The 142,637-nt window shown below is 44.0% G+C and overlaps 7 protein-coding genes and 3 long non-coding RNA genes across 13 annotated transcripts in view; 8 read left to right on the top strand and 2 right to left on the bottom strand.

Annotated features, from left to right (window-relative positions):
- The window catches only part of arhgef2b (rho/rac guanine nucleotide exchange factor (GEF) 2b), a 42,079-nt gene extending 18,745 nt beyond the window's left edge, over window positions 1-23,334 (top strand). For both annotated transcript variants that reach the window (XM_084944704.1, XM_084944705.1), the window contains 20 exons: window positions 4,531-4,693; window positions 6,856-6,923; window positions 10,778-10,841; window positions 10,931-11,063; window positions 12,049-12,152; window positions 12,246-12,383; window positions 12,713-12,963; window positions 14,804-14,929; window positions 15,085-15,202; window positions 15,282-15,530; window positions 15,609-15,688; window positions 15,786-15,958; window positions 16,837-17,117; window positions 19,455-19,532; window positions 19,648-19,703; window positions 20,331-20,372; window positions 20,973-21,023; window positions 21,132-21,425; window positions 21,503-21,659; window positions 21,746-23,334. In XM_084944704.1, coding sequence (XP_084800830.1) covers window positions 6,912-6,923; window positions 10,778-10,841; window positions 10,931-11,063; window positions 12,049-12,152; window positions 12,246-12,383; window positions 12,713-12,963; window positions 14,804-14,929; window positions 15,085-15,202; window positions 15,282-15,530; window positions 15,609-15,688; window positions 15,786-15,958; window positions 16,837-17,117; window positions 19,455-19,532; window positions 19,648-19,703; window positions 20,331-20,372; window positions 20,973-21,023; window positions 21,132-21,425; window positions 21,503-21,659; window positions 21,746-21,780 — 2,442 coding nt within the window. In that variant the 5' untranslated portion in view covers window positions 4,531-4,693; window positions 6,856-6,911 and the 3' untranslated portion in view covers window positions 21,781-23,334. The remainder of the gene's footprint in view (window positions 1-4,530; window positions 4,694-6,855; window positions 6,924-10,777; window positions 10,842-10,930; window positions 11,064-12,048; window positions 12,153-12,245; window positions 12,384-12,712; window positions 12,964-14,803; window positions 14,930-15,084; window positions 15,203-15,281; window positions 15,531-15,608; window positions 15,689-15,785; window positions 15,959-16,836; window positions 17,118-19,454; window positions 19,533-19,647; window positions 19,704-20,330; window positions 20,373-20,972; window positions 21,024-21,131; window positions 21,426-21,502; window positions 21,660-21,745) is intronic.
- A 6,142-nt stretch (window positions 23,335-29,476) lies between these two features.
- On the top strand, window positions 29,477-47,532 carry LOC146378519 (uncharacterized). Of its 3 annotated transcripts, none has more exons than XM_084944702.1 (9): window positions 29,477-29,793; window positions 35,020-35,168; window positions 43,054-43,187; window positions 43,374-43,491; window positions 44,507-44,577; window positions 45,636-45,711; window positions 45,864-45,926; window positions 46,360-46,429; window positions 46,742-47,532. In XM_084944702.1, the coding sequence occupies exons 2-9, from the start codon at window positions 35,034-35,036 to the stop codon at window positions 46,822-46,824; spliced, it is 750 nt and encodes a 249-aa protein (XP_084800828.1). In that variant the 5' UTR covers window positions 29,477-29,793; window positions 35,020-35,033; the 3' UTR covers window positions 46,825-47,532. The 3 variants fall into 3 exon arrangements, with proteins under 3 accessions (XP_084800828.1, XP_084800827.1, XP_084800826.1); XM_084944701.1 differs by lacking the exon at window positions 45,636-45,711 and adding an exon at window positions 44,868-44,943 and having other exon boundaries at window positions 29,478-29,793; window positions 35,023-35,168; XM_084944700.1 differs by lacking the exon at window positions 45,636-45,711 and adding an exon at window positions 44,868-44,943 and having other exon boundaries at window positions 29,478-29,793.
- A 455-nt stretch (window positions 47,533-47,987) lies between these two features.
- On the bottom strand, window positions 47,988-50,228 carry pmvk (phosphomevalonate kinase). The gene is made up of 5 exons (XM_084944703.1): window positions 49,604-50,228; window positions 49,184-49,247; window positions 48,622-48,774; window positions 48,420-48,549; window positions 47,988-48,339 (listed from the first exon to the last, which is right to left on the bottom strand). The coding sequence occupies exons 1-5, from the start codon at window positions 49,696-49,698 to the stop codon at window positions 48,179-48,181; spliced, it is 603 nt and encodes a 200-aa protein (XP_084800829.1). The 5' UTR covers window positions 49,699-50,228; the 3' UTR covers window positions 47,988-48,178.
- A 104-nt stretch (window positions 50,229-50,332) lies between these two features.
- Window positions 50,333-65,110, top strand: decr1 (2,4-dienoyl CoA reductase 1, mitochondrial). Its single transcript, XM_084944699.1, has 10 exons — window positions 50,333-50,443; window positions 62,722-62,921; window positions 63,354-63,411; window positions 63,490-63,576; window positions 63,674-63,821; window positions 63,994-64,093; window positions 64,206-64,278; window positions 64,369-64,515; window positions 64,655-64,717; window positions 64,818-65,110. Exons 1-10 carry the CDS (start codon window positions 50,378-50,380, stop codon window positions 64,875-64,877), a joined length of 1,002 nt encoding a protein of 333 aa, XP_084800825.1. The 5' UTR covers window positions 50,333-50,377; the 3' UTR covers window positions 64,878-65,110.
- A 15,857-nt stretch (window positions 65,111-80,967) lies between these two features.
- On the top strand, window positions 80,968-92,651 carry ankrd34a (ankyrin repeat domain 34A). The gene is made up of 2 exons (XM_084944698.1): window positions 80,968-81,350; window positions 88,004-92,651. Exon 2 carries the CDS (start codon window positions 88,088-88,090, stop codon window positions 89,684-89,686), a length of 1,599 nt encoding a protein of 532 aa, XP_084800824.1. The 5' UTR covers window positions 80,968-81,350; window positions 88,004-88,087; the 3' UTR covers window positions 89,687-92,651.
- A 5,367-nt stretch (window positions 92,652-98,018) lies between these two features.
- LOC146378515 (uncharacterized) lies at window positions 98,019-101,391 on the top strand. Its single transcript, XR_014801571.1, has 3 exons — window positions 98,019-100,892; window positions 100,959-101,012; window positions 101,275-101,391. It is a non-coding gene; the product is annotated as an uncharacterized LOC146378515 (long non-coding RNA).
- Window positions 101,392-103,877: 2,486 nt separating this feature from the next.
- On the top strand, window positions 103,878-118,032 carry LOC146378513 (uncharacterized). Its single transcript, XR_014801696.1, has 2 exons — window positions 103,878-105,458; window positions 117,423-118,032. It is a non-coding gene; the product is annotated as an uncharacterized LOC146378513 (long non-coding RNA).
- Window positions 107,671-108,603, bottom strand: LOC146378514 (uncharacterized). Its single transcript, XR_014801660.1, has 3 exons — window positions 108,297-108,603; window positions 107,946-108,049; window positions 107,671-107,851 (listed from the first exon to the last, which is right to left on the bottom strand). It is a non-coding gene; the product is annotated as an uncharacterized LOC146378514 (long non-coding RNA).
- Window positions 118,033-123,275: 5,243 nt separating the features above from the next.
- Window positions 123,276-123,959, top strand: LOC146378512 (uncharacterized). Its single transcript, XM_084944696.1, has one exon. It carries the CDS (start codon window positions 123,336-123,338, stop codon window positions 123,957-123,959), a length of 624 nt encoding a protein of 207 aa, XP_084800822.1. The 5' UTR covers window positions 123,276-123,335.
- Window positions 123,960-124,686: 727 nt separating this feature from the next.
- LOC146378511 (membrane-spanning 4-domains subfamily A member 15-like) lies at window positions 124,687-142,153 on the top strand. Its single transcript, XM_084944697.1, has 7 exons — window positions 124,687-124,894; window positions 124,984-125,091; window positions 128,168-128,224; window positions 129,433-129,600; window positions 136,309-136,410; window positions 136,510-136,617; window positions 140,489-142,153. The coding sequence occupies exons 1-7, from the start codon at window positions 124,763-124,765 to the stop codon at window positions 140,516-140,518; spliced, it is 705 nt and encodes a 234-aa protein (XP_084800823.1). The 5' UTR covers window positions 124,687-124,762; the 3' UTR covers window positions 140,519-142,153.
- The last annotated feature ends 484 nt before the right edge of the window (window positions 142,154-142,637 follow it).

Genomic DNA, 142,637 nt, shown 5'->3' with positions numbered 1-142,637 from the left:
GTGGCAAGTGCCACCCTAAAATGATCCCTTGCCACCCCAAGTGCCACCCCAGTTTTCCATATGACAGTGCTGTTTATTAAAATAAGATAGCATTAACAGTTTGAGCATCATTACAGTCAGCAGTGAATATAAATGCTAAAACTGAATATATTGGATAGAGTTCCCCCCCTGCACCAGTAACAAATGGTTCAGCCCATTGCAGGACCGGCTTTTTTCTTGTTTTCAGTAGCAAGCGATGCTTATGATTGTGCCAGAGCACATTTTGAACAACACCATGGGAATTTCGCTTTTTACACAGGTGGTTGGATGTTACACTCTGGAAATGGAAGGTGAGTGTTATTAACCCTCCGTGGTCCACGGACACGCTGCACCTCCAAATCACATGACTGATGTAAGCTGACACAGCAACAAGCTGCAGCCACGCTGAGTCTCTATTTCAGCCCACATTGAAAGTTCGGACTTTAAAGTTTTAATTACAGGCCAGTAAATCCAGAGTTATGATAATATATATAAGCCACGCTTTGTTCTAAATACTGTGTAACAGCAGTCTGGTGAGGAAGGAGCGGCTAGCAGGTCCAGCGGGCATGTGGTGTGGAGGTTAGCCGGATAACTCGAAGCCAGTCAGTTAAATTAAACAACAGACCTTTATTCATTATCAGCAACATAAGACCATACAAGCCAGGTCTCCACGGCTCTACTCTGTCCGTACATACATGTGCGGGGTTCGGTAGTGGCCGGCGCCAGGCCGTTACACAGTAAGGTGTTTCCTCGGAGAATGGAACATGAGCAGCATGGAATGGCTGCCGCTAACAACACCACACCCACTAGGAGACTCCCACAACTACTACAATAGTAGGGCAACCCCCCCTAGTGGTGCTATAACCCAAAAGGGTTGTTACAACTGTCATCACGTTTTTGTGTGTTTTAAGCGTTTTCTAAGGACAGCGCGAAAACAGTAAAGAAAGAAATAAAGCCACATGTTTCCTATCGGTGGAAAAATGCACCATGTCGACCAATTTTAAAAAAAAGTCAACATGTGGGATTTGGTTGTTTAGGAAGAGGGAAAAGTTTGGGGAGTGACGTAACGACAGCGAGACGGAGCGAGCGAGTGAGAGAGAGAGAGAGACAGCTTTTAGATGTGGGAGATTTGTGACGTTTAGTGTGGAGTGTTTACTTAGTGTGTTGTCTTGTGTAGCTGTTCTGTTGTGTAGTCGTTTTGTTTTGTGTGTCAGTGAGGGCACTAATGAATGTAATCTAATCTAAGGCACATTTGCAACGTAAACACTGTCACTAAGTAGAAAACCAGCGGAGTGATACACCTCCTGTTGTCAGGCCTGCAGGTTTATCCCTGTGCTCTTCTGTCTTTTGGTGGACAAACTTGTTTTTTACTGACACACATCATTTGTGGGGCATCTTATTGCAACACCTGATTGTTCTCTTATTTTAGTTTTAGTAATATTTTTAAATGGTTGTACAAAATGAAAAAAACGGTGTATCGGCTGCATTTTTAGATAAATAGTTGTATATGTTTACAAAATGTACAATTTTTATTTGCATTTCAAGTTATAAAAATGTACTCAACATGTCTGTGGTTTTTTTACAGTAAAAAAATACTACTAGGATTTTAAGTTCTTTGTGTGATTTCAGATCAGTAACACTAATGCAGTATGTCAGTGAAAAAACAACTAAATTCAGTTGAGCTGAAAAGATACCAAACAAGGCAACGGGGAAAAAACCCAAAATGAAACTATTTCAGGGTGAAATACAAACGTAAACTCAAAAGGAATCAAAAATGGCCGGTTGTATTTCAGACCTCAGAGGGTTAATCCAACAAATCATGAAAAATTAGGTTTAAATTTTTGTTCATGACAGTGCAGATTTCTGACATTTTGTGTAATTTAAGCTGTAACAATGTGATTGTTTTCTAACAAAAACAGTGAAACTTAAGTTAGACTTGTGTTTGTAAATGAAGCGCCCCATGTTGTGTAGCTTTCTGGATTTTATATTTATTGGGCTGCATATTTATTTATTATACAGGCTATACAGAAACTCACATGTTTTATGTAACTAGTGTGTAATTATGTGGGCTACAGACAATAATTAAGTTATAGACTATATTTATATGAAAAACGTGTATACTTACTGCATTTGAATTATTCTAACCATATGTAACCACCTGCATATGTGTTTGAAAAAAATGGCTTTGATTTTGCCACCCCATTTGATTTCTTTGCCACCCTCATGCCACCCTAAGAAAATTTCTCTAGATCCGCCCCTGGCGCTGACGTCAACCGTGGTGCGCACACTGTCCGGTCTCGTGGTGTTCGCTGTGTCGAATCTAGCGTAGAATACGTTTAGATCCTCACACAGAAAGGCCGTGGTCTGCGGTGTGCTGGTTTTCCCTCTAAAGTCTGTGATTGTGTTTAGTCCCTGCCACATACTCCGAGGGTTGTCAAACTGTTGCTCCACCCTGTCCCTGCACTCACGTTTGGCTGCTTTGATCGTCTTCCAGAGTTGGTAATGTGCGTGTTTGTAGTCCGATGTGTTCGCGGAGGCAAAGGCGGCGCTCCGTGCCGCCAGTGCCGTGCGAACATCTCTGTTAATCCAGGGTTTTTGATTTGGGAAGGATTTAACTGTTCTGGATAGGACGACATCTTCCACGCATTTCCTGATGAATCCACAGACTGAGTCTGTGTACTCATCGATGTCATTAGCAGCCACGTGAAACATTTCCCAGTCCGCGTGATCAAAACAGTCCTGCAGCGTAGACTCCGATTGGTCCGACCAACTGTGCACCGCCCTCAGGGTTGGAGCTTCCTGTTTCAGCTTCTGCCTGTAGGAGCAGGATGGAGCGGTGATCTGATTGGCCGAATGGGGCGCGGGGGAGGGCTTTGTACGCATCCCGGAAAGAGGTGCAGCAGTGGTCAAGTAGCCGGTCTCCACGAGTGTTGAAATGGATGTGTTGGTGGAGTTTTGGTGAAACTTTCTTCAGGTTTCCCTTATTAAAGTCCCCGGCTGTGATAAACACCGCCTCTGGGCGTGCGGTTTCCTCACTGCTGATCGCGCTGTACAGTTCCCTGAGTGCTCGGTCAGTGTCGGCTTGTGGGGGAATGTAAACAGCCGTAATAATCACTGCTGTGAATTCCCTCGGTAGCCAGAATGGCCGGCACTTAATCATCAGGTACTCCAGGTCTGGTGAGCAGAAGGATTTGACCGGGTGCAGGTTTGCATAATCACACCAGCTGTTGTTGACCATGAAACACACCACCGCCTCTGCTTTTCCCAGTAAGCTCCTGTGACCTGTCCGCGCGGTGCACAGAGAACCCCGGTAGTTGTATTGCGGAGTCCGGTACCTTGTCCGATAGCCAGGTTTCTGTGAGGCAGATCACGCAGCAGCCCCGCATCTCTCGCTGGAATGAGATCCATGCCCGAAGCTCGCACAGCTTGTTCTCCAGAGACTGCACATTAACCAGTAATAAACTGGGTAACGGTGGTCTGTTAGTTCGCCATCTCAGTCGAACCAGAACGCCAGATCTTCTCCCTCTGCGTCGGCGTTTGCGGCCTCCAGGGCCAGAGAACAAAGGCGTCTCAGGTGAGATGAATGGGGGGTCTGCAAACGGAGGGTCCGTGTTGCAAAACTTGAACTCCGGAAAGTGATGAGAAAGTCCGTCTTTTATGTCCAGTAAGGTTTGTCGGTCGTACACAAGGAGACGTGCTACTCGTGAAAAAATAAAGGAAAAGTAAAATTAAACACAAAAAACAGCTGTTGCTTGGGGGAGCTCGCGACGAGGCTGCAGCAAAACACCCTGCAGCTGTTTCACATTTTCTTGCAAAAGCTCGAGAGGTGGTTGTGTTTTGTGACGTGTCGGGTTTTAACCTGCAGCATCCAATAATCTAGAATCAATAATGATGTTCAGCTGCAGCTGTGTGAAGAGGAAAAGCAGAAGTGTTTCGTTGTTGGTGGATTTCACACCCATGTGTACTTCTGTGTTTGTGATGACATCATCCCCCCACCCCCCACGGTCCTCACACACTTCCCCTTCCTGCCCCTCCCGGGGCAGAAAGCAGAAAGCAGAAGTTCAGCTTTTGGGAACATGAAACATGTTTCTGATGAATCGTCACTTTTAGTGTTTTCAGTTTAAACTCTGCCCCCTCTGCTGTTACCGATGGATCGACTGATCAGGTCTGAGTCTGTAACTTTGGAGCAGTTTAGTGAAGATGTCTCTGAAACTTGACGGTGGTTTCGGTTACAGATGTGACTCATTTAAGCCTCACGCTGCCTTCACGTCTGTATTGATAGCTGATTAATCACTCTGGCTGACCACCGCGCGTGATTCCCACGCGTGGTGGGCCTCCAAGTATTTGATTGACTCATTTCAGAGTGGAGCCGCTGATACTCAGCCCTGCACTCTGATTGGCTGGTGAAACAGTCTGTCTGCAGCCAATCAGAAGTCGTGGGTTTGAATCCGCTGGCTGTTCTCAGCAGGTGCTCCGGTCCCCTCATACAGCTCTGTCTCATCTGTTTCTCAGAATAAGGAGAAGGAGCGCCTGAAAGAGAGGGAGAAGGAAGCGAGAGAGAGGGAGGCGCGCTCCAGTAATGGCCACCTGTTTACCTCACTGACAGTGTCCTCCACCACCCTCTGCTCCTCCTGCAACAGGAGCATCACGGCCAAAGAGGCGCTCAGCTGCCCAGGTAAGCACACCTGTACAGAGGGAGGGTTTACAGTTGATTTACACACAGGAAACTTTATTTATACAGTCGATTTACAGATTGATCGAACTTGTGTGTGTGTGGGGGGGGGGGGGCTTGTCTGCTGTGTGTATGACAGACGGTGTGTTAATCCTCCTCACAATGAACAGATGTACCTCCGGATTAACACACACAGAGTCAGCTGAGATCAGTGTAACACAATAAAATCTCCTTGTTGAACACAACAGATTGGTCATGTGACCACATGTAGACCTCAGGAGCGGGTGAAAGAAGACTCACCCCTCTTCCCGCCCCATCCCCCCAAGCCCCTCGCCCAGTGTGTGTGTGTGTGTGTGTGTGTGTGTGTGTGTGTCAGCCTACACACCTTGTTGTCCTGCACTCTGATTGGCTGCTGCAGATGCACCCTGAGAAGTGGGTCAAGGGGACTATGTCTACGTGTGTGTGTGTGTGTGTGTGTGTGTGTGTGTGTGTGTACACAGACTTCAAGTCAAGTGGCTTTATTGTCATTCCAACCATGTACAGTGGTACAGTACACAGTGAAAGGAGAAAGCGTTCCTCCAAGACCACAGTGCTACAAATGACAGACAATCAACACAGGACAACATAAAGTGAAATATGCCAAAACTGCAAAAAAACAAAACAAAGACAGCGCAACACCAGACAGAACAGAACGATACAGACACAGACAAATCTTTGAGTAGAGCAGGGGTGTCCAACTCCAGGCCTCGAGGGCCGATGTCCTGCAGATTTGGCTAAATTACCTCCTCAACACGTTTTAAAGTTCTCCAGAGGACTGGTAATGAACTGATCGTTTGATTCAGGTGTGTTGACCCAGGGTGAGATCTAAAACCTGCAGGACACTGGCCCTCGAGGCCTGGAGTTGGACACCCCTGGTGTAGAGCAACTCGAAGACTGAAGAAAGTTTATAAAAAGAAACTTACACACCCAGAACACAGACAGAGTATTTTTAACTGTGTGTGTGTTGTGGTTTACTGGCGACATCTTCTGTGGAAAAAGTGAGGTCAGCACAGTGAACAAATGTGTGTCTTTAGCATGTAAGTGGTCTCTTTCTTGCCTGGTTTCTGCAGGTTCCATTACCACTGTGGCAGTTGGGTTTCTCTCTCTCGCTTCTCTTTTTTATTTATACAGCATCAAATCACAACAACAGTTGCCTGAAGGTGCTTTATATTGTAAGGTAGACCCTACAATAATACAGAGAAAACCCAACAATCATATCACCCCCTATAAGCAAGAGCTTGGGTGACAGTGGGAAGGAAAAAATTCCTTTTAACAGGAAAAAACCTCCAGGAGAACCAGGCTCAGGGAGGGGCGGGGCCATCTGAATCTTAAAAAAGTTGTAGAGTTTCTGTTGGACTTCACAGAGTCCGGCAGCACAGCAGATTCTGTTCTGTAAACTTCAGACTGTAAGAAGCTCGTTTACAGACTGTTTCCTGCTGGATTAATTGAAGGCTTTGCAGGGAGTTCCTGATAATAGTGCTGATAATAATAATCCAGCCTAGAAGTAATAAATGCATGAACTAGTTTTTCAGCGTCTGTTCATTGTTTCGAATTTCAGAGATATACATTTTCATTGTATACCAAAGAAAATGTATGCTATGCCTTCTGATGATACTTCCTAAGGGAAGCATGTATAATGTAAACAGAATTGGTCCTAGCACTGAACCCTGTGGAACTCCATAATTAACCTCAGTGTGTGAAGAGGACTCTCCATTTACATGCACAAACTGGAGTCTATTAGATAGATATGATACAAACCACTGCAGCACAGTACCTGTAACACCTACAGCATGTTCTAATCGCTCTAATAGGATATTATGGTCGACAGTATCGAACGCTGCACTGAGGTCTAGCAGGACAAGCACAGAGATGAGTCCACTGTCAGAGGCCATAAGAAGATCATTTGTAACCTTCACTAAAGCTGTTTCTGTGCTGTGATGAGCTCTGAAACCTGACTGAAACTCTTCAAATAAGCCATTCCTCTGCAGATGATCTGTTAGCTGTTTGACAACTACTCTTTCAAGGATGTTTGATATGAAAGGAAGGTTGGAGATTGGCCTATAATTAGCTAAGACTGCTGGGTCACCCCATTTACACCCGTCTCTCTTTACCTGTGTGTCTCATAGCATGTAATGTCACCATCCACAATCGCTGCAGAGACAGTCTGGCGAGCTGTGCTAAGATGAAGCAGAAGGTAAGAGCAGTCTCTCTCTCTTCTTACCTGTCTGTCTGCACACACCTGTCCCAGTCCTGGTAGGCTACAGTCACACTGGGGAAAACAATGGTTCGCTCTTGGTTTACATCTTACATCAGAAAGCTTTGCTATCAGGGTCTCTCTAAAAAAAAGGTTACATTAACTTCAATTCAATTCAATGTTATTTATATAGCGCCAAACCACAATAGTCGCCTCAAGGTGCTTTATATTGTAATGGAGACCCTACAATAATACATACAGAGAAAAGCCCAACAATCATATGACCCCCTATGAGCAGCACTTTGGTGACAGTGGGAAGGAAAAACTCCCTTTAACAGGAAGAAACCTCTAGCAGAACCAGGCTCAGGGAGGGGCGGGGCCATCTGCTGTGATTGGTTGGGGTGAGAGAAGGAAGACAGGATAAAGACATGCTGTGGAAGAGAGACAGAGATCAACACATACATGTTAATCTCTGCGGCTTTGCAGCGGATGGTGCAGCCGCTGTGATAGGTGTCACACCACTGAGTGAAAAAAATCAGCCCTAACCTGACCGTCATTCAGTGCACCGTTCACAGTTAGAACAATGATGTGGTAAAACATATTACTTTCACATATTTATTAACTCTGAAAATCTGAAAGTCTACTGTTGAATTCAGTGAATGGAGCAAGATGCCTCCGTTCTTGCACAGAGGAAAGATGTGTGGGGAAAAAAGGGAATTGATGCACTGCAGTAAAAATAAATGGCATCAAAGCATACTTTTTTATTTGGGACATCCTGTAGTGGAATATTTACTAATTCTTTCTTTAAGCTGACAGCATTTTGTGCTGTTGCATATATTGAAGTTGTGTGACAGCTGGTGAAAAATAGCACAGATGAGGCATTCACCTGCACTGAGGATAGTAAAAGAAAGAAAATGAATGTTGCTCTGTGTGCACACTACTGAGAAATGTTATGTAATTTTTATTGTGCACTGATCTTTGTGTAGAAGTTTGACTAAAACACTGAACTGATCGCTGGAAAAAGGAAAACAGGATATTTCCATGTGTGCGTCCTGTCTCAGGATTCTCCTTGCTCAGTTCAAGTCGTCTCTTTGAGTAAGCTTGAAATATTATTGTGGAGCAGGAATATGTGGGGCTCGACTCTGAGCGCGCCAGGAATGAGTAAAGATCAACAGAGCCAAAGACTCAGGGCTCCGCCCCCTCATTCTAACATAGCCGACCAGCCCCTCCTGAGTCACTCTAAGTAGATTTCTTTCCATGCCCAAGCAAGGAGGGAAGTGTTGGTGAAACACCTGACTCTCTTATCAAGGAACCAAGGATTACGTTCAGTAATCCAACGTTCTTTTTCTAACTCCTCTGTGTTTCTTTATGGGAGATATAGCCCTCTCCTGGGTTGCGGCATCCCCCGCAGCTACGCTCCAGGACTACTCAGGTCTCAGGGTGGATCTGAGGCACTGGATTCCAGCACTACCTGAGCCAGGGATGACTGTGCAACATCCAACTTATAAAATCGCACAAACGTGTGTGGCGTAGCCCAGCTTGCTTCCTCACAAATATCCTGGACTGATACACATGTCCTGGGGTGGCCTGCGATTCCTTACAGAGCTATGGCCTCTACAATCCAATGAGCTAGGGCCCGCCCTTGTAAGGGGAGGCCCAAGAAACCAACAGCTGATCTAACTTTCTGTCTGAATCCAGCTGTTCTGTCTACATATGTCTCCAAGACTCGCACGGGGCACAAGTATTCAGCCTCTGCTCCTCCTCCGAGGAAAACTGGGGGGGCAGCAGCTCTACTGCAGAACAGAGCACCTGATGACGTTTCCATCACCTTAGGGACAAAGGCAGGGTTACGCCTCCGACATGCTTCAGTCCGGGAGCCAACTGCAAACAAGAGTAGTGAATAGACAGAACTCGTTTAGCTGCGGTTAGAGCCAACAGCAGAGCGGTTTTAAGAGAGAAAAACTTCAAACCCACAGTCCCGATAGGCTCAAAGCCTGACTGACAGCTCCAATAGTAGGACCAGTGGTCTAGAGACCGGGAGCCTACGATGTGCCCCCTCATGAAGCGACAAACAAGGGGGTGTTGACCGGCAGATTTATCACCAAACCCCACATGGCAGGCTGAGATAGCTGCCAAATAGACCTTTATACTGGAAAAAGCTCTTGTTTTGTCAGCAACTCCTAAAGAAAACAAAGTAGCTGCATATCATTCAGTACTCAATATCGGAGTACTGTCCGATATGCAGTGTGACTGCATTAAGAGAGCATACTGACTGTGCAGCACATTTGTACATCCTTTGATAAATAGATGCCGTGAAGCAATCTACCATACTGGGCAAAGAAATGCTGGCAGAAGCTGAGATTGCCCCGTGGTTAGGGTGTAAGTAGGTATAAGTATAAGTAGGCTCCACAGCCGAGGGTTCAGTGAGCCCCAGCTCACTCATCCACTGGATCTCAAGCTTAGAGCAGCCCTTGGTCGGAAGCTTCCTTCCTTGCCATCCACCAGGTTTGCAACTTTGGCCCCACTTGGTGGCCTAGACTGCTGGGCAGGGAAAGTGGAGTCATCCTCCTCCTCGGCCGTATCCTCCAGATAGAGGAGATAAGAGTTGGCCGCACTCTCGCCACCTGGGTGGCCAACGTTTTGATTGAGGAGGTGCTCAAATGGTGGGACTCTTCTCAGGGACTCTTCCTCCATCATGTCCACCCAGCTCATGGTGGCTCACGGATGATGGATATCACTCGTAGCAGTAGTAGCTGACAGGCAGCGATCCTGCCTGTTCATTACTGCTACTCTCATCCTCCTTTCCAGGACTTGCTCTGGCATCAATGGACAGTGGGGGCATCCCCGAGGGTTATGTTCTGGCACATGCTGTTATTACATGGCTTGATTAAGGTACACATTAGGCTGACATCTGGGGTCAGAGCTGAAACTGTTCTGGGCCACCACAGGGCCAGCAGTGTGTCTACAACTGGCCCATGGCTGCACACAATGTGCTTACACATGGCCCACATACCGCAAAGAATGACGGCCCTTTGGTGGCCCAGATAAGGTTTGCCAAAGGCAATCCACACATGGACCAGCACAGGATCACCAGTGTGTCTGCAACTGGCCCTGTGCTGGACCATGTGTGGGCCACCTCTGGCAGACCAGGTCTGAGCCACCAAAGGGCCGTCATTCTTTGCGGCATGTGGGCCATGTGTAAGCACATTGTGTGGGCCAGATCCGGGCCATACTAATTTTGCTATGTGGGAACACGGTTTGTGGCCTACTAACATGTTAATGCTAGCCGGACACTGAAAGGAAAAGGCTCAACGTAACACTTGAGCCTGAATTTGACAATCGTCGGCTAGCTCACTAGCTAAAACCAGGAAGCGTTGGAAGAGCTCGCCTGACAAGATTGCTGTTCAAAAGGGTGTAACTGTAAGTACACTTCTCTCGAAGGACTTAGCAAAAACTGGAACCGGAAACTGCGTTTGGCAACATACACGGGATGCGTGAGAACTGTTTAAGCAGCTAATCAAGTTAGCTTGGAGAAGCTGAGGGAGCTCAAAGTAGTTTCTCACAGGAAGAAAGCAAGAATGAGTTAGCAGGGGTTGGTCGGCCGTGTTAGAATGAGGGGGTGGAGCCCTGAGCACGGCTCGCCAGGTCTGTCATGGACAGACATGGTGTCATTGGAGATTCCGTAGTTGGTCACACCAAGGCGATCCCCATAGTGAAACACAGAGCGAAGTTATAAAAAGAACTGCCACAAACGTCGGTGACTCAGGTTTTTGGAGCAGCTGTGTTGCTCATGAACGCAGGCTGTCTCTCTCTCTTTGGTCGCTCCAAGGTTGACCTGTGTTTCTCTCTGACAGCAACAGAAGCTGGCGTTAGCGAGAAATAGTTCAGCTCTGCAGAACGTCGCCATGAGAAGCAAAAGTGAGTCCTGTCACGTAAAAACATCTCCTTTTCCTCTTCTTCTGCTGTTGTTTGTCACAATGATGACTTTTTCTTCTTCTCTGCTTCAGCGCCTATGATGAAGGAGCGTCCGAGCTCAGCCATCTATCCTTCTGACAGCCTTCGTCAGTCGCTGCTCGGCTCCAGACGCGTTCGATCTGGCCTCTCGCTCGCCAAAAGTGTCTCCACAAATAACATCGCAGGGTGAGGCTGAGCACGGAGCTAATTGGCTGCTGGCTGTTGTGGTTGAGCAGGAGCATCAGAAACAGGAACAGCAAATGTACAGACTAAATTGATTATGGGTGTTCCTAATAAACTGACCACTTTGTGTGGAAAGACTGGAAATCGGAAACATTCAGCTGAGCTGAAATATAAACCTCCAGGTCACAGACGAGGATCCGGTTTGCTCGGCTCCGACATCGTCATCTTGTGGTTCTTGTGGTTGCAGGAAGCAGCTCCTGGGAGGGTTAGAGATATGGCCGCAGAGTGAAAGAAGTAAAATTCACTATATGCAAGAATAAAATCACGCAGAGTTCATTAAGAATAAAACATAAAAAAAGGAATCCAGATGCTGACATCATCAAACCGCCACCCATCACAAAGTGAGGTGAGGTCTCGATGCATGCTCAGTCATCCAGGTAAGTAAATCCCATAAAGTCGATTCTGTTCATCTGGATGTTTTCAGTGGGACAAACGTTTCGTCATCATCCAGGTGACTTCTTCAGTCTCAGCTGACTGCAGGTTTCCAACCTTATAAACAGGACATTTGCTCAGTGACTGACACCAGCCCACAGAAACGTTTCTCCCACTGAAAACGTCCAGATGAACAGAATCAATTTGTGGGGAAGGTGAAGCAAGCTTTTAAATCGCATCCAGTGAAACTAGTTCAGTGTTTTGTGGGGCAAAAGTAAAACACTGAAGCTCTCTGTCTTTAAACTAATCAGGACTTTAAGTTATTCTTTTATTGCCACCTCTGTTTGTACTGTACTCGATTACTGTAATCGAGTTTTGCAGCTTCAGTGACTTGAAAAAGTTTTCGATATGACGAGCTTCGACACACTCAGACATTCAGACATTTATTAATTGCCACGGCCGTCAACAGCTGACATGCTCACCTGCTTCTCTGCATCTTCACACCATCAGAGCATCATAAGTCACCTTTCTGTCTGTCTCACCTGTCTGTCCTCAGTGTGACCGAGGACTCTGCAGGTCTCAAGAGGATCCTGTCTCAGTCCACAGAGTCTCTGAACTTCAGGAGCAGGACTCTGTCCATGGAGTCTCTTACTGATGACGGTCTGTTAGTCACTTTTATTGATTACTATCAGATCTTAATTATGTGAGCAGGTGGCGCTGTAACCTGATGGGATTCATTCTTTCTGTGTGCAGCTGAGTGGAGCCCTCTGCTGGACGAGCTGCAGAAGGAGGGCAGCTGCGTGCAGGCCGACAGCTGGAGCCTCGCTGTGGAGCCCAACTTCCTGCAAACACTTCACAAAGACCTGATCAAGCAGCAGGACGTCATCTACGGTACAGCAACAGTCACCAAACACACACACATGTGGACTCGTTACACCTGCGGGAGATTTAAACTTGGAGCTCATACACCTTCCAGACGTGTGGGAATTTTTGCCCGTTTGTTCAGGAGAGCTTTTGTCAGGTCTGGCACCTGGCGTCTCTGTTTTAGTTCATCCCAAAGGTGTTTGACATGTCAGTGCTCTGTGTGGGCGGGGTCGGGTTTTTCTACAGTCCCAGCGAAGTAGCCAATTCTAAAACCTTAACTAAAGCGTGGTCTACAGCTGTGCGTGTGCTCGCCACAGCTGGAGAAGAAACGTGACCGAGCTCTCTCTCTGCCTCAGAGCTGATCCAGACCGAGTTTCACCACGTCCGCACGCTGAGGATCATGGAGGGCGTGTACCGGCGGGGGATGCTGGAGGAGGTGATGCTGGAGGCGGGGGTGGTCCACACCATCTTCCCGTGTCTGGACCAACTGCTGGAGCTTCACTCCCACTTCCTGTCAGAGCTGTTGAACAGGAGGAAGGCGGGTCTGGCGGAGGGCAGCTCCACCAACTTCACGGTGCGCAAGCTGGGAGACCTGCTGGTCCGACAGGTACGACGACTCCACCTCTTGCACCCGCACCTCACTGCTAACAGGGCCTCTAAGGCTACGTTCCCACTGCAGGCGAAAGCGCATCAAACCCACCATATCCGATCATGGTATGACGGTTTGAACAGCACAAATCCGACATTTTCAAATCCGACCTTTTGTATGTGGTACTGAATCCGATACATATCTGATGTTTTAGAAAGTGACTGCTGTTTGAATGGTCATGTCGCATTAAATTAGTCTTTTACGTCACTGACAAAAGACAGATCCCAATTATCAGCGCTGGAGAAGACAAACGACTCCGTGTCCATATATACATCTGCACGGAGGTAGCAGCCACTGCTCCAAACAAGGCCATTGTTAAAGCACGGCCTCTCTGTTTTCTCAATGTCCTTCTTTCTCTAATTAATTTGTCAAAATTCTGTCGGTTACAACTGTGCAGAAATTGGTAGACTGCTGCAACAACACCTACCGTGAACAGAGCGCATTGTGTGTGACGTCTTCTTTTGCACATGCAGGCCGCTTTGAGACGTTCACACTAGAGCACGTTTGCTGTCACATTTTATTTGTAGTGTGAACAAAAAACAGACAAAAAAAATCGGATTTGATCAAAAGATCAGAATTGAGTATTAAGACCTGCAGTGTGAACGTAGCCTAGCAGGCCTGATAAGAGTAAACATTTCAGTTTCACTTTAATGACGACACTGAAGGAGTCATTAAAGTGAAAAAAGTCAAAAACAGGTGTTAACACACCTGCTGCGTCCTCATATGTACAGCGCGGGTCATACAAACTACAGAAGAGCTCTGAAACAGAGAAATGCCACATGACTGATAGTAGAAGACAGCGTAATAATCCAGTAACACAGGAAAGCCAAGCATACAATCAAAAGATTAACAAGAAGCTCAAACCAAACCTCAGCTCGCTGTCTGGGAGTATTTCCTGTCACTGGAACAGTGCAGTAATAATCAGGTGAGGGTAGCGTGAAACAGATGTTGTACTGCATGCTGCAGTATTACTCTAACCCAGCGGTCCCCAACCCACGGACCGGTTTAATGTCCAACAATATTTTTACGGACTGGCCTTTAAGGTGTGGTGGATAAATGCAATAAAATAAAATGATACAACAGAGACAAAAACTGGTATTTTGTAAATATAACAATAAGTGTGAATTCACTGTGTAACTTTATTAGCAGCGTCCTCCTGAAATGCACCAACAACATTGAGAGTAACATCCTCCTCTCTGTGCCTTAATGCTCTCTGGTCGCTATGGTAACGCGTAAACATTTCTTTCAAAATAAGAGAGACAACTACAACATGGTAAAAGACCCAGGGAAACCAAGTTAACGATAAAAACCCTGAAAACCATAAATTTCACACCCGAGCCTCGACTCTTGCGGCCTGGTACCAAATGACTCGGTCCGCGGCGCAAGGGACCGCTGCTCTAACTGATACTTTCTTTAAAGATGGAACACATTTTGGGGTCAGCTTGAAAGAGCTAAGGTCAGAGGTGAAATGTGACACGGCATCTTTCCCTAAACGTTGTCAGTACAAACAGTGGCAGCCAAATTTTAAGCAAAGGTAGGATGTTTTATGACCGCTTGACCCTGAAGAAGAGTTCAAATATGAGGTCGTGTCCACATACAGAATGACAACAGCAATAGATGGATTTATTTAATAAAACCCGAGGCTTGTTCGCCCGGAACTGAACGTCACGTTTGTCAACATAAACCAACCGCTTGGCACTGATTTTAAAATGGCATTCGCCAGACGGTCGCTACGAAGACACGCCAAAGACCTGAGTTTATCCACCGAACCTACACGTGTGTGTGTGTGTGTGTGCAGTTCTCAGGGCAGACTGCTGATGACTGGAAGAAAGTTTATTCAGAGTTCTGCAGTCGACATCCGAAAGCTGTGAAACTCTACAAGGAAGTTTTGGCTCGCGACCGGAGACTGCAGCAGTTCATCAGGGTGAGGCGCTCACCTGCGGCTTCAGGCTCGTCCTGGAACCGTCATGGTCACTTTAGATGTGTTTTGATTGACGCTGCTGCAAGCTGGTTCGGCCCGGGGCCGGCTGGTGTTTCTGATGCTGACTTCCTGTCTCCATCCTTTCCCACAATGCTCAGCGTGTGACTCGCGGTCCTCTGCTGCGGCGTCACGGCGTCCAGGAGTGCATCCTGTTGGTGACGCAGCGGATCACAAAGTACCCCGTCCTCATCCAGCGAATCCTGGACAACACTAAAGGTAATCTGTGACTTCTGACCTTTAGGATTCTCTGATGACCTTTGACTTATGACTGTGATGAATCCATAACCTCCTGCAGGCTGCGAAGAGGAGGCACAGGCTCTGAGCCGCGCACTGGGCCTCCTGAAGGAGCTGATCAGCTCTGTGGACAAAGAGGTCCTGGAGCTTGACCGGAGCAGGAGGCTGCAGGAGATCCATGCCCGCCTGGACCCGCGTGCCCAGGCAGAGGTCCGGGGAGGAGGCGTGTTCAGAGGTGGAGAGCTGCTGAGGAGGAGGCTTCTGCACGAGGGGACACTCCTCTGCAAGGTCCAGGGTACCAGGATGAAAGGTAGTGGGCTTTATCACCTGCTGTGGTGTAACATGCGTGTGGGCAGAGCTTGCAAGTCACGACTGTGTTTGTCTCCAGATGTGCAGGTGCTGCTGATGTCAGACATCTTGGTTTTCCTCCAGGAGAAAGACCAGAAGTTCACCTTTGTTGTGTCACTGGTGAGTCATGCCTGATAACATTCGAAAGCCCCCTGACCTTCTTCAGCTCTGTTCAAGTTTTCCTGTTTGCTCACCTGTCTGCTCACCTGCGTTTCAGGACAAGTCTCCAGTGGTCTCATTGACTAATCTGATTGTCAGAGACATAGCCAATCAGGAGAGAGGGATGTACCTGATCAGTGACTCCACCCCCCCGGAGATGTATGAGCTGCACGCCTCATCGAAAGAAGACAGGAAGACTTGGATGAGCCGCATCCAGCAGGCCGCCACCAGGTGAGCAAGACACACATGTGTGTCCTGAGGAAACGAAGTGCTCTAGCTGTGCGTCATTTCCTACCCCGATGACGACATTTATCACAATACAGAGCGCCTGTAAATTCAGTGAATATAATATGGTCATATTCCTGCAGTCGAGTGTTTCGACCAGTGCACGATATCGTGTATTTGTGGGAGTTTTGATGTCCGGTTTTCTCTTTAGTATATGACGTGCTGCAGGAATCACAATCACAACTATTAATGAAATGATGTATTTAAGAGCAACAGGCTGAACCAGTTAAATAATATATCATAAAGTTACAAACATAAGAAATCGCTCTAATATTCACAAACGGCTCAATTATAAATATCCATAATATTACAGAGGTTAAATATATATAATTGATATTTAACCTGTGAAACTGGTATTGGTATTTGTTACCTTCTGCACCTCTACTTGGTGCAGAAGGTACCAAGTAGAGGTGGCTGTAGCTCAGGTGGCAGAGCAGGTCAGCCACTAATCAGAAGGTCGGTGGTTTGATCCCAGGCTGCCTCCTGGCTGCATGCCAAATATCCTTGGGCAAGATACTAACCCCATGTTTGCCTACTGGTGGTGGTCAGAGGGCCCGGTGGCGCCTGTGTCCGGCAGCCTCGCCTCTGTCAGTGCGCCCCAGGGCGGCTGTGGCTACAATGTAGCTTGTTATCGCCAGTGTGTGAATGGGTGGATGACTGAATGTAGTGTAAAGCGCTTTGGGGTCCTTAATGACTAGAAAAGCGCTATACAAATGCAGGCCATTTACTTAGTTTTGGTGACCTTAGTTACTGTGGTAACTACTGCAAACTGTAGTTACTGTAGTTACTGTGTACTTTAGTTACTGATGTATTTTTTTCTGCAGCTGTCCGTGCAGAGACGACTTTCCTCTCATTGAGACAGAAGACAAAGCGTTGCTGCGCAGACTCAGAGCTGACATCCAGCAGAAGGACAGGGAGGTGCTGGAGCTCTTACAGGAGCGCGTCACTCTGTTTTCTGACCTGGTGGAGGCGTCTGGAAGAGGAAAGGCAGAAGAAGAAGGAGACATGGAGGTCAGGATCTCCTCCTCCTGCAGGAACCTTTTTAGAGCTGACACTCCTCAGGCACCTCAGGCCGAGCCGCTCCTCCTCGCTGCCATCGGTGAAGGTGAGGAGGTGCTAATGCTTCTTAGGGTGTAACGCGGTAAAGGACCAGGGCGCCTAACTGCAGCTTCATAGATAATGAGCTAATCAGAACTAGCTTCGGCTACGGAGCCTGAGTGTGTGAATAAAACACAGGAAACAGAAATAGAGCTCAAAAGTATATTATGTATGTTATGGTAAATGAAAAATGTATAGACAGATATACAGAAAATAAATATATGCATATATATCACGAACAAAAATAATGGTAATAACACAAAACAGCTTATTAGGTCCCAAAAGGAGGTGGGAGGAGGTTTAGTCCAGTGTGAGATCAGTTTTGTTCCATTGACCTGTGATAGGGCAGCACGGTGGCACGGTGGTCAGCGCTGTTGCCGCACAGCAAGAAGGTCCTGAGTTCAATTCCATCATCAGGCCAGGGTCTTTCTGTGTGGAGTTTGCTTGTTCTCCCCGTGTTCGCGTGGGTTCCCTCCAGGTACTCCGGCTTCCGTCCAAAGACGTGCAGTTAGTGGGGATAGGTTAATTGGTTAATCTAAATTGCCCATAGGCATCAATGATGTTGAGTCGCATTTTTTCCTCATCCTGAAAAATGCCACAACCATGACCCCTACTAAATCTATTTCTAAACTATACAAAGCTCTCTCTAGTGCCAGCAAGGATAACACTTTATACACTAAGGATAAATGGGAAAGGGAATCAGGGATTGCTATTTCTGTGGGGGAGTGGGAAAATGTTTGGTACTGCCAGTGGTCCACGTCCAGTTCTATAAGCTGGAAGGAGCATGGCTGGAAGAATATTATTAGGTACTTCAAGACTCCATATCAGGAGAGATACAAAGGGGCTCGACTGTTGCTAACCATTTTCATGTCTTTTGGGACTGTCCCAAGTTAAAAAACTTTTGGATAGGTGTTCAGGTCTCCGTAAGTGCAGTCTTTAACGTTCAAATACCTTTAGATTTTAAGGTTTCATACATGGGTTTGGTCCCCTTTCTGGAACGTAGGAGTTGGTGCAATTACTCTTGGTGGCAAGTAAAAAAACAATTACTAGAAGATGGTTCAGCCCAGCCCAGCCTACCCTGGATGACTGGTTTGGGATCATTTTAGAGATATTTAGGATGGGAAAACTTACATATCTGTTAAGAAATCAAAAAGCCAAATTCTACCAAATTTGGAACAATTGGATCCAATTCATTACCCCCACGAGGGCTGACTTCACTTGATCTCACTATTACTTGGTTGGTTTTTGTTTTATTTATTTATTTTTTTCACATTTACTTCTATTACTATTGCTTGTTTATTTACTTATTTGTTCACCATGATTGCAGCATGGGCACCCTCCCAGTTTGTGTTTCTAGTTCCATGTAATGTGTTCTATATATCTCCTTCGGGAGAGCATGCGAGCAACTCTCCTAGTAATAGCTAGTGGAGGTTAATATGCACCCGCTGATCACTTTGTTTATCATTTGCTCTCCTGGACTTAATCTAAAACCTGGAAGGACTTTGTTCCCATGTTATTCATATACTGCTATGCAGATGGTTTTTTCTTGTCCAATCCAAATAAAGATATAATTAAAAAATAAATTGCCCATAGGGCTGAATGTGGGAGTGAATGTGAGAGCAAATGGTTGTCTGTCCCTGTGTGTTGGCCCTGCGACAGGCTGGCGACCTGTCCAGGGTGTACCCCGCCTCTCGCCCTATAACAGCTGGGATAGGCTCCAGTGCCCCCCGCGACCCTGTAAAGGATAAACGGAAGCGAATGGATGGATGGATGACCTGTGTGTATCAACAGTTCAATTTAGTCCATAGATTCGCAAGTCGTACCGCAATGGCTCGCCATCCCGCGCTGATCAGGGCTTTGATCGCGGGAGAAAAAGACCCAAAACTGACCGCTGAGTGGATCGAGAGAGGGTATAAAGGTGAATGAATCGGCCGGGTTATTGCATGCTGTCAACTGATATGTAGTCTGTAATTTGTCAATATCTGACAAGCACGCCAACCACAGGGACAACAGGGGACATGCAGCTGATTGACCCGGAACTTATACAGGGTTCATTCCCGCCACAATAAAGGGATTTGCGGAAGTGGGGTCAGATGTTACCGTGGTTACATGGGTGTAGCTGACCTGGTTCGATGTTTAAAATTGATATTTATGGGATGAAGCCATCACACCTCAGGTCTTTGTGCCACACATAAACATCTGTAAGTGGGAACAAAGAAGAACTGAGCATTAAAGGAAACGTTCTCCGAGACATCCTCCACCCTGAGCAGCTTCCAACGCTAACAGAGACTCAGTCCAGGCTGTCGGTTGCTCACCATCAGGCTCACCATGTTTTCTGTTTCAGTCGACAGACTGACGGAGCTGCTGTCAGATGCCAGCATCCAGAAATCTTCCATAACCAACGGCAACCAGGAGCTCAGCGGTGAGTCACCTGTCACCTGTTTGTGCTCCGTCACCTGTTTGTGCTCCGCCCCTTCGTGTCGTGATGCAGAAATCATCTTTCTGTTGCTGTTTGATAACCTGTCTCGTTCTCTCAGATGGTGACTCTGGTTCTCTGAACGGCTCTTTTGACTTGAACGACAAATCCTCAAAGGTAAAGCTCACCTTTCACCTTCTGCTCAGGTGTGTGTCTTAAAGAAGTGAAACTTTCAACCCTTCATATTTCTTCTGACAGCTAAAATGTTTGAATGCTCAGAGGTTCCATGGAAGTTATTTACAGTCTTTAACCAGTCAGTGAGCAATTGGTCATATGATCCCAATGTCACAGCAGGGTGTTGGTGGATTTTGTTTCCGTGGAAACTGGAGCAGAAATGAAGATACAGGTGACAGTAAAAAACAAGTAAATGTTGAAGAATGTTTTTCTGAGGGGCTCGTTTACGTCTCACTGCACAGACGAGCGGGTGGAGCTACTTCTTCACTTACATGGTCGACGTTCCGCAACATTTACCTTATTTATAGCATCATCGTATGCAGCTGGTACAACAGAGGCTCCACCTGATTGCTCCACATGTTTCAGGTGGTTCGTGAAGCTGAACCTGCATCTGCAAGATGCAAACCTTCAGTGGTGTTTAAATGTTTGTCTGCTGAACCACAGTTCTTCAAATAAATCCTCTTTATATAAACTGTATGTTTTCATATGTCTGAGTGAACCTTCAGAATAAGAGAAGGTCTGTGGCAGCTTGTCTCCACGTCTCTCAGTTTCAACTCTTTTCTCTTTCAGGATAGAAATGGTAACCAGCTGCAGGAGCGAACCCTGAACGAGGTAACACCTACTTCCTCTTTTCTGAGTAACCTCTTGATACCAAGAAGTCAAAGACCTAAGCCCCTTCTCCATCAGTACCTACTCGGATCGCCTTGCCACAGTTCGCCACGGTTTTCAGGGTTGGCACCACATACTGCAATAGTACCTGCTCGGCCCGGGTTCCAAGGGACAATGGCGTCATTCAAAGAGTCATGAAAGCAACTCGTTCACGAAAATCAAAACAGACATTTTTGAAACCCGGCAACGAGGAAAAAGGCTGCAAAAACCGACACAAGGTGCACGAGTCTGACGAAAAGCCACAGACCCAGCAGCAGCTATACTGCTGGCTCCACGTCCACCTTTGTTGTAGTCGTCGCATATTAATCACGGGACACTCGGACATGTCGGCATGATGACGAACACGCACATTAGGTGTAACTGGACTGTAAAGGAAAGCCAGTCGATCTGAGTAGGTGCCATTGGAAAAGGGGCTTAGATTCGCTTTGAAGATTGACATGTTTCTGTCTGTGTTGGGATGCAGCTCATGCACCGTTTCATACATTTTGATGTACAAAGTTTCTGCCTGTGCAGTTCTAACATCTTCAGCTGTCCTCTCTGCAGGACGTCCATCAGCGGTTGATCAGTCTGAGCACACAGCTTCACGCCCTGCAGGTCTGAAACTTATTTCCAGTATTGATTGTTTATACATCCTGCAATTAACCCAAATAAATGTATAAATAGTGATTCATTTATTCAGTATTTATGTTATCAATGTTGCAGGCTGCTGTGATTCGTCAGGACTCAATGCTAGCGCTGTTGGTCAGTGCAGGCTCCACCCCCTCCACCACCCCTGGCTCTGCCCCTGGCCCCCGCCTCAGCCGGTCACTGTCACGTGACACAGGGTTGGAAGCCAGCGGGGAGGCGGTGCTGCTGCGGCGGCAGGTGGAGCTGCTACAGGAGGAAGTGACACGCCTCCGTCTGCGAGAGGAGGACCAAAACTGGGAGGGAGTGGAGCCAGGCACCAGAAGGAGGAGCAAAAATGGAGAGAAGAGTGATGTTATGAAAGGAGAACAGGTGAGTTGGGTTCACTTGTTCACCTAAAGCGCGATGAGTCGACAAAACTGAAATAAATCTGAGTTGTCTGTTGGCAGGTTAACAAGAGGCGTAGCAGTCGGGAACTGGAGCTCCGCCCCCTCGCCCCACTAGCCACCGAGGATCCAGTCGACCAATTAGATGGCGTCCAAGAAGGAAATGAAGAGGAAGAGGAGGAAGTGATGAAGATCTCTCCTCGCTCTGACAGCCCCAGAGGTTAGTACCACTGATCAACAATCAATATGGAAAACCCATGGCATTATGATGGTCTCCATGGTAACCTATTACCTCTGACCCCTCAGACCTGCAGGACATCCCAGAGGAGAGCGAGAGTTAACGCCCCACCTACAGCCGATGACCTCAGGGACCTCTGCTGTTGTCACTGCGATGCCACAGACACACATCGGACTCTTATTGTTAAAGGCCCTGGATATAATGCCATTGCCTGTTTTACAGTTTTTAGACCAAATCAGACTTTTGTTCTTGGAACATTTTCTAAAACTTGGAGCCAAAAGGGTAAGGGCGAGGTTAAATTGGCAACTTATTTTCCGCTTCAAACAAACTGGGTCATGTGATTAGATCACTGGTTTGATCTGTGCCCTTGACGTTTTTTGTTTATTTGTTTCTTTGTTGTTTGTAAATGGGACCAGAGCATGCGTATCTGGAGCTGGACCTGGATCTGGATCTGGTCTGATCCAGATATTTTTCACAGTTTGTTTTAAGCAGACAGATTTTTATTTATTCTTTGAATCTGAGACACACCCCACTACATTACCCAGAATGCCTTTGGACCAGCAGCCTCATATTTAAAGTTTTGATTTTAATGGTGTCTGATTTACAGAAACCATTACCAGTATGTAAGCATTGAAAGGACTGGGATTATGGGGAGGGATTGGAGGTTGGTGTGGTCAGATGTGGGTTTTGGGGGTCGGGACTCACGTAGTGCTGGATTGTAGGTCAGGTGTGTTTTTAAGGAGCACAGAGCTCCTTCTATTAGCATGTTAGCATGGCTGTGTCTCTTATACTTGTGTAGGACATTGGTTGAATTGACCAATCAGCTTGTTTCTTTTGATGCATGGAGGTGATGATGTCAGCTCCTCATGTCGTCCGGTGATGATGATGATGGAACAGTGTTTCACATAGAAAATTGTTCATTTACAAAAAAGAACAACAGACACCGGTGATGATGTAATCATGCGATCATATCGGGGTGGACTACAGCAAGTTTAACAAGTCTGCGATCAGTCAAAGAGGCCATGCCCCTAATAATGCAAACTCTAATCAGTTCAGACAGGAGAGTGTTATCTATAGAGACCAGTTTGTGAATCAGGTTGTAAGCATGTTTATTTTAACATGTAAGGGTTTTGGGACTGACTCGCTGCTGCCTCTGCTGGACAGTAGATGAACTGTAGTTTGGCGCTGATTAAGCAGAAAGCGTTACCGAAGAATGCGGGTATCCTCTGTCCTGATCATGTGTGATTGATCATCTCTGATCAGGTGTTTTATGGACAGTAGTCCCACCCCCTGTGAGTTCACATGATGTTCTGTAGGTTTTGGAAACACAAAAAAATAAATTTGTAACATCAGGACCTGAATGTGATTTTGAAGTTTTTGAATAACTGATTGTGTTCAGGTTTAACGCCGAGAAGTTTCTACAGTGTGAATCATCACTGTTTTGTTATGTTTTTTTTATCTGAAGCTTTGGGATCCAAAACATTTCTGTTTACGCAAAAAAGCTCGCCAGGATGCACGCCTCACATCCAGATGTGCCGCTGTAACATTTCTTTTGAGTGTATTTTAACTGTAGTAACAATGGACTGAAGTAATTGTATTGATCTCTGATGAGTGTAGGTGATTCCTGCTGTACTCTTTATAAATCTAATCAGCTGCTCTTCGAGTATTTGTCTTTACTTTTAGCTTCAGATGAAACATGACTTTCAGATTTTGATTACTGATGCAGAAATTGATGAATTGATAAACTAAGCACAGTGACACAAACTTCATTCAGCAAATTTATTTCCTGAAACTAAAAATAAACAAAGATGGCTGACATTCAATTCAATTCAGTTTTATTTATATAGTGTCAAATTACAACAACAGTCGCCTCAAGTGTCACGGGTGCAGGAGAAAGAGGACCCTAAAATGCGGCGCTCTGGCCAAAAAGTGTGCGTTTCCAAAGGTAGTGCCAAAAAACAGTGAAAGGTGCTAATCCAAAGGTGCTCCTCCTTAATCCCCAAGTGCAGCTTCGTCCGTGCGATTCCGTGTGTGAATGGTGCTTCCTGATTCTCCTCTCCGTGCCAATCTCCTGGGAGAGGTTGAAACCAAACACACAATTAGCGGGCTTCAAAACCAACAATCCACTTTCACTTAAAGTAACTAATGCTACCGGCTTGGAGTAAGCATTCGACGTTGACTGTCATCGTGCATCTTCCTTAAATGCCACAGCTCTAAGATGGAGGCTTAGTCCATCGTGGGCGATCGTGGCTCAAAGAGTTGGCAGTTCGTCTTGTAACCGGAAGGTTGCCGGTTCGAGCCCCGACTCGGACAGTCTCGGTCGTTGTGTCCTTGGGCAAGATACTACTGCCTACTGGTGATGGCCAGAGGAGCCGATGGCGCGATATGGCAGCCTCGCTTCTGTCAGTCTGCCCCAGGGCAGCTGTGGCTACAACTGTAGCTGCCTAAGAAAGCCCTCCGCAAAGCCAGAACATCTTACTATTCGTCACTGAAGAAAATAAGAACAACCCCAGGTTTCTCTTCAGCACTGTAGCCAGGCTGACAAAGAGTCAGAGCTCTGTTGAGCCAACCATCCCTTTAACGTTAACTAGTAATGACTTCATGAACTTCTTCACAAATAAAATTTTTATCATTAGAGAAAAAATTACCAGTAATCATCCCACAGATGTAATATTATCTACAGCTACTCTTAGTACCATCGATATTCATTTAGATTCTTTCTCCAATTGATCTTTCTGAGTTAACTTCAATAATTACTTCCTCCAAACCATCAACGTGTCTTTTAAACCCCATTCCTACAAAACTGCTCAAAGAAGTCCTGCCATTAATTAATTCTTCGATCTTAAATATGATCAACCTGTCTCTAATAGTCAGCTATGTACCACAGGCCTTCAAGCTGGCTGTAGTTAAACCTTTACTCAAAAAGCATCTCTAGACCCAGCAGTCTTAGCTAATTATAGGCCAATGGTAAATGGCCTGTATTTGTATAGCGCTTTTCTAGTCCCTAAGGACCCCAAAGCGCTTTACACAACCTGTCATCCACCCATTCACACACTGGTGATGGCAGCTACATTGTAGCCACAGCCACCCTGGGGCGCACTGACAGAGGCGAGGCTGCCGAACACTGGCACCACCGGGCCCTCTGACCACCACCAGTAGGCAACGGGTGAAGCGTCTTGCCCAAGGACACAACGACCGAGACTGTCCAAGCCGGGGCTCGAACCGGCAACCTTCCGATTACAAGGCGAACTCCCAACTCTTGGGCCACGATCTCCAACCTTCCTTTCATATCAAACATCCTTGAAAGAGCAGTTGTCAAACAGCTAACTGATCATCTGCAGAGGAATGGCTTATTTGAAGCAATTAGAACATGCTGTAGGTATTACAGGTACTGCACTGCAGTGGTTTGTATCATATCTATCTAATAGACTCAAGTTTGTACATGTAAATGGAGAGTCCTCTTCACACACTGAGGTTAATTATGGAGTTCCACAGGGTTCAGTGCTAGGACCAATTCTGTTTACATTATACATGCTTCCCTTAGGCAGCATCATTAGAAGACATAGCATACATTTACACTGCTATGCTGATGACACCCAGCTCTATCTGTCCATGAAGCCAGATAACACACACCAATGAGTTAAACTGCAGGAATGTCTTAAAGACATAAAGACCTGGATGGCCACTAACTTTCTGCTTCTTACTTCAGATCAAACTGAGGTTATTGTACTCGGCCCTGAAAATCTTAGAAATATGGTATCTAAGCAGATTCTTCCTCTGGATGGCATTACCTTGGCCTCCAGTAACACTGTGAGGAACCTTGGAGTCATTTTTGACCAGGACATGTCCTTCAACGCACATATTAAACAAATATGTAAGACTGCTTTCTTCCATTTGTGCAACATCTCTAAAGTTAGAAATATCCTGTCTCAGAGTGACGCTGAAAAACTAGTTCATGCATTTATTACTTCCAGGCTGGACGACTGTAATTCATTATTATCAGGAAGTCCTAAAAACTCCCTGAAAAGCCTTCAGTTAATCCAAAATGCTGCAGCAAGAGTCCTGACAGGGACTAGAAAGAGAGAGCAGATTTCTCCTGTTTTGGCTTCCCTTCATTGGCTTCCTGTTAAATCCAGAATTCAAAATCCTGCTCCTCACATACAAGGTCTTAAATAATCAGGCCCCATCTTATCTTAATGACCTTGTAGTACCATATCACCCTATTAGAGCACTTCGCTCTCGCTCTGCAGGCCTACTTGTTGTTCCTAGAGTATTTAAAAGTAGAATGGGAGGCAGAGCCTTCAGTTTTCAGGCCCCTCTTCTGTGGAACCAGCTTCCAGTTTGGATTCAGGAGACAGACACTATCTCTACTTTTAAGATTAGGCTTCAAACTTTCCTTTTTGCTAAAGCATATAGTTAGGGCTGGACCAGGTGACCCTGAATCCTCCCTTAGTTATGCTGCAATAGACGTAGGCTGCCGGGGATTCCCATGATGCATTGAGTTTTTCCTTTCCAGTCACCTTTCTCACTCACTATGTGTTAACAGACCTCTCTGCACTGAATCATATCTGTTATTAATCTCTGTCTCTCTTCCACAGCATGTCTTTATCCTGTCTTCCTTCTCTCACCCCTAACCAATCACAGCAGATGGCCCCGCCCCTCCCTGAGCCTGGTTCTGCCGGAGGTTTCTTCCTGTTAAAAGGGAGGGTTGTTTTTTTTCGCCGCCATGTGCGTATGAAAACAAAGGCACTGCGCATGCGCGTTTTACCCATATTCTATCGCCATATTTCATTTTCTTATCGTTGCCCAACATTATACCGGTGTTACCGTGAATGGTATGATATGACCCAGCACTATCACCAAGTAGAAAACCAGCGGAGTGATACACCTCCTGTTGTCAGGCCTGCAGGTTTATCCCTGTGCTGTTCTCCTGTCTTGTGGTGGACAAACAATTTCTTTTTACTGTCACACATAATTTGTGGGGCATCTTATTGCGACACCTGATTTTAGTTTTAGTAATATTTTTAAATGGTTGTACAAAATAAAAAAAAAAAAAAAACGGCAGGTGTATTGGCTGCATTTTTAGATAAATAGTTGTATATGTTTACAAAATGTGTGCATAAGTTTTCAAAATGTACAATTTATATTTACATTTCAAGTTATAAAAATAATTTACTCAACATGTCTGTTTTTTTGTTTACAGTAAAAAAGATACTACTAGGATTTGAAGTTTGTGTGATTTCAGATCAGTTGTGTTAACACAGTATGTCAATGAAAAAACAACTAAATTCAGACACGTGAGGTCAAGCTGAAAAGAATGATACCAATAGGGATGGGTATCGTTTAGGTTTTATCCGATACCGGTGCCAAACCGGTACTTTTGAAACGGTGCCGGTGCTTAAACGGTACTCAAACCGGTGCTTAAAGAATGGAGAACACCAACTTTGTCCAAAAACCTCTCATGTTTAGCTGTTTTTTTGTAAAAAGATAACAATGTTAGCCTTTTCTGCAGCTATGGGGCATATATGGTATCACTCTTGGCTGGAAGCAGTGCTTAAACAATGGAAAAAACACAAACTTTATCCAAAAACCTCTCATGTTTAACTGTTTTCCACTTTTTCTTTGGTCATTTTAGCCTTTTTGGCCAGGGTGAAGGGAGTAGCTGCCATCAAACAAGAAGACAGCCGCATGTAGCTATGATGATGTTTGCTAGTTCACCTTACATGCATCAATTTAATAACGTGGTTAGCCTACTCAACGTAACTTATACACGAACAACATTACGCTACTCACGCAGAGAAGAACGGCTGCTGCTGCCATCATCATCCGTCATCATTTCTGCTACACTGGCAGGGCTAGGGGCCAGGACTCTCCTCTTCGGGTTTTTGGGGGATGTTGCTCCGGGTCCGATAACTGGCAACCCACCCGCAGTAGATGTGCACGGAGTGAGGTCTCGCAGCAAGCTATCAAATACGGTGCATTTCTCGGCTTTTAAAAAAAACCGCTATGCGTCGCCAGGTGTTTCATCGGATTTGAGGTGTTACCTCCTTTGACAGTATCACAGTATCAGCTTAAAGCACTTGTTGCAGGCTGCTGAGTTTGCATATTTTGCTGTGAAGTACAGCCATACATTTGACCGCTCCTCCTTGGGCATTTTTAATCTGTAGATCTGCTCTAAAAGAACGTACGTACCTGGACCCGCCTACTATCCTCGGAAACGTAAAATGATTGGCTAGAATCTAAAGTGTATCACAGCTCAGGAAAAAAAAGCACCGAAATAAAGCACCGAAATGTGCGCTGCTTTTCGGTCTGGTTACTACCGTTTATGTCAGAACCGGTGCCATCATGGCACCGGATACCGGTACCCATCCCTAGATACCAAACAAGGAGGGGAAAAATAAAATGACACAATTTGAAGGTGAAATACAAACGTAAAATCAAAAGAAGTCAAAAATGACCGGTTATATTTTGGGCCTCAGAGGGTTAATCCAACAAATCATGAAAAATTAGGTTTAAATCTTTGTGCATGACAGTGCAGATTTCTGACATTTTGTGTAATTTAAGCATGTAATGATTTTACCTTTTTTCTAACAATAAACAGTGAAACTTAAGTTAGACTTGTGTTTGTAAATGAACCGCCCCATGTTGTGTAGCTTTCTGGATTGTATACTTACTGGGCTACATATTTATTTATTATACAGGCTATACAGTACATAACATCACATGTTTTATGTCACTAAAGTGTTTAATTATGTGGGCTACAGAAAACAATTAAGTTATGGACTATATTTCTATGAAAAATGTGTATACTTACTTCATTTGAATCATTTTAACCATATGTAACCACCTGCATGTGTGTTTGAAAAAAAGGGCTTTGATTTTGCCACCCTCATGCCACCCTAAGAAAATTTCTCTAGATCCGCCCCTGGTCCAGTGGGTCAAATCGAATCCTTTGCGGACCAATTCTGGCCCCCGGCAGTGTCTGTTTGGCACACTGCCCTATGATAATACAGAGAAAACCCAATAATCAAATGGCAACCTTTGATCAAGCACTTGGCAACAGTGGGAAGGAAAAACTCCCCTTTAACAGGAATAAAATTGTATAATCCGAACAGAGAGCTGGTTCCATAGAAGAGCGGCTTGATCGATGTCCCAGGACCACAGATCGCTGCTGTTACAGGACGAAGGTGGGGGTCTTCCTGCTTTAACATCACGCTGGAGCTACCTGTGCACACCTGTCAGAGTCACTCCTCTCTGATCTTCTACACTTTTTTCCCACCTCGAGGTGGCTGCTGCTGTTAATTTAATTGATTTAATTAGAGCCAAATTGCAATAACACATCAGAAGAACAAGCTGGAGAAGATTTCTGCTTTGGTTTGTTAAAAAAAAAAAAATCTGTCATTATGCTTTCTAAGGTTTAATATTCAATCACAATGAGAGGGGATTAACAGCTAAACAGTTTCAAAAACAACTTATTCAGGGAAAAAAACCCAAAAACAAAACAGAACACAGCCAGACACTGAAGAGTCCATTCAGTTTCAGGAAAGTCACTAAAACCGGTAAAACTGAAGCAAATCTGCAGTTTGTCTGAGAGGAATTAAAAGTAAAAAGTAAGTTTTAATTCATTTAAAACAGTCATATTTGCACAAAGAATTAATACACTTTCTTTAGTTTTGATAGAGAGCGTTAATGTGAGCTGTCCGAGAGGTATTCACAGAGCTCAGGAGTCTGATTTTAAACTTTGATACTCGGCAGCTTCTTCTTTCGGACTTTTACTTTGAAGAGGACATAGTGCAACATCACTTCCCGTGGAGCGAATTTAACCCGGAAGAGGGCGAAGTCTCCTGAGTTGGGAGTTGGCTGGAACCGGAATCCAGACTCAGCGCGACCAGAACCCTAGACCAGAAATCGAGACCACCACCCGAACAGGGAGCACGAGGACCGACACGAGACTCGAGTCCGCCGAGGCTGAGACGGAGCGCGATTCACAGTTCGTCAAACTTCACGGAGAGTGAGGCATTAGCCGCCAACAGCTAACAGTTAGCTGACCGGGAAGTGAGTGCAGCGGAAGAAGGGCGCGAGCTACAGGTGTGACTCTTTCCAAGGATTCGGACAGGTAAGTGGGGGACACACGGGTAAAGCAGCACACTTGAGCTGAGCTAACGAACTAGCCGCTAACAGGGCGGTGTCCGCAGCTAGCTTCCGGCGCTAACGTGCTAACACGGAACAAACAGTGGCGCACACAAGAGGAAGTCAGGTGTGAAAAACGTGCTTCCGATAAAGTCGGTAATAATCGATGAGGTATGGATAAACGACCTGAGCAAGTGAGAGGTGCGCGGGCACAGGGAGGGACTAAAGTTTGAGTTTTATTCAGACCAACTTTATTTAAAAAAGCCAATCATAGGGGGAGAGAACTAGAACCGCCCCCTGAACGTGCCTCTTCAGATCAACGCTTCAACTCTGACCTACACTTCCGATTTGATCAGTTTAATCAGTGGTCAAAAATACGGGTGATGACCCTGTACATTAATCACACTTGGAGGATGGGTCATTGCTCAGGCCCAGCAGTGTGGGGAAATCAGATTATTAAGAATAATCAGAGTACTCTAAGAATCTCTGAGCTGAGCTCAAATGTAGCAGTCGTTCTTACAGCCTTCAGCTTGGCGGTGTTGGGAATCAAGAGGCTGCTGCAACACAAGAAAGAGCCACTGGTGCTCAGGTGGAACAGCGGCGTACCCATCTCAGCGGATTTGTGTCAGCTGACTGCGAGGAAAATTCCCCGAGATCAACTCGTTGCTGACACCCAATCCAAATATCGGATCCTCCCAGAGGACGCTGTTCTGTGGAGATGATCTAAAGCAGAGATTGCTCTGCCCTCTTCGTTCATCTCAGGAGCGCGAAACCCATGTTTCTCTGTGGGCTGCAGGATGCCACTGTGATCTGACAGCAGAAATAACCACGCAGCCTTCTGTCTGAGCTAAGATGTTATACTAGGGCTGTTCGATATAACGATGTATATCGGATGACGATATAAAAACGTCTATCGTTTCATTTTACGCTATCGTTTGTTTTGTGGTGTTGCAAAACAAACTGTTTACGGCAATATTTTTTCATCATTTTGATGGTCACTGTAGTGGCTATATTCATTTCTTAAAGTTCTCTCTTTCTCTTATATTTAATATAACCACACTATGGACGGACAAGCGCCTGTTTTTATGCCTTGTCGTTAGCAACAACGTTGGTAAAACCATCGCATGTCCGCTTGTTTATTTTCCACATAAACCTTTCACAATAAAGCTCAAGATCCTGTTGAGACTTTTCAAAATAAACTGAATCACGTGAAAGAGTATGCAGAGTATTTACAGATGAGAAGCAAAAAAGAGCCGTCAGGTGCTAAAAAATAAACCCTAGACTCAAATGTTAGAACAGGCTTTTCCCCGCAGCACGCTGTGTGATAAATACTCACAAAGAAAATGGTGGCCTTTACAACTTATGTCTAAAATTGTATCGTTTCATGCATCGGTTAAAACACTCAACTCCAGGTACACAACGCCCAGCTGGAAACACTTTACGTAAGTCGAGCTGCCCGAGATTCACAGAACTTTAAGAAAATGTTAAAATTTTTGTGATTTATATCGTTATATTGGGCGATCGTGGCTCAAGAGTTGGGTGTTCGTCTTGTAATCGGAAGGTTGCCAGTTCGAGCCCCGGCTCGGACAGTCTCGGTCGTTGTGTCCTTGGGCAAGACACTTCACCTACCGCCTACTGGTGATGGCCAGAGGGGCCGATGGCGCAATATGGCAGCCTCGCCTCTGTCAGTCTGCCACAGGGCAGCTGTGGCTACAACTGTAGCTGCCTCCACCAGTGTATGAATGTGAGAGTGAATGAATAGTGGTATTGTAAAGTGCTTTGAGGGGTCCTGAAAAGCGCTATATAAATGCAATCCATTATTATTATTATTATTATTATTATTATTATTATTATTGTTGTTATCTGGACGATAGATGTCTTATATCGGGATATGAGAGTTTGGTCATATCACACAGCCCTATGTTATGCTATGTTCCATCCATGTTACCATTGGCTGTCAGAACTTGAAAGTCATGTCGCTTCAGAGTTGACGCGTTCCAGGAAAAGCAGGTTTTTGTTTTGGTTCTTCATGAGTTCGAGCCATTCACGTATCACCAGCAACACAGCATATCACTAATCTTACACATTCGAGAACTGCCTGATCACTGCTTTCCGTACGGCTTGGTCACTCAAAAATACACACGTTGGTTTAATGCAACTCGGTTTTATTTATATAGCGCCAAATCACAACAACAGTTGCCTCAAGGTGCCATATATGGTAAAGTAAAGGCCCTTCAATAATGCGAGGAAAACAGAGAAAGCCTAAACAATTATATGAGCAAGGGCTTTGGTGATGGTGGGAAGGAAAAACTCCCTTTTAACGGGAAGAAACCTCTGGCAGAATCAGGCTCAAGTATGCTCTCTCTTTCTAGTCCCTGTCAGGACTCTTGCTGCAGCATTTTGGATTCACTGAAGGCTTTTCAGGGAGTTTTTAGGACTTCCTGATAATAATGAATTACAGTCGTCCAGCCTGGAAGTAATAAATGCATGAACTAGTTTTTCAGCGTCACTCTGAGACAGGATATTTCTAACTTTAGAGATGTTGCACAAATGGAAGAAAGCAGTCTTACATATTTGTTTAATATGTGCGTTGAAGGACATGTCCTGGTCAAAAATGACTCCAAGGTTCCTCACAGCGTTACTGGAGGCCAAGGTAATGCCATCCAGAGTAAGAATCTGCTTAGATACCATATTTCTAAGATTTTCAGGGCCGAGTACAATAACCTCAGTTTGATCTGAATTAAGAAGCAGAAAGTTAGCGGCCATCCAGGTCTTTATGTCTTTAAGACATTCCTGCAGTTTAACTCATTGGTGTGTGTTATCTGGCTTCATGGACAGATAGAGCTGGGTGTCATCTGCATAGCAGTGTAAATGTATGCTATGTCTTCTAATGATGCTGCCTAAGGGAAGCATGTATAATGTAAACAGAATTGGTCCTAGCACTGAACCCTGTGGAACTCCATAATTAACCTCAGTGTGTGAAGAGGACTCTCCATTTACATGCACAAACTGGAGTCTATTAGATAGATATGATACAAACCACTGCAGCACAGTACCTGTAATACCTACAGCATGTTCTAATCGCTCTAATAGGATATTATGGTCAACAGTATCGAACGCTGCACTGAGGTCTAGCAGGACAAGCACAGAGATGAGTCCACTGTCAGAGGCCATAAGAAGATCATTTGTAACTAGGGGTGGGCAGTAGAAACGATATAAATTTGGCCAACGGTAGAGATTTTGACTATACCGCTCTACCGCGATAGCGCATGTTGATGGTGTCGTCATCATCAAGCTGGGTGGGTTCTTTTACATTTTGAGAGAAGCTAATTGAGTCTAATAACAGATTAAATGCCATGTTGAGGCTGTCATTTTTAGCATCTACATGGATGTTAAAATCCCCCACAATAATTATTTTATCTGAGCTGAGCACTAAATCAGATTAAAAAGTCTGAGAAATCAGACAAACTCTGTGTAAGGCTCAGGTGGATGATAGATGATAACAAGTAAGACTGGTCTCTAGGGCTGCCACGATTAGTCGACTAGTCACGATTACGTCGACTATCAAAATCGTCGATGACTGATTTAATAGTCGACGCGTCGTTTGAAGCTTTGTAAGATCCCAAAAGACGCAGGAATAAGCAGTAGGATTTAAGAGTGTAATAACGGACTGAAACAGAAGATGGCAGCACTGCATGTACATGGATGCCAGCTGCCGTTAAACCCAGAAGAAGAAGAAGCAGCAGCTCTGTCCCAGAATTCATAGCGCGGCCCAGCTCAGTTTCCAACAACGGTGGCAGCTAGTTAGTTTTAATATTACTCTTATTATTCTTTCTGAGTCACAAAATAAGCGTTTAACATATTTCCAGGCGAGAATGTAGCTGTGTAAACCTCAAATATCTGCTCAGTTTATCAAGACACCACATATTTTCAAAAGCGCTCCGACGTTTTCGGAGACGTCTGTTACCCACTAGCTCGATAGCGAGCCGGGGGCAAGGCTCACTAGAGCCGTGAGAACACCGGACTCCCGGCAAATCGTTTTCAAACCCACCGCCGTCTTTCGCTACTCAGGTTAAACATGATATATCAGTCACTTAGATAACTTAAAAATGTTATTGTTTGGCTTTTTTTAGTGTTTTATTTGTTCCTGAGTAAATCGGTTTGGCTGAGATTAAAGTTATAGTTTTTACACAGCTGAATAAACGTCAAGCAGACAGCTGATTATCAGAAGTGTGAGATGCTCGAGAATTTACTCCGGTGTCCTGTTATATTTTAGATAGCAAGGAGTTTATTAAACTTCACCGAAACAAACTATCATCTTGTCTTTATTTTTAGTTAGCACATACCTTAAACACTTAAAGCTGTAAGCTAATGATAGCTATATAAGAGCAGATGCTGCTGGTGCAATAAGCTGTATGTTTTACGTCCAATGGATGCATAATTTGACTAGTCGACTATCAAAATAATCGTGTTTGGCAGCCCTACTGGTCTCTGAGTTTTACAGCTGGGGTGGACAAGGCTAAGCATCAGACTTTCAAATGAATTAAAAGTCTGTCTGGGTCTTTGGTTGATTAATAGGCTGGTGTGGAAGATTGCTGAGAATCCATACAGGAAGGGGTGGGACTATATTTCAATGGGCGCACTATGCGGCCAGACAGACTGGGATCATACTATAATGTGAAAGCAGGAAGGAGGGCAGACATGTAGTGATACAGGCCAGACACACAGAGAGACTTAAAAGTGTGTCGTAAAATGAGTGAAAACGTAAAGTGAGCATCTGGCTGCATTTCAGTGATATTGGAGACCTCAAAGCTGAGTGCAGAATTGATCAAGGCTCAGACCTCCCTCTCACCACCTCCTCCAGTTTACCTGCGGAAACGCTGAGCCGTTCCCAGGCCAGGCGATAGATCTGGGGCTTCCTCCTGGTAGGACGGGCTTGGTCGGAGCACCTTACCCAGGAGGCGACCGATTTAGCCATCTCCTTTCTGTTTGGAGGAGCAGCGGCTCCACGTTGTGTATCACACCGCGGCTCGCTGTGTTCGCTCCCCGGCTCAGTGATAGAGGGCCTCCCTCTGACCTCAGCTGTGATTATTTCACTCTTACAAAACGTCGTTTGAACGGACTTCCTGCTGATAGTTTATTTCAGACTAGGTATGTGCGGCGCGCTGACTGTTTTACTGTGAAAAGTGTGTAATAAACTTTTTCTGTGCAGTAGAAGAAGAAAAGATGAGTGGCGGCATGAACAGCATCGAGGCAGTGAAGAAAAAGATCAAAGTCCTGCAGGACCAGGCCGAGGAGGCCGAGGAGCGGGCAGAGCGACTGCAGAGGGAGGTGGAGAAGGAGAAGAGGACCCGGGAGGAGGTACGGCACACGCACCCGAACGATGTCCTTAAGTCACAGGCGATGACATCACGTATTTCACAGCTGTTTCCTGTCAGGTGGCATGAGGCTGCGCTCCCACAGTCCTGTACTGCTGTGCATTTGTCATTGTGGGTTTAACCCTTTAAAACCGGTCGGAGTGGGCACGCTCCGTTTTGCGTAACTATTTTTAAATCTCTGTAGAACTGCAACCACGTAAGCTAGCGCAAAAATTTTTTTGCATATGAAACCGGAGGAGTTGTACTTACATCTTATGCCATCAGCTTGCCCTAGGTCACAGTTTCCTTCCACATAAAGCTTTGCAAAAACTGCATAAAAAGCGCTTGCAGCAACAAAAACATAATATTCCAGAAATACGCTTTCAGCTGTTCAAAACACTTCCTACCTTGGAATAGACGTCAGCGCGAACAATCGCATGTCCGCCATTACCTGGCCGAGACCGGAAGTGATGTCATTTTCGCGGAAAATGTCGTTTTTTTTTTAGCTTCAGGGCCTTATAAGCCTATACTGGTGTTTTTAAAAGTCATATTTAGCTTTATGCTTTTCTGAATAGTTTCTGGGATTCTTACAACTCAAACTATTTCCAGCAGTGCAGTTTATTTTGATGCACATGCTGAATCTTTTGCAAATTTGCATTATAATATTTATTTTTGTTTTTCCTGCAGTATATAAAAATTGGTGTATCTCATAAATTTCTCTAGCTAGAAATATATGTAAAAAATCAAAAACAATTTTCTTGTTCATTGCACTTTTTTGCAATTTATGTAGTTACTATGGACTTAATGCATACATGTTATTAAACTTTGGGCTATAACTGTTGTATTGATGTATAGCAACTTGAAATGCTCCCAAAAATGGCTCCACAGCCTGTAAAAATATAAAGATAAGCTCTGGCGGACTTGGCTCTGTGGTAGGTCTTAAAGGGTTATGTGGCACTGCATTTACCTGCCGTCAGACAGGAAGTGATGCCATTACTCGCAATCAGACCTCAGTCACAAAACAGGAAGTGTGCCTGATGCGGCTGGCTCTGATTGGTGTACAGCCTGAAGTTTAGAGCGAACTCGGCGTGTTTGAAGCAGGGCGAGATCAGGCGAGCTGTGTAGTTCCAGCAGCGCTGCAGCAGAGGGCGCTCACCTTTTCTAAGTTTGTGGGCTCGCTGACACAGTCGCCTGAGTTTTTGTGAATATTTGGTCCAGCCACTTGATTGGCTCAGCATGGTGCTGTTTTCACTCTGATTGGCTGTTTAAGCTGTCCGTGACAACATGCTGATCGTGTTTGATGATGCTGGAGGAGAATGCGTTAACCCGGCGGCCAGCGTGAACAGGAAGTGATGAAGCTCGATGAACACGTTCCTGTTGCTTCTTTAAACACAGATATATTTCACCTCTGTAATATTCTGGATGTTTATAACTGAGCTCTTATGTTTGTAAACATTTACAAATATCCTGTTTTTGTTTTTTTGTGATTAATATTTTATTGTGCTTTTAGAACACTACAGTCCACTGCAGAGACAGATTACATCACATAAAAAAAAGCATCAGCATAGCAGCAGAACAGTAGAGAATACAAAACCAAAATGAGGGGGGACAAACAAAGCAAGAGATAAACAAACAAAAACAGCCAGCCTTTGACTATGTGGGCCTTACTGCATGCCGCACCCTGACATCCCTAAGGGTGCTTCGTCAGAATTTCAATGTCTGTCCCAGTCTAAGTTCTAGTCTGTTCGTTTTATTCTGGACAGATATGGATCCCACTTCAGATGGAAACTCTCCACTTTATTCAGAAGCCTGTATGACAGTTGTCCTAGTGCAGCGAGTCTCCCTAGTTGAATATGCCATACAGAGACAGGTGGGGTGGAAGGGGCCTTCCACTGGGAAATAATGAGTTTACGCCCCAGCATCAATGCAGTCTGTACCCACAGCAGCCTTAGGCGGAGCATATTTAAGGAGTGATGGGTCCCCCAAAACAAATAGCCTTGGTGAAAAAGGAATATCCCATCGTATGGTTGATTTGATAAAGTCATGTATCTCAGTCCAAAAGATTTGGGTTTTAGGACAGCTCCAAATCATATGGGTCAATGTGCCCACCCCAGTCTGACATCTCCAGCATTCAGGGGACTGTATGAGGTTCGCCCTATACAGTCTGTGTGGCGACCAGTAAATTCGGTGTAGTAATTTAAATTGGATTAGTCTCGTTCTAAGTTCCCTGGACACCTTTTTACTATTCTGCAAAATTGTAGTCCATTCCTGATCTGTAAAAACCACACCAAGGTCCGATTCCCAAGCTAACCGGAGGGCGGGTAGCCCTTTACTCGTGCCCTTAACAAGCATTGAGTAATATTTAGAGACTTCACGACCTCCCCCAAAGATTTTTTTTTGATGTAGCTGAGATATTCAATAGTTGGAGGTGGTTTGGAGGAGGAACCAAAGGTTTTGAGCAATAAGTGCCAGAGCTGCAAGTACCTCCAAAACTGACTCTGTGGCAACTGAAACTGTGCTTTAAGGTCGTTGAAGGACTTGAGAATTCTCCCCTGATACAGGTCTCCGAGAACAAGTATCTATCAGACTATCCCTGTCTGGACCCACAGTCTCCAGAAAAACGGAAACTTATTAATGCAGAGTTTGGGATTGAGCCATATGGAGGCCTCAGTATGAAGGTGGGAGTTAAAATTTAATAGCAAGGCCACCTTCTTCCAGACCGTCTGCAGAAACGGAAGAATGGGGTGGGTTTGTATATCTGGTGGGAGCTTGGTGGTTAAAATGTGCATCGGAGGGAGTGGTGAGCACAAAGTACTCTCCAGACTAAACCATGGGGGGGCTCGTTCTGGAGGGAGAGCCCAGTGTCTCAGACTGAAAGCATAATGATAAAACAGTAAATTTGGGACGCCCAGGCCACCCGACTCCACTGGCTGCTATAGCTTTTTAAGCTTTATTCTAGGGCGTCTGTTGTTCCATATGAATTGGTTGCACAATCTGTCAAATTGATGAAAATATTTTGATGGGATTTCTAGCGGGAGTGTTTGTAGTAGGTAATTACATTTTGGAGCACAATTCATTTTGATGATGTTAACTTTACCCCAAAGGGTGAGAAACAAAGGGGACCATCTACTTATGTCGGTTCTGAACTTGTCCAATAGAGGTTCAAAATTAGCCTGAACTATGTTGTATAACAAACGGGGGAATGTAATGCCCAAGTATTTAATACCAGTCTGAGGCCAGCTGAAATCCCCCGGCTGGAACAGGGTTTTGGGGCAGAAGGCTGTCAGAGGGAGCGCTTCAGACTTTGACCAATTTACTCTATATCCTGATATATTAGAGAACCGGTTAATAATTCTTAAGAGAGCAGGTAGAGAGCGTTCTGGCTGCGATATTAGGACCAGGCCGTCATCAGCATAGAGCATCAGTTTGTGATTATTATTGTGGACCTGGATACCTGGAAAATCAGGGTCTGTACGTATTGTCGCTGCCAGAGGCTCTAAAGCTAGAGCAAAAAGCAGAGCACTCAGTGGGCAGCCCTGCCTTGTACCTCTGTGGAGGTCGAAGGACTGTGATATAATACGGTTTGTTAGTATTGATGCTCTTGGATTGTTGTAGAGAAGTTTGACCCACCTTATGAATTTTGGGCCAAAGCCAAATGCTTCCATTACACAAAATAGAAAACGCCACTCTACCCTGTCGAATGCTTTCTCTGCATCTAGGGAGAGGGCTATAGCTGGAGAAAAGTCCCCCGTAGAGGATTTATTCTGGGTTGCCCACATAATATCAATTAGGCGTCTAATATTATCGGCAGAGCTGCGGGTCCGAATAAAACCAACTTGGGCGGGGTGTATTAAGTAAGTCATGACCTTATCTAATCTGGTTGCTAGTACCTTAGCTAAAATTTTGCAATTGCAATTGATCAAGCTTATTGGTCTGTAACTCTTACAGTCAAGCGGGTCTTTGTTTTTCTTTAAGACAAGGGAAATAATAATAATAATAATAATAATGGATTGGATTTATATAGCGCTTTTCAAGGCACCCAAAGCGCTTTACAATGCCACTATTCATTCACTCTCGCATTCACACACTGGTGGAGGCAAGCTACGGTTGTAGCCACAGCTGCCCTGGGGCAGACTGACAGAAGCGAGGCTGCCATATCGCGCCATCGGCCCCTCTGGCCAACACCAGTAGGCGGTAGGGTAAAGTGTCTTGCCCAAGGACACAACGACCAGGACAGAGAGCCCGGGGATCGAACCGGCGACCTTCCGGTTACAGATACGCTTCCCAACCCCCTGAGCCACGGTCGCCCCCACAAATAAGTGCCTCTGACAGTGTTGGTGGCAGGCTGCCCTTATCCAGGGCCTCCTCAAACATTTGCAGGAGTAAAGGGGAGAGCTCCTCTGCAAAGTTCCTGTAAAACTCTGCTGTAAACCCATCCAACCCAGGGGCCTTGTCAGTTGGAAGGTTTTTGATTACCCTTAAGATTTCTTCCTTTGAAATTTGGGCGTCCAGGGAGTCCACCTGTGTCTTAGAGAGAGTTGGGAGGTTGAGGGGGGAGAGAAAACTGTTAATTTCCTGAGAGTTTGCTTGTACTTCTGAGGAGTAGAGTTGCATATAGAAATCTCTAAAGGCTTCATTCACTTCAGAGGGTTTTGACACCATAGTGCCATCATGTGCTCTAACTGCTGCTATGATAGTCTGAGCTTCTTTTTGTTTAATATATCTTGCAAGCAGTTTGCCAGGTTTATCTCCATCTTCGAAGTATTTCTGCCCGAAATAGAGAAAACTCCATTTTCTGAGTCAAAATTGAGTTAAACTCATATTTAAGTCTAGTTAGGTGGGTCAGATTTGCTGAGCTCATGTCTGCCTTAAAAGTGGCTTCAGCTATGGCAATCTTCCTCTCCAGGTCTATCTGCTTGGTCAGAGCAGTTCTCTTCTTATATGAGGCATGCTGGATGATGAACCCTCTAATAAAAGCTTTCAAAGCTTCCCATGCTACACCCTCACTGGGAGCTGTAGAGAGGTTAATTTATATATAAGAATTGATCTGCTCTCTTAAGGAGTGGAAAAAGTTGGGATCATGTAAAAGGCTTGAGTTTAGCCTCCATCTGGGAGACTTGGGGGGGGGGGGGGGGGGGCTGCCAAATGAGCTCAGATGCAGGAGCTCAGAGGCATGGTCAGAAACGTGTATACTACCAATAGAGCAAGACATTGCTGAGGGCATGATAGAATTTGACACAAGAAAATAATCTATTCTTGACAGAGTGTTGTGGGGGCAGAATAAAAGGTGTAAACTCTTGTGGATGGGTTGAATACTCTCCATACGTCCACCAAACCCAAGGTCCTACACATTTTTATAGTGACCGAAGCTGATCTAGAGTGTCGCTGTGAGGGAGTGCTTCGATCCAGTATATCATCCATGACCAAATTGAAGTCCCCTGCTATCAGGATTGGGTAGTCGCCCATATCACTAATTTTGCATTCCAAGTTTCCAAAAACGGTGGGGTCGCCGATGTTTGGTGCATAGATATTGCTTAAAATCATCCTATGGCCTTGAATCTCAGCCAAGAGTAGCAATGTCCGCCCATCTTCATCCTTAACCATCCGGGAGCATGTAAACTGTAACTGCTTATGAATTAAAAGTGCGACACCCCTACTCTGACTGCTGCCACACGAAAAGAATACCTGACCCACCCAATCACGGCAAAGTTTATCTGACTCTTGGGGAGACAAGTGAGTCTCTTGAAGAAAGACAATGTCAACTTTTTTTGATTTGATAAATGTCATGATTTTCTTTTTTTTATTGGATGGTTAAGGCCTTTTACATTCCAGGTCATTAAAGTAAGGGCCCTTTGTGGCTTATTCGCCATCATGCAATACGTATCAGACATATAACCGTGGGGTAACTTATTATTAGAACCAGGAGTTCAGTACTGAGTGGACAATATTTGGAAGGCTGGCTGTAAGAAAAATGGGGGGGGGGGTTGGAAGTAAATAAAAATAACAACTGATAAACATTTAAACAGATACGTCTGGGGCAACCGAGAACACTAGTCACCCTCAGGTGGGCTATGAGACCCAGAAAGAAAAACATAAACTTTATGGTCCGTGACTCTAACCAGTCGAACAGTCATAAACAGGACCCGTCGCCAGCAGCAGCATATTAAATCAATGTAATATGAGGAAAACAGTCATTCCAGGACTTGGCTAGCTGAACAGACAAACTGAAAAGGGCTTCATAACAACTGAAAAACTAAAAGAGGAATTTAATAGTCTTAGTGAGCTTCTCTACTAAGCAGATTCTGTCGTATCCTCAGAAGCAGCACAACTGAATAAATCAAATAAAACTGCGAAGCCCTATAATATTGAAACTAAACAGTTAGGAGGTGCAAAGTATATCGTGTATAGCGTGTTAATTAATGCTAGGGCAAGAAAAAAAAAAAAGGGTAGTGTTTAAATCCAAGCCCTGACTGTAAATAACTCCCTTAAAGTAAAGACAGAATGTAGTCCTGGGCTTTTTTTGGGTCGGTAAACTCACGTCTGCCCTCCGTCATTTTCAGCACCAGCACCGGTGGGAACAGTAGGGAGAACTTTATCTTCCTTTCGTGCAGCAGCCGTTTACAGGGATTAAATGCCGCTCGTTTGTCCGTGACAAGTGCACTCACTCCAAGAACCGTATAATTATAAATATGAGCGTGGTGAAAGTTGGGCAGCACGCTAACGTCCTTTGTCCACTCTGTGTGCTCGTGAGGGTCTAACCCTTTCACTCCTTTGATTTTTTTTCCTCGTATCTTTTCTTTGCCTTTTTGTCGAGTCCGTCTTTGTACGGACCGGCATTGTTCTCCTTCGTTTTGTACATACCTTTTTTGGGGGGCAAAGAAAAACCAAGAAGGTATTGGAACCGGAGAATGAACGTTTTGCGGTGCTGCAAATGCTTGCATTTGATGCGGTACTTGGATTGTTTTGCCAAGAGTTCCCAGCATGCAATGCGCGAAAGTCACGTGGTCTGTCAATCTCTATTCAAGCTGCCATCTTGACCGCCTATGTCACCGGACTCCACAAATATCCTGTTATTTATCTTACGGTTGTTGTGCTGCAGCGACATCATTTCCTCCGATTATCAAAGTGTTGTGAAAATGCCTATGATTGATAGGTGCGTTGACTCACGCACATCTGGAGGTGGCTCACATGTGGTTCCTCCCTCACAGTGTGCACAGCCTCATTGCTACCTGTTACAGTAAATATCCAGTACCCTTCCTGTCAGCGGAGTGTGTACTCTGAGTACCGCAGTACAGTGTGTGTGTGTGTGTGTGTGTGTGTATCAGGGCGTGACGCGCTGATAAACGGCAGCATGAAGCTGCTGATAACACACACTTGGCTGTGTGACCTGATGCGTACAGGAAGCCTGACCCGTTTCACTTCCTGTTACCTCCAGATTAAAGGTGCTGGATTAAAAAGGCCGCAGTCTGCTTGTGCGTTCTGCTGCTGAACTCGACTTTAAGCAGAATTAAAGTCGAGTTTCATATTTTAAGAGTAAATAGACAAACTACAGTTAAGCTTTGTTTTTGTTTTTTAGGCATGTTTGTGAATCATGAAATCAGAAACATTATTTATAAAACAGATGATTCCTATGTCATTTCCTCTTTGTGCTCCTGAACCAGAGCAAGCTTGTTATTACTACAGTAACAACGTTTCATAACTAGTAAAAAAAACACATTTTTAGCTTTAAGTATTTCATGTGCAGCTGTCACTGTGTGTGCGCGCACCTGTGTGTGAAAAGGAATTTTATTGTGAAAGGAAGGAACAGGATGGGGAATGACAGGATGTTTGCGCCCCTGAGGGGTTAGAGGTCGATGTGTCAGCTGACCTGTGTCTGTGTCTCCCCGCAGGCGGAGGCCGAGGTCACGTCTCTGGGTCGGCGTCTGCAGCTCAGCGAGGAGAACCTGGACCGCACTCAGGAGAGACTCGCCGCCGCGCTGCACAAGCTGGACGAGGTTGAGAAGGTAGCCGACGAGAGCGAGAGGTCAGAGGGCGCTTGTACTCCACAAATACTGCAAAGTACTACAGCTTGTAATAATACACAGTAATACTGTGGCAGTACTATGACTGTAGAGAAGCACTGCAGGATTTGTTTGTAGCTGTTTTACACAGCAGCAGTGCTGAGAAGGTCAAAGGTTAAATGTGATCACATAACTTTGTCCACAATCAGGGGGATGAAGGTGATTGAGAACAGAGCTCTGAAGGACGAGGAGAAGATGGAGCTGCTGGAGGTGCAGCTGAGGGAGGCCAAAACCATCGCTGAGGAGGCAGACCGCAAGTACGAGGAGGTACTGCAGTACTGCACACGCTGCTACTGGCATTACCACATAGTTGGAGCAGGGCGATGTGACCAAAAATATTTATCACGATATACATCTGAAAATCTGCGATAACGATATAACTGACGATATAATTGACACGAGACAAAATATTTCACAACTCCTCAACTTTATTAGTGCAAAAAACCATCAATGTATTTTCACTTAAACAAGCAGCTGTTTTTATCTGCATTAAAGTTATATAAAAATGTAACAGTGCAAATGCAAATTCGTTGCTGACAGTTTAACCAAAAGGCATTTCCAGTGGAAACTGGCCGACGTATCCTCAGCATAACCATGTATAACATCCACAAACCTTAAAAAGAGGTTATACACACAATACGGTAATATTATGTTGAAGCACAGTACGTATCACTCCGCGAGGCTCCGCCTACGACAGCCGTAATGCTCCGACAATCCATCAAGCGGTGCGGCTTCGTAGCTCAGCAAAGTCGTACTGAAACATTTGACAGATTTTCGAGCGCCGGGTACATAAAATCGTCTCGAGGTCAGTAAACACAACCAGAGTTCATAAATAAGGCGCACGGGATTATAAGGGGCTCTGTCGACTTTCAGAAAAATCAAAGGATTGATTTTAAGTGTCGTATTTTCCAAACAACACGGTAATAACGACGGCCCGCTAGCATGCTCTACCAAAAATAGTGCTTTGTTGTGTATCTGACGGACGAAAGCCAAACCAGTTCCACACCACTGAAGTTGCAGCATTTTTACAAACCAGTTCAGGTTCATCGTTTCATTCAAAGATCCGCTTTCGCTCTTCTCATTCTGCGTCGCCGCCATGTGCGTATGTAAACAAAGGCACTGCACATGCGCGTTTTACCCATATTCTATCGCCATATTTCATTTTCTTAGCGTTGCCCAACATTATACCGGTGTTACTGTGAACGGTATGATATGACCCAGCCCTAGTAGTAGTACATAGTGGTGTCGTACACAGGAATGCAGTGTGCTGTTTGATTGACAGGTGGCTCGTAAACTGGTGATGGTGGAAGGAGAGCTGGAGCGAGCTGAAGAACGAGCGGAGCAGGCCGAGAGGTTCTACACACACACACACACACACACACACACACACACACCTTTCAGAGCCACTTTATTAGGAACACCTCGGGGACCACACAGGTGAGTTTCGAGCGGGTAGGTGTTCCTAATGAAGTGGACATACCTGCCTCTGTAACAGCATGAAGCTGCTTTGACACACCTGGTAACTTTGACATCACATTGATGTGATGCCACACTGCTTCTGTAACAGCTCCGCCTCTTTCTCCCTGTCTGTTTCTACGGCAACTGTCTGCATGCCCTGCTACCTGCCTCCACCTGTCTCACAGTAAGGTTCGGAGGTTGGAGGAGCAGCTGAGGAGCTTCGATCACTCGCTGAAGAGTCTGCAGGCGTCCGAGGATAAGGTACTGAGGGTCACGTGACCTGGACCTGCTGTCCGAGTGAAGCTCCTCCTCCTGACCTCCCACTGCCTCCATGATCTCTGACCTTTATCTGCTGCTTCAGCTCCTCCTCCTCACCCTCCTCCTCTTGTTGCTCTGCATGAATCTACCTGCAGGCTCAATGACACCTGACAGTGTGCGCGCACACACACCTGATGACACACACACACAAACTCGTAGGGTGCTCAGGTGGTGTCGGGTTGATTAATATCCTTCTAGAAGCAGTTCTCGACACTCGGCAGCCATCTTGATAACAGGATGTCAAGCAGCAGGTGAGGTAGAAATGTAAATCAATGGCTTTGTTGGCATCCTCATGACTTGAAAACAAAGGGGCGGAGCCTACAGGATCACATTTATGGTGTTCCACCTTGCACCTGCACCTGTCTGCCTGGCGACAGAATACATCATCAGTTCCGTACCTGGCAATCTCTCAGAGCAGCACCTGTGCAGGTGTGCTGCTCCGTCTAAGTCCTGAGGCGGGAACATTGAAGATGGGGACCGTATGGACAGTTGGGTCAGGCTCATAACATTTCCAGGTTCTGCTGAGTGCATCCTGCTTTAGTCGGAAGGTAGTTGATACCTGACACCACCCGAGCCTACCTGCCCACATGCCTGTCTGACACACTGTGTCCTCTGATGTGACCTTTGACCTGCAGCAAGACCCGGGTGTTGGAGGAGGAGCTGAAAACTGTGTTCACAAGTGCAAAGTCTCTGGAGGCCCAAGCCGACAAGGTAGGAGGAGGGGGTGGGGCTTCATGGCACAGGTAAATCTGCCGGGGAACGGAGCCGGTGCAGTCTCTGGACCCAGAAACGGTTCAGCCTCACACCTGTGTGCTCACCTGTGTGTACCTGCTCTCTGATTGGCTGCTGTCTCTGTGTGTCAGTACTCTCAGAAGGAGGACAGGTATGAGGAGGAGATCAAGAGTCTGCGCAACAGACTGAAGGAGGTGAGTGTCATGTTCACCTGTGACGTCACGACCTGTTGGAGAAACTCGATTTGTTTCTTCTTTTCACAATAAAAGCTGTCAGCTGCATGGAGGGAAGCATCTGAATAAAGTCAGCCAATCGTCGGTTTAAGGCTAAGTGTGTAATGTATTTTCAATTTTATAATTAAGGTCTGAGACTTTGTCTGAGGTCACGAATATTAAACAAGATTAATGTGACCATAAAGTGTGATGTTTTATTTTGAAAAAAACGAAACAAAAAATATCTTGAAAGGGTTTAAAAAAGAAAAAAAGTATAAAACCAGGACGTACGAGCGTTTTCAGTTTGACTATTTATCCTGCACAAAACAACAAACCAGAGTTCTGCAACAGACCAGCTTTTCACATTCTCCCCTGTGTGTATTTCCCTTTTGTCATCCGACTTCCTGTGTTTCAGGCTGAGACCAGAGCTGAGTTTGCCGAGCGCTCGGTGGCCAAACTGGAGAAAACCATTGATGGTCTGGAAGGTGAGGCTCACGATCAATATTCATCACAGATAACAAGTGTTATTTGTCACATACACAGTACAACATTTGTCCGAGCTGCGGACAGCCTGCAGACTTAGCCGCGCCATTCCAGGTTTTAGCATGGTTTTCTAGCCAGGACCTTTACTGAATACAGGGCGAACTTGCAACTCCCGCTCCAAAGGCGTATAGTCTTACCACTACACTATCAGCTGCCAGCTGAGGTCACAAAGTAAAACTGTAAGACCTCAGAGACCAGCCTGTGATTGATGTGATTGGTCATTGACTGGTTGGCCCCTCCTCTCTGTGTTGCAGATGCTTTGACTTCTGCCAAGAACGCAAACCTGGAGCTCCAGGCGACCCTGAACCAGACCATGGAGGAGCTCAACTCCTGCTGAACCTCTGGCTCCGCCTTACCTGACGTGGATGTCAGGAAACTCTGTGGCCAAAATATTCCTCTTCCCTTTCTTCCTCTGGCTCAACCCCTTTTGTCACTGGCCCCTCCCCTTTTCTCTGCTTGCTGGAGGTCAAAAACTAGATCCTCTGATCCTGCTATGAGAGGAGTGTGGGAGATATTTCCTCTCCAATCTGGCCCCTCCCCTCACCTTTGGCCCCTCCCCCTCTTTTCTCACATTCCTACTTTGAACTTTTTCTGCACAATTTGCTTTGCCTCCACCCCAGTCATGTTTTTGTAATAATGAGTGACTAACAGCCCCGCCCCTCATTAACTAATGACTAATGGCGTGTTTGTCTTAACGGTTTGTTGTTCCTGCTTTAGTTCACTTTGCCACAATAAATATTGATGACTGATTGATTAAAGCCAATCTTCTGTTAGCCAATTAATTATTGTTTTTGTCTTCTGGGGTGTGGCTTACTGGAGTGACCAATAACAGAGGCATTCAACTGCCAAATATGGTGAACAAAGGGGCCAATCACAAGCCAGACACGCCTCCTGTTTTCTTTGACCTTAGGACAGAATCAAAGTTAAGAAAAGTGATTACCTGGAGGCAGGTGCTGTCATCACTGATGATGTCACAGTTCATTGTAATAAATCGTGAAAGTGAAACAGGATTTTATAAAATAAAAGTACCGTATGTAGACCCAAACAGAGTCTGTGGGTTATTGATCGATCGACTCATTTTCCTCTGAAACGGTGAGGCAGCTGTGAAGTTGTACTGCAGTACAAGTACACGTCCGCAGGAGAGTTTAAAAACTGACACCAGGTCAGTTTTAGGCTCAGAGTCTGAAAACCTGGTCACGTTCTAGTGACTCAAAGTGCAAACTTGGGTAAGCTTTCAGGCTTGTGGAACAGGCGTGTGCTGAGAGCCGGTGAAATGGCTCCTTTTACTACACCAGCATTGTCTTCCAGCTGCAGAGCCACGTTCATTCAACATCTGCTGGACTAAAGTAGGAAGTGCAGAGTTTGGAACGAAGCCTCGGCTGTCATCTTTCTCATTGAAATCATTGATTTAACCTGCTCAGACCAGCAGAGGGCGCTCGTACACCAGCAACAGCTGAGGGGGACTACAAACTTCTAAAAACAAAAACACAGGGCCTGAACAGGTGTTAAATAAAACTTTATTGATCAGCTGAACAATAAAGTTTTGTAGTTCATTCTGCTGAAAGCATGCCGTCCTCCCTTCTTTAAAAACATGCCAGACCACCTGCAGCAGCTGCTCTGAAACACCTGAGCTGCAGGTTAGGTCAACCTGTTAGTTCTGTGGGCGGGACCACCTGATCAGTCACTGATAATCAGCTTTGATTTACTGATGATGTTGAAGCTGCTTCCTCAGCGAGCTGCAAGATTGGACGCAGCTGCTCGTCCAACGAGGGGGCGTCGGCTTCATTAATTACAATCCAATCAAATTCAACTCCGTTGTCCAGACCGCACTCCGACTCTGCATCGTCCACACCTGAGAGACCGAGATGGGCAGACAGGTGAGACGGAAAAAGGTGAGAGAAACAAACGGTTAGTGGGGGGATTCAGTCTCACCTGCAGTGAAGCTCCACCCCCTCTGTGACCTGGTCTTCTCTGAACTTTGAACTCTGACACTTTGAGTCTGTTGAGGAAACTCTGCCTGGAACCACTGCAGGTCCGAGAGCCGCCGCGCGTCGCTCACCAACTGACCAATCACAGAGCACAGCTCAGCTGTCTGAAGGATGACATCACAGCAACATGATCCACGCTCACCTACCCACACTGGTTGGCAGGCTCCTCTGCTCGCCAGGCGACAGAAGAAGCCGGGGTCCTGGCGGCGGCGAGATTCTCCCCAGCGAATCATGTCAGCTCGATACTGCTCCTTATAAGGTCCAGGACCCATCAACTGGTCCAGGTCCAGACCGTGTTCCTAGAGAACCAGAACCAGGGTGAGAACCAGAAGCAGCTTTCTTGGTATAGTGTCTGGCTGTGGTTTATCAGCTTCAGGTACAGTAGCAAACTGGCAGGTATGATGAGGTGTGACCCCGAATGGGCTGTTTCACCTGGTCACCTCACACATGTCTGAGTACGAATATAAACTGCTGCTGGAGGACGTGGTCCATGAGGTGGTGCCCAGGAACCTTCTGGAGATCAAACCTGCTGCCCTACTCGCACATCCTCCATCGTCATCAGCCTGAGCAAACCTGAAGGAGCTCCGAGACCTGGACGGTCACCCACCTTAATCCAGGAGAACCAGTTGGCCAGGGATCTGAACTCATGACCTCCAGGTAAAGTGCAGAGATTTGTGTGAAGGTGCATCTGGAGCAGGTGAGACTCACCTGAGCATACTGCTCCTTTAGGGGTCCAGACAGGCGCAGGATGCAGCAGACGTCAGAGCCCAACCTGCACGGTCAGCGCAGTGAGGTAAACATGGACAGGTGTCCAAGTGCTCCAGGTGTTTGTGTTTTAAACAACAAACACTCAGAAATACAAATAACAAATATTTACAACTGCACAGGTACAAGTACAAGGTCAACATTAAGAAAGGCGGATTTAAAAATTGGATCGTGATATAATGATGATGATGATGATGATGGTGGCGGTGGGTTATCTTATACAAAAAGTGCAGTTTGTTGTTCTCTGGTTTCAGGTTTTAGCTGTAGTGGAGCTGAAACTGGGTCCGAAATCTGCTGTGAAAATTCAAATGTCTCTTGTTGCTGAATTTTCCATAAATTACGAAATATTCCAGGTGTGTTTACCTCTTCTGGATCAGCTCCGTCACGTAATCTTTTCCGGACTTCCTCTTCCCGCTGAAGACCAGAACCAGGCTGGGCTCGGAGACCCGGTCCTCCATTGCTGATCAATCCTCTCATTCAGCTCCGCGCGCATCGATCAGCTTCTGTTTATCAGTTCAGATTTCCGGTCGGACCATGACGGACCGGAACCGTAACTGGCCCAGTAGACAGGAAGGAACAAAACCAAAGTCCTCCGCGAGCGCAGGTCATCAGTCACCGAAGCTTCATCAGATCAATTATCAATACCAAACCGACTGGCCATCGATCTGCGACGCGTCAAGCTGTTTGTGGACAAAACGGAGCTCCGTTTGCGTAACGCAATAGCGATATTACGGTAACACGTGATCGTCGTCAGATGTGGACTGAACCACTGTGCAGGGAGGAGGGGGCGTCTCTGTTTCGTCACTGCTAACGTAAAGAAAGAAAGAGCGAGGCTAAAAAAACAAACTTTGATTGAAAATTAAAATTTAAAAAACAGATTAGAGGTGATTTTATCTTAAAACTAGAAACTTTTATATTTTAAAAAAACAAAACCAGGCGATCAATAATAGTCGTCATCATCATCAAGAATCAAATCTAATACAACCTTTAACTCAGAAATGGAACAAATTCTAATCCAGGTCAGTCCCGAGTGATTCCCGAGCATTAACCGGACTGGGAGCTTTTCCGTTTCGACGTTCCCGCCGCTCCTGCTTTACTTAGTACGACCCGTTATGACGCCTTCGTGAGCCGACGAAGATGGCGGCGCGTGTCGTGGGGAGAGCAGGGAGGCTCGCGGCAGTCGTAAGGAGCTCCGCTGTGCGCGTGAGGGAAACTTTAATTATGCAGCACTTTGTTGATGCCCTCACTCGGGCGTCTGTGACGTCAGAAAGCGGACTGTTTGAGCGATGATAGAGTAAATACGTTTTTTAGGGTGTTGACCTCTCACCCAGCTATCGCATGTCCACCTGAGGCGCGTGCCTCAGCGCACAGGCGGCTGAGTGGTTGATTAGAAGTTCCCATGAATTCAGCCAGATGTGAGCAGATGTTTCCTGAGCTGTCCTGGCTGATTTCATCCTCTACACTGACAGTACACTGTATATGTCAGGGATGTATTAGATTATAAGGCAATGCGTATTTTATATTTCTCACTAATTTCCCCCTATCTCAGTTACTGTGCTGAAGTGTGGGGGAAGACATATGCGAGTAATATAAAACCTTTATACTTGGTACAGAAGAAAGTGGTACGAATGGTTCATAATGTTAAATATAGACAAATAATCTGTTTGTAAAATCGAATTTGTTGAAATTATAAGATTTAGTGAAATTACAAACATTATTAATCATGTTCAAGGCAAAAAATAATACATTACCTCTGAAGTTACAAAGTTTATTTGTATTGTGTTCAGGAAGTGGGGATTGTAGAAGGAAATTTTATTTGAGGCATCAGTTTGCTAGGACCTCACAAAGGCAAATGTGTCTGACAGTTAGCGGTATAAGAACATGGAATTCTCTTCATGATAATCTTAAGAGTTGTACAAATATACACCGTTTTAAAATGTGTTACACGCTTAAAACGATAACTCAATATGAAGAACAAGAAAGTAATCTGGGCTAAATGTGGAAGGAACAGTTCTTCTGTGCCATCAAGTAGAATCAGAATCAGAGAGACTTTATTTATCCCCAAGGGGGCAATTAACATACAACAGAGCAGCATGACGTTGAAGATAAGGACAGGGCATAAACAGGTAATAAGAGTGAGAGAATAAATACACAGAATATACAGTATATACACCGTTTTAAAATTTTACAGTTTTAAAATTAAAGTGATTGAAAGGTGAATAAATAACTGTAAGTGACTAAAAGTGAATGAAGTGTCGGTAGTATAAGAAGAGTTTATGTTTCTGGTGTGGGGAATGGTCTTATCAGCTGGAGTTAAAAAGCAGCGTGGCTTTGGGGTCAAAGGTGGCGCTCCTCCTCTCAGTCCTGCAGGAAATGCAGCGGAGGCGCCGCCCAGAGGGGAGCCATTGAAATGCGGGGTGAAGAATGTGAGAGGGGTCATCGATGATTTTGGCTGCCTGTCTAAGGACCTGTTGGCTGACAACCGGTGCAAGAGTAGTATTTTTGTAGTATTTTATATTAGTAGAATTGTATATTGTTGATTATATTCATTTGTTGTTTTGTTTTGCATTGTTAAATATAGATAAATGTTAGAGTGCGCCCACTTGTAAGATTGATTGGAATTCAGATAGGGGGCAGGTGCTTATAACAATTTATTCTTCTTCCTGCTCCTTTTCACCCATGGGTGCTGTGCTATATTAATATGAATGAGGACTTGTGTGAAGGAAATGAAATACTGCTGAACCATGTGTGAAACAAATAAAAAATAAAAAAAATGAAATGAAAATGATTAGTTGTGCCGCTTCTTAATGACGGTATCTTAGCTAACAACCCCAACTACCAGGTTCAACTTGTAATTAGCTAAAAATAACTTAGCCTACCGGTGAGAGGGACGTTACTAGCTGGCAGTTTTTTTTCAAGTGATGTTGAAATTTCCACATGCCGACACTTCAAATGCTTCAGGAGCTCAGCGCAGCATCAGCACCGTGGAAATACACGGATACATCCGAAGACTCGAGACCGAATTCACAATGTGTTTTCGGGACTTTCAGGTGTTTGGACCAATGTTTTCTTTTCTGATCAAACCAGAAATCTTTAATGAGCAGCTGAATTTGTCTCGCATTAACTGGATGGACACAGAGTAGGGCTGGGCGATATGACCCAAAATTCATATCTCGATATTTTTTAGCTGGATGGCGATATAAGATATATATCTCGATATTTTTTTAAAGCCATAAAGTAAGAACAAAAAGAGAGTTCTTAGTCAAAGCTGTGTCCCAGATGTCACACAGGCACTTTTATTAACATACAGCATAGATGTACATGAAAAAAACTACTCAAAAATAAATTATGAGCATTTATTAAAAATAATGCTCCATAAATAAAAGAAAAGTATGTTGTTTTTGTCCATAACAAAAAGCTCACAATTGTGCAGTCAAAATGTAAACTAACAGACGCTGAGCATAATAACATAGGCAGATTTCACAGGTGCTCTGTTCCCAACTTCTACTGCGTGACTGACAGCCTGGAGTTTGAAATCCGCTTCAGGTGCCATTTATGGTCCTTATACACACACAATACGGTAATATTACGTTGAAGCACAGTGCGTATTACTACGCGAGGCTCCTCGGTAGCCGTAATGCTCCAACAATCCATCAAGCGGTGCAGCTCTGTAGCTTACCAAAGTCGTACTAAAACATTTTTTGAGAGATTGCTGAGCGCCGTGTTCCACATAAAATCGGTTCGCGGTCATCAAGCACAACCAGAATTCATACATAAGGCACGCTGTCAACTTTTGAGAAAATGAAAGGATTTTAGGCTGTGCAGCCCCTGTGGGCTGCATGGCGTTAGCGTGGTTAGCTCGTTAGCGTGGTTAGCTCATTAGCACGTTGACGCCGTCCAGCCCCACGCACGGAGCGATGCGCAGTAACTCGTTAACGGAGATTTGCCGTGTTCATCTTGTCGCTGCCTGCAGGTGAAGCTATGGGGGAGGAGGGGGAGTTGTGTTCAGTGAAGGAGAGGCGAGGCGGAGTAACGTTGCGTAAAGACAAAAGTGGACGAAAGAGAGGCAAACTTGTGGCTCCACAACTATAATTATAACGTATATATCGATATAAAGGATATGGTCACATCTTATATCTCGTATAAAAAATATATCGATATTTTTAAAAAAACTCGATATATCGCCCAGCCCTAACACAGAGGACATCGAAATGCAGCTGATTGAAATAAAAACCTCGACTCTGTGGGGTCAAAGTTTGCAGAACTACAAACGCAGCTGGAATCCACAGCTGTGCGTGTTCATGGAGCTTGCATTTTCACCTGCTGGACATCACTACCTGACAAGTTTAACTGTCTTTAGAACATTGCGGAGGCCTTATGTAGAGCCAAATACTGTCAATATCTGTGTGAGCAGATTTTCTCTCACACGAAGAGTGTCCTCGGGTAGCCATCTGAATGCTGGACACTCGGAGACCCGTGTCTCTGATTGGGGGACCAGAGATCACATTAACATGTGTATCTCTGTATTAGAGTTGGATGTCTTGAGACCACTTTTACGTGGTCTTGGTCTTGCCTTGGTCTCGACGGACTTTGGTCTTGCCTTGGTCTCGGATCCCTCGGTCTTGTCTTGGTCTCGCTGTCTCGGTCTTGCTGTCTCAGATCGACGTAGTCAGCCATTGGCGGAGCGGGGGGTGGCTTACTGGGCTTAAGCCCGGGTCATTTTTTCAGAAGCCCGGGGTCTTTTGGAGTGTAATTTGTTTCATAGTTAGATGTCTGACTGACAACTGTATAAAATAAAAACTACACACAATATTCGAAGCACATAGCGCGCAGTCCTAAATTCCCCCTCATTTTTGTATGATCCGAGCTCAGGCACTAGGCGACTGAGCACAGCACTTACGCATGTGAGCGAGGGGGGAGAAGCTGCTGCCTGCGAGTTTGCTGTAGGACAAGTGCAGACAGGTAGACAGAGGAGAGCTTAAGTTTGACCAGGTACCAAAGCAAATCATTCATACTGTACAAATAATGTAAATATGACGGTGAATCACAAAAGATATCAAACTGATCACTTGACCCGAGTAAATTAACAAATGGCGAAATGAAAAGCCGAACAACAACAACAATGCTGTTTTTTTAGTTTTTTTAGAGAGTCTTAGCTCACATGTGTGTTTATTTCATATTTTCGGTTGTTACCCTCCACGGCTAAACAAACTCTCTAAACCGGTTTCAGTTATGTACTGATGAACACAACAAAGGACATAAGGAGCTTCTTTCAAAGAAAAAACTCAGGTAGATGTTATTTTATATATTATGCTTTGTATGTTGTTCAGTATATTTCTATGCAAAACAAGAGAAATTTCAATACACAGCAGTATATTCACACTTGAAACCAGATATTTACACTTTAGGGAGAAAACATAAAAACATTTTTTCACTGTTAAACATGAATTTAAGGTAAACTTGTTTTGTTTTAGATAGATAAATATTGAAATATCTTTTGAATTAGTTAAATGTCAGAATAAAGAGAGCTGTCCATTTTAATCACTTTAATCAAACTTAGGAGCACATATACACTAAGTTTATTGTTAATTAATAAGAAAACTCCGGATGTTTCCATTCTGAGCTGAAGAAGCTTCTTTTTTTTTTTTTTTTGTTGTCCCTTTTGGATCTTTAGCCATCAGAATTATTGTCTTAAGGCCAAGAAAGATGCCAGGTGGATTTATTTTACCAAGTGGATCATCATGGCCTTGCCATATTGGTCCATTTGATTGACCTTTATTATAATTATGTATTTATTTTATTTTATTTTCAGTTGCTACAAACGGGACAGACATGACTGGGGGATAGGACAGGGAGAAAGAATGAAAGAAAGAGAGGGAGAGAAAGAAAACCAGAGGGGAGAAGAGACGGTGAGAAAGGGGGGAAGAAAGAAAGAAAAACAAACAAAACACCTGGATCACCTGTGTGGAGAAAAAAAAACAGAAGAAAAAGCAAACAAAAAAAAGAGCAACATAATAAATACAGCACCATCACAATAAACTAGCTAGCAGTAGATAACAGTAGATACTAAATATTAAACGATATTGTGCAGCACGCAAGATAGACAGCGCACAATGTGCTTTGAGGCAGCAGCCAAGAAAGGTGTAGTCCGCGTCTGTGCACACCTGTGTGGATCAGCATGCTTGTATTCCAAAGGTTTCTCCATGTAACGATCTGCTAGGGAGTGTGGGGAGCCATAGCCCCGTCCCCCAGGGCATGAAGCAGGCATGGAGGAGATCCAGGCCCCAGACATCCAGAAGCCCCAGAATACGAGGACCCAAGGAGGACCACCAAAGGGGGGGAACTGTGCCACCCTCCTGGGAAGAGCTGAGTAGAGCCACAAACGAGAGGTCACCCAGCAGCTACGGAGCAGAGGCCAGAGGGGGTTGCAGTGGCGTGCCCGCGGGCTCTGCCGGCAGCCAGCTGTGCCAGAGAGGACCGAGCTTCAGGCCCAGAGGCCAGAGACCTGAGGGCACCCCACCCCCCGGAAGGAGCCCAGTCGGGCCACAGGCGCCAGGCCCTGCCAATCGGCCACCAGGAGTGAGCCGGTACATACATGAGCGCCCAGCCCCAGACGACAAGGACCACCAACACACCAACGTCTGAGGGCATCAGCCACCAGCAGGGAGTGTGGTGAGGGGAGATAGGCCTCCGTACTTTAGAGGGCCTGAGATGTTCCCAGAGAGGTTGAGTCTAAGACCCAACCTGACATATAGACACAGACGAACAGGCGCACGCAGACACAAACGTGCATTCCCACCCCATATACACAACCAAATACTCGGCACTCACCCAACGTGTAGACAGACACAAATAGACACTGCACAGACAGTCGCACTCCCCAAACATACTCTATATCCCAGGTCCAGGTACCCCGCCCCCAGAGGGGCAAGCCGCACCTAGACCCAGGAGATGTAACCCTTCTCTCTGGGGTGGAGGCAAGCGGACCACCTCCTTATCTGCAGTAGCAGGGAGGCCCCGCATCCCAGACCCCAATCTGACGGCCAGCACCTCCTCCCAGCCCCCCAGCCCTGACGGCTAACAGAACCGGGGTGAGTGAAGAAGCTTCTGATAGGTTAGTAGAGTCCATGTGAGTAAATTGGTGGCACACCTGTGGATGCATATCAGGCAAAACACAGAGCCTGTTTCTTTGACATGAGAAAATCAAGAGATGTCAACCAAAACACCATGTAGCTGCCATTGCCAGTGTGTGAATGTGTGTGTGAATGGGTGAATGACTGAATGCAGTGTAAAGCGCTTTGGGGTCCTTAGGGACTGAGTAAAGCGCTATACAAATGCAGGCCATTTAGTCAAATGGTTGTTTGCCAAAACTCATCAGAACATGTATCCAGTACCTAGTGTTTCTTTTTAGATGCCATTTGTTTCTTTTCAAATTCATATTTATTAAGTCTTGCAGGCTTGTTTGCTCAACAAGGCTAAATAATTATATAAACGTTTCTGAATCTAAATAGTGAACCTTGGTAGAATTAAAAAAATAAGTGTAGTGCAAGTCTATGATGATTTTTAGTGCTACTATCGTCTAGTTCTGATTCTGGTTCTGTTTTGGTTAAGTCCTAAGTAGTCCTGATTTTGAACTGTTGCAGTCCTGTTTTAATTCCGGATCAGTTCTGGGTCTGGTTGAATTGGGGTTTAGTCCTCGTGTCTTGATACAGCCGACTTTGTTCTCAATCAATCAGTATCAGAATACTTTATTGATCCCTGGCGGGAATTATTTTTCGTTACAGTGCTCCATTATAAACAAACATTAACAAAGACAGACAATACACTAACTAAGAATAGCACAATATATACAGGCATATATATACATAAAAGTCACTTATTAATAAATAGCTTAAAAAGACCATGTGCAAGAAGGGTGTAGCTGTAGCAGTAAACAGTGTGTTAGGTGGAGGAGTTGTACAGGGAGCCACAGGCAGGAAAGATTTCCTGTGTCGATCAGTGGTGCTTTTCGGTAATCTCAGTCTCTCACTGAACGAGCTCCTGTGACTGACCAGCATGTCATGGAGTGGGTGGGAGGTGTTATCCAACATTGTCTTTATCTTGGACAACATCCGCCTCTCTGACACCACCTTGAGGGAGTCCAGCTCCATCCCCACAACATTACTGGCCTTACGGATCAGTTTATCGAGTCTGTTGGCATCTGCAACCCTCAGCCTGCTCCCCCAGCATGCAACAGCATAGAGGATCACACTGGCCACAACAGACTCGTAGAAAATCCTGAGCATTTTCTGGCAGATGTTGAAGGACCTCAGTCGCCTCAAAAAATAGTGACGACTCTGGCCCTTCCTGTAAAGTGCTGTGGTGTTTGTAGCCCAGTCCAGTTTATTGTCAATGTGTACTCCAAGGTATTTATAGTCCTCCACAATGTCAACACTGACCCCCTGGATTGAAACGGAGGTCAAGTGTTTCCTGGTCTTCCTGAAGTCCACGATCAGTTCCTTGGTCTTTGCCACGTTGAGCTGCAGATGATTCTGCTCACACCACGTGACAAAGGAGTCGACCACAGCCCGGTGCTCTGTCTCATCATCCCTGCTGATGCATCCAACCACCAGGAGGAAGCTGGAGTTTCCACTCCAGCTTCCTCCTGTAATTGTCCTTAGCCTCTCTGATCTTGTCCTTTAGTAACACCTGGACCTTCCTCACCTCCTCTTTATTGCCCCCTCTGAAAGCCCTCTTCTTGTCGTTGAGGAGGGCTTTGATGTCCTTAGTCACCCACGGCTTGTTATTTGGGTAACAATGAACAGTCTGAGCTGGAACAGTGGAGTCGGTGCAGAAAGTTATGTAGTCTGTGATACACTCAGTAAGCCCATTGATGTCCTCGGCGTGAGGCTCACAGAGTGTTTCCCAGTCGGTCACCTCGAAACAGCCCTGTAGTTCCGCTAAGGCCTCCTCTGACCACCTCCTAACGCTCCTCGTGGTCACAGGTTCCCTCCTCACAATTGGCACATAGCGGGGGGTGAGGTGAATCAGGTTATGATCTGACCTACCAAGTGGGGGGAGGGAGGAGGAGCTGTATGCATCCTTGACATTAGCATACAGTAGGTCTAGAATTTTTTCTCCCCTGGTGGGACAGTCCACATATTGTCTGAATGTTGTTAGTGTATTGTCCAGTGATACATGGTTGAAGTCACCCGAGATCACAATAAAGGCACTCGGGTGCTGAGTCTGTAACCGGGCTATGGCAGAGTGGGTAGTGTCACATGCAGCTGTGGGGTTAGCAGGAACATAAACAGCCACCAAGATGACGTGAGAGAATTCCCTGGGTAAATAATACAGCCTGAGTCCTACAGCACATAGGATTTGTTGCCCGGACATTGAACTTTCTTTGACTGTTATGTTGGCAGGGTTACACCACCGGTTGTTAACTAAAACAGCAAGCCCACCTCCTTTCCGCTTACCGCTAGCGATGCTGTCCGTGTCCGCCCGAACAGTGTGGAAGCCTTCCACGGAAGCATTCTCGTCGGGAATGTCCCGGTGCATCCATGATTCAGTGAAACACATCAGGCTACACTCTCGGTATTCCCTCTGACTCCGTACCAGTGCTGAGAGCTCGTCGATTTTATTCGATAACGATCGCACATTTCCCATTACGATAGACTGCAGACACGGTTTATACCTCCTCCTCGCTTCGAGCCTCCGCTGTCTCACCGTCTCCTTCTTTCTTCTCTTCTGTCTTTGACCTCTGCATCCCCGATGTGTTTTCCTCCAAATTTCTGCTGGTACTTCTGTGGGTCTGGCCAGCGAGCCGGCCGGCATCAGGGCGATCAGCTGATCTCTGGAGTAAACAGTCCGTGCATGTAGGAGATGTGCCGCGGTCCCGTTCCTTGATAAAAGTAACAGTTCCACGGCCACCAGAAGAACAAAAACTCTCTCAATCCACATGATTGAGTGAAAGATAATAAACGGATGAAAATACAAGTCAGAAAAAAAAGAATACGTAAGAAAACAGAGCTAAACTAAGAGAAAAAGCAGGAGCGACTGCAACAGGCTGCACGCTGGTTGGCGCATGCGCACTAAAAGACTGTCTTGCTGCTTAATTAAAAAACTAGTTTAAGGTGCCCTTCATATGTGATATATATTTTTTTCCTATATGAAGTCATTCTTTTTTGAACAAAACTCAAAACACAGCCTAATAAATCTTTCAGTCATTTCTAACCCCCCCCCCCCCCCCCCCCATTCCCACATGCATGCTACCCTTTAGGGCTAAGCCCCGGGTGTATAAAATGTCTGGCTCCGCCTCTGGAGTCAACAGTATCCATGACACACAACGTAACGTTCGATAATGTGTCATTTCAAAAGCATCTGCTCTAAGAGCCGTGCTTACAGAGTGCTTTGTAGTGAATCAGAAGAGTCAACTCCCATTGAGCAACGGCTGGCTTCTCACTTAATTTCCTTTCGCTGCTCAGCTCTCACACAGTGGCTCAGCTATGCTCCAATTAGGGCTGGGCGATATAGCCTAAAATCCATATCGCAATATAATTTGAAGCACATGCGGTAACGATATATATCGCGATATATTCTTTTCTTCTGTATAACATATTTTCCACACTATAAGGACTTAAAATCCTTTAATTTTCTCAAAAATCGAGAGTGTGCCTTATGTATGAATTCTGGTTGTGCGTACTGACCTCGAACCGATTTGGACTGAAATCTGTTAAAAATGTTTTAGTACAACTTTGGTAAGCCGCACTGCTTGATGGATTGTCAGAGCATTACGGCTGCTGTAGTGAGGAGCTTCACGGAGTAATCTGGGTCCTAAACTCTGTCAGCTTCAGGTCCTAAACTCTGTCAGCTTCAGGTCCCAAAGTCAAACGAACACTAAGTTAAAAACGGCCTAAATTCTTTCATCTTTAATTAAATCATCAGCGTTGCTGCTTTACCAGGTGTAACAATTAAGTTTAACATCCAGGCATCCATGAAAACAGAATTTATTAAATTTAACGGAGTTAGAAGTTAGCAGGAAGTTAGCTCGCTAGTTTCCACCTAAACATTTCATACCATGTTCTGACTGAGATTTCTGAAACGAATTAAAACGTACAGCTCTGCTACCACTTCCAACATAAATGAAGACAAAACTAAACAGCAGTGGCGTTTGCAGGGTTACTGAAGTTGGACTATCTGGTATATAATGTTGTGCTACGTGATTGCTAGCGACACAGCTATGTTAGCATAACATTAGCACAGTGAAGCTGGAGGATGAACGCCAACTTTTTTCCACTCAATAAAAGTTAACGTGAGGGATTCTGGTGGTCAGGGACAAATGCAATCGCATAGCAGGATGCTGTACACGGGCCAAACTTCAGTCAGGAGAACAACTGAGATCATTCATCCACAATACGAGGTTAGTTATTAATATACTGCAACAACATGGGAACAGAGCAGCTGCGAGAGAATTCAACATTAATGAATCAATGTTACGGAAGTGGAGGAAGCGCAGTTTTTGGCTTTCCCCATATTTCAAAAGTGCTTCACCTCTTTGCTATGACTGTCGCCCGGCATAATTTGCAGATGATAATGGTTGTAGCCGCTGCAATGCTTTCGACCAAAACAGGCACAGCTTGATGACATCATCAACATGCGCTATCGCGATAGAGCGATATAGTCAAAATCTCTATCGTTGGCCAAATTTATATCGTTTCTATCGTATATTGTTTATATCGCCCACCCCTTGCTCCAATCCCTCCATATTGTGGCCAGTCACATGCGAGGATATAGGATAATATACAGAGAGGGTGAGAGACACGACAGTCAAGTGGAGCGTGCGTCTGTCCTCTCAGTAAATGAGTGAGACAGTAGACAGCAGTGAGGAGGGCTGTGCGAGTGCAAAAACACGTAAATATGCCCGACACCCGTAAACGAAGCAGCATCTGGCTGCAGTTTAAAGACTTTTTTTTGTCTCGGTCTTGGTCTTGTCCTGGTCTCAGTTTAGGTGGTCTTGACTACAAGTCTACTCTGTATTAACAAACATGCCATTTTGGCCCAGTTTATTTTTCTTATCATTGTTGTGAGGAGACCATAAATAGCATTTGGATTTTCTGTTGTACACTTCGTTTGATGTTATGGATAAAAACCTTTTATCCTTTTTTTGTTTCAAAATAGCTGATAACTATTCGCTGATAGCTGCCAACATCTGCGAACAAATATAATTCTATAAAGTGGTTCTATATAGTGTGTAACTGTTCATATAAAGCGTTATTAAATTTATTGCTAATGCAGTCATATGGCACATTGACTTCTGAGGAAATTTTAGATGGCACTCATCATCAGAAAGGTTGCCGACCCCTGCACTATACAACCATCATCAGCTAAAATTCATATGAATCTCTGCTACACTTGATGTAAGCTAACTGTGTTCTTTACTTTAAACCATCGCAGTGCAGCAAACTAACCTGTTTATCCTGCTCTAACCTGCAGAGGATTTTAAATAACAGTTAGTCCGCCTCAGATTGATTTACAGCAGGTTTCACAATATGAAACAGCCGCACAACTACTGTAACCTGCACAATTCCACTTTATTCTCCAAACGATTATTAACAGGTTTTTCTTAACGTGGCCCTGATACTCTGTAGAGCAATGAGACTGATCAGTTTCATCAGAGTAAATAAGCATGCGATTGGTGTTGGTTAGATAGAATAGAATAGAATAGAATAGAATTCAACTTTATTGTCATTGCACATGCACAGGTACAGGGCAACGAAATGCAGTTTGCATCCATCCAGAAGTGCTTTAGTGATATAGATATATTACAATATATATTAGCAATAATATAGATATGTAAGTATATTACAGAAATGGGTCTATTATGGTATGTTATAATGTACACGGTATGAAGTATGTTGTGAATATTCTATAACTATAGGTATGTACAGGCTGTAGTGCGTACAAGCTATGTACAGGCTATGAACAGGATATAAATATGAAAAACTATACAGAATATGAAATAAATAACTTTACAGAAATCTGAGATATACAGTTATACAGAAATGGGAACTATGCAAGTTGTAAACAGTTGTAGGGTTAAAAATTATCGTATGTACAGAATGATTTTTTACAGAGCTATACAGTAGTGCAGTTAAGATAAATTAGATATGTGGATAATTTCTACAGTATCTATATAAAGTGCTAGTGGTTGTGAGTGGTGGTTCAGTCTATGTTATTATTGTGTGTTTGAGGGTACAGTTGTCCATTGTGGGTGTGTGTATGTCCAGTCCATGTGAACTTGAACTTCCTGTCAGGAGATTAATGAGATCAATAAGCCCCGACTCAGTCACACACTTATTTACTAGAAGGACTGACCTGTCAGGTACATTTTGAGAGTTCAAATTGGAAGAGTCTATCAATAAAGAGGCTAACTGATGCTCAATGTAATCAATCGCTCCTTTTACCGGATTGATGAAGTGATTAATCGTATGTGTTTGCAGCTCCAGTCGAGGCTCCACGGGTCAACGGGTCTCCGCTCCGGGTCGCAGGCCAACTTTTTTCCGCCCCTTGAAGACGCCATGCTGCCCTCGGGAAGCTTCAATAACCGTATGGCCTTAATCACAGGAGGAGGGACGGGGCTGGGGCGCGCCATGACTGCCACCCTGTCGCAGCTGGGAGCGCAGTGCATCATTGCCAGCAGGTTAGAGGTCACATGACCATAATCTGTTTTAAATCTGATCGTCAGTGCAGGAACTGTAGATTTGACCACGATGTTTGCAGAGATCCCGCAGAACCAGCTGGTGAAGGTGAAGAGAGGCCCATTAAAACGGGAACGCACCGTTAACTTTAACCTCTCCTCTCTCATTATTAAGAATCATCGTCACACTGAGGTTTACCTCCGAGTTATTTTTGATAGCAGGGAAAACCTGTTTTCATGCATTAGACCAGAACTCTAGAGAGCCTCTGAGTTCTCCTCTTCAGTAACCCGACTTTATAGATGAGTCGGTGCCTTTTTCATCAGAGCAACATTTGGATCTTCCTCCATCTCCTCTTTAAACCAAGCAGCCACCAGAACTCAAAACCAGCCGCGAGCACTGTCTGAACCCTGATTCCATCTTGGTTTGTGCTTCAGGAAGCTGGACGTCCTGCAGCGGACAGCTGAGGAGATCAGCAGCCAAACTGGAAACAAGGTCAGAACCAGAATCTGGATCCAGTACAGACTCTGTGTAGTCTGTCCTGGTCCAAACGAGTTGTCTCTTTGTCCTCAGGTGCATGCGGTGCAGTGTGATGTCAGAGATCCTCAGGCCGTCTCTCAATGTGTCGATCAGATTGAGGCTCTGACTGGACTTCCTGATGTAAGCACACACACACCAAACACTCACCTCTTTCTGGATCTCCGAGGCCCCTCATTGGCTGACTCATACCCTAAACCTTCCATCCTGATTGGTGCAGGTAATAATCAACAATGCTGCAGGAAACTTTGTCTGTCCGTCAGAACGTCTGTCGCCAAACGCCTGGAAGACCATCACCGACATCGTCCTGAACGGGACAGCGTTTGTCACCTTGGAGCTCGGAAAGAGGCTGATCCAGAACCAGAAAGGTAGAAAAACCTTTTCCTGTCCAGCTGTTGATTGGCTCTTTAGGCATAGAGTGCCGCCTTTTTTGGCATTCGAGACTTCTCTCCGAGAATCTGTTCAGATGTCTTTCACTGTCTCGCTCTGATCATGTGTGTCAGGTATGTTGCTGTCTGGTTTTTATTGTTGTTTGTTTAGGAGCATCCTTCCTTGCCATCACCACCATATATGCTGAGTCTGGTTCTGGTTTTGTGGTCCCGAGTGCTTCAGCAAAGGCCGGAGTTGAGGCGCTCTACAAGTAGGTTAAATTCCATTTTGATTTCGGAGGTCACTCTGTAAGGTTAGATGACCTTGAACGTCTCACAGCATCACCTGTGGTTAGCATTATTAGTGTTGTGGCTGTGTCTCAGGTCTCTGGCAGCAGAATGGGGGCGCTATGGCCACAGATTCAACATCATCCAGCCTGGACCAATCAGAACAAAGGTGCCACCCACGTGACTGTAGTGGCTGGTGTTTGTTATCTTCAGTTTGTTGTTGTTGTTTATGTTTTTTGGCTTGTTTGGGGGGTTTCAGGGGGCCTTCAGCCGTTTGGACCCAACTGGAGCCTTCGAGAAGGCCATGATCGACCGCATCCCAACGGGCCGACTCGGCACACAAGCTGAGATCGCAAACCTGGCGGCTTATGTGAGCAGCAACTATGCCTCCTGGATGTCTGGAGCTGTGAGTTTAAAATGACCTGGGGTCAAAGGTCGAACAGTTGTAGGGTTGGATGGTTCATGAGGTGCATTTGCGAGGCGCCACTAATTGGTCAGATTGAACTTCCTGCTGAATGTAACAGGAACTGCATGTTTGTTTTCAGGTGATTCGGTTTGATGGAGGAGAGTATGTGTCACTCGCAGGAGAGTTTAACGAACTGCGCAGTGTGAGTGTCGCATTGTGTCCCTCTGCCAATTTCACATCTGAATATTCAGTGGCTCCACCTATTTACTGTATTAACATTTGTTCAACTCTTTGTGTCTCAGGTGACTCCCGATCAGTGGAAGATACTGGAGGCGATGATCAGAAAGACCAAAGGATCCTGAAAGCACAGTGACGCTCATCATAAGACCACCACAGTCATTCAAATCACTCTCTGCAGTGACGATGTAATTATAAATCTGACAGGAGTTTAGATAAGTGAATGAATGATCAATCAGCTGATCTTCAATAGCCAACATGTTAGCTTACAGCTGGGGTGAGGCTGTCACATGACTGTTTGCACATACTCAGTGTAAATGCTTTGGACAGTTTGATAATAAAAAAGGTAATCTTTTGAGGTCTGAGTTTCTTTTTTGTTTTTGCTTTTTTACTTTTAACAGTTTTTATTCATGATCAGGAAAAGCAAAAACACATAACAAAGCAGACAAACGAGAAAAAACCCCCAAAGGAAATCACATGCATTAAAGTCATATACCTGTGCAAATACGCATATGGGGGAAAAACAGAAAAGAAAGAAAAAACAGAAAGAAGAGAGAAACAAACAAAAAAGAAGGAAAGAAAAGAAATATATTTTCATCCATTTACCCACAGATTTAGAAAAAAAAAGATAAACTACAAGAGTGAACTGTTGTCCTTTACGCTCACTTCCTATTTACCTGAGGACATCTTAAAAGCAGCCCCCCCCCCCCCCCCCAACAGTTGGGACAGATCATTTGGCAAATAAATAAGCAAAGGGGACCAAACGTTGAGAAACAGATCCTCATGTCCTCCTAAAACAGCAGCGGTTCTTTCATGAGGAACAACTTTAAATAATTCCCTGTGCCACAAAGTCACAGAGGGAGGTTTATCCTTAACCCAGTTAATGAGAATTTCCTAGCTAGCAACAATAGTTTATCACATAGTTTGCGCTGCAAGTGATTTAATGTTAATTCTTTTGAGGGTAGGCTGAGAAGAAAATATCCGGGGTCCCTTTGGAGCCGATTCTTAAAGATATTACTTAGTTCTTGAGATATGGAGCTCCAAAATCTTTTGATTAATTTGCATTCCCAAAAGTAATGAAAAAAAGTGCCAGTTTCTTTTTGACATGTACTACAGAACGGGGAAATATGAGGTGTGATCTTATGCAAAACATTAGGAGCTATGTATAGGCAGTGTAGGATTTTGTATTGGGTTTCTCGCAAGCGGTTGCAAGTAAAAGTGGATCTACCTATGTTAATGTGCAAGACTGTGGAATTTTTTAACAAAATTACGAACCTGGAGAAACCCCAAAAAATGGTCTCTAGGAATATTAAAATTTGACTACAGTTGCTCAAAGTTCATCAGTGTGTTGTTTTGAAACAAGTCGCCAATTACCCTTAATTAATTCATTTTTGTGCCACTCATCGAACATACTGCTAGACATTCCTGGAACAAATTCTTTGTTTCTCAGTAAAGGAGTCAAGAATGAAGTGCAGTCTTCTCTACCCAATCTTTTACGCATTTCCCTCCAAACCCTTATTGTATTATAAATAATTGGGTTATTCTTAATCTCCGTTTGTAATTTTTTTTTTGTCACAGACAACTAAGAGGTTCAAGTGCTAATGCAAAGAGGAGTGGGGACAGGGGACAGCCTTGCCTCGTGCCTCTCTGCAGTGGAAATGCTGATGATTGTACACCATTAGTTATGACACAAGCTTTTGGAAGTTTGTAGATAGTTTTAATCCATCCAATAAAAGCCTCGCCTAAGCCAAATCTTTTTAATACATTAAATAAGTATGTCCACTCGATTCTGTCAAATGCCTTTTCGGCATCTAAGGATATAACATAGGCATTATAATTTGTCTGATTCGAGTATTGTATAATATTTAATTGTCGTCTAATTGTAGATGAGAAACGATTTTGGATAAAGCCTGTTTGATCAGGGTTTATAAGAAGTGGGAGAATGCCCTCAAGCCTCCTTACTAATAGCTTGGAGAGTAATTTAGCATCGACATTGATGAGCTGATCAGCCTGTATGATGAGGTCTGAGTTTAATTTACACTGATGTCACATGTTAGGGGTTTTCTCCTCACACTAGAGTTTTCCTGATGGAGTGTTCATAGAGTTTAGAAGAACACGCTTCAATTTCACAGCATGTCCTGATGCTTCACACAAACCAACAGAAGCACTGAAAGAGACCAAGAGTCATGGGTCTCTTCATTATCCCCAAGAGGCAATCAGCAGGGACCACAAAGACCAGGACAGACCAGAACACCACTGTAAACCAGGAAAGTTGGGGAATGGCTGCAATCACAGCACTGTAAGATGGTGATAGACGTACCCTTAGGCCCCCTCCTCGATTCAGAGATGGTCTTTCCCTTTTCACGTAAATGGCCTCCTTGACTCCGCCCTCAAACCAGCGTTCCTCCCTATCCAGGATGTGAACATCCTCATCATTGAAAGAGTGTCTCAAGATGGGGAGTGTCTCATCTTGAGAGTGGTCTCAAGATGGCGCCGGTGAGGTCGGCTGCCGTCACGACTGCTCCGACCACCTTTTCTTTGTCTTTGTTTTTTAAGTTAGTTTCCAGCGTCTCTAAATCGGCAAAATCATCACCATTGGGTACATTAGGTATGACAGTGACACTCTTGTTTCTATTGGTATACAATGTACTCACAATTCGAAGTTTTTAACTCCGGATCCGAGCTGGCCGAGTGAGATCTTGAGGGAGAACAAAGGGAAGCGGTGGCTAGAGGGAAGCGAGCCAGCGTCAGGAACAGGCTGAGAGCTCGTGCACACCGCACACCTCTGCCTAGCATCCTGCTCGCCAACGTCCAGTCACTGGAGAACAAGCTTGATGACCTCAGGGCCAGGATAAAGTTCCAGAGAGACATTCGGGACTGCAATCTCCTCTGCTTCACCGAGACATGGCTGAACCCAGCGGTGCCGGACCACGCCATCCAGCCGGCCGAGTTCTTCTCGGTTCACCGCATGGACAGGACACGGGACTCGGGGAAGTCAAGGGGAGGCGGCATGTGTTTAATGGTGAACAACAATTGGTGCAACAGTGCGAACGTTGTTCCTCTCACACGCTCCTGCACACCAAATCTGGAACTACTGTCCATCATGTGTCGTCCTTTTTATCTACCTCGGGAATTTACATCGGTCATTATAAGTGCCGTTTATATTCCACCACAAGCGGACACGGTCACCGCCTTATGCGAGCTGCATGAGGCACTCACACAGCACCAGACACAGCACCAGACACAACACCGGGACGCTGTGCTTATTGTGACGGGGGACTTTAATAGTGCCAACCTCAAACGCGCAGCGCCGAACTTTTATCAACACATCACCTGCCCCACCAGAGGTGAAAGGACACTGGACCACTGCTACACTACGGTCAAGGACGGCTACAAGGCACAATCTCGCCCTCCGTTTGGCAAATCCGATCACGCCGCCATCTTCCTCATGCCAAAATACAAACAAAGGCTGAAACAGGAAGTTCCGGTTCAGAGGAAGGTCGCGCGCTGGAGGAAGATACTGCCAGCACCGGAAACGTGCTCGTCATCTCCGAGCATGAAGTAAGGAGAGCCTTCAAGAGAGTGAACACCAGGAAAGCAGCAGGACCAGACGGCATCCCAGGTCGTATCCTCAGAGACTGCGCATACCAGCTAGCTCCTGTGTTCACTGAGATATTCAACATCTCTTTATCTCAGTCGGTGATCCCCACATGCTTTAAAGAGTCCATCATTGTTCCTGTCCCAAAGAAACCCCACCCTGCTTCTCTCAATGACTATCGCCCTGTAGCCCTCACCTCAGTAGTGATGAAGTGCTTTGAACGCCTGGTCAGAGACTTCATCATTTCTTCACTACCAGACACACTGGACCCACTACAGTTCACTTACCGTCCAAATCGTTCCACAGACGATGCCATCTCTCATCTCCTCCACACATCACTTACTCACTTGGACACTAGAAGGGGGAATTATGTTAAAATGCTCTTCATAGACTACAGCTCTGCATTTAATACCATGATTCCCTCCACACTCACCACCAAGCTGGAGCACCTGGGACTCAGCTCATCTATGTGTCAGTGGATCTCCAACTTCCGAACTGGCAGACCACAGGCAGTAAGGATGGGCGGACATATCTCAGCCTCCACCACTCTCAGCACTGGAGCCCCCCAGGGGTGTGTTCTGAGCCCCCTGCTGTACTCTCTGTACACATATGACTGTGTGGCCACTACCATCTCCACCACCATCATCAAGTTTGCTGACGACACCGTCGTGGTGGGCCTGATCTCTGATAACAACGAGACGGCCTACCTGAAGGAGATTAGGAATCTGGAGAACTGGTGCCAGAGGAACAGCCTCCTTCTAAACGTCAGTAAGACAAAGGAGCTGATAGTGGACTTCAGCACTAAGCAGGAGAGGAACTACCGGACCCCCGTCATCAACGAGTGCCCAGTGGAGAGAGTGGACAGCTTCAAATACCTCGGAGTTCACATCACGCAGGACCTGTCATGGTCCTGTCACATCAACACCGTGGTGAAAAAGGCCCGACAGCGTCTCTACCACCTCAGATGCTTGAGAGACTTCCAACTGCCCTCCAAGGTGCTCAGGAACTTTTACTCGTGCACCATAGAGAGCATCCTGACGGGAAACATCTTAACCTGGTTCGGGAACAGCACCATGCAGGACAGACGAGCTCTACAGAGGGTTGTGCGGTCAGCTGAGCGCACCATCCGCTCCGAGCTCCCTGACCTGCACTCAATCTACAGCAGGCGGTGCTGGACCAAGGCCAGGAAGGTCGTGAAGGACCTCAGCCATCCCAACAACGGACTGTTCTCTCTGTTGAGGTCAGGAAAGCGATTCCGCTCCCTGAAGACCAACACAGAGAGACTGAGGAGGAGCTTCTTCCCGCAGGCGATACGGTCTCTCAATCACACCACCACACAGTACTGACCCACACATATAGTTCTTACACACACACTGGACATTGTTTTTCACTTCATCACTTAATCACTTTAAGCATATTTGCACTGCACAAGACACTAAATAATGTGGATTGCACAACACTGGTCATTATATTCTTCATTTCCAGTTAATACTTGTACAGCTGCTGTTATTGTATATATATATATTTATATTTCTTCATACATTCTTATATAGTTCCATACTGTGTATTGTGTATTTGTTGTACAGTTATTTTATTTTTCAACTTTAATTTATATATTTTATCTTATTCTTTCCCAGTTAAATTTACCCTTCATTCTAATTTGTGTTGTACAGTTGTTTCATTTTTAACTTTAATTTTTATATTTTATTTTATTCCTTCCTAGTTAAATTTACCCTTTTTAATTTTCATATTTATTTCCTATCTTATTCATAGCCTTTTCTTTTTTTCTTTAGGTCACGAGCAGTTGTCTAAGCATTTCACTGCATATCGTACTGTGTATGACTGTGTACGTGACAAATAAAATTTGAATTTGATTTGAAATTTGATTTGAGTGTCCACTGGCCTGTAGGTGTGAATAGACTGCAGAGTCCTGGCCTGACGAGGTGGCTCTGCTGTGTTGTTGCCAGAGGTTGTTTGGTTTCCCCGATGTATAAATCCTGGCAATCCTCCTGGCACTTAACAGCGTACACTATGTTACTCTGTTTGTGTCGGGGGACCCAATCCTTGGGGTGGACCAATTTTTAGCGCAGCGTGTTTTAGGGTTTAAAAGCCACAGAGACCCGGTGTTTAGAAAAAATGCGTCTCAGCTGCTCCGATACTCCTGACACGTACGGGATCCCTACAGGTTTTCGCTTAGTCAGCGGTTGTGTCATGGTCTGGGTGGGTGCCAGTGTTTCTCCCTCCGAGCCGGCATCTCCACCCCTGGGAGGAGCCGCTGTGTTCTGCTTATTGCTCGCACCTGTGGGTAATTAAGCCGGGGACTCATAAGGCCAGCGCACATGACCTCTCTTCGCCAGATTCTCAGCAAACCCTAGTTAGCGCAGGCCACCGCTGTGATTTTGTACACGACTTGCAAACTACCTTATCTCATTCTGTATCTCTCTTTCACAGCCACGCACCAAGTTGCCAGACACGAATCTCCGCTGAAGAACACCCATCCAGACGCTGGACGTCCTGACAGTCTCACGGGTTTCTCGCCCTATGCACCTGCCTACCTCCCTGCCTCAACGCCAGGGATTTTGGATTTCAGACCACTCACCCGGACCACTCACCCCTCCACGCCACTACTGACCATCCGCGGCAAGTAAGCAGTGCAACACAAAGGATAGATTGCTTACTTAGCTCAGGCTGCATAAACCCCTTAGGTTTAGGTGTTGCATCTAGTACTTGTTAAACTCACATTTCAGTTTCCTGATTGTGTACACTTGTTGAGAAAATAAACGTTGTCACTGAAACTTTCTACGTGCTGTTCTGCGCCCAGCATTTGCATCCTTTCTCTTTCGAGGCGGCCTTGGCCATGACAGTTTGTCCTTCTCTCCTGGATCGGCTGGAGCTTTCTTTTGGTGCCTTCCCAGCTTTGACAAAAGTCCAGCTGGGATAACCACATTTACTCAGGGCCTTCTCGAAGTGATGTTCTTCTGCCTCCCTGGCCGCTGTGTCTGTGGGAATGGTGTTCGCTCTATGTTGTAGCGTCCTGATGACACCCAGTTTATGCTACAGTGGGTGATGAGAGTCAAACCTTAAATACTGATCCGTATATGTAGGTTTACGGTACACGTCAGCTTTTAGATGTCCCCCATTACTGATGGAAATCTCACAGTCTAAGAAGGCTAACCTGCCACTTTTCATATCCTCCCTGGTGAATTTGATGTGTCGGTCCACCGAGTTAATGTGATCCCTGAGAATTGTGGTACGTCCTGAGTCAGTAATCAATAGTCCTTCATCAATTGGTCTGGGAAGGTTCTCAGTCATCCAGATCATCGTAGTCTAAGGAGCTTGGAAAGAAAAGTGTCTGGACTTCTTTAAGTTGCTTGAAGACGTTTCACCTCTCATCCGAGAAGCTTCTTCAGTTCTAAGGTCAAATGGTGGAGAGTCCCAGATTTAAACCCAGTGGGAGTTTCCCCCCAAAGAGGGACAAAGGACCCCCTGGTGATCCTCTACCTAATCACATGAGCCAAGGTGTGAAAGCGGGTGTGGGTCCCAATCAGCCAGGGTTTCAGGTGAGCTCATTGTGAAACCTGGCCCCACCCTATCATGTGATTTCCTGAGGTCAGATGGCCCAGGATGTGAGTGGGCGTTAAGGCGTCTGGGAAGGATCTCAAAACTGGATTATAGATGGCAGACAGTTGGTGTCGTAAACCACCGCCTCTGTTCAAAGATGGTCGCTCACAGTGGACGTAAATGGCTTCTGTGACGGCCAGTGGGTTTTGCTTTTTCTGTTACCTGTTTCTTGCAGGTAGGTGGAGCTGACCCAATTATAGATGCAGCACACCTGAGAAGGCCAGTCCCAGTGTATATAAAGACACCTAGACTGAACCAGCGGAGTCTCTCGCTTGCTCTTGCTCTGGCTCGCTCTGTCTGGCACCCATCTTGTTCATTTGGAAGTTTCAGTTATGGCTGTTATGTCCTTTAAATTGTGTTTAAGTTGCTTTACCTTATTTTCATTAAATATGTCTTACAGCCTTTAAAAACCTGTGTGTGTGGTCTCCCTCTTGATTGTCACTTCCTATGAGCTGGGTTGTGACACTTCTTTCACTCCTCTTTCAAACCATCTGTCCTCTCTGTCCAAAATGTGAACATTGGCATCCTCGAAAGAGTGACCTTTGACCTTTAGATGCAGATGGACTGCTGAGTCTTGTCCTGTGGAGGTGGCTCTTCTGTGTTGTGCCATGCACTTGTGAAGTGGCTGTTTGGTCTCTCCGATGTAGAGGTCTGGGCATTCCTCGCTGCACTGTACAGCATACACCACGTTATTAAGTTTGTGTTTAGGAGTTTTGTCTTTCGGGTGAACCAGTTTCTGTCTGAGCGTGTTGCTGGGTCTGAAGTACACTGGGATGTCGTGCTTGGAGAAAACTCTCCTGAGTTTCTCTGATACACCGGCTACATAGGGGATGACAATGTTGTTGCGTGTAGGGATGGGTATTGATAAGATTTTCACGATTCCGATTCTATTTTCGATTCTGTTTAACGATTCGATTCTTTATCGATTCTCTTACCGATTCTTTTGAAAAAGGAGAACACTAAGGTCGATTAGCTTAGAACTTTGTTTTATATCTTCTCTTTGAACAAGAGAGAAATTTAGGAGTAACATGGCCTTACAAACCCAACAGTGAGATCTTAAGAGATCCAGCCTACGGCTCTTCAATGGGGTGTCACAGGGTCCCCAGGAAAAAAAATTGTAAATGTAAAATAATAAAATAAATATTCTTCTGTAGCAATAACAAAGTATAACATAAATTATTCTGTAGCAATTACACAAGAATATCCAGTAATGTCCCTGCCTACAATTAAACACATTCACTTACTGAAAATCATCTGCTGTGGCAAATGGGTGCAAGCCTTTGACCACAAACTCAGTCACTGCTCGGTGACATTCGTCTATCCTGGCCTGAAAGGAGACGCTACCAGTAGACTGCAGCGAGAACTGCCAGCATCTGAGCCAGACTCTGTCTGTCTCATCATGGTCACCTAAATGCACAGTAATGGCAGGTTTTGTAATGAGGCAGATCGCGCTAACATAATATGCACTGTTGTTGATTATTTACCTGCCGCATTAACGGGAGAGGACGTGCAAACGTTACCGCTGCTGCTGGGTTGAGATTCACGAGTCCGGAGCGGAATTAAAAAGACGACACGGGCGCCTGTGGCCCGGCTGGGCTCCTTCCGGGGGGTGGGATGCCCTCAGGCCTCTGGCCTCTGGGCCTGAAGCTCGGTCCTCTCTGGCACAGCTGGCTGCCGGCGGAGCCCGCGGGCACGCCACTGCAACCCCCTCTGGCCTCTGCTCCGTAGCTGCGGGGGGACCTCTCGTTTGGGGCTCTACTCAGCTCTTCCCAGGAGGGTGGCACGGTTCCCCCCCCCCTTTGGTGGTCCTCCTCGGGTCCTTGTACTCTGGGGCCTCTGGATATCTGGGGCCTGGATCTCCTCCATACCTGCTTCATACCCTGGTGGACGGGGCTATGGCTCCCCACACTCCCTAGCAGATCGTTACATGGAGAAACCTTTGGAATACAAGCATGCTGATCCACACAGGTATGCACACAGGTGTACACACGGGTGTTCACAGACGCGGACTACACCTTTCTTGGCTGCTGCCTCAAAGCACATTGTGCGCTGTCTATCTTGCGTGCTGCACAATATCGTTTATTATTTAGTATCTACTGTTATCTACTGCTAGCTAGTTTATTGTGATGGTGCTGTTTTTATTATGTTGCTCTTTGTTGTTTGCTTTCTCTTCTGTTTTTTTTCTCCATACAGGTGATCCAGGCGTTTTGTTTGTTTTTGTTTGTTTTTTCCTTTCTTCCCCCCCTTCTCACCATCTCTTCTCCCCTTTGGTTTTCTTTCTCTCCCTCTCTTTCTTTCATTCTTTCTCCCTGTCCTATCCCCCAGTCACGTCTGTCCCGTTTGTAGCAACTGAAAATAAAATAAATACATAATTATAATAAAGGTCAATCAAATGGACCAATATGGCAAGGCCATGATGATCCACTTGGTAAAATAAATCCGCTTGGCATCTTTCTTGGCCTTAAGACAACAATTCTGATGGCTAAAGCTCCAAACGGGACACAAAAAAAAAAACCAAAAAAAAACAAAAACCAAAAAAAAAACACGACATTCATTTAAGGTCATCGCATGTTTTGTGAGCAAATGCTTTTGCATATTCGTAGTGTTTGCTCCCTTAAACGGAATATCTACTTTTCAAGTATTGCAAGTTGCCCTGTTGTCATCCGTTCTCGTAAAGTATAACCAAACTTTTGAGCGTTTGAGCCGCTTAGGCGCCGTGTTTCCTGCCAGGTAAATGACGCTCCGCAACGTGGTGACGTCATTTTGGGCGACTGGAATCGATAAGGGAATCGTTTGCAAAAATGGCAAACAACTCCAAGGAATTGAAACAGTGGGAACCGGTTCTCAACAAGAACCGGTTTTCGATACCCATCCCTAGTTGCGTCTGTCCTTCTTATCCTCCCTCGCTGGTGTCTGATCTTCTTTTCTGTGCCTCTTTGCTGACTTTAAGAACGCCCATTTAGGATAGCCGCACGTTTTGAGTGCTTCCTTTACATGTGTGTGTTCCTTCTTTTTCCCTTCAGGCTTAGAGGGAACATGTTCTGCCCGGTGGTGTAGGGTCCTAATTACTCCAAGTTTGTGTTCCAGAGGGTGATGGGAGTCAAAGAGGAGGTACTGGTCCGTGTGTGTGGGCTTCCGGTAAACTTCGATGTTGAGGTTGCCGTTCTCTTCACAGCGCAGTCCAGGAAAGGCAAACAGTCGTCCTTTGTGTCTTCCCTGGTGAACTTGATGTTTTTATCCACAGCGTTAATGTGCGCAGTGAAGGATTCCACTTCTTGTCTTGATTTTGACCCAGGTGTGGTCTACATATCTGTACCAGTGGCTGGGTACTCTTCCTTTGAAAGAGCCAAGAGCCTTCCTTTCCACTTCCTCCATGTAAAGGTTGGCTACAATAGGTGACACGGGGGAGCCCATGGCACAGCCATGTTTTTGTCTGTAGAAACCCTCATTGTATGTGAAATATGTAGTGGTGAGGCAGAGGTCTAACAGTGTGCAGATCTGATCGGGTGTGAAGTTGGTCCTGTCTTCCAAGGAGCTGTCTTCTTGTAGTCGTTTTCTGACAGTCTCCACGGCCTCCGTGGTGGGTATGCAAGTGAAGAGAGAGACTACATCAAAGGACACCATGGTTTCATCTGGATCCAGGGTAAGTTTCTGGACCTTGTCGGTGAAGTCGGTGGAGTTCTTGATGTGATGTGGGGTGTTCCTGGACTGCGCCGTGCACATTGAAGAGAACGGCAACCTCAACATCGAAGTTTACCGGAAGCCCACACACACGGACCAGTACCTCCTCTTTGACTCCCATCACCCTCTGGAACACAAACTTGGAGTAATTAGGACCCTACACCACCGGGCAGAACATGTTCCCTCTAAGCCTGAAGGGAAAAAGAAGGAACACACACATAAAGGAAGCACTCAAAACATGCGGCTATCCTAATTGGGCGTTCTTAAAGTCAGCAAAGAGGCACAGAAAAGAAGATCAGACACCAGCGAGGGAGGATAAGAAGGACAGACGCAACAACATTGTCATCCCCTATGTAGCTGGTGTATCAGAAAAACTCAGGAGAGTTTTCTCCAGGCACGACATCCCGGTGCATATACATAACACTATTTATACCAATTCCATGTGCAATAACTCAACTGTATATACATAACACTATTTATTACATATTACTTACGGCTTGTATATTGTACATTTTATATATATATATGTTTTTCCCTATGTTAATACTGTCCATATGTACATAGCGCTGCAGAACTGTACCCCCCCCCCAGCATGTTTACACTGAGTAGGAGATGCTCTGTATCTCATTGTACAACTGTATAGTGACAATAAAGGCATTCTATTCTATTCTATTCTATTCTATTCATTTCAGACCCAGCAACACGCTCAGACAGAAACTGGTTCACCCGAAAGACAAAACCCCAAAACACAAACTTAACAATGTGGTGTTTGCTGTACAGTGCAGCGAGGAATGCCCAGACCTCTACATCGGAGAGACCAAACAGCCACTTCACAAGCGCATGGCACAACATAGAAGAGCCACCTCCACAGGACAAGACTCAGCAGTTCATCTGCATCTAAAGGTCAAAGGTCACTTTTCGAGGATGCCAACGTTCACATTTTGGACAGAGAGGACAGATGGTTTGAAAGAGGAGTGAAAGAAGCATCTATGTCCACTGTGAGCGACCATCTTTGAACAGAGGCGGGGCTTACGACACCAACTGTCTGCCATCTATAATCCAGTTTTGAGTTCCTTCCCAGACGCCTTAACGCCCACTCACATCCTGGGCCATCTGACCTCAGGAAATCACATGATAGGGTGGGGCCAGGTTTCACAATGAGCTCACCCGAAACTCTGGCTGATTGGGACCCACGCCCGCTTTCACACCTTGGGTCATGTGATTAGGTAGAGGATCATTAGGGGTTCCCTCGTCCCTCTTTGGGGGGGAACTCCCACCGGGTTTAAATCTGGGACTCTCTACCATTTGACCTTAGAACTGAAGAAGCTTCTCAGATGAGAGGTGAAACGTCTTCAGGCAACTCAAAGAAGTCCAGACACTTTTCTTTCCAAGCTCCTTAGGCCTTCATCAATTGGCTTTGTTCAATGGTCATAACAATTCGCATATTAATGATCAAGGAACTGAGCTCCCAGGCCATTGTCCATTCAGTGGTGCTGGTTTCAGTCATTGTGCAAATGTCCTGTTTTATCAAAGTAGATGTCTTTCTGAAAGCGCTGTAACTAAGTTTAAGAATATAATCCACCCACTGTTATCATCTTCAATGCCCTGTACCAACACAGAGCAGAGCAGCTATCTGAACGCTACCCCAACAGAGGTTGATTATCTTGTTAATAATTTCACCTCCTCACTACGTACGACTCTGGATACTGTAGCTCCAGTGAAAACTAAGGTCTCTAATCAGAAGTACCTGACTCCATGGTATAATTCTCAAACACGTACCCTAAAGCAGATGACTCGTAATCTGGAGAGGAAATGGCGTGTCACAAATTTAGAGGATCATCATTTAGCCTGGAGAAATAGTTTGCTGCTTTATAAGAAAGCCCTCCGCAAAGCCAGAACATCTTACTATTCATCACTGATTGAAGAAAATAAGAACAACCCCAGGTTTCTCTTCAGCACTTTAGCCAGGCTGACAAAGAGTCAGAGCTCTGTTGAGCCAACCATCCCTTTAACGTTAACTAGTAATGACTTCATGAACTTCTTCACAAATAAAATTTTTATCATTAGAGAAAAAATTACCAGTAATCATCCCACAGATGTAATATTATCTACAGCTACTCTTAGTACCATTGATGTTAAGTTAGACTCTTTTTCTCCAATTGATCTTTCTGAGTTAACTTCAATAATTACTTCCTCCAAACCATCAACGTGTCTTTTAGACCCCATTCCTACAAAACTGCTCAAAGAAGTCCTGCCATTGATTAATTCTTCGATCTTAAATATGATCAACCTATCTCTAATGGTCGGCTATGTACCACAGGCCTTCAAGCTGGCTGTGGTTAAACCTTTACTCAAAAAGCCATCTCTAGACCCAGCAGTCTTAGCTAATTATAGGCCAATCTCCAACCTTCCTTTCATATCAAAAATCCTTGAAAGAGTAGTTGTCAAACAGCTAACAGATCATCTGCAGAGGAATGGTTTATTTGAAGAGTTTCAGTCAGGTTTCAGAGCTCATCACAGCACAGAAACAGCTTTAGTGAAGGTTACAAATGATCTTCTTATGGCCTCTGACAGTGGACTCATCTCTGTGCTTGTCCTGCTAGACCTCAGTGCAGCGTTCGATACTGTCGACCATAATATCCTATTAGAGCGATTAGAACATGCTGTAGGTATTACAGGTACTGCGCTGCAGTGGTTTGTATCATATCTATCTAATAGACTCCAATTTGTGCATGTAAATGGAGAGTCCTCTTCACACACTGAGGTTAATTATGGAGTTCCACAGGGTTCAGTGCTAGGACCAATTCTGTTTACATTATACATGCTTCCCTTAGGCAGCATCATTAGAAGACATAGCATACATTTACACTGCTATGCAGATGACACCCAGCTCTATCTGTCCATGAAGCCAGATAACACACACCAATGAGTTAAACTGCAGGAATGTCTTAAAGACATAAAGACCTGGATGGCCGCTAACTTTCTGCTTCTTAATTCAGATAAAACTGAGGTTATTGTACTCGGCCCTGAAAATCTTAGAAATATGGTATCTAACCAGATTCATACTCTGGATGGCATTACCTTGGCCTCCAGTAACGCTGTGAGGAACCTTGGAGTCATTTTTGACCAGGACATGTCCTTCAACGCACATATTAAACAAATATGTAAGACTGCTTTCTTCCATTTGCGCAACATCTCTAAAATTAGAAATATCCTGTCTCAGAGTGACGCTGAAAAACTAGTTCATGCATTTATTACTTCCAGGCTGGACTACTGTAATTCATTATTATCAGGATGTCCAAAAAACTCACTGAAAAGCCTTCAGCTAATCCAAAATGCTGCAGCAAGAGTACTGACAGGGACTAGAAGGAGAGAGCAGATTTCTCCTGTTTTGGCTTCCCTTCATTGGCTTCCTGTTAAATCCAGAATTGAATTCAAAATCCTGCTCCTCACATACGAGGTCTTAAATAATCAGGCCCCATCTTATCTTAATGACCTTGTAGTACCATATCACCCTATTAGAGCACTTCGCTCTCGCTCTGCAGGCCTACTTGTTGTTCCTAGAGTATTTAAAAGTAGAATGGGAGGCAGAGCCTTCAGTTTTCAGGCCCCTCTTCTGTGGAACCAGCTTCCAGTTTGGATTCGGGAGACAGAAACTATCTCTACTTTTAAGATTAGGCTTAAAACTTTCCTTTTTGCTAAAGCATATAGTTAGGGCTGGACCAGGTGACCCTGAATCCTCCCTTAGTTATGCTGCAATAGACGTAGGCTGCCGGGGGATTCCCATGATGCATTGAGTTTTTCCTTTCCAGTCACCTTTCTCACTCACTATGTATTAATAGACCTCTCTGCATTGAATCATATCTGTTATTAACCTCTGTCTCTCTTCCACAGCATGTCTTTTATCCTGTCTTCCTTCTCTCACCCCAACCGGTCGCAGCAGATGGCCGCCCCTCCCTGAGCCTGGTTCTGCCGGAGGTTTCTTCCTGTTAAAAGGGAGTTTTTCCTTCCCACTGTCGCCAAAGTGCTTGCTCATAGGGGGTCATATGATTGTTGGGTTTTTCTCTGTATCTATGAAGCGCCTTGAGGCGACTTTTGTTGTGATTTGGCGCTATATAAATAAAATTGAATTGAATTGAATTGAATTGTTTATATGGTTGGGGAAACCTGCAGTCAGCTGAGACTGAGGAAGTCACCTGGATGAGTGACAAAACATTTCTCCCACTGAAAACGTCCAGATGAACAGAATCAACCTTTTGGGATTTCCTTACCTGGATGATTGAGCATGCATCAAGACACTGCACAGATTAATTTTCTAACATGCCTTTATTTGATTATTCATTCCCCAAATGCCATATATTTACTCAAGGACTTAAACTGAGCAGCACCTGTTATTATAAACAGGTAAAGCTTGGCTGATGCCGTGATGTCAGTGGAGATGGGAAAATTCTCACAGCGATCATGGATTTGGATACCTCTGTGGTAACCAAGATGCTGTGATGGACCTGGAGGAAAGATTTGACACCCTGCAACAGAACTGGTCTGTGACAAACCTGCAACGTTCAGCTGCTCACACCGGAGCAGACACCTGTCCCACAGGCTGATGCGAGTTTGAACATTTGCCCAAAATGCACTTTGTAAAGTTTCTTCCAGCAAATTATCAGAAACAGATCAAACATCAGGTACCCATCTCTGCTCCTCTGTGTCACTGAGATTTTATGCTAAGACACTTCAGGGTCGTGGAGGGGTGGAGCCTATTCCAGCTGTCATAGGCTGAAAGGTGGAGTACAACTGACAGGTGGCCAATCTGACACAACAAGATAAACCAACATTCATGGCAATGGCAGGTTTATTATCACCAGTTAACCTGATGAGGATGTGTTTTGACTGAAGGAGGAACCTGGAGAACCCTCAAAGAGACAGGAGAACACCCCTGTTTCAGCATCCCTGTGAGGATGATGAAGGTTTCTGAATTTGGTGAGGTGAGGAGGTTCCAGCATGTTCAGCAAAAACACATCAGCTGATTCGTTAAAATGCTAGCATTAAACACACGCAGTCTGTGTGTGTGTGCGTGTGTGTGTCACCGTGGGAACACTTCTGCAGGAATTCAGGACATCAGTTACCATAGAAACTGTTTCCATAATAGCACCACTGTGTGTGTGTGTGTGTGTGTGTGTGTGTGTGTGCGCGCGCGCTGCAGTATTTTATTTTTATCTTCAGGTAATAAAAAAAATAAAAAATGATGATAATAATGAAGATGATGATGAGATGAAGAGTCTCTGACCTGCTTTCTTACAGTTACAAACATCCCATAATAATCGCTGGTCTGCGCTGAAATGTTTTTTTAACAGCAAAACTCTCCCTCCTGCGAACAGGAAGTGTACGGTTGCCATGGAAACGCCGTGGCCATCTAACAGGTGATTTCTATTAAAATGAAGCAGCAGAACTAAAAACAGAGCTTCAGTCTGATCAGGTTATTGATATGGGAGAAATGTTTAAACTGTCCGGTTGTGCCGTTAACCATCGGTGGGGGGGTGGGGGGGGGAATCCGTTGTAAGCCGCTGAGACTGAGGAGGAAGAGGAGGAGGAAGACGCGCAGGAGGAGGAGGAGCGCTCCGTCAGTCCGTCGGTAAACAGCAGCGGTCGGTGACGGACTCAGACGGTCGGTGAGTCGATAAAGAGGCTTCTTTATGCCGGGGTAAGAACACCAAACACACCTTCATCAGCTCCATCATTGCAGCTCTGCTCCATCTTCATCATCGTTATCGCCACCAGCATCGCCGCTCCCGGGACCGGTACCACGCGCGTGCGTGTGTGGGTCCGTTTGATCGCTGTAATGCCTCGAGATGTTTGAGGATGATGATGATGAAGCTATAGAAACATCGTTTATCTTCATCTTGGTGCACGCGCACGTGTGTTGCGATGGGACACGCGCGTGCACGTGTCTCATGCCTGTGTAAATATAGATCCGCGTGCGTCACAGCAGCGCAGTGACGTAGAAACCGAGAGATCCGCATTCCTCCACAGCTCACCTTCATCATCATCATCATCGTTGTCGTCATGAGTCGGAGGTTCCACCTGTGTGGCAGGTGATCGTGGGGACACGTGACATAATCAGTAATCTATCAGTGATAGGGATCGATGTCTAATAATGTCCTGTAGTACTACATGGTATGCTGCAGTAGAAACACTACCTCACACACAGAGACACACAAACACACATGCGCACACAAACAAAGACACACGCACGCACACACATACTTGTTTTCATATGTTAGTGAGGACATAATTGACGTAATAATTTCCCTAGCTGCCTGTAACCCTGACACGAAAACCCCGTTTTGAACCTCAGAAATGTCTTCAAACTTTGTCTCTATAAGTGACTGATGGTCCCCACAAGTATAGTAGCATGCCAATTTTTGGTCCCCATAACGATATGTAAACATTGTAAAAATGCACACACACAGACACACACAAATAACAGCCCGTTTTTGTGTTTTATTTCCTTCAGACTCAGCTTGTCATCTCAATATTTTTTGCCTTATTGCTTCATGAAACAGTTACATGTAACTGCTGCACACACGTTGGTCTATCCGACCTTCCTCAGGTCACAGGCAGGCATATATGCAGTACACATACTGTCACTTGGTGTTCGTTCTCTCTGCAGTAGAGTATCACTTCCTGTTCCTGTTCCAACACAGTGGTGTTTTTCTGTAGTATATCTGTGTAGCAATTTAATACAAAACTTATAGTAACTGCTTATTTCATAGTGTAATCTTCATGTGCGTCCTCTGAAACACACTCTTGGTGTATTTACTCATTAATTTATATTCAGTGTTGGGAAGGTTACTTTTAAAATGTGTTCCACTACAGAGTAGAGAATGTATTTTGTAACATATTCCGTTATGTTACTCAATGACAGTAACGTATTCTGAATACTTTGGATTACTTAATATATTATCATGCTTTTTACCACTACATGAATATCCTATTGCTGTGTGATTTATTACTATTACTGAAGGTTACTCTTCATACCAACACCAACTAGATGTTTAAATCTTAATATAAATGAGTAACAGTAGGTGGACATTAGGTAAGGCTGCACTTTTTTGCAGCGATCTCGTATAGAAAACTATTCGGCGCGTATATAAAACAGGTCCGCGGCTCCGAACCGTAGTAAAGGGACCTCTGGCTAATACGTCGGGTTCATGTTGGGCTCGTAGCTGAAAACTAGCTTTACTTTGTTGTCTGGGTCAACTTTGCTAGCGAGATATACAGAGGGTGTATAGCCGAACATATGAAACAGGAAAAGACCGCTGTGTAATCCCTTTATTTCAACAAAGTAACTGTATTCTGAATACCACCTTTTTAAACGGTAACTGTAACGGAATACAATTACTCATATTTGTATTTTAAATGCGTAACGGTGTTACATGTATTCCATTACTCCCCAACACTGTTTATATTCACTTACGGTTGCTTTAGGGTTTCACTAGCTTAGCTTAGCTCGTAGCCAACTTGTTAGCAGCATGGCCTCTTCACCTGTCCCTCCTGCACTTTCCTGCTCATTGTGTCACATGTTTAGTTACTCCTTCGCCTCCTTTAGCAGTAATGATACTTGTAATAAATGTAGCCTATTTGCAGCTCTGGAGGCCAGGATTACTGAAATGGAGACTCGGCTTTGAACCCTTGAAAAATCTGTAGGTAGCAAGGCCCCTGTAGCCGGTGCAGCCGAAGATAGCGTAGGCCCCACAAGCTGTCCCCTGGGAGACTGCCCCGGGCAGCCGGGGAAATAGGACGGCTGAGTGACGGTGAGGAGTAAGCATAGTCTTAAATAAATAAATAATTTTTTATTTATATAGCACCTTTCAAGACAGAATCACAAAGTGCTGCACATAAGATTACAAGTCATAAACAGATTTAAAAAGAGATAATAAAACAGGCAAAAAATTAACCAAAAGCAGTTTTAAAAAGGTGAGTTTTGAGTTGTTTTTTAAAAACAGCTACTGAGTCCACAGTTCTTAATGTTGGGGGAGAGAGTTCCACAGTCTCGGGGCCAAAGTGGCAAAAGCTCTATCACCCTTAGTCCTCCTCTTAGTATTTTTTAAAGCAAGTAAGCCCTGATCAGATGACCTCAAAGACCTGCTGGGGACATCGGGCTGTAGCAGATCAAAGATGTAGGCTGATGCCAGTCCGTGCACAGCTCTGTAGGTCAAGACCAGATCTTAAAATTGACTCTAAATTTAACAGGAAGCCAGTGTAACTGAGATAACAACGGTGTCACATGTGAGTACTTGGAGGATTTTGTCAAAAGCCTAGCTGCAGCGTTTTGCACAACCTGCAGACGATCCAGAGAACCTTTGCTTAGACACATAAACAGCGAATTACAATAATCCAATCATTCAGACGCTGAAGCTTAGATAAATCCTCGGGCATAAAAGAAATGTACAACTGAATATCATCAGCATAACAGTGATAAGAAATGTCCTCAAAAGAGCCCATTATGTGCTGGAGGGGGAGAAGATGTATCAAAAACAATAAAGGCCCCAAAACTGACCCTTGAGGGACACCATAAGTAAGGGAGGTAGAGGATGACCTAAAATCGGAGACTGCCACAGAAAAGGATCGGTGATGGAGATAAGAGGAGAACCACTCTAATGCAGTTCCAGATACACCAACCCAATTTTTCAGCCTTTCAATGAGGATGTGATGGTCAACTGTGTCGAAAGCTGATGTGAGGTCCAACATGAGTAGAACAGAGCATTTTCCTGCATCATTATTCATCAAGATATCGCTTGAGACCCTAAGAAAAGCTGTCTCCGTGGAGTGAAATTGCCAAAAACCGGACTGAAACTTATCGCAAATGCCATGTTTATCTAGAGCTGCCATAAGTTGCTTAGCCACAACCTTTTCTAGAAGCTTACCAATTAACGGTAACTTAGAGATTGGTCTGTAGCTGCTCCAAAGAGAGGGGTCAAGCTGAGGTTTTTTTTAAAAGTGCAAGAATAGCAGCGTTTTTAAAATAAACTGGAACTATACCAGATGCCAGTGAAGAGTTGATTAAAGTGAGCACACATGGGCCAATAGACTGGAAGACATTTTTGAATAATGATGCAGGTACAATGTCAAGTGAACAGGACGATGCTTTAACTGAATTCACTAATTTTACCAGCTCAGGTAGTGAAACAGGAGAGAAAGTATCCAAGATAATGGGCCGAGATGGGGTAGAGATCGAGATAACAGGTGCTGAGTTCTTAAACAGAAGCCCCAGGTACACCACCAACCTGTTCATGTGTCTAACCGTTTTTCCCCACTTGGCGACACACCCGCCGGGGGTCAAACTCTGGTAATTGGTGATTCTGTTCTCAGACATGTGAAGCTAGAGACACCGGCAACCATAGTCAATTGTTTTCCAGGGACCAGAGCAGGCGACATTGAAGGAAATTTAAAACTGCTGGCTAAGGGTAAACGTAGTAGTTAAACTGTTACTTAAAAAGCATCTCTAGACCCAGCTGTCTTAGCTAATTATATGCCAATCTCCAACCTTCCTTTCATATCAAACATCCTTGAAAGAGTAGTTGTCAAACAGCTAACAGATCATCTGCAGAGGAATGGCTTATTGAAGAGTTTCAGTCAGGTTTCAGAGCTCATCACAGCACAGAAACAGCTTTACTGCAGGTAATGTGTTGCATTGGTTTTTTATCATATCTATCTAATAGACTCCAGTTTGTACATGTAAATGGAGAGTCCTCTTCACACACTGAGGTTAATTATGGAGTTCCACAGGGTTCAGTGCTAGGACCAATTCTGTTTACATTATACAAGCTTCCCTTAGGCAGCATCATTAGAAGACATAGCATACATTTACACTGCTATGCAGATGACACCCAGCTCTATCTGTCCATGAAGCCAGATAACACACACCAATGAGTTAAACTGCAGGAATGTCTTAAAGACATAAAGACCTGGATGGCCGCTAACTTTCTGCTTCTTAATTCAGATCAAACTGAGGTTATTGTACTCGGCCCTGAGAATCTTAGAAATATGGTATCTAATAATAATAATAATAATAATAATAATAATAATAATAATACATTTTATTTGAAAGCGCCTTTCAAAACACTCAAGGTCACTGTACACAGTAGAATAAAAGCAACATAAAAGCAAGCAGTTTACAGAAGCATAAGACATAAACAAATAAAATAGCAGAGTGGAGAGTTTATGTGGGATAAGCTATTTTGTACAAGTGGGTTTTGAGTTTGGACTTAAAGAGAGAGAAGGAAGAGATGTTTCTTAAATCAGGAGGTCGGGAATTCCAGAGTCGTGGAGCAGAGCAGCTGAAAGCCCTGCTCCCCATGGTTGCAAGACGGGGGGAAGGGACGGAGAGTGAAAGGGAAGAAGAAGATCTGCGACAACGAGATGGGGCGGTGATCTTAACCAGGTCAGAGAGATATGGAGGAGAGAGATGATGAATAGCCTTAAATGTGTATAAGAGTATTTTGAAATTGATGCGATATTTGACCGGGAGCCAATGAAGCTGCTGCAAGGCAGGAGTGATGTGGTGGACAGAAGGGGTCCTGGTGATGATACGGGCAGCAGAGTTCTGGACGCGTTGGAGCTTGTGGATGGATTTTTGAGTAAGACCATAAAGAAGTGAATTACAATAGTCAATCCGGGAAGTAACAAGGCTATGGACAAGAATGGCAGCGGCATGTGGGGTGAGAAAAGGACGGAGACAATTAATGTTGCGCAATTGAAAATATGCAGACCTAGTAACATTATTAATGTGTGAATTGAAAGATAAAGTCGAGGATGACACCCAAACTTATGGTAAAGAAATATGGTATCTAAGCAGATTCTTACTCTGGATGGCATTACCTTGGCCTCCAGTAACGCTGTGAGGAACCTTGGAGTCATTTTTGACCAGGATATGTTCTTCAATGCCTTGATAAAATAGCACAGGATGAAACCTGTTTTTTTTTTTTTTAATTAGTTTGAGCCATCACAGCAAACACAAACAAAGAGTGTTAGAAGTGTTCCTCTGGTGTTTGACATATGTTGAACGTACTTACAGACTTCAGGTGGTTCTTAGCCTTAGCCTAGTGGTCCTGATCCATAAACATGCATTCAGTTTGCGGTCAATTTTTCAGACTTTGGGCATAAACATAACAAGAACAACTCGTCATGAACAAAACACTCTCCTTAGGATTCACCATCATCTTCCTCACCTGTAAGTGTAAGTGCTGCTCTTAGCTGGCTCAAAGCTAAAGAAATACACACACACACACACACACACACACACACACACACACACACACACACACACACACACACTTCTGGCTGTGAGAGCAGATAGACTCAGCTGAACTCTGGACCTGTTTGTTCAGACTGAAGCACATCATTAAACCTCCACACCTGGCAACAAGTGTCAGCTGACGCTCAATGAGCTAACAGAGATCTCCCGCCATCATCGAGCAGCTGCATTACTCCTTTCTTAAACGCCAGTTCAGTTCACTGAGCCACTGATCCAGCCCTAACTATCTGCTTTAGCAAAAAGGAAAGTTTGAAGCCTAATCTTGAAAGTAGAGATAGTGTCTGTCTCCTGAATCCAAACTGAAAGCTGGTTCCACAGAAGAGGGGCCTGAAAACTGAAGGCTCTGCCTCCCATTCTACTTTTAAATACTCTAGGAACAACAAGTAGGCCTGCAGTGCGAGAGCGAAGTACTCTAATAGGGTGATATGGTACTACAAGGTCATTAAGATAAGATGGGGCCTGATTATTTAAGACCTTGTATGTCTATTAGATAGATATGATACAAACCACTGCAGCACAGTACCTGTAATACCTACAACGTGCTCTAATCGCTCTAATAGGATATTATGGTTGACAGTATCGAACGCTGCACTGAGGTCTAGCAGGACAAGCACAGAGATGAGTCCACTGTCAGAGGCCATAAGAAGATCATTTGTAACCTTCACTAAAGCTGTTTCTGTGCTGTGATGAGCTCTGAAACCTACTACTGCCAGCTTCAAGGCAGAGATAGGTTGAACATATTTAAGATTGAAGTATTGATTAATGGTAGGAATTCTTTGAGCAGTCTTGTAGGAAAGAAGGTCTATAAGTCACATTGATGATTTGGAGAATACAATAAGATAGTCTTTTATTGTCATTGTACATGTACAACAGAATTGAGGACAGGATGAGGTAGTTATTACTGACGTCAACTCAGAAAGAGTCTCAATAAATATCAGTGGTTAAAAACTCCATAGAATTTAAATAGTATCTTTGGTTCCATCATGTTAGCATGTTTTTTATTCAGGTGGACTCACCTCAATGTACCTTTTCTGCAGGTCATGTAACTTATCAAGGAGGATGGAGATTCAGCATTAAGCCAGCATCCTGTGGGCAGGAGGTCTGAGGAGAGGCAAGGGATCATGGGCGATGGAGGACCCCTGCAGACTGAGGGGAATGCCCTCCTCAAAGCTGTCTTCCAGGGGAAGTTGAGGCTGACCCGCCTGCTGCTCGAGGGTGGCGCTTACATCAATGAGGGCAATGAGCGTGGCGAGACGCCCATCTCCGCTGCCTGCTTAGCAAGCTACGATGACCCACAGACCCGGCAGAGGATGGTGAGGTATCTGTTGGAGAAAGGAGCTGACCCGAACATCCCCGATAAGAGTGGCAGGACAGCGCTGATGCATGCCTGTGCAGAGCAGGCAGGAAAGGAGGTGGTGTCACTGCTGCTGGAGAACGGAGCCGATCCCAGCCTCAAAGACTACTCTGGTTCCTCTGCTCTTGTCCACGCCATCAACAAAGGGGACCGTGACACCCTGCAGGTTCTGCTGGACTCCTGCAAGGCCAAGGGCAAGGAGGTGATCATCATCACCACCGACACATCTCCGTCAGGCACCAAGAAGACCAAACAGTACCTCAACTCCCCACCATCCCCAGGCATTGTGGACAAACTGTCTCCTGCCTGTATGTCACCCTCTGAGGTGGAGATTGGCACCTCCTCCCCTGCAGGAGACAAAGATGAGGAAGGGATCTTCAGCTTCAAACTCACCTCAGCATTACCTTTACCTTCAGCTCGACCTCCAGGTGAGAAGAGGCCACCTCCCCGTAAACTGCTTAAGCGTCTGAACTCAGAACCGTGGGGCCTGGTGGCACCTTCGGTTCTCAGTGGGGTTCCCCAGGACCGGGTGGATGGAGGTCTAGAGGAGGAGGAGGGCAACAGCAACCTGAACAAGACGATCACAGAGATGAACGGACTGACTGTCACAGAGCCGGTGAGGCCGCTATTGTCACGGCGTCACAGCATTGAGACGCACGACCCCACATCCCCTAAACTCATTGACCGATCCTGCTCTGAGGACTGCGCAGGGCTGTCTGGTCCATCGTGGGCTGACAAAGTGCAGCAGCACCAGATCCTCTACCGCAGGAACACAGCTCCAGAATCCCAGGAGAACGCTGCTGGACCTGGGACAGTTGTGGCCCGAGCCCTAGCTCACCCCAAGCTCACACGGATGGAGCACTATGAGTCAGATACCCACCTTTGTCCAGAGTCCATTCCTGGATCACCGGACTCTGGGAGGGTTTCGGTAGAACGGAGGAGGTACAATGCTTCCCCCTTGTCCCTGGTCACCAGTTCTTCCAGGGAGTCTCTGGAAAACATCCCCAACTCAGTTTCCCCCATCACTATGCGACGGCGTGGCCCAGGGCTCCTGGAGCGCCGGGGCTCTGGGACCCTGCTGCTGGACCACATCTCCCACACCAGGCCCGGCTTCTTGCCTCCGCTTAACATCAACCCGCAGAGACCCATCCCTGACATCCGGGCCAATGGGAAACCCACCTCCCCCATCAACTCCGGACACAAGATCCTGGTTCCAGTAGCCCCAGCCTCACCCAAACGGGGCCCAGACTTCAAGATGAAGAAGAAGCTGATGAGGAGACACTCAATGCAGACAGAGCAGATGAAGCAGCTTTCGACCTTCCAGGAGATTCTGGCGGAGAAAGTCATTGAGTCCAACGGGGATTGATGAATGAAGACAAAGGAGCAAAGCAAAGGGTAGCTGCAGAGACTTATCAGGGGTTGATTTACTGTGAAGCATCTCCATTAGATCATCACAGATGAACTCAAATTAATACCATGGTGTGGTCTTTAAGGAGAGCTGCACCAACAAGGACTCAATTCACCTGAGAAGAGTTTAGGTTTAATACAGGTTTTGTCTGTTCCTGGTGTGAAACTGTGAGGTCAGTATGAGTTTAATCCAACCAACATTAAAGATCATTGCAACATGCAGTTAGACTCTATCACCTTACCGATTACCTTTCATATATAACATCACATCTTCAGGAATCAGATTATTCTGAGAATATGATGACGTGTGCATGTCTGTGCAGGTTCTTGATCATGCAGGTGATAGCAGTATTAAGTTGACTAGACTTCTTTTTTAGGTTATTGAAAAAGCGTTTCTGATGAGACTCAAGTATATAGAGAGTTCCTAGACGTGTACGTCCACATGCAGAGACGTGTTCCTAGACGTGTACGTCCACATGCAGAGACGTGTTCCTAGACGTGTACGTCCACATGCAGAGACGTGTTCCTAGACGTGTACGTCCACACACAGAGACGTGTACGTCCACACGCAGAGACGTGTTCCTAGACGTGTACGTCCACACACAGAGACGTGTTCATAGACGTGTACGTCCACACGCAGAGACGTGTACGTCCACATGCAGAGACGTGTACGTCCACATGCAGAGACGTGTTCCTAGACGTGTACGTCCACAAACAGAGACGTGTTCATAGACGTGTACGTCCACACACAGAGACGTGTACGTCCACACGCAGAGACGTGTTCCTAGACGTGTACGTCCACACACAGAGACGTGTACGTCCACACGCAGAGACGTGTACGTCCACACGCAGAGACGTGTACGTCCACACGCAGAGACGTGTTCCTAGACGTGTACGTCCACACACAGAGACGTGTACGTCCACACACAGAGACGTGTACGTCCACACACAGAGACGTGTACGTCCACACACAGAGACGTGTTCATAGACGTGTACGTCCACACGCAGAGACGTGTTCATAGACGTGTACGTCCACACGCAGAGACGTGTTCCTAGATGTGTACGTCCACACGCAGAGACGTGTACGTCCACACGCAGAGACGTGTACGTCCACACGCAGAGACGTGTACGTCCACACGCAGAGACGTGTTCATAGACGTGTACATCCACATGCAGATCATGTGCAGGGACTCTGACTTTGGGCTCTGAAAATGACAAGTAGAAAATATCAAATTGTACTGCTTTCAAAATTCGAATAAAATTAATATTAAATCCAAGAAACTAAATAACGATCAACATGTGAGACCTTATTTTCTTACAAAGGTGTTTACAAACCTGTATTAAATTAAGTAATGGTGCTTTATGTGGCTGTTCAGTGACATTGCGTGACGCTTGTCAGCAGTGTCTTCACAGGTAGTCCTAATTTGTTTTAACATATTAGTACGAAAGCTGCATTTTAAATCAAACTACGTATTCTTGATCACAAATACTGTTCTGGCATCTTTAAGAAACCAAAGTGCTTGAAAATCAGTTTAAATTCAGTGAGTTATGAGGATATACTTGCCTTGTTTGTGCAGAGGCCCGGCTCCCCCTGATCAGCATGGCCACTGTGCTGACATACAAGGGGGAGTTCTTAAAACATCTAAAATTTAAATTAAACTCAGAAGGAAGATTATTTACACCATCTGCATGCCTTCAGTTCCTAATAAACCATATGACATATGTACCCGACACAGCGATCACCTGCTTTTCATACGGTGCATGTGCATTACAACTTGTAGGTTACAGTGGGTCCTCAAAAGCATAAAATGTTAATGTTGAGTATTTTTGAACTAGAAAACGTTGATATTTATTCTTTATGAGTCAAACATCATGCAGAAGTACTTTAAATTTTCCATGCAAAGTAAAGCTGGCATCACCGCAGTCAGCCAGTGGGCCATAATTTGATATACAGTGTTTAATGTCTTCCAGTGACAGTCACGATTACTTCTTTCTAGTGTGGCAAACAGAAGAACAGCTTCCTGTTGCATCGTTTCGCCACAGACAAACTGCAGTACCTCTGGATGACCAGTAGGAGATCCACCATCTTGGTGTAAAATTCTTACATCCAAGGAAAGCTCGATGAAGAACTCCAACCCAAGATCAGTTTAATGAATAAAAGAAAGGATAACTGAAATTACCCAATACTAGAGCTCTTTAACATATTTCCTCATACACGTGGTAATTCGTTTCACCGTTGTAGCTCCCTCAGAGATTTTCAGCAGGTTGAAGTTGAAACTTGTGGGTGAAGCTCTCCTTACCTTCATTTAATTGTCTGAATGTTTAGCCACAGAAAGCTCCTCAGATTCCTCCGAATTTCTCATCCTCCATTCAGACCTGAACTGGCCTGAAGAGAAATAATCAGACTTCTTTGATGTTTACAGATGCACAATTTGCACTGAGGTCATTTTCATTTTCCTCCTGCTACCAGATGAAGACACAAACGTCCTGCTGCAAACTAACTTGTTTTCATTCATAAAGCTGACATATTTATTTATACGCTCCTGTTTGATTGATAACGTGTAAAACTACCTACTGCGCTGTATGTACTGTAATGATCTATAGTCAATATAATAGTTGGTATATCCGTGGAAACCCATCTTTATTTTACCCGTTTCCTGCGTCTGTACTTTCAGAGATGATATTTTGATTGAACTTGTGTTGAGAAACATTGGTTTATTGTTTATGATACTCCAAAGAAACCAGTTCACACTGTAAGTACTGAAAAACAAATCTGTACTGTTATACACTACACCTGTTTCAGCACAAGGGGACACTGTTAAAGGAGCAGCTTGGGCAGAAAAAGTCAGTTCACTCATTTTATTGTGAGATGTTAGCAGGTTTTAAATCAGAAGCACCTTTATTAATAAACAGGTGGAAAAATCGTTGGAAACTGGGGCGTGTCCTCATCTCACAGCTGAACCTATGACCCCCTCAGTTCACTTTTATTCATATACAATCCTGTGAAAAAACCAAGCCCACTGTTACTGGTTCTATAGGCATAAACATGGTGTTACCCGAGGGAGGCACCCATTGCAGTAGGAATGAGCCGTAGGTATGCAGTCAGTCCACAAGGCTAATCCTAATACAAAAACAACTGTTCTAAACAGGTAACAGGAGCACCCAAGACAATTGTAGGTGGGAGACAGACAAGCGCTGAGGGGAATATATTAAAAACGAACACATTAAATGGCAATCCACACTTGACGATGTGTCATAGAAACTCTTCAATGCCCGTCACCACGGTAAGATAATATCACCTTTATTAGTCCTACGCGTGGGAAATTTGTTTTGTTACAGCAGTGGAGTGCAAAGTTACATAGAAAAAATAGAAAAAAATAAAGACTGGAATAAGATATCAATAAGATACTGTACACAACTGTACACAATAGAATAGAATAAAATACTATATACACAATTGAATAAAATAGCATTTGTATTCTATTTTATTCTATGTACATGCAAAAGTGGCGAGAAAAAGGATCAGTTTCCATGTGGCGCCTTCGCTGTCTGCGGTGCTAAAACACAATCTGTACATTAATGGGTGCTGATACGATGAGATAATTAACAAATAGACCAAATAAACAGCCACAACCATCAGAACAGTTCTCAGCTCTTCGCTGTCAAATTAAATCAGCCTCAAAACACATGGCAGCAGACACAGACATCTAAGGACGTCGGCCCAGCAGCCATTGGCTATCTGTAAATTAAAACAGGACATTACTTACACTGAGCAGGTTACCTCAGAAGGAATATCCCTCCCACTTTGCCTCATGTCTGTTTTTCAGTTAACTGCCCCCGGCAAGTTTCCACACAGTTTTTTGCTACTGGGGTACAAATAACTTTAAACCTCTGCCAAAACTCAAGCAGAACGTTATCTTACCCTTGTGACTCACCTGTCACAAGGGTAAGAAGCAGCCACCTATATAAAAGTAGAAATGTTGTCAGCATTCAAGAATGTGTTATCAGTGCTGAGGATGAAAGACATCAGCAATATTCTTGGTGCTGTCCATCAATCTGGGAGGAGCGATGAGATCATTTCCACACAATGTGAAAGTCCGTCATTCTACAGTGAGAAGGATTGTTCATAGGCGGATGTTGGTGTGGCTGCAGTCAATTTGTGCAAATATCAAAGCGCTCCATCTCACACTCTACAGGCCTCAGTTAGCATCTTAAACACTGAAGTTAATGACAGCACAAATAGAAATAGACCAAACAAGTATGGCTGGTTTAAAAGAGAAGAGGAGAAAACATGACTTAGGTTTGTAAAGCCGCAGCAGACTTCAGCAACAGACGAGAGTAAAGTGCACAGCAGCAAACGGCTCGCTGTGAGCGCCGTGGATGAGGGATGACGATCCGAGTGGACCGTGAACTCCCCTGTACATCAATGTATTCCAGAGTCCGAGTGAGGCCGTGTGTCCCGCAGCTGAAGCTCCGACCAATCGGCAGGACGGTGAAGCGAGCGCAGACGGAGCTGCTGCAGCGGTCCAGAGTGCAGAGCTCAGAGAGCTGTGCGTATTCGAATGGTGCCAACTTCAATGAGCTGAAGCAACGCTGTGAAGAAGAGTGGAGCCAAACTCCTTAGTTAAGTATCTGAGGCTGAGACCACGGGACTGTAGCAACATGATTGTTGGGCTTCATTTCTGTATCTAACGGTAGTTTTAAGATGAACTAGTAAATAACAATTAGCTAATGTCAGGCATGAGACGAGTGTCATTACACTTTGGTAATGTAAATATAATATGGCTAATATTATATCCATTATTATATTAATTAAGATTTATTACAGCAGTGAGTTTGAACTCTGTCAAATACTGAGCTTCAGTAAAGATTCAAGTTGCAGTTATTTATATTTCCTATCACCATAAATCTTCAAAGACAAGCATCTGTTACAGTGTATATATAGATGTATTATATATAAGAGACAAATATTGTTCATTTAATTTGTTGGCATTATTTAATTTGGCTCAATGCTTACATATATGTGGAAAAAGCAAATGTATGAGCTGTGATAACTGTGTCTGATAGAATGAAGAGTAGACTGATATATGAAATATTTCTTTATTGGGTGAGAAAATCAGACCATGTCACAACTGCTTTAAGTCATACAGAATAGATATCAGAGCCTTAAACAGGCTGACTTCTACTAAATGGGTCAAACTGGGCAGAAAGTCTACAAACACATAACATCCTTATAGAATATGATGTAACACTATAGATCAACTTACCTCAGAATATATAAAGCATATAAACAATTACAGCAATATGATGCAACAAACACAGCAGTGCTACTGATCCAAAATACTCAAAGCTTCATAGAACTGAAACAAACATTTATTTTTAGGTCCATTCTGCTGCTGATACAGACTTTAGGTTTCTGAACATTAACCTTGTTGCTGCCTTTCATAGTGTGTAACTTGAAGGCCCTGAGTACTTTCTCCCACACTGAAAACACTGGATGATAACATTATTTGAACATTACCTAATAAGACTGATTCAGGACAGACAGTTATGTTAAACTTTCCTAGCAGTCCTTCACAAACAGGGAACAGTCTGTCTATTCTCTCCATCTGTCAGCTGCTGCTGGCTCTTCCTCCTCCTCTTCCTCACACACTGCTGAGTTTGTCCTGGTGGATCATCAGGGCTGCAAAGCCTCACAGATGATGTGCAGCAGTGGGTCCCTCAGTCTGTCCTCACTCTGGACACTTGCAGTCGTCACACATGGAAATCAAATGTGTGATAAGCTGCAGGATTCAAACACAAGTGTAACTTATAAACACATGTTCATACTTTTATTCCACAATCAGAGAGAAAGAAACAGAGAGAGAGTGCAGGACAGAGAGACAGGTGACAGTCTCAGGTGTACACACTGCTACACAACAGCACCAGAGAAGGAGGATTTAGTGTTTGTGTTATTACGAGTGCTAAACAAGAAGAGTTCCCAGATGGTCCAGTGGACACATGTGTGACTGCTGTGATTAAAGCATCTTTCTTTCAGCTTAATGAGTGAACCGTCAGCTCGTTCAAACACACGTTAAAGTCCGTTTGGCTCGACACCACCGAACAGAGGCAGCAATATAACATAGCTAACATTAACAGTGCAGTGAATCCTGCTTGTGCCGTGATATTCAGGACTGCAAACCGAGCAGCATCACTGACTTTCAGCTTGTTGTGTTTGTGGATATATGACTGACTTTAATTATCCATAAAATCATCACATTCTCTGTAAGATTAAAGTCAACTATTGAACGGCGTATATTTTGAAGTAAAGGCTTTAAAACCAAGTTAGTACAAACATCGCTAATGTCACATAACTTTGCCGACATGTGACCAACACTAATTTTTTAATATTCTTCATTATTAAACATTTGCACATAAATAAATAACATTCAGTACTTACATTTAAAAGTTCACTTTTCAGCTGCTCCGCTTCACCCATGTGCGATTTTTTTCACAAAAAAACTATCCACACCCACCGCCGCGCTATGAATTGTGGGATAGGTTGGGCCACGAAGGCTACACCGGACCCAGCCTTCAAATCTGGGGAAATGAAGGATGCATTTGGAGGACTCTTTGAGGACAGCCTTCGTTGCGTTGTTGTGACGTAATCAGTCTACAAATGCGCACTGCAAAGCATGCGGTCGCTGGATTGGGACACAGCCATCGTCTCACATTGCAGAGTCATGGTGTTAAATCACAGGTTCTCTTAGGGTTAGGTCTCCTTTTGCATTTGGCGTTTTGGCCAATCAATAAGAGTTCTCTAAAGCTTTGTGTCGTAAATTGAACATTTATCAGGCTTTGGGGATTTTAGGGTTTTGCACTTTGATTCTGGGCTGAAGGTGGTTGATTAGTTTGGTACATTTTAACATTTTATGACTGCAATTTTAAAAAATCTGCAGATTATTTAAAATGAGATTTATTTAAATCTATTTAAAATAGATTATTGATCACTGGGCCTTGACACAGGCTATATGGTAGTACGTTTACTTTCATAACCAGTTTCCCAGACGTGGATTAAAGCTAGTGCTAATTGAAAAGCCATTTTAACCTGTAGCTTCACTTAAAAAATATTTTTGTTTCCAAGACTGGACTTAATACATGTCTGAGCCTTAATGTTTAACTTTCAACAAGTCTGCTCTGATTGGTCCAGCACTAAGCAGGGTCAGGTTCAAGAAGTAATGTCGCAATAAAAAAGGCTGAACTTTTACTTCCAGAGATGAGCTGTAAAAATCAATTTTAATCACCAAGTTTTGATTTTGTGAAAATAGTGTGTTTAGGATGGGCTGCCAAAGAAGCATGAATTGAATGAGTGAAGTCCTTTACAACAGCGGTTCCCAACCCCTGGGCCTCGGACCGGTACCGGTCCGTGAGTCGTTTGGTACCGGGCCGCGAGAGTTGAGGCTCAGGTGTGAAATGTCTGGTTTTCAGGGTTTTTATCGGTTTTCAGCGTTATTTTGTTATCGTTTTTATCGTTTACTCGGTTTTCCTGGGTCTTTTCACGTGTGTTATGAATAAATTTTCTTTTTTTCGGTACCGGTACTAGTTTTATTTTGTTGTATTTATCCGCGACACCTTAAAGGCCGGTCCATGAAAATATTGTCGGGCATAAACCGGTCCGTGGCGCAAAAAAGGTTGGGGACCGCTGCTTTACAACACGTTACAGTGGTGGTTCTCCAATGTTTTACATCATTCCCCACATGGCAGGAAGAAATATTTTCACACCCCATCTAAACAAAATAATGACAGAAAAACCGAGCTTATATTTACATAAACTCAGTCACAATGAATCCTTCAGTCATTTTTGTTTTAAACAACTTTCATTTCAGATAACTATTTGTAACGTTTGTCCCTCGACTGCTTCAATCGTCTGCAGCACTTCTTCAAAAAAGCAACAAGTTTAACAGGATGTGAACCAAACATGGAAATAAAAAAAAAAGAAGTCCAGAAACTTTTGAAGGGAGATGAAAAATATATCATTTAGTGAGAGTTTAATACTTTTCACTCTTAGTGGCTGCAGTCAGCCTGTTTTTGACTGCAGAGCGGTGGTGTGGCGTGGTCTGTGATGCAGCTGCGGGGGAGGCGGATGCACCTGAGCGACATCCCCAATCATGCCTTGCTGGCTTAAAACAGAAAGAACTAGGTCCTGTTGTTGTTGTTGTTGATGTGTGTAGGCTGTAGCTGAAACACTGCAGTTGCATGTGTAAGTCGCCAGCCGCAATAAAAAAGTGTACTGAAAAGTGCGAACACGTGGGCGAGTCTGTCGTGCCCCAATCCAGGGTTTCAGCACCGCTGTAAACAATGAACGACAGACTCGCCCATGTATTTGCACTTTTCAGTACACTTCTTTATTGCAGCTGCCGACTTACACACGCTGCTGCAGCTTTGCAGTGGATGTACATATTATTAACTTCTGCAAATTTCTTTGTTCCGCTGTAAAAGTGATTGTGATGTTAAACATCAGCTCCGCTTGAGAACCACTGCGTTACAGGTACAACACCAGAGAGAACATGGGCTCTTTGAGTTATCAGGCAGGAAGCTTTCTAAAACATTGATGAATCTTTAGGTTGGTTAACCCTAATGGGGTTTAGACTAGGGATGGGTATCATTTAGGTTTTATCCGATACCAGTACCAAACCGGTACTTTTGAAGCGGTGCCGGTGCTTAAACGGTGCTCGAACCGGTGATTAAATAATCAAGAACACAAACACTCTCATGTTTAGCTGTTTTTTTGTAAAAAGATAACAATGTTAGCCTTTTCTGCAGCTATGGGGCATATATGGTATCACTCTTGGCTGGAAGCAGTGCTTAATCAATGGAAAAAACACAAACTTTGTCCAAAAACCTCTCATGTTTAGCTGTTTCCCTCTTTTTCTTTGGTCATTTTAGCCTTTTTGTCCAGGGTGAAGGGAGCATCTGCCATCAAACAAGAAGACAGCCGCATGTAGCTATGATGATGTTTGCTAGTTCACCTTACATGCATTAATTTAATAACGTGGTTAGCCTACTCAACGTAAATTACACACGAACAACATTAAGCTACTCACGCAGAGAAGAACGGCTGCTGCTGCATCATCATCCTCATCATTTCTGCTACACTGGCAGGGCTAGGGGCCAGGACTCTCCTCTTCCGGTTCTTGGGGGATGTTGCTAACTCCGGGTCCGATAACAGGCACCACACCCGCAGTAGATGTGCTCGGTGTGAGGTCTCGCAGCAAGCTATCAAATATGGTGCATTTCTCGGCTTTTAAAAAACGCTATACGTCGCCAGGTGTTTCATCAGATTCGAGGTGTTACCTCCTTTGCACAGTATCACCTTAAAGCACTTGTTGCAGGCTGCTGAGTTTGCATCTTTTGCTGTGAAGTACAGCCAGACTTTGACCGCTTTGCCTTGGACATTTTTAATCTGTAGCTCTGCTCTAAAAGAACGTATGTACCTGGGCCCGCCTACTATGCTTGCAAAGGTAAAATGATTGGCTAGAATCCAAAGTGTGTGACATTTCAGGGAAAAAAAGTACCGAAGTAAAGCACCGAAATGTGCGCTGCTTTTCGGTCTGGTTACTACCGTTTATGTCAGAACCGTGCCACAATGGCACCGGATACCGGTACAAATTAAAGGAACTTTTTGTTTGCTGGAGTTTTTCCAGCATCTGTCATCAGTCCTTGAATGCAACACAAGGAACATAACTTGACAGTCTGGGCAGCACAGTGCATAACCATGAGAGCAATTGTTCCTTGGAGATATACAGGGATATAAATATGTAAAAAATCTCAAAACATATAAATATTTGAGGACAAAAATTTTGCATTTTTCTAGTTCTTGAAGTTTGCTTTGACTCTTTGGCTGCCAAAATATACACAAGAAAAGAAGAAGAAGAGATGATCGCCGAGACTCAGTCATTAGAATGAGAAGCAAAAACCAATTTCACCTGTGGGTGGATTCCCCTCATCGTCCAGGGGGGAAGTTAGAAAAGGTTTCATTTCATCACAGCAAAGTATTTTTCCCTTAACCTACAAACGCGATACAGGGCTGGTCTCAGGTGAGACGTTGACTTTATTATGAATCTATAATCTATACTCATCTAGCCTCACGTGATGAGTAAAAAGTTGTTATTTAGGCACTGATGGGTGTTTTATTGTTGTCTTGGCAATAATAAAATGAGAGCTGATTGGCAAAGTCCTCCAAATTACTCTATAATATACACGATTTTCCACTGACTTCCTCTCAGTCTGTTCAGGTGTGTTTGAGATAAAATTATAAAAGTCCAGTCAATAATTAACTCAGTACTTAGCACAGCAGCTTGACTCTCGTGAGCTCAGACATGCAGCAATCTCCATCAGCAGGGGCGGCATCGGGCACCGTGGTCGTGGTTTTACCGCGGTACTACATCACCAGAAAGCAACTGCCGACACTGGGGGTGAGTCACCTTTACATCCTGATGGGGTCAGATTGAATCCAGACAGAGATGATTAAACCACTGATCTTTAACCTGTGGATGCTGAAGGCATGTGATTCACAACCACGCTGCTGCTCTGCTGTCGATCTCTGAGCTGACTTTAATGACAGAGGACGTCTGTCCTCAGAGGCTTTTGGATTACCTCGGAAAATAATCTCTGTTGGAAATTAAAGTTCAGAAAGATAATGTCCAGAAGACAAGCTAAATGTGAATACAGACTCGTGTTACCTTTTAAAGATAACCAACAAGTGAAAATGTTTGGTGTGTCAAAAGGTTAGTTCAAACTTCCTCTCAGCACAAAGTGTAAGGATGTGGTTCAGTAGATGTGGAGATAACATGTTTGGCATCAGGACAACTTCATCAGGGACAATTCAAACAGGACTAGAAGTTGGAGGTCAGCTGATCGTTAATGACTTGGCGGGAACATCTGACTTTCAAGCATAAATGTTTCAAATGTTAAAGTGTTTCTTTCATCATCTCTTTGGCATCACTTGTTCTTACAAAGGTTGAATGAGCCAAAGGCTTTGAATGTTTCCTCTGAGACTTTATGTCTTCCTGCAGGTGATTCAGATCATAGTTGCTCTGATTGTCATGATCTTTGGGATCCTGAGGGCAACACAGTCCAAAGGTGTGATCTCTGATTGCATGGTGTACATCTGGGGACCAGTGATGGTGAGTCAGCTGACACTTCTTCCCCTTCATATCGTTTCCCTAATTAATCACTGCTCTCTCTTTTAGTTCATCATAGCTGGATGTATGACGATCTATGATGGGACTTCATAGAGACCTAAGGTCAGTAACTCATCTCTGTGACGTCACCTTAGCTGTACTTCAGCTGATCCTTGGCTAAGGTGGTCATAAAAGAAGGCTTCCTCAAAGATCTGAGTGGTATCTGCAGGTTCCTTTGAATGTGTGCTATGCATATGTTTTCATGTATTACACACATTACTTGCTAATTGTCTGTGAGAGCCAATGAGAGAGTTGCCTCATAGAACTGATGAATATTTTCAGGTGTTCCAGGTGTACTAATAGCAAGGCGTGGTTTTCTATGCAGAGTAAGAGTGCTGTGGTTCTAAATGTTGCTGCTGGTGTGACTTCACTTGTCACAGCGACGGTCTTCTTCCTGGATGCATCTCAAGCATTTACCAACAGCGACCCTGGGGAGTCAGACCTGGACATAGTGAGCTTTTTTCTTTCATGTTAAATGAAATGAGAATGTGTATTTAGAGCACAGGTGAATGTGGACTGGCTGAAACAGCTGTGACCTAGCTGCAGAGGTCTGTGGAGCAGAGATTATAGGTGTTTGACCAACATGCTGAAGAGAAGAGAAACTGTTTCAAGTTTTTAGTTAGGGCAAGGGAAAATCAGCAGCCTGTTTTTCTTTCTTTCAGTCCAGCCAGGCAATTTCAGGATTTTCAGCCATTCTCTGTTTGATCCAGCTGATGTTGTGTGGCTGTTCTGCAGGAGTAGGCAAACCTGGAGGTTGCTGTGATCCCACACGTCAGGTGAGTCTATCTACTGAGTTTTCCTCAGATCAGTTTATTAGCTACAGCTGACTAAACATACTGGAATTCAGTTCTATTCAGTTTTATTTATGTAATCCGAAATGATGACAACAGTTGCCTCAAGGTGCTTTATATTGTACAAAACGATGCTACGATAATACAAAGAAACCTCAGTAATCAGACTCTATAAGCAAGCACTTTGGTGACAGGGGGAAGAAAAAATTCCCTTTTAACAGGAAGAAACCTCTGGCAGAATCAGGCTCAAGTATGCTCTCTCTTTCTAGTCCCTGTCAGGACTCTTGCTGCAGCATTTTGGATTCACTGAAGGCTTTTCAGGGAGTTTTTAGGACATCCTGATAATAATGAATTACAGTCGTCCAGCCTGGAAGTAATAAATGCATGAACTAGTTTTTCAGCGTCACTCTGAGACAGGATATTTCTAACTTTAGAGATGTTGCACAAATGGAAGAAAGCAGTCTTACATATTTGTTTAATATGTGCATTGAAGGACATGTCCTGGTCAAAAATGACTCCAAGGTTCCTCACACTGTTACTGGAGGCCAAGGTAATGCCATCCAGAGGAAGAATCTGCTTAGATACCATATTTCTAAGATTTTCAGGGCCGAGTACAATAACCTCAGTTTGATCTGCTCAACCTCATCACACCCCCTCAAACAGATGCCACTACCGTCCAATCACATTCAGCATTCTGACTTTTATTTGTGCTTCAAAGTTTCCCTTAAACAGACTGATCATTTTGCCTGTTACTGATTATCATCGATTATGTTATTAATTGCTTCTCATCCTTCCCTTCACTTTTCTGATTTGATGTCAGCTTGTTGTAACTGTTAAATAAAGCAGTGTCATCTTTATTAATAATTAGAGAGCTTCAAATAATGACAACACAGCAGAAATGATACAGGTGTAATACCTGGAGATGACCACCCGATGGCGCTGTGTGGTCAGTAACATCATCACAGGTGAGACAGAGTTTTTTAAACCTCACTTCTTGAGATGTGTCTGAGGCCGAAAGCAGCTCCTCACACTGTCTCTGTGTGCAATAAAAAGGAGATTTTGGACATGTTTTCCTGATGTGGCATCTTTAATGGACCATAAAGGGCCGAATGAGCCAATTCTCCAAAGGCAGGTTTTCAATATTTGCTGTCAGAGATGATTAAGTGACCTAAAAACTTACCTCATAACTTGTAAATCATAATAAAGGACTTTGTATCATGGTTATATTACATCTTTGGAAAGATCAGACAGCAGGTTCAATCCTCTGAGGGAAAACTAAAGGATTACTCATCGAAACAGCAGGATATGCGGACTTCCTGTTATACAGGAATGACATCATGAACCTGCTGTTAGTGTAAAGTTACATGAAATAAAGTTTGTGTTAAACTCAGGATAAAACAAGCCACACAGGACATTTTCACGATAAAGCAGAAAGTTTCAGGTGAACTCAGAGATGACGAGGGTACCTGTAAAGAGCATCCTGAATTGTCTCAAACAGCATGTTCAAGATTCGTGTTTGAACCACACAGCAGATACACACTGTGGTACATACGGGTGTGCCATAGCTGGATTCAGACAGCTTACCTGTGGATGAGGAGTCCTGCTCAGGGTCCTGGATTTGTCTGAATTATTTCCAAAATAAACTTCCCTTACAGGAAGGTGAGAGGGGATCATCTTGTAGAGGTAGAAAGGTAGAGATCATAGAATAAATAAAAAAGCAACAGATCAGCTGTAAGCAAAATATTCAACAAAGATTTCATGATCAGAATGTGAGTACACGCAAGCCAAAGAATCCAAAATGTTTACGAAGAGTCCCAGAAATCTTCTGTATGTATCCAGTCAATGTGAAGGAAAATATAAGAAGATAGAATTAAAAGCTTCTGATAAATAAATAATTTATTGTTCCCTTTGCAGAAAACATGGCTGTGGATTTACTTCCCCTCGATTTAAAGATGAAATACAACAGGGGTTCAGTTTGAGTTGTTCTTCAGTGATGCTGGGGTTCACCACTTTCAGTCTCCTCCTGACCTCATGTTCCTGAAGGGAGATGGAGGGGGAAATGTGGGAGGGAGGTGGAGGTGGGTGGCAGGGAGTATGAGGGAGGGGTAGACTCAAACCAAGCAAACAAGGTGTTGAGCACCTCTGCCAGGTTGAGGCTGCTGGGGCTGGGGGGCGCATTAATAGTTTTTTGAGGGCTTGGATGCCTCCCCAGACCTAGCTGCTGTTGGTACAATTAAGTAATTAATTTGCCATTACTTAAAAAGCCATCTCTAGACCCAGTGGTCTTAGCTAATTATTCTCAGGTTTGGGTTGTGTGTAAGCAGGAGAGGACCCAAACGCACGATTCAAGACAGACGGGGATAAACTCAAAAGGCACGGCTTTATTAACAGGAACACAGGGAGCGATACAACACTGTACTGGGAGAAACTAAAAGCTAAGGCACAGGGGAGACACAAGGAAACACACACGACCACGAGGGACGACGCGACACGGAACAGAGGGGGACGCTGACATAAATACACAGAAGGTAACGAGGGAAGTGGAAGCACACGGGGAACACAGCTGAGGACAATTACACATGACAGAGCGGGGAGGACGCGAAACTGAAAATGCTGATGCCAAGACGCGGACCTTAAACATCACACAGAAAGTACACAGAGACAGCCGAGACAGGCAGAGAGAGAGAACACGATGGGAAGAGGAAAACACAGGACACAAGGAGTGGAAGAAAAGCACAGTAACTCAAATCACTATATACACAGTCACACAGAGGGAGACACAGAGGAAAACACAGGGGCAAATCTAATAAACAATACCGAGCAGAAAACCTAGGGATCTTAAGAATACAAATTAACTTAATACACAATGTCAAAACATCAGGTCAGAAGTCCTGGGACCATGACAATCATAGGCCAATCTCCAACCTTCCTTTCATATCAACATCCTTGAAAGAGCAGTTGTCAAACAGCTAACAGATCATCTGCAGAGGAATGGCTTATTTGAAGAGTTTCAGTCAGGTTTCAGAGCTCATCACAGCACAGAAACAGCTTTAGTGAAGGTTACAAATGATCTTCTTATGGCCTCTGACAGTGGACTCATCTCTGTGCTTGTCCTGCTAGACCTCAGTGCAGCGTTCGATACTGTCGACCATAATATCCTATTAGAGCGATTAGAACATGCTGTAGGTATTACAGGTACTGTGCTGCAGTGGTTTGTATCATATCTATCTAATAGACTCCAGTTTGTGCATGTAAATGGAGAGTCCTCTTCACACACTGAGGTTAATTATGGAGTTCCACAGGGTTCAGTGCTAGGACCAATTCTGTTTACATTATACATGCTTCCCTTAGGCAGCATCATTAGAAGACATAGCATACATTTACACTGCTATGCAGATGCACCCTCTCAATCTCAAATCTCCATTTGAAGTTTCAGCGATTCTGGGAGCAGCTCCTGGGAGTTGGCAGCAAAGGAATTACCTAAGTCATTAGATCCTCTCATTTCCATGTGTAGCAGGATGGATGATCACATGCACGAGTATGGTAAATGGACCTCTGATCCTCGGACCGCCAGCAGGGGGATTTACACCTGCGGCAGGAGACACTTCCACAGAGCGGCGCTTGGAGGGAAGCGAGTTGGCAGATGGGGATGAGCAGCCCATGCAAGCCAGCCGTGCACGGCTTTCCCTGTTGGATCGGAGGAGAAGACTGCTAGCGGGTGAGTGTTTCTATTGTGGGCAGAAGGGGCACTGTATGTACACTTGACTCCTCCTGGGTGAAAGATCATGCCCATTGGTAAGTGTGGGGTTGCTGGCAGGCACGATTCGAGAAACTTCCCTACCATGACTCACCTGTTTAGCTAAGTTAATGCAGAGCGGAGTAAAACTTTATTGATCAGGTGTTAGCTCAAAGTCTTGGTCTTCCATTGATCCCTCTGACAGAACCACTACAAGTCTCGGCTCTTAATGGGACCCTACTCGCTGAACATTCAGCTATCACTGTTTGGTAACCGCATGGAGGAGGTTAGTCTGTTTCTTTTCCATGCTCCGAGCACTCCTTTAGTTCTTGGCGACCCCTGGCTATTTAAGCGCGATCCGCAGATGGATTGGGCTAAGGGCAGCATCTCTGGATGGAATACCTAGCATTACAAAAATTGCTTGTATGCAGCTACACCTAGTGTGACTTCCAATGAACTCCTCGACCCATTAGATAAACCTGACCTTTCCGCAGTTCCAGAAGTTTACCATGACCTCACCAAGGTTTTCAGCAAAGATTTGGCTCTCTCTCTGTGCCACCTCACCATCATTACGATTGTAGCATAGATTTGCTTACTGGCGCCCCATTACCCATCAGTCAACTGTATAGTCTGTTTATGCCAGGAAGCTTGACATCCCACAAGCTTTGGATGTTGCTGGGACACAAACAAGGTCAAGGTCACGTTTATTTATTTAGCACTTTTAAAACAACAGAGTTTACCAAAGTGCTGTATAAAGTCTCTGCACTCATGTCTGACAGCACAGATTGTATCTCCTTGCCAGGGCTGACGGGTTAGGGTTAGGTTTAGTCTGTTTGGTTATAAAAAGGGGCAATGCAGTCCAATACAGCAGTGCAGGTAGATATAAAACAGTTTGTAAGGTCCTCAGTACTCAAGCTTGAGCAGAAGTCCAAATTGCTCAAGTCATAGCGTAAGGCTCAGTTATATCTTGCAACAGTCAGCGTGCTTGTGAATAGCTTTTATTGCTGTTGTTGTTTATTCCAGACAGCTTTCCAACTGTTTCTTTAAATTCAAGGTAGTGTGCTACCTTGAATTTAAAGAGCTGTAAAGCTCTTGGCATCCTTCATGCGATGGAACCATTGCAGCAGGGTGTGGTCTGAGCAGATGGTGAATGAGCATCCCAAGAGGTAGTAACAAAGAGTCGACCGCCCAGCGGATTGCCAGACATTTCTTCTCTACCGCGCTGTATTACCTCTCCCGCTCTGTCAAGTTCTGGCTGATGTATAGGATCGGGCAGTCAACTGAAAGATGTGCCCTGATCAGTCAGTATCTCTTTTGGGATGCCGACTCGAAAGATGACCTGAAACAGTGCCTGCGTCACAGCCTTGCTTCGGTATATTAAGTTGCATAATCCACCAGAACTAATACAAAGCAATATGTGCATGCACTCTGGTCCCGGTCATGTTGCCCCAAACTTTGCATCAGCTGTAAAACAGCCTGTTTCAGTTTAAGAGTTGTTTTCATGCCCAGCTTGAATCACTCTTCACCACGACGGCCTCCTACAGCGGTCGTATCACTGCAGCTGTGGTCCCAATTAGGGATGGGTATCGTTTAGGTTTTATCCGATACCGGTGCCAAAACTGTACTTTTGAAACGGTGCCGGTGCTTAAACGGTGCTCGAACCGGTGCTTAAAGAATAAAGAACACAAACTTCGTCCAAAAACCTCTTGTGTTTTTATTTTTCCCAGTAATTTTTTTTAAGCAAAATTATAACAAAGTTAGCCCTTTCTGTCAATAAAACATAACGTCTTTGGTTGGAACCAGTGCTTAAACAATTGAAAACAAACTTTGTCATGAAACCTGTGATGTTTAGCAGTTTTTTTGCAAGAAGATAATCATATTAGCCTTTTCTGGAGCTATACGGCATCGCTCTTGGCTGATGGCATGCCCAGCACAAGAGAAAACTCTTTCAGAAGGCGTTGATGAGGCTGGGACACACAAGTATTTTTCTGATAGGGCAGATAAATTGGGGAGTGTATCCCTCTTACTCCACCACCAGGCCACAGGGTCTTGTCCAGAGGTAATTCCTGGCAGTCTTTTGTATATTTGAAGCTCCGTCTGTACCTGCTCTGTGATTGAGGGGACTCTACCCGCTTGAGAAGCAGCCTGTTGAAGCTCTCTGTCTTCATCCTCAAACAGCTTTTCTAACGGTGACTTCTGGACCTTACTTAGCTGAAAAACAACAAAAAAAGATGTGTGAGGTTTGCAAAATAAATAAAGATCACTTTTAGAATGTAGTGGTTGTGTTAGAAAAAATCTGAAATTACATATTTTTCTGGCTTGTCCATGTCAGCATCATCCACCTCGCTGTGTGCTTTGGGGTCCTCAGTGGGAGGCTATGGACACACAGATAGTAAAAGAGCATTCCTTCAACCTAGAAACTACATCATGATGCAAAAGGACAAGATTGTACACACACAATGAAAATACCTGCGCAACTGCTGCTGTGGCATTTGCAACTGCTGCCTTCTCCAACCTGTCCCAGATGTCAGTAGCTGCCTCACCATCTAGCCTGCCTTTAAAACGTGGTAATTCTTTTTTTCAGATAAAATAAATAAAACATATAAACCAGCTCCCAGAATAAACAGAAAATACATTTGAATTTTCATTAATTTTTTTCTTCCAGATAAAAAATAAAAACATATAGCTCACCTTTTATTCAAATATAGTTTACTTATAATATTTAGAGAACACTTACAAAGCTAAGCAGCTATGAACATATTAACCTTTACAGTATTATACAGTCTATTTTTTATGTCAGAGTAATACAACATTTTTCACCTGAATGATGGTGACTCCACCGTTGAAAATGGATGGAGATCTTTGACTATAAATTTTGTCACTGCCCTATGAATTTCGTCCACTTTTTCTTTCGTCATTTTAGCCTTTTTGGCCAGGGTGAAGGGAGTATCTGCCATCAAACAAGAAGACAGCCTCATGTAACTACTACGGTGTTTGCTAGTTCACCTTACATGCATTAATTTAATAACGTGGTTAGCTTACTCAACTTAAATTACACACGAACAACATTAAGATACTCACCCAGAGAAGAACGGGTGCTGCTGCCATCATCATCATCAGTTATCATTTCTGCTAACTGATGGCATGCCCAGCCATCACTGGCAGGGCTAGGGGCCGGACTCTCCTCTTCGGGTTCTTGGATGTTGCTAACTCCGAGAACAGGCACCACACCCGCAGTAGATGTGCTAGGTGTGATGTCTTGCTGCAAGTTATCAAATGCGGTGCATTTCTCGGCTTTTAAAAAAACGCTATGCGACGCCATGTGTTTCATTAGATTTGAGGTGTTACCTCCTTTGCACATTATTACCTTTAAGCACTTGTTGCAGGCTGCTGAGTTTATATCTTTTGCTGTGAAGTACAGCCACACTCTCGAGCGCTTCGCCTTCGGCATTTTAGCTCTGCTCTAAAAAAAACCCGTACGTACCTGGGCCCGCCTACTATCCTGGGAAAGGAAGTGATTGGCTAGATTTCTCAGGGAAAAAAGCACCGAAATGAAGCACCGAATTGTGCGCTGCTTTTCGGTCTGGTTACTACCGTTTATGTCAGAACCGGTTCCACAATGGCACCGGACACCGGTACCCATCCCTAGTCCCAATACATCTGTTGATCTCTCGTTCCCCTCTTTGCTCACTCGTCAACAAGACTGTCCTCCACGTGGGGCAGCAACTCATCCCTGATGCAAAGTAGGCACTCCACCCTTTTCTGGGTGAGGACCATGGCCACAGATTTGAAGGTGGTGATTCTCACTCCCGCCACTCAACACTCAGCTGTGACCTGCTCCAGTGACCACTGGAGGCCACCACCTGATGGCTGACCAAGCCCGACAGGCTTCATGGTAATTACTATCACGACAGGCACCAACAACCTTACTGTCGCAGCTCCTTGCAGCAGCCTCAATGATGTCCATTCTTAGCCGCCCTCAGAATGCTGTTGGGTATGCTAGGTCTGTCCGTCATGCTCCCTGCCACCTGATCCAACTCACCACCAGGTGATGATTAGCTGAAAACTCAGCTATCAACTCAGGTGATTATCTCTCATCCTCATGCATAAATCAGGCACTCTCCCCACCAGAGAGGTGATATTCAACGTCAGTCTCAATAGCTCTGAGCACCACACAATAATGCAATGAAAGCATATTTTTTAAAAAGGGCGACAAAAACCTTTCATTCCTATGATCTGCAGAATAATTTGGGCACAAAACTAATTTCACTGTTCAAAAACTTGCAGCTTTCACTACAGACTGTGCAGACAGTGTTGGCAGTCTAAACTAAGTCTGTGTGATATAATCATGAGTTACACAGCATGTTTGTAGAATTAACTGGAGTCATCAGCAACAGCAGAGAGCAGCCCCACCTTAAGTCTAATAAGAGAGGACAGGAAAAGAACATTTTTAACAAAACAAATACTATTGTTATTATTATGTAAAATGTAATTAAACAGAAATGTCCGTTAAATATAAAAGCATTTTGCTTATGTTGTTAAAGAAAGGCTAGATTTGATATTAATAGATGCCACGGATGTTCAAAAACTGCCATAAAGCATTAAAATAAATACAGGGATTAAGTATATACAGTTCATATGTTATAAAGGTTCATATGGATTAAAAACAAGCCCCATCCCCTAATGACCACTGCTACACTACGGTCAAGGACGGCTACAAGGCACAATCTCGCCCTCCGTTTGGCAAATCCAATCACGCCGCCATCTTCCTCATGCCAAAATACAAACAAAGGCTGAAACAGGAAGTTCCGGTTCAGAGGAAGGTCGCGCGCTGGACGGACCAATCGGTGGCCGCGTTACAGGACGCACTCGATGACGCAGACTGGGACATGTTCAGAAACAGCTCCGATGATGACGTCAACGTGTTTACAGAAGCGGTTGTGGGATTCATCGGGAAACTAGCGGATGATACCGTGGAGACAAAGACTATCACAACGTTTCCCAACCAGAAGCTGTGGGTGGATAAAACCATCCGCGACGCTCTGAGATCCCGCAGCGCTGCCTACAACACGGGACTCGCGACGGGGGACATGGACCCGTACAAAGCCGCGTCATATGACGTGCGGAAGGCGGTGAAAGAGGCGAAGCAGCGCTACGGGAGGAAACTAGAGTCACAACTCCAACAGATTGACTCTAGGAGCCTGTGGCGGGGACTAAGGACAATAACGGATTATAAAGCACCAACAACCGGTATGACGAACGCGGCCGTGACTCTGGCAGACGAGCTGAACACTTTCTATGCTCGCTTCGAGGCTGCAGCTAAGGACTCCAACGATGCTAGTGCTAGCGGCGCTAACGGCTGCAGACAGGAAGATACTGCCAGCACCGGAAACGTGCTCGTCATCTCCGAGCATGACGTGAGGAGAGCCTTCAAGAGAGTGAACACCAGGAAAGCAGCAGGACCAGACGGCATCCCAGGTCGTATCCTCAGAGACTGCGCATACCAGCTAGCTCCTGTGTTCACTGAGATATTCAACAACTCTTTATCTCAGTCGGTGATCCCCACATGCTTTAAAGAGTCCATCATTGTTCCTGTCCCGAAGAAACCCCACCCTGCTTCTCTCAATGACTATCGCCCTGTAGCCCTCACCTCAGTAGTGATGAAGTGCTTTGAACGCCTGGTCAGAGACTTCATCATTTCTTCACTACCAGACACACTGGACCCACTACAGTTCACTTACCGTCCAAATCGTTCCACAGACGATGCCATCTCTCATCTCCTCCACACATCACTTACTCACTTGGACACTAGAAGAGGGAATTATGTTAAAATGCTCTTCATAGACTACAGCTCTGCATTTAATACCATAATTCCCTCCACACTCACCACCAAGCTGGAGCATCTGGGACTCAGCTCATCTATGTGTCAGTGGATCTCCAACTTCCTAACTGGCAGACCACAGGCAGTAAGGATGTCTCAGCCTCCACCACTCTCAGCACTGGAGCCCCCCAGGGGTGTGTTCTGAGCCCCCTGCTGTACTCTCTGTGCACATATGACTGTGTGGCCACTACCATCTCCACCACCATCATCAAGTTTGCTGACGACACCGTCGTGGTGGGCCTGATCTCTGATAACAACGAGACAGCCTACCTGAAGGAGATTAGGAATCTGGAGAACTGGTGCCAGAGGAACAGCGTCCTTCTAAACGTCAGTAAGACAAAGGAGCTGATAGTGGAGTTCAGCACTAAGCAGGAGAGGAACTACCGGACCCCCGTCATCAACGAGTGCCCAGTGGAGAGAGTGGACAGCTTCAAATACCTCGGAGTTCACATCACGCAGGACCTGTCATGGTCCTGTCACATCAACACCGTGGTGAAAAAGGCCCGACAGCGTCTCTACCACCTCAGACGCTTGAGAGACGCTCAGGAACTTTTACTCGTGCACCATAGAGAGCATCCTGACGGGAAACATCTTAACCTGGTTCGGGAACAGCACCATGCAGGACAGACTAGCTCTACAGAGGGTTGTGCGATCAGCTGAGCGCACCATCGGCTCCGAGCTCCCTGACCTGCACTCAGTCTACAGCAGGCGGTGCTGGACCAAGGCCAGGAAGGTCGTGAAGGACCTCAGCCATCCCAACAACGGACTGTTCTCTCTGCTGAGGTCAGGAAAGCAATTCCGCTCCCTGAAGACCAACACAGAGAGACTGAGGAGGAGCTTCTTCCCGCAGGCGATACGGTCTCTCAATCACACCACCACACAGTACTGACCCACACATATAGTTCTTACACACACACTGGACATTCTGGACTTTGTTTACACTAATTCGATTAGATGCGTGGTCATCTAATCGAATCACTTCATCACTAAATCACTTTGAGCATATTTGCACTGCACAAGACACTTACAAATGTGGATTGCACAACACTGGACATTATATTTCTTCATATCCACTTAATACTGTACAGCTGCTGTTATTGTATATATATATTTATATTTCTTCATACATTCTTATATATTTCTATACTGTGTATTTGTGTATTGTGTATTTTGTTGTACAGTTATTTTATTTTCAACTTTAATTTATATATTTTATCTTATTCTTTCCCAGTTAAATTTACCCTTCATTCTAATTTGTGTTGTACAGTTATTTCATTTTTAACTTTCATTTTTATATTTTATTTTATTCCTTCCTAGTTAAATTGACCCTCTTTAATTTTCATATTTATTTCCTATCTTATTCATAGTCTTTATTTTCTTTAGGTCACGAGCAGTTGTGTAAGCATTTCACTGCATATCATACTGTGTATGACTGTGTATGTGACAAATAAAATTTGAATTTGAATTTGAATTTGACTGCATCTTCTGAAAAAGTTTCGTCCGGGCTCTTATCGAGCAGCTGCTCACTCTTCTAATTCAAACAATCAACAGAAAATTTCACTGAGAGATTTTTATATCAGGCTTTTAAAGCTGTGGTGTTAATTTTTAAGTAACATGAGCCGAGAGGCAGCAGCAATGCTAGGCTAACACTAGCTAGCTAGCAAGTTCATAAACCTGGTGCTAAACTGAGAGAAGGCACAAAAACAGTTTGAATAAGTGTAAACATTTGCTCACCAAATCAGTTTATCATGTAAAGAATCGCAGCAATGACAACAATAATCTAAGCTGAAGATTCTCCAGCTTCACCCAGTGTTGCCAACTCCTTAGTAAGGAAAATCGCTATTGGCTAAAAGTCGCTAGAATTCGCTAGATGATGTCATCACCTTATTTGCATAATTGGTCATGCTTGTGTAATTGTAACCACCGCTGTAGGAGAGAGAAATAACATCGTGGAAGAGACAGAGTAAAAAACACCCTAAATGCATTTAGAATATATTTAGAACTACAAATTAATAATTGCTAAAAGAAATGTTTGGGTTTTTTCTGTCACAATTCAAACCCTCCATTATCTGAGCTTGGGACTAGCAAAAGTGGCCCGAAGTGGCGGAGTTCCACATGTGTGTGTGTGAGTAGTTTTAAACCTTGTGATCCACCAAAAGTAACAGTAAAAAAACTTCAGGTGGGAGCAGCAGCTTCGCTCATTCGTGATTCATTTGCAGTAAGTATGCATAGGTGTGAACATCTGCTGCTCTGACAGAAGCTGGGGGCAACTGCTGCGTGATGACTATCCGCCACCTTTGAGCGCTTTGGCACGGGCGAGGTGACCACGGCAGCACCGGCTGCTTGTTGAGAGTAAGAGCGATTTGCGCTTTCACTTAAAGAGTCGTCATAAGTCTCCAATAACACCAGCAGAAGTCATCCGATTTGTTGCTAGTCGCTTTTAAGAAAAAAGTCACTAAGGGGGTGTGAAAACTCACTAAATATTGCGAAAAGGTTGCAACACTGGCTGCACCCATGTTTGCACAACATACACAAGGAGGAAAAAGTGGGCACCATGAACATGCGGGCTGATCTGTGCTAGGGAGGAGGAATGCAAAACCAAGACCATTTTGTCATCTGCTGATTTCGAGAGAGTGATTCATGCATTCATATCATCTAGGCTTGACTATTGCAATAGTCTCTATTTTGGTATTAACCAGGTCCTACTCTCTCGTTTGCAGCTGGTTTAGAATGCGGCTGGCCTGACTCCTAACAGGCACTCGCAAATTTGAACATCTCCTGAATCCTGGCACGTTTGCACTGGTTACCAGTATGTCGTAGAATCGACTTCAAGATTTTGTTTTGTTTTTAAATATCTGAATGTATTAGCTCCATCTTATGTGGCTGTGTGGCAGGATGTAGGACCCAAACACAGGACTCACAACATGGGAAGTTAATTGAAAACAGCAGCTTTATTGCTGGAAATAATTCTACACATTTACAGAAAATCAAACCAAAACAAGGAATTAGAAATAAGAAACTCAAACCAAAAAACTAAGGAGCTAAAGTTGGAAACAGAAGTAGGGATTTACACACAGCAAAGAGGATGTACGACACAACAACGGGCAGAGGAAAATGCAGGGCTTAAATACACTCAGGAATGACGAGGGAATGGGAGACACAGCTGGGACTAATCAGACATAGTGAGACAGGGAGGAAGCAAAACTGAATATACTGGACACAGGACAAAAAAACTATCAAAAATAAAACAGGAAACATTAGACCATAAAGATGCAGACTTGACACTGTGACATGAAACATGGAGACAAGAGTAACTAAGCATATAACACAGGGAGACACAGGCTTAAGGAGACACGGCTGACAGGGAAGACAGATGACTAAACATGGAGACAGAACAAAACCTAAGAACTAGAAATCACAAGGAACTAAAGAACTTACGAAGCTAAAGAGTGTCGTGGTCCAAGGTCATTCCACTTGTCTGCATGCTGCAGTATACAATCAGTAGAAAACAGCCCTGAGTTCTGGATGAGGAAGCTCGCCACAAGGGCTCGCGAGGATGCTGAGTGTGTGTTTGCCTCCCCTGGAAATTAAGATTGTAATGACCATTGCTACGCTGCTTGATCTAAGATTCAAGGCTGTGGGGTTCTGCAGTCAGACCAATGCTCAAGATGCAGAATGTGTCACCATCGCTGTAGCTGAAACACACCAAAGGATGCCTGTCCCTCCTGCCCCATCCACCTCCCCACAGCCAGAGCCAACAGCCGATTCTGCGACCCAGTCAGGAACAGCTTGTGTTGATCTGAAGTGCATAACACACTGACAGCCAATGTTCCCTGTAATGTTTCATGTGTCTGAGCAAACACACAAACTCCCTGAGCGTCCCTTGGACCACTGTGAGCAACAGCAGACGTGAGCACTGTGGTCACGCCAGCATCCAATCCATCCAAGTTACTTGTTTATTAAAATAATCAAATTACAGCATTTACATTTATGTTAGACTACTTTTAAGTAACTGCTTTATCCCACTTACAATGAAAATTAAAAAAAATCTTGTTCATGACCTGTGTAGCATGTTAACACTATTGGAAGGAAAAATAACTTCAACTCCAATTTTGAAAACACAACTTTCTTTTTTTTTTCTTTTTTTTTTTATAAAGCTCTGACTTGTATTATGAGTCTGTGGTCTGGGAGAGAGTCTGTAACTCTGTCTGCAAAATACAGTAAATAATGACCACTGTTGGGCAATTAATTATATAGTTACTTCTTCAAAAAAGTTACTGAATTATGCAAACAACAAAGTTTTTTGCGGCTGTTTACCTAAAAATGCAGCCAGGGCGTTTTTTAAATAAACATTTAAAGCTATTTACAGAACAATCAGCTGTTCTGCATCTGATGCCACACTAATTATTTGTGCCACTAAATGCCATGTTGCCATATAATTTTTTGATTGGTTGACATGGTACATTTGTCCACCAATAGGAAATTGTGGGGGTTTTTGGTTTTGTTTTTGCTCACAGGCTTTCGAGCGTTTTCCTTATAAAACGCCGTTTTTACCGTTTCTTCCCGCAGTAAATATAAACAACGACAGTATTCAGGAAGAAAACCAAACATTGCAGATATTTTTATCATAACTCTGGTTTTACGTGGCCGATCAACACAATTTAAAAACTGGTATAAAGTCCACACTTTTTCCATCAATTGTTCCGTCTGTCCTGCTCACATCTCCAATGGTTGTACACGTTGTCATTAATGTGGCTTCACTCCACATCAGCCGCTTTGCTAAAACACCGGTGTCGGCACATAAGGACGCTGTCAGAGCCTGTCAGCGACGTTGATTAGCTGCGTATATACGAATGTGAATCACATCATTGGCTGGACTACGGGATAAGGTGGCATCGTTCTAATCTAAGCAGCCAGTCACTGACTAACACTGCAAAACAGAATTGTTCAAGTTTTAATTTTAATTTCAATTCAGGTTAGATTTTTTTTTTTTTTTTTTGTGCACAACGCAGAGACCGTGCCAGCAGTGCGCAATTGCGCACACGCACAGCTTAGAGGGAACATTGCTAACAGCATTACAGCATGTTCTTAAAATGTCTTTAAAAAGTTTTAATTCTGTTGCTGAAAATATGTAAATATAAAATGTCTTAATTAGACGAAAAATCTTTTCAGAATATAAATATCATTAAATAACTTCAGAAAAAGTTTCACTTGACTCTTCAAATTTAATGTAATAAAAATATTGATTTTATTTTAAATATAATCTTAACCTCTCTTAGCCATTTAATTTGGTTATTGGTGATGGTCAGCTGTGTGGTGGAGAGGAATGCCAGCGCAGATGCCCCAGACCACACAGACATGTATGAGGGAGACTTTATTGATCAACATTATTTATTAGACAAACAGACATAACATCATTTTTTCACCCAAAAACATACATGTTCAAAGCAACACAACGTTGGCCCAATATCAGACAATCGTGAACTCCACCCTGTAGCACGAGCAGCTGCTCTTCATATTTTTGGCCACCAGATGTCACCAGAGAGGACTGTGTTTCAATACAAGCTGGACTGCTGATAATTGGTCCTGAAGCCATACCTCCATCTGGGGTTACATAGTCAACAAACTACACACATATTTCTCATCTAATAACCTTAATGATATAGAGATAATAACCATAATTATCAGAAACTGAGTTGTCATAGCAGCAAATATAGAACAAACAACAAGCACTCATATAAAATGAGTGTAGAAACAGAGTTATGATAGATGTTAAGATAAACAGATAAGTATGTGTGCAAACATGTCGTGGTGTACAAAGTGACAGGGTGCACAGAGGTGTGATTAGTTCTGTTCCACATGTGTGGATCTGACCCCAGTGGATGAATTAAAGTCTGACAGCAGCAGAAGGGACGAGCTTCTGTTACGTCCCCTGATACAGTCGGGTTGGAGGAACCTGTTGCTGAAGCTGCTCTTCAATTACAATTATTAAATAAAATATGGCCTACTGTCTACAATCTACAATAAATATAAATATAACTATTCAATGCCCTCTTCACCCACAGGAACCTTTAAAAGGCACTCGAGATGCTTTTGGCTGGCACGTCATCGAGCGGAAACACGGGTAAGACAATCGTATCCGAAAGGTAAGTGTTAAAGTACCGTTTTAAACAGCACCAGCTGGAAGACCGCTCACAAGAAAAACCTGCAACCAAATAATCAACAGCATAACAGACCTTTGTATGAGTACTGTTTGCTGTAATATAAATATGAAAATCACTCATGTATGTTTCTGTGGTTAAGGAATGAAGACGACCTTGGTCACAATGCCAAAGACTGTTGCTAACTCTGAAAAAGGACTCTGCTACATAAGGAGTACTTTTATGTTTGACACTTTGGGTGTATGAGGAAACTTTTGACTCGTTTCCAAGTATTTGTGATGTGTAGCGCTGAAACGCTACTCAACAGGAATTCATCATTTTGTCACATGACTGAATCTTTGTATTGTTTTGCCTTTGAGGTTTATTTAAGTACTTTAGGAGGCATCCAGGGACTTTTACTTGTTGTAAATACATAAATGGGTAAATCAGGTCATTCAGTCATTACAGAGTAGCTTTTCTGTATGTTTTCAAGTGTTGAAACCAACCTTGGACTGAAATAAAAGCGATGAAGTGAGTGGTTTGTTTTCATTTTTACAATAACACAAAGTTTGTGTGAAGTCTTTAATATTCTAGAAAAACATCTGACTGCACAAACATGTTTGGACTTGACATCACTGAATTTCCACGAAGCTGCTCAACTGTTAAAAATAATTTAGATTCAATGCTGCCTCTTATGAAACTATGTGACCAGCATGCGTGGCTGCTGACCTGAATATAGAGCCAGCTTTAACTCACTGTGCATATTTAAAAGGATTAACTGTGGAGCAGAAACAGCAGCTAGTATTTCCTCCTACATATAAGCAAATATTTAAACTCTGATTTATGGAGCACATTTCAGGTCAGAGGTCATCAGGGAGGAGAGTTGCTGATATGCAGTTACAGTTGTACACCAGGTCACCAAGGAATTCCTTCAGTTTACCAAAAAGCCCGTTTAGAGCTCAGGAGCTTCTTCCTTTTTGTGTCTCTACTCTGCAGAAACAATGAACTACAGATGTTCTCAGAGCTCTGTGTGGGGGCGTACTTGATTGGAGGTTTCCTGAAAAACAAGAGGAAGCTTTGAGTAAAGTAAAAGCTCTGAATAATTTTATTAAGCCAGCCTTTGAGGTCCTCTTGAAACCTTCGTTAGACATTGTTTTTCTGTATATGCATGTATTACTGATACTGGACGCTCTATGGTCCTAGTTTTACTGGACCTCTCTTCGGCTTTTGATATGATGGACCATAGCATCTTATTATTAAGACTTGTCTCACTGCGGATATTAGAGGCACTGCCCTTGACTGGTTTAAATCATACCTCGCTGACAGGTCCTTTTCGGTTAACTTAGGCACCTTCTCCTCTTCCTCTGCACCGGCCTTTTGCGGTGTGCCTCAAGGATCAGTTTTAGGCCCTATTCTTTTTCATTGTATTTGATCCCTCTAGGCGTAATCTTTGAAAAATACAATATCACCTTTCCCTGTTACGCCGATGACATACAGATCTATTTTGAACTTACTGACGACCTTGCTGTGTCTCTGCACTACTTTCAAGAATGCAGTGTGAGGTCAAAGAATGGTTCCTGAGTAATTCCCTTGTTTTAAACATTAAGAAGACTGAGATCGTGGTGTTCAGAATCAGAATCAGAATCAGAATCAGAAAGGGTTTTATTGCCAAATGTTGAGCAGGTTTACAACATTAGGAAATTGCTGCGGTGCTTAGTGCAAACATACTGTCATAAATAACGCTTAAATAGACATGAGAAAAAAAAAAAATAAAATAAAAAATAAGAATAAGAATTAAAAGTGCTAAGTAGATAGATATATACATGATATATACATGAGTGCAGGTGGTGATCAGTGCCAAACATGGAATGATGCAGTGAACACAGCGTAGGGTCTTGTGTTAGTGGTGGGAACAGTCATACGGTTATTGTTCATGTGTCCAACAGCAGAGGGGAAGAAACTGTTCTTATGGCGAGAGGTTCTGGTGCGAATGGACCGGAGCCTCCTGCCTGAGGGGAGCAGGTCAAACAGACTGTGTCCAGGATGAGAAGGGTCAGCTGAGATCCGAGCTGCACGCCCCAGTGTCCTGGAGGTGTACAGGTCCTGCAGAGATGGGAGTCTGCAGCCAATCACCTTCTCAGCAGAGCGCACAACACGCTGCAGTCTCTGTTTGTCCCTGATAGTGGCTCCAGCGTACCACACGGTGATGGAGGAGGTGAGGATGGACTCGATGATTGCAGTGTAGAATTGCATCATCGTCCGTGTTGGCAGGTTGAATTTCTTCAGCTGCCTCAGGAAGTACATCCTCTGCTGGGCTTTCTTAATGACGGAGGTGATGGTGGGCTCCCACTTCAGGTCCTGGGTGATGGTGGTACCCAGGAAGCGGAATGAGTCCACAGAGGTGATGGGGGTGTCAGTCAGGATGATGGGGGGGAGTGGGGCTGTGTGCTTCCTGAAGTCCACAATAATCTCCACTGTCTTCTGGGCATTCAGCACCAGGTTGTTGTGGCTGCACCAGGACACCAGACGTTCAACCTCCCTCCTGTAGGCAGACTCATCCCCGTCCGAGATGAGTCCAATAACGGTGGTGTCATCTGCAAACTTGATTAGCTTGACAGACTGGTGGGTGGAGGTGCAGCAGTTGGTGTACAGGGAGAAGAGCAGAGGAGAAAGAACACAGCCCTGAGGGGAGCCGGTGCTGATGGTCCGGGAGTCCGAGACGTTCTTTCCCAGCCTCACATGCTGCTTCCTGTCCGTCAGGAAGTCAGTGATCCACCGGCAGATGGGATCAGGCACATTCATCTGGGAAAGCTTGCCTTGGAGATGGTCTGGAAGGATGGTGTTGAAGGCAGAGCTGAAGTCCACAAACAGGATCCTGGCGTAGGTTCCTGGGGAGTCCAGATGCTGCAGGATGAAGTGTAGGGCCATGTTGATGGCGTCATCTACAGACCTGTTGGCTCTGTATGCAAACTGCAGGGGGTCCAGGAGGGGGGCCGTGAGGGTCTTGAGATAGGAGAGAACCAGGCGCTCAAATGACTTCATGACCACAGATGTCAGAGCCACAGGTCTGTAGTCATTTAGTCCAGTGATCCTTGGTTTCTTGGGGACAGGGATTATGGTAGAGGACTTGAAGCAGGCAGGCACATGACATGCCTGCAGTGAGGAGTTGAAAATGCCAGAAAACACTGGGGCCAGCTCGTTTGCACAGTGTCTGAGGGTGGCAGGAGACACACCGTCTGGGCCGGGAGCTTTCCGAGCATTCAGACTCTTAAACTGCTTCCTCACACCTGCTTCATGAATATGAAGAGTAGTGGTGGGAGGAGGTGGTGTGAAATCCCCCTTTGTGTGGGGTGAGGAGGGGGGTGTTGTAGGTGAAGTGTTTGATGGTGGTGATGGCTCTATGGAGGGGGGAGAGGTGGGGGAATGAGTGACTCTATTGTTGGGGCCGTTGGAGGTGTGAAGGCTGCCTGATGGCTCGTCAAAACGGCAGTAAAAGTCGTTAAGGGTGTTGGCCAAGAGCAAGTCATCAGTGGAGTGGGGGGTTTTAGGCTTGTAGTTGGTGATATTCCTAAAACCTTTCCACACAGAGGCCGAGTCATTCTCTGAGATCTGCTGCTGCATCTTCTCAGAGTGCTGGTGTTTAGCAATGTCCACTTCTTTAGTGAACCTGTACTTGGCCTCTCTGTAGCAGTCCCTGTCTCCGCTTCTGAACGCCTTTCTCTTTTCCAGCCACAGCTTTTTGAGTTTAGGAGTAAACCAGGATTTGTCATTGTTATAACTCACCCTGGTGCGTGATGGCACAATGCTGTCCTCACAGAAGTGGATATAGGAGGTGACAGTGTCCGTAAACTCGTCCAAGCTGTTAGAAGCAGCCTTCATTGTGTCCCAGTCTGTAGACTCCAAACACGTGCGAAGCTCCTCCACAGCCTCGTTGCTCCACAGTTTTTTAGTCCTCACGACAGGTTTGGAGAGCTTCAGCCTCTGTCTGTACGCGGGGATTAGGTGGATCATGACGTGGTCAGAAAGTCCGAGTGAAGCGCGGGGCACCGCGCGATAGGCCCCGCTGATCGTACTGTAACAGTGGTCTAATGTCCTCTCCTCTCTGGTCGGGCATTTAATATACTGCTTGTATTTGGGAAGCTCATGGCTCAGATTGGCTTTGTTAAAGTCCCCAAGAGCAATAATGAGAGAGTCCGGGAATGTCCGCTCCATGTGCAGTATCTGCTCCGCGAGTGCGCACTGAGTTGCCTGCACATCTGCATCTGGCGGGATGTAAACAGCGGCCAAGATGAATGAAGCAAACTCCCGCGGAGAATAAAACGGTTTGCAGTGAATGAAAAGGTATTCCAGAGAGGAAGAGCAGTGCTGAGCAATCACTGTTACATCTGTGCACCAGCCACTATTAATGTAGAAGCAGACACCTCCACCTGTGGTCTTACCAGAGAGAGAGGCCTGCCGGTCCGCGCGCAGCAGATGAAAACCCTCCAGCTTGAGCGCGCAGTCCGGGATGTCCTCACAGAGCCACGACTCCGTAAAACATAAGACACAGGAGGAGGCAAAGTCTCTGTTCATGCTTCTCATCAGGGCCAGCTCGTCCATCTTATTCCTGAGTGAGCGTACGTTGGAAAGGAAGATCCCAGGAAGAGCAGTTCGCAGTCCGCGTCTCCTCAGACGCACGAGTGCGCCGGCTCGCTTTCCTCTCCTTCGGCGTCTCACTTTCCTGATCAGAGTCTGCAGTAAATCTGCCGCAGATGCGACAAATATTGGAAGTAAATCCACAGGTGTTGTAGTCCTGTAGTTAAGAAGCTCTTCTCTGGTGTAAGAATATCCAGAGGAGTGCCCAGACACAGAAGTTATGCACAAAAACAAAACAGAAGTAACGCACAGAAGCACCAGTAATATCCCTCGTGTCCAACTTCATGCTGCTTTGGGTCCCTTTGCTAGCTCTTCCTGTGACTATGACAGTAACTTGGGTGTATTGCTGGATAGCATAGCAAGTACCGTATTCAATTTCAAATATTGCTGCTTACATTCAAAAATATTAATAAATTAGCGCCGAGTTATCTTAGTGAACTTCTCAGACCACATATTCCTGCTAGAACACTTAGATCTGCTACTCAAATACTTGTTACTCACTGGTGTCAAGACAACCATCTCACCCTCAATGTCACAAAGACAAAGGAGTTGATAGTGGACTTCCGGAGGTGCAGAGAAGTACACACCCCCATCACCATCAACGGCGCTGCGGTGGAGAGAGTGAGCAGCTTCCAGTTCCTTGGTGTACATCTGGCTGAGGATCTTATGTGGTCAGGACACATAAACAAAACAGTGAAGAAGGCGCAACAGCGCCTCTTCTTTCTCAGGAGACTGAAAAGATTCGGCATGAGCCCCCGCATCCTCAGGACCTTCTATCGCTGTGCCATTGAGAGCATCCTCACTGGATGCATCACCACCTGGTATGGCAACAGCACCGCTTACATATGTATATATACATATATACATATGTATATATATATATATATATATATATATATATATATATATGTATATATATATATATATATATACATATATATATATATATATATATATATATATATATATACATATATATACACACACACGTACATATATATATTTAGTATACACATTCAGTAATGCGCACACACTCTTATATTGTACATATATTTATTCATATAACTCTCAGATTTACCCATCTTATATTTTGCTTGCTTGTTCCCTGCTTAGCTCTTATGTCCTTGTCTAGTCTCGTGTTTTTTGTATTACTTTTCCCTGGAACACTCTCTCACAGTCTGTTTCTAAAACCTAAAGAGAATTATGGATTTGATCAACTGGTCTCTGAATGCTATTGACACCCTTTTCTCAACGAGAAGTCTGGGCTCGGGAGAGCCCGAGTGCCCTGGAGGGACTTTCCCTGCCGGATACACGATGGACGGGTGGCAGAAATGGAGGATCGTGTGCCTGGCGGGACTGTCGATCGAGGACGCTGAAGATATCTACCTATTCGGAACCATGATAACAGGGTTCTTGCTGATCGGAGCTGGCTTGGCCCTGGCTTATCGGAGAATTAAGAAAGCGGAACCGGCTGTTCAAACCCCCCCAAGGCTGCCCGCTGGGATTGAAACGACGGGACGAGGCGCGACTTCTCAGAACGGGCTCATTGAGAGCAGCATGGTTAAGAGCTTGGAGGCGCTTACAGCTGCCGTGAATACTCAGAATAACACCTCCGAGCGTATATTGGGTTACATCAAGGAGAGGTCTGCTCAGAATAACACCTCTGAGCGAAAGTTGGATCACATCATGGAACAGCTCACTGCAGTTGTGAGTTCTCAGAATCGGCTCGCTGAGCAAAAGAATGACAACACCAACAAGTTTGATACCATCATGGGGAAGCTCGCGGTTCTCCAACGGGAGATCGAGAGACCAGTGTCGGAGTGTTAAAGAACAGCTTGAAATTCTCATGAGTTGTTGCAAAAGAAAAATTACCATCATAATCCGGCTACCCCTTCGGCGCCAGCTGTGGGCTCAAGGCTGGAGCTGAACAACAACACCCTGATAACGACTGTGTTTAGTCTGTTCCTTCCCATTCCATGCAAGGCCACCTGGGTTGGCTGGAAGACTGTTTACTTAGCCTGGCAGGGCGAAGGACACGGTCTCAGCTGAACTATGGACACGCACACACATACATATACTGATACTGATAAGCACTCACTGACGCTTATCTGGCTGATCTGGATCTGGATTTTGGAGACTTTCTTAGCAAAGTCTGGCATGTTCAGTTTGATCAGCAATGGTCTGACCGATTCTAACAAAGAAAACTGATCCACATACTGAGAGATGTTACATGTTACAGGTACCAAAGAAGCCTGACCCTGAGGATCTAAGAAGAGTCTGAAAAGGAACTGGCCCATCTGGTCTACATGTGCTTTGTGGATAAATACAAGATCTCATGGTTCATCCATTATAGTGCTCACAGCAGGAGGGCTATAAGTCATTAACTAGAAAAGTTTAACAGCAGCCAGACCAAAAAGAGGAAGATGAATTTTTGCAGGGAGCTGAAGCATGAAGGTCAAAGTCAGCTTAATTTTTCAGGGCTAAATTTCCTCCTTCTCATAAAAACACATGCTGTGTTTTCGTGAAGGGGAATTGAGGAGGAAGCAGGAAGCAGTCCGGATTCAATCATTAGCTGTGAGCTCAAATACAAAGCAGCAGCCCACAGCAGCTTCTATCACTTCAGCTCAAACATGTCAGCATCTACATCTGCAGCAGGGACGGTGGGCAGCGTCTTCGTGGTCACCCACGTGATCCCCGCTACTGAGCCACAAAACACTCCACAGAAGACCAAGTTCAGCCAAGGACGACCGGAGGCCCTGGGGGTGAGACTCTATAACTGCTCAGAATCACAGTAATAGTACACAGTGTTTGCAGTAAAGCATCTGTGTGCTGCGTACGGTTGTACCCACAGACGGTGCAGATCATGGTCAGCCTGCTGGTCCTCCTGTTTGGGATCATCGTGCTTCCACACTCTGATTTGGAGATTTATAGCGGCGTCTTCTTGTGGGGACCTCTGTCTGTAAGTGTGCTGAGACTCTGTTGGTCTTTTCTCTGCTGTCACTTTACAATTCTGAGGTTTTATGACCAAACTCACTACCAAACACAGAAAACACATCACCTTTAAGAACAGATACTAAACAACATCGTGGGAAATCGGCTAAACAGGACTTCTTCCCTCCTGTTGAAATTTCTGAACTAATTTCAGTGTTTTTGCATGAACAAACAGATTTCATTTCATTTATTTATAAAGCGCATTTAAAACAACACAGAGTTGACCAAAGTGCTGTACAACAGAATAATTAAACAATGACATTAACATCATCAAACAGGTAAGAACATTCGAATAAAAAAATGGTAACTCTCATGCAGTATAGAAAGCCAAAGAGAAAAAATATGTTTTAAGATGGGATTTAAAAAGAGTGACAGTTGGGGCCTTTCTAATGTGGAGAGGTAGATCGTTCCACATTTTCGGCGCCACAACCACAAATGCCCGATCCCCTCTATGAACCATTCTAGACGTGTGTAAGGTAAGGAGCAAATGATCACTTGATCGAAGGGCTCTGAAGGGTGAATAAAGCTGCAAAAGGTCAGACAAATAGTCCAGCGCTTCTGTTGTTACCTCTGAGCAAACTTCAAAAATTACTCCGGCATGTGTGTTAATTTGCTTCAAGGTGCTTTATACTGTGAGGTAAACAGCTTATAATATCCAAGACAACTCCCCGCCACAATCAGGCAACCCCTAATCTGTCATGGTACTGGTACCGTGTTATTCATGATTGTTTTGGTTTTTGGAAATGGTTGGTTAGCTCTCTGGAGCATTCTCTTCCTACTCCGTCTTCCATGTGCAGTCGTCCTCATGATTTACCACTTTGATCTTTGCATCTTTAACTCCCTGTCTCAGTGCTGGAGTTTTCCTGTTATATTTTGGTAACCTTCTGTCCCTCTGTGTTTTTGTGTCTAGTTTTTCTCCCTCTGTCTCATCTTCTCTCAGTCTCATTGTTCGTTTTCTGTGTTCTCCCTCATCCCATGTTCATTAAGCAATGAATTTTTTTACAAGAGCAAAGGTGACATACACAGCAGTGGATTCCCAAGCGCCTGGTGCAAGGTGCCAAATGCAAAAATACTTCCTCCACAGCTTCTCCCAAACTATGAAAGCCAGAAACAAGTTTAATATTCAGAAACCTTTACTGAAGCTCACTGCTGTACTATATCATAATAATCTAATACTAAATATAATATTGGCCATATTATATTTACATTACCAAAGTGACTTTAGTCTCATGAACAACATCAGCTATTTGTTATTTACTAGCTAATCTTGAAATGACTGTTCAGTACAGGAATGAAGCCCAACAATCATTTTTACAGTCCCGTGGTCTCAGCCTCAGATACTCAACTAATCAAAATGATCTCATAAAAAAATGAAAGAACAAAAGACATTTTTTCTCCTTCATTTCTGTCACACAATGCTATATGAAACGTTTCTCGTGGTTAGTATCATGGTTGCTAGGCAACCTGAGCAGTGCGACGAAGGCCAGACCGTCCCATTTCACAAGCCTCTCACTTCGGCACTTCTCGTAGTTCGTAGTACCCACACTTCGGAGACTACTGTGTGGTCGCTGAATTGGGACACAGCCCTTGTGTCCTTCACTATGATTAGTGTCAGCTGTGCTCCCACCTGTTTCCTCTCCCTCTGTAGCTGTCCATGTATAATGCTTAGTCTCCCTCTCTTCTTTATCATGTGTTCCCTCATCCTGCATGCACTCCCCCCCCTGTTGTCCATGTTTCCCCTGTAGTTTCTGAGTTTCCTAGTTCCTTCCTTGCTTGAGTTTTTGTATTTTGTATTATTCAATTCCTGAGTATCACCAGTAAAGCTCATTCATTGCAGTGAGCTTTACTTTAAATATGACTATCCAGAGTTGGGACCAGGAAGCAGAGTTGCAGTCTTACACGCCTCTCTGCAGCTTCTCTCCTCCTGCTACCCCCCCAAAAACCCATCTCCATAGAGACTGTGTCAGCTTCCAAACAGACAAAAAACAAACTAAAAACCAGCAACAAACAACTTAAACATAAACAATCACAAAGAAAGAACAATACAGTATCCACATCTGAACCAAAGAGTAAAACAGTGAAATGTGGATTATTAAATATTAGGTCTCTCTCCTCCAAGTCTCTGTTAGTACATGACTTAATAATTGATCAACAAATCGATTTACTCTGCCTCACAGAAACCTGGTTGCAGCAGGATGATTATGTTAGTTTAAATGAATCAACACCCCCGAGTCATTCTAACTACCAGAAATCTCGAAGCACAGGCCGAGGGGGCGGTGTGGCAGCAATGTTTCACACCAGCCTATTAATCAACCAAAGACCCAGACAGACTTTAATTCATTTGAAAGCCTGATGCTTAGCCTCGTCCACCCCAGCTGTAAAACTCAGAAACCAGTCTTACTTGTTATCATCTATCGTCCACCTGGGCCTTACACAGAGTTTCTGTCTGATTTCTCAGACTTTATATCTGATTTAGTGCTCAGCTCAGATAAAATAATTATTGTGGGTGATTTTAACATCCATGTAGATGCTAAAAATGACAGCCTCAACATGGCATTTAATCTATTATTAGACTCAATTGGTTTCTCTCAACATGTAAAAGAACCCACCCACCACTTTAATCACACTCTAGATCTTGTTTTAACATATGACATAGAAACTGAACATTTAACAGTGTTTCCTGAAAACCCTCTCCTGTCTGATCATTTCCTGATAACATTTACATTTACAATAATTGATTACACAGCAGTGGAGAGTAGACTTTATCACAGTAGATGTCTTTCTGAAAGTAATTATATATATAAATTATGGAGTTCCACAGGGTTCAGTGCTAGGACCAATTCTGTTTACATTATACATGCTTCCCTTAGGCAGTGTCATTAGAAGACATAGCATACATTTACACTGCTATGCAGATGACACCCAGCTCTATCTGTCCATGAAGCCAGATAACACACACCAATTAGTTAAACTGGGACATGTAAGGTAGCTTTAGGCACCACCTATCTGTGCTAACATGGCACCCTGTTTGTGGTCTCTTGCAGTTTGTCTTAGCTGGATCTGTGACTGTATCGGCTGGGAAATCCCTTAATTGTTGTCTGGTGAGTCTAAAAATATCCAACATAGCAGCATAGCTTTCTGTTATCTAGCTCATGTTATTAACTGGACAAATAAATCCAGGTTATAAAGTCCAGCTATAAGTATATTCACATGAAAGATACAGAAACATGAATAGATCTACTGACAGCACAGTACCTTTACCAAAGTAAAGTGATCTCTCTCTTTTCATCTCACACAGCGCTGTCATATAGCACTTCATCTGTCAATTAATATCCATTAATATGTGGATCCGTCCTTTACATTACTTTCATCTTGTAGCTACAGTTGGCAAGCACCTTTTTTTTCTTTTTTCATATGAGCATTGTGGATAAACCTCTGGTCTTTGATGGTACAGTGATGGGAAACCAAACTATGACCTGCTCTTTGTGTGGAAAGAACTCATTAAAAGCCTTCAGTTAATCCAAAATGCTGCAGCAAGAGTCCTGACAGGGACTAGAAAGAGAGAGCAGATTTCTCCTGTTTTGGCTTCCCTTCATTGGCTTCCTGTTAAATCCAGAATTCAAAAATCCTGCTCCTCACATACAAGGTCTTAAACAATCAGGCCCCATCTTATCTTAATGACCTTGTAGTACCATATCACCCTATTAGAGCACTTCGCTCTCACACTGCAGGCCTACTTGTTGTTCCTAGAGTATTTAAAAGTAGAATGGGAGGCAGAGCCTTCAGTTTTCAGGCCCCTCTTCTGTGGAACCAGCTTCCAGTTTGGATTCAGGAGACAGACACTATCTCTACTTTTAAGATTAGGCTTCAAACTCGTTTCTCTAATTCAGAGTCAAGGCTGTGCCCTTGCCAGCTCTCATAGGGTGAGAGATGGAGTATACCACGGGCAGGTCACCAGTCAGATGAAAATACGATATTAGCAGACTGACAGCATCAAAGTGTGACTGAGAGGAAAACGATTAAAAGCTCTGTTTAGTCAGGTTGGAAAAGAGCTCCATTTCTGTATTTATAAAGTTAATGTGAAGCAGAAAGGAAAGCTGTCCCATCATTAGGACAGAGGTCTATAATCAATGTTAAATAAAGTGGTTAAATGTACTTTTTTCAGGATTAAATATTCTCCAACATCTGTTCTAAAACTAGTCTCCACACTGTCCCGTGACTCTGGTAGGCTGCAGTTTCTACAGGTTTAATCTGCCTTTCAGGTGCTGCCAGGTTTTCCAGGTGTGCTGACCCGTTTTGTGCTCTGCAGGTGAGAGGCGCTCTGGGAGCCAATGTTATTGCTGCAGTTACTTCAGCTGCTGCCATCATCATCTACATCCTGGAAGCCTTTTGGCCACATTATGCTTATCATTATTATGGTAGCTCTTACTTGAACACCAGTACCCCCGACTGGTCATTCACTCACTACTATGAAAGGGTAAGACATTTGGTTTTATATTGTGCAAAATCTTCTACACGTCTGATTTCAGCCTCTTGATCAAAGCTATTGAAGGATTTTGGGGGGTGGATCTTGATTGTGGTCACACCTTCTCTGCAGGTACCAGATTCTCAGAAAGCTCTTCAGTGCTCTGTGTTCAGATGAGGGAGTTTTTAAAGACAGGAGAATCAGAGGAGCATTGAACATTGTTCTGATTTAGAAAACTACAGACCTGCTGCCAGTAACATCCATGTAAAAAGCAGCAGCTAACAGAGCATCTGAAGGACAGACGTCACTCAGTAGTTGTGTGGTGCAGAAGCAGCCCTGTTATTCTGTGTAACAGCTGAAATGTATGTTTGATAAAGGAGGGATAGAATTTGGTTATTAGAAAAAGGGATTTCATGCAGTCACAGTGTACTAACATCTAAATGATCCCTGCATACTGGAATGACTGAACAGGTTGAATCATGCCTAAGGTGCACCAAGGTGAAAGAAAACCATCATCACTTTTACTACAGTCTTCTTTCCCAGTGTTCACTAACATGGCCTCTTATGTAGTATTTATTTTACCCTCCAGTGTTGTGACTAAATTATCCAGATGCCTGTAGAGGACAGTGCCATCTAGATGGCAGCTTGAACAGTTGTGTTTTTTCAGGAGCTCCGAAAGACCGCAAAATTTGCTAAGTAACTTTATTCTCCTTCCACTCGAATTATAACTATGGATGCCCAAAAGGTTATTAAGAATGCAAAGCTGCAATTTGTGCCGTCAAACCCCAATGCTAAGACGTCTTCGCATGCTAAAGTCAGTGACCATGGCTATGCTAGCACTGAAGCTGCTAACGCGGGCCTAAACAAGCTAGAACGGGGAGCAGACTCGGCGCCGCCAACTCCATCAAAACAACCGCCAGAGGAGAAAAGAACAAAATCTTCAGAGAAGGAAGATGATATCTCCAATAAAACTATTTTTGAAGCCATTCTGGGAAGAAGAAATTTGAAATACAACTGGAAGATATGAAGGAACAAAATAGACAAAGTGCAGCTATGGTTGCCAGCTTGGCTAAGGCTGTAGAGTTTAATGCTGCAGAGATAGTTGATTGCAAACTGAAAGTTGTTAAACTGGCAAATGCGAATGAACAGCTGCTTAAAGAAAATGAAGACTTGAAAAGAAGAGTGAGAGACCAAGAGCGCTACTGAATGAGGTGGTGCTTAAAGCTGAAAGGGGTTAAGGAAGACAAAGACGAAAACATTAGAGTGAAGGTTTTGCAAACGCTCCAAAGATTGCCCCTGACTTGAACTTAGAAGAGGCCGTTGATATTGTCCATCGCTTAGGGAAACGAGTTGATGGCAGAAACAGAAACATCATTATTCAATTTACACAAAGGCAAATCAAATTGTGGAGGCGCACCAAAGATTCTTCAACCTGCAAGAAAGAAGGCATCAGCTTCGCAGAGATGTTACCGCAGGAGGACATACAAGATCGACAGCGCCTATGGCCTCTGGTGGAGGAGGCAAGACGTGCGGGTAAGCGAGCCTACTTTCGTGGTCCACATGCCTTCATTGATGGACGCAAAGTTGAGGAGAGACAGGAGAACTAAAAATGACAAAAAACTGAAATAGTGGAAACTTGTTCGCAGTCTGAGGAGCTCAGCATTTAGTACTTTTTTCTTTTTCGTTTTTTTCACGTGGTGAGTGATATTCTGTCTATAGTTCATGTTGAATGTTAACATTTGTTTTGGTTCTTTAAATGTTAGGGGTTTAAGAGAATCTGTTAAAAGAAAAGCCTTATTATTGTATTGCAAAGGTAAAAAATCAAACTGTATTTTTCTACAAGAGACTCATTCAGCTGATAGTGATGTATCTTTTTGGTCAAACCAATGGGGTAGCAAAATCCTGTTTAGCCATGGCTCAACGAGGTCGGGGGGTGTAGCGATTTTATTCAATAACTTTCCTGGGGATCTTGTAATACAGCGGACTGACTTGAATGGTCATTGGTTGATTGCTGTAATGAGAGCTGAAAGTTTGTTTTTCATTTTAGTCAACGTTTATGGATATAATAATGAAAGTCAGAATAAAATTATGTTAGAAGATATAACTTTAAATATTTTTGAACTTAAAGGTCGATACCCTACGGAATACATTTTAATGGGTGGTGATTGGAATACGACTCCTGATGAATGGACTGATAGATGGCCCTCAAGGACAGGTAGACCACAAAAAAATAACCTGATTATAGATTTTTTGATAAACAACAATTTGACAGATATTTGGAGAGTAAGAAATCCAGGAATTAAGAGCTTTTCCTGGTTTAAACCAAATGGAGCTTGGAAGTCTAGAATAGACTATTGGCTAGGAAGTGACAACATTCTTAACCACACTGTTGATGTCAAATGCACCTCTCTCTGATCATTGCTTTATTGAACTATGCTTAGAATCCGAAATTAGACAATCAAATAAAAGAACTTATTGGAAGTTCAATGCCAAACTTTTACAAAATGAAGACTACTGCAACATGGTCAAAAAAATTATAAAAGATATTATGGCTGATCATCTAATTGTAGGATATATCAGTAAATGGGAATTCATTAAATTCAAAATTAGAGAATTTAGTATTCAATTCAGTAAAAACATAAGTCGAAAGCAAAGAGAATACGAATGTAAATTATTCCAAGAAATTACTTATTGCTGTAGTAAAGATGATCTAAATATCCAAGAAAGGAGTAAACTTATGGAGTTGCAAACTAAATTAGATCAGCTCTACCTAAATAAAGCAGAAGGAGCTTTTGTGCGTTCACGGGCCAAGTGGATTGAGGAGGGGGAAAGAAATTTCTCATATTTTTTTAATTTAGAAAAGAGCAGACAGAAAAGAAATTTTATATCTTCCCTGTTAATTGATGGCATTGAATGTGACGACCCTAAAATTTTGGAGAATGAAATTTATACATTCTGTTCCAATTTATACTCATTCTCCCAAGCAGATTGTGATGTCTTTTTTGATCAAATAGATAATTTGATCCCTAAAATTGATGAATCGTTTCAGGAATTTTGTGAATCTGACTTTAGAATTGAAGAGTTAGATGCATCTGTTAAGAAAATGGCGCTTAATAAATCCCCTGGTCCAGATGGGCTTACAGTTAATTTCTTCCAATTTTTTGGGGAAGACTTAAGGGAAATTTTATTCAAAGCTGTACTGGCAAGTGTTGAAAAGGGAGAATTGATGTCTAGCATGAAACAAGGATTAATTACATTAATTCCTAAACCAAACAAAGATAAACGACAATTGGATAACTTAAGGCCCATAACTTTATTAAATACAGATTACAAAATTTTCTCTAGCTCAATTGCAACAAGGCTTAAACAAGGGGTTTCAAGTTTAATTAGTGAGACACAATCAGGGTTTTTGAAAGACAGGAACATAAAGGAACATTCATAATAATATCAGATTGGTTTTAGACTTACTGGACTACAATGATCTAATTAGTGATGACAGTTTTATTCTTTTCTTGGACTTTTATAAAGCTTTCGATTCAGTAGAACATCCTTTTATTTTAGAAACACTAACTCGATTTGGATTTGGGGATAAATTTAGGAAGATAATAGATATACTGTATAATGATATAAACAGCTCTGTGTCGTTAGGCTATGGCACTGGTAAAAGATTTAGCGTCAAAAGAGGAATCAGGCAAGGGTGTGGAAGCTCTCCGTTGTTATTCATAATGGTTGTGGAGATGCTCGCAATTCTAATTAAGAACAGCAACGTTGCCGGAATTGAGATTAGGGATAATTTTTTAATAATTAGTCAACTTGCGGATGACACTACTCTTAAAAAATGAACATCAGATTCCCCTGGTAAAACAAATAATCACTACATTCTCTAAAGCTTCAGGCTTAAAGTTAAATTTAAATAAATGTGAACTATTGGCGTTAAAGGAGTGTCATTCACAATTACTGTACGATATAAAGGTGAAGGAGGAGGTAAAATATTTGGGCATCACAATTTCAAAAGATCACAAAGTCTTAGAAAAAGCAAATATTTCAGATAATGTTGACAAATGTAAGACAATCTTAAATAAGTAGTTACAAAGAGACATCACAATTTTTGGAAGAATATTATTAACCAAAATGGATAGTTTATCTAGATTTATATATCCAGCTTACTCTTTATCAATATCAAATAAAGTTATTAAAACAATTAATAGCTTGAATTTTAATTTTATTTGGAGGAATAAGTGCCATTATATATCTAAAGATGATTTGGTTAAACCATACATTGAAGGTGGTGGAAACGCAATTGACTTTGATATAATGAATGGTGTTTTGAAACTTAAATGGTTAAAATCCTTCTTAAATAATCCACACTCCATTTGGTTTTTTATACCAAGTAAGGTCTTTAACACATTGGGGGGTATCGATTCTCTCCGAAAGTGTGGCTTTGAAATTATTAAGCTACCTGTTAAACTCTCTGAATTCCATAAACAGGTCCTTCTTTATTGGAAAATGTTATTTAAAAATAATGTCACTCCACATAATAGCCCAATTTGGAACAATAGATATATACTGATGAATAGAAAATCTATTTTTATTCAAGATTGGTTATCGAAAGGTGTTTGGGCAATTGCTCATTTTGTAGATGAGGAGGGACATGAGGAGGATTTTTGCCAAAAATGTAATATCCAATGTTCTAAAAGTAAATTTAATCGGGTTATAAAATCCATTCCATTGTCACTTAAAAACATAGTTGTAAATGATATAATATATTCTGACATCTCCCCCAAGTTAAGGCAATTATATATAGATGGTATTCAGTTAACCTTCCCTATCCCTCCTAAAGGGAAAGAAGTCCAATTTAAAATTTTGAATAAATTTTACCCGACAAATAGACTCCTTGGTGATAGATTCAAAATAGAAACTGGTAATTGTGTATTTTGTGAAACAGAAGAGGAGGATTAACCATCTATTTTTTTTTGTGCAATTTTATACAAATATTTTGGTTGGATTTTCATACCTGGCTTTATTCCAGTGGGATTCAAATTACCCCATTTACCTTAAATATGATAATGTTTGGAGTGTTTTTGAAAGAAAAGAAAGCTAATTATGGTGTTAATTTGTTATTAATCTTGTGCAAGCAATTTATACATAAATGTCGTTTTTTTAAGACCAAACCAACACTAGCTTACTGGAAAAACGACTTAAACCTGTTGGTTAAATCTTAAGATAAGATAAGATAAGATAAGATAACCTTTATTAGTCCCACACGTGGGAAATTTGTTTTGTCACAGCAGGAAGTGGACAGTGCAAAAGTTATATAGCAAAAATTAGAATACAATAAGAACAAAATACTGTACACAGTAGAATAAATAGAATAAAATATACATTAGGATAAAAAGAAAATACAAATGCTATTTGTATTCTGTATTGACTTTAGTTAAAAAGAAAAAGTCTGCTTTTTTTGTTTCCTTTTTGGAAGATTTTGAGTTAATAATCTGTTAAGTTTTATGACCCCATTTTTATATCTTCTTTTTCCTATGTATGAAAGTTGCTAATATGTAAGGAATGTCTATTCTCTGAATGTGTAATATATGGTGCATTTTGTTTGTATGTTGATTTTGCTAATAAAAAAAAAAAAAGAAGAACATTTAGAGCAGCTGTGTCTGCCAATCAAACGAGTACAGAAAAGTTGCATGACAGTCAGGTCTCAGACAGAAGTGCTGCCATCCCATCACTGACGCTCACATCACCTACTACCAACAGTAAAAAAGTGTAATGTGTAGGTTTAGGGCGCATTTAGCAGAAAGTGCTCTTTAGTCCGGTTCCTTCAAGCAAAAATAGTCTGAAAAGTGTGGCGACTGGTTTAAAATGAATGTGGAAACTTTTGGAGCGATGACGTTCTCTTCTGTTATAAATGATCATCATTATTATGATTCATGTCCTTTTTATTGGGAGTTTTATTCTGTGTCTAGATTTACTGCAATTGACTGTGGTCTCTAATTGTTCCTGTTTATCATCAGAGGCTATCAGTATTTCTTGCTACAATAATTAAGCCCTTTTCCATTAGTACCTGCTCGGGTTGGCTTGGCATGGCTTGACGTGGTTTTTAGGGTTTTCCATTAGGTCACAGATGTCGAACTCCAGGCCTTGAGGGCAGGTGTCGTGCAGGTTTTAGATGTGTCCTTGGTAATTTAGCCATTTAAATTGCTAAATAACCTCCTCAACATGTCTTGAAATTCTCCAGAAGCCTGGTAATGAACTAATCATTTGATTCAGGCGTGTTGACCCAGGGTGTCATCTAAAACCTGCAGGACACCGGCCCTCAAGGCCTGGAGTTCGACACCCCTGCATTAGGTGGTGGTTCCTGATAGCAGGTACTTTTTTAGTACCTACTTGGATCAAGGTTATCTGAAAATGTGCTACCGGTTGGCTTGTCAGTGGCACCACTCCATGAGTCATGAGAGCGTCTCCTTTGTGAAGCTGCCATTTTTAAAATCTGGCAAAGAGGGAAACGGCTGCACAGAAACAACGCTGCGGTCCCCGAGTCCGACAAAAAGCCACAGACCGATCATGCTGCATATAAATGACATCACAGGACATTCAGCCGTGTTGCTGTAATTGTCCCACGCACATGAGGTGGTACTCAAGTCGCCTCAGCCTGATCTGAGTAGGTTCTAATGGAAAGGGCTAAAAGCACAGGGGTTTTTTTTTTTATCCTCCCAGGTCCAGAGAGCTGTTCTGGCTGTTTTCTGTCTCCTGGAGTTTATCGTTTCCATCTGTATCGCTGCCTTTGGCTGCTACGCTTTGTGTCCCTCCACTGATCAGGTGAGTCCACCTGTGTCCACCTGAATCAGCTCAGTCTTTTCACATTCTTCATGTTTCCAATTCAAACCTTAACAGCTGTGTCTTTTGGGTTGTTTTTAGCCAATCATCTTTATCAACAAATCGCTCGAAGCTGCTTCAGAGGTCCCATGTACATACGAATCCCCACCTGTGTCAGAAGCCCCACCCCCTTCAGAGATCAGCTATGAGGTGTGTTGTTGAGGTGGGAAGCTGGGGCCTGTACTAAGACGTTTCCTCATCTGGCTTCACTTATCCTAACACAGGAAGTGGTCATCAACTAAGTAAATCAACCAAAGTTTATTGAGCATAATTACATGGAAAGGGCAGAGTTTGCGACATGTGACCAACCTGAAAGATGGACAGGTGTGCTGACACAGAGCGGCTGATTTTACACAAATGTGTAATATCATAAAAACATGAAGGTTGAACACCGACTGCAGACAGCAGAGTGTGCGAGAGCTTTAAGAGCTGCTGTTTAATAAAGTTTATTTGAAGGAGAGACAGATAAGGGTGAACAGACTCCGCATGTGACTCAGAGACAGGATGACCTGATGGTGTGTGTGTGTGTGTGTGTGTGATCTCACCACCTACTGACCAATCAGTTCACCAGAAAATGGTGTCATCACTCCTGGAGGATCCATCAAAGCTGTGTGTGCAGACAGTGATAAGTAATAATAGTGTGTATTTGTGTAGGACTGAGTACTGCAGAAACTCAGAATAAGTGACAGTCATATACAGACTGCGCAAGATTAAAAAAATCAAAATAAAATAATAATAACATCAATAAGCAGCAGTGTCCAACTGTAATGACAAACTTCAAATTAACATAAAAATCTCAAAGTTAAATCTCAAAGTCTCTATGTCTGTCACACTCAAATGTTTCGGATCAAACAAATTTAAATATTAGACAAAGATAACAAAGGTAAACACAAAATACAGGAAAAACTCCCAAACCTACAAGGCCCTGTGTGAAAGAGTGATTGCCCCTAAACCTAATAACGGGTTGGGCCATCCTTAGCAGCAACAACTGCAATCGAGCATTTGTATTACTTCATTGAGTGTTTCACAGCTGTGGAGGAATTCTGGCCCACTCGTCTTTGCAGAATTGTTGTAATTCAGCCACACTGGATGATTTTCAAGCATGAACCACCTTTTTAAGGTCACGCAGCATCTCAATCAGAGTCGGGTCAAGAGTTTGACCAGCTCACTGTAAAGTCTTCATTTTGTTTTTCTTAAGCCGTTCAAAGGTGGACTTGCTGCTTTGTTTTGATCGTTGTCCTCTTGCTGAAACCAAGTGCGCTTCAGCTTCACCCAGTCTCTTTCTTATGGTGGAGTCATGAACTCTGACCTTAACTGAGGCAAGTGAGGCCTGCAGTTCTTTGGCTGTTGTTCTGGGGTCTTTGGATGAGTCATGGCTGCGCTCTTGGGGTAATTTTGGTCAGTCACTCCTGGGAAGGTTCACTACTGTTCCATGTTTTTTGTGGATAATGGCTCTCACTGTGGTTTACTCGAGTCCCAGAGCCTTTAAAACCTTTTCCAGACTAACTGATCTCAATCATTTTGTTTCTGTTTTGTTCGTAATTTACTTCGATCATGTCATGATGTCTGTCTTTTGAAGATCTTTTGGTCTGCTCCACTTTGTCAGTCAGGTCCTATTTAAGTGCTTTCAATGATTTCATGTTGCAGTAATGAGGCCTGGGTGTGGCTAGAGAAACTGAACTTCCAAAGGTGTGATCAGTTTTTCACACAGGGCCATGTAGGTTTGGATTGTTTCCCCTGCATTTTGTGTTTACTTGTGTTATCTTTGTCTAATGTTTACATTCGTTAGATGATCTAAAACATTTAATGTGACAAACATACAAAAATAGAAAAATCAGGAAAGTGGGCAAACACTTTTTCACACCACTATATTAACATTTACAAAAAATAAATACATAAAATAAAAAACTTTAAGACCACTTGAAAAATACAAAAAAAAATAAAAAATCATATTTTCCATGGATGGATCTGAACAAGGTTCCAAGTAGAGCTTCAACATGCAACAAGAAGAAATTGGAGTGAGACAAAACATTTTTTTGAGCATGCAGTTTATTGAAAACAACGCTTAAACTGAAACAAGCTGTTTTACAGCTGATCAAAAGTTTAGGACCACATGCCTTTAAACCTGTGCAGAAACGTGGATTCATTGTCATTTTCTGTCAGGTAGTCACACTGTCATGACGTCCTGATGGCAAAGGCAAAAAAGCTTTTTTGAGCGTGGTCAGATTGTTGAACTGCATAAGCAGGGTCTCTCACAGCGTGTCATCGCTGCTGAGGTGGGACGCAGTAAGACAGTCATTTGGAATTTCTTAAATGGTCCTGAGGGTTATGGAACAAAAAGGCCAAGTGGAAGACCCAAAAAATGTCCCCGGCACTGAGCCTGAACACTGGACGCTCCTCGACCCAAATTAAGGCCGTTACTGGTGCCGACTGCAGCCCATAACCCTCAAACGGCATCTGAGACTGAAAGGCTTCAAAAACAAACACACGTCTTCAAAGGCCTCGTCTCCTTGAACGCCACAGAACTGACTGTTTGGACTTTGCTACAGAGCACCAAACATGGGACACTGAAAGGTGGAAGAAAGTTTTATTCTCTGATGAGAACAAATGTAACCTTGATGGTCCTGATGGTTTCCAGCGCTACTAGCATGACAAGGAGATCCCACCTGAAATGTTTTCTACACACCACAGTGGAGGGGACGCCACAATGGTCTGGGGTGCTTTTTCCTTCAGTGGATTTTTCAAGTGGTCTTAAATCTCTCTCTCTCTCTCTCTCTCTCTCTCTATTTGTGATTGGTCAGATGCTGCCAGCCCCGCCCCTCTCACACAAGCCTCCTGCAGGTTAGACCCTGGCATTCAATTCAATTCAATTTTATTTATACAGCGCCAAATCACAACAACAGTCGCCTCAAGGCGCTTTATATTGTAAGGTAGACCCTACAAAAATAGATACAGAGAAAAACCCAACAATCATATGACCCCCTATGAGCAAGCACTTTGGCGACAGTGGGAAGGAAAAACTCCCTTTTAACAGGAAGAAACCTCCAGCAGAACCAGGTTCAGGGAGGGGCGGGGCCATCTGCTGCGATTGGTTGGGGTGAGAGAAGGAAGACAGGATAAAGACATGCTGTGGAAGAGAGACAGAGGTTAATAACAAGTGTGATTTAATGCAGAGAGGTCTGTTAATACATAGTGAGTGAGAAAGGTGACTGGAAAGGAAACACCCAGTACATCATGGGAATCCCCGGCAGCCTATGTCTATTGCAGCATAACTAAGGGAGGATTCAGGGTCACCTGGTCCAGCCCTAACTATATGCTTTAGCAAAAAGGAAAGTTTGAAGCCTAATCTTGAAAGTAGAGATAGTGTCTGTCTCCTGAATCCAAACTGGAAGCTGGTTCCACAGAAGAGGGGCCTGAAAACTGAAGGCTCTGCCTCCCATTCTACTTTTAAATACTCTAGGAACAACAAGTAGGCCTGCAGAGCGAGAGCGAAGTGCTCTAATAGGGTGATATGGTACTACAAGGTCATTAAGATAAGATGGGGCCTGATTATTTAAGACCTTGTATGTGAAGAGCAGGATTTTGAATTCTGGATTTAACAGGAAGCCAAAACAGGAGAAATCTGCTCTCTCTTTCTAGTCCCTGTCAGGACTCTTGCTGCAGCATTTTGGATTAACTGAAGGCTTTTCAGGGAGTTTTTAGGACTTCCTGAAATAATATAATATAATATAATATAATATAATAATGAATTACAGTCGTCCAGCCTGGAAGTAATAAATGCATGAACTAGGTTTTCAGCGTCACTCTGAGACAGGATATTTCTAACTTTAGAGATGTTGCACAAATGGAAGAAAGCAGTCTTACATATTTGTTTAATATGTGCGTTGAAGGACATGTCCTGGTCAAAACTTAGCTTCATGTGACTTAGTATAAGTGAATCCTGGTCATGGACAGATACCAGGTTACAGGTGTGTTGGACTTGTTGCAGAGCAGGGCTCACGTATCGTGTTGATGTTTGCAGGATGTGAAGTACGACACCAACATCGTCTGACTGCTGCGGACCGAACTCCATGCTGTCCTGAATCTTCAGCTTCTTTTTAACTGCTTAATGGAATCTTTAAGAATCAGTTCCACCTGTTCAGGTCATGATCCTGGGTCTTTTGACCCAGCGTTTAAAGTTTTAGCTTATTTTGATGTTTATAGTTCATGTTTAAGTCCTTTAGGAATTCTAAGTTCATTTCTACTTTGCCTAAGTTGCCGTTATAGTTCATTGTTTTCTCGATTCCCCTTGTGTCCTTTACCCCTGTGTTTATGTTCGCCCTTTATGTGTTTCATGTCTGCGCGTCTTATGGTGTCAGGTTCGTGTTGTCATGTCTGCGTTCCATGCTGTTTCCCTGTCCTATGTGCAGTGTGTCTAGTTTTGCTTCCCCTTGTCACCTCTGGTCTGATTTGTCCCACCTGTTCCCCATCCTCACACATCTTTCTGTGTACTTAAGTCCTCCTTTGTTCAGTGTCAGGTCGTCTGTTGTCTTTTGCGTCATGTCTCCCTGTTTCAGGTATCTTTGTATCCACGACAAGTTTCATGTTTATGCTTTATGTTTATGCTCCCCGGTTTACGTTATTGTTTATTCTCATCTTTGTTTGCCTTATGCATTACTTTGTATTTCTCCATCAATCATATTAAACTGCTCACTTTTTGTTAATTCAAGTTTGGTCCCACGTTCCTTTGTGTCTGGTTCCACTGTTCACTATACATACAGTCTGCTTCTGCATACTGTGACAGTTCAGGTCCTTTACAGATGACCAGTCAGCACACAGTACAAAACCACAGCAGTTAATATAGCTTAGTCTGATTAATTTGTAATTTTATTTTAGTGAATAAAATGTTTAGTTTTTATTGAGTTGTACTACAATATAATACTTAATTAACAATTTAATACTAATATCGCTAATGTATAAGTGTAAAGACGTGAGTTGCAGATTGTTAACGCCACCCTGACTGTTGCTGAACCTGTTGGCTCCTCAGAGAATCACTGAAAGGCCCATTCAGTCCTCCCAGTTTAGGGTTAGGGTTGATTTACCTGCCACTCTGACAATAAAACAACTCTGAAGACTTTATTTACAAAATGTAAATAAAGGAGCTGGTTACAGATCAGAGTTATACTGATCTGTGAACAGTGATGGGAATAACGGCGTTACAAGTAACGGCGTTGCTTTTTTCAGTAACGATTACTCTAACTAACTGACTCAGTTCCCAGAGTCAGAACCAGACACGGAGAAGCTGCATTCAGCTTTTATGCTCCATATATCTGGAACAAACTCCCAGAAAGCCTCAGATCAGCTGAAACACTCAGTTTATTTAAATCCAGGTTGAAGACTCACCTGTTCTCAGCTGCATTTGAATAAAGCACCAAATCCACACTTTTAAGCTTAAATTTCAAAACGTACATTTTAACTACTGATTTTATCTATTGTTCTGATTTTATCTGTTTTGATTTTATATACTGTTTTGTTTGTTTGTTTGTTAATTAGTTAGTTTGTTTGTCTGCTTGTTTTAATCAATTTTAAATCATGCTTTTTATTTATTTTTGTTTCTAATGTCTCTGTAAAGCACTTTGAATCACCTTGTTGTTGAATTGTGCTATACAAATAAACTTGCCTTGCCTTGCCTTGCCTTGCCTAACTAATTACTATTCCTATCGTTACAACGCCGTTACCGTTACTAACAAGAAAATGCGGCGCAGTCGCGTTACTATTTTTCAACAAACAGACGGTTGAAGCTGTGTTCAGCTTACCGCATCTTATATCAGTTGCACGGAAGTAGCTGTAAGTAATCTGGACGCTGCAGCTTTAAGCAGCTGCGCGCTCCCGCGGGCGGTGATCACTTTCTGCCCGACGATCACTTTCTGGCACAACACCTGGAGCTCAGGGGGCAAAACAATCGCATGAGTGCTGCTGTTTGACTGAAGAAGAATAAAGTAGTCGTGGTAAGACAATCACATGACCACTTCAAGACAAAGCAACAAGGTGATATATACCAGTTTATAAATTGTGTTGATAGGCCTCGTAAAACCAGAGTCATGATGAACAATATATACGCGGCGTTTTTTCCTCAATAGTTTCGTCACGTTTACTGTCTAAGGACAGCGCAGCGAGCACTCTCTGCTTAT

This window comes from Perissodus microlepis, chromosome 11 (assembly GCF_051167445.1).
Source record: "Perissodus microlepis isolate ML-2025 ecotype Zambia chromosome 11, ASM5116744v1, whole genome shotgun sequence".
Classification (NCBI taxonomy): Eukaryota; Metazoa; Chordata; class Actinopteri; order Cichliformes; family Cichlidae; genus Perissodus; species Perissodus microlepis.
Note: the sequence above shows the minus strand (reverse complement) of the source record. Positions and strands in the feature narration are given on the sequence as shown.

Coding starts and splice junctions, on each gene's coding strand:
- LOC146378519 (XM_084944702.1), top strand. CDS start 35,034: ATGAGTGGCGGCATGAACAGCATCGAGGCAGTGAAGAAAAAGATCAAA. Junction 43,188..43,373: donor GTAGCCGACGAGAGCGAGAG/GTCAGAGGGCGC, acceptor GTCCACAATCAG/GGGGATGAAGGTGATTGAGA. Junction 45,712..45,863: donor TGGAGGCCCAAGCCGACAAG/GTAGGAGGAGGG, acceptor TCTGTGTGTCAG/TACTCTCAGAAGGAGGACAG.
- pmvk (XM_084944703.1), bottom strand. CDS start 49,698: ATGGAGGACCGGGTCTCCGAGCCCAGCCTGGTTCTGGTCTTCAGCGGG. Junction 48,550..48,621: donor GAGCCTGCCAACCAGTGTGG/GTAGGTGAGCGT, acceptor GTGATTGGTCAG/TTGGTGAGCGACGCGCGGCG. Junction 48,340..48,419: donor GGGGTGGAGCTTCACTGCAG/GTGAGACTGAAT, acceptor TCGGTCTCTCAG/GTGTGGACGATGCAGAGTCG.
- decr1 (XM_084944699.1), top strand. CDS start 50,378: ATGGCGGCGCGTGTCGTGGGGAGAGCAGGGAGGCTCGCGGCAGTCGTA. Junction 50,444..62,721: donor TAAGGAGCTCCGCTGTGCGC/GTGAGGGAAACT, acceptor ATGTGTTTGCAG/CTCCAGTCGAGGCTCCACGG. Junction 62,922..63,353: donor CAGTGCATCATTGCCAGCAG/GTTAGAGGTCAC, acceptor TTTGTGCTTCAG/GAAGCTGGACGTCCTGCAGC.
- ankrd34a (XM_084944698.1), top strand. CDS start 88,088: ATGGGCGATGGAGGACCCCTGCAGACTGAGGGGAATGCCCTCCTCAAA.
- LOC146378512 (XM_084944696.1), top strand. CDS start 123,336: ATGGATTTGATCAACTGGTCTCTGAATGCTATTGACACCCTTTTCTCA.
- LOC146378511 (XM_084944697.1), top strand. CDS start 124,763: ATGTCAGCATCTACATCTGCAGCAGGGACGGTGGGCAGCGTCTTCGTG. Junction 128,225..129,432: donor AATCCCTTAATTGTTGTCTG/GTGAGTCTAAAA, acceptor TGTGCTCTGCAG/GTGAGAGGCGCTCTGGGAGC. Junction 136,411..136,509: donor TGTGTCCCTCCACTGATCAG/GTGAGTCCACCT, acceptor GGTTGTTTTTAG/CCAATCATCTTTATCAACAA.